At 38.6% G+C, this 144,179-nt stretch overlaps 2 protein-coding genes and 1 long non-coding RNA gene across 15 annotated transcripts in view; 1 reads left to right on the top strand and 2 right to left on the bottom strand.

Moving 5' to 3' along the window:
* Positions 1-11,368, bottom strand: part of bend5 (BEN domain containing 5) — a 408,562-nt gene extending 397,194 nt beyond the window's left edge. Inside the window, exons 1-2 of one of the 4 annotated variants that reach the window (XM_048211503.1) lie at positions 10,873-11,368; positions 9,333-9,455 (exon numbers count right to left, since the gene is read on the bottom strand). In XM_048211503.1, coding sequence (XP_048067460.1) covers positions 9,333-9,455; positions 10,873-11,161 — 412 coding nt within the window. In that variant the 5' untranslated portion in view covers positions 11,162-11,368. The remainder of the gene's footprint in view (positions 1-9,332; positions 9,456-10,872) is intronic. The other 3 variants (XM_048211504.1, XM_048211501.1, XM_048211502.1) reach the window with 3 other exon arrangements.
* A 7,085-nt stretch (positions 11,369-18,453) lies between these two features.
* Positions 18,454-102,372, top strand: elavl4 (ELAV like neuron-specific RNA binding protein 4). Of its 10 annotated transcripts, XM_048208987.1 has the most exons (9): positions 18,454-20,910; positions 21,458-21,586; positions 51,465-51,551; positions 57,966-58,203; positions 72,016-72,119; positions 82,774-82,927; positions 91,472-91,706; positions 95,872-95,910; positions 98,335-102,372. In XM_048208987.1, the coding sequence occupies exons 1-9, from the start codon at positions 20,863-20,865 to the stop codon at positions 98,660-98,662; spliced, it is 1,362 nt and encodes a 453-aa protein (XP_048064944.1). In that variant the 5' UTR covers positions 18,454-20,862; the 3' UTR covers positions 98,663-102,372. The 10 variants fall into 10 exon arrangements, with proteins under 10 accessions (XP_048064944.1, XP_048064945.1, XP_048064948.1 ...); XM_048208988.1 differs by lacking the exon at positions 21,458-21,586; XM_048208983.1 differs by lacking the exon at positions 18,454-20,910 and having other exon boundaries at positions 20,919-21,586.
* A 41,485-nt stretch (positions 102,373-143,857) lies between these two features.
* The window catches only part of LOC125280666, a 2,400-nt gene continuing 2,078 nt past the window's right edge, over positions 143,858-144,179 (bottom strand). Inside the window, exon 3 of the long non-coding RNA XR_007187686.1 lies at positions 143,858-144,179. This exon is cut by the window's right edge and continues 308 nt beyond it. This is a non-coding gene — a long non-coding RNA (uncharacterized LOC125280666).

The raw sequence follows: 144,179 nt of genomic DNA on the forward strand, positions 1-144,179 counted from the left end.
AACCACACATGTGCACTCCATGACATTCCCATGCAGGTATCTCAACAGCCATCAATAGCCTAAGAGCTGAGGTTTCATTCCAGATCTCTCCAGGCTGCAGGGCTCTGATCAAACATAACCAAGGCTGATGGTGGGAATGTCAGGCAGGATTATCACCTGTTTCATTTGCTTGTGCACATTTGAAATATCTGCTCGCCCGGCTCGTTCCACAGTGCAGACACACACTCTATAACCAAGCACTCTAGGGGTGGGTAAATATTACAGCATGACTGTGTGCAGACCACTGTGCTCTTCTGCTCTGAGAAGTAGTTTCTATGATGGCAAGAAGAGTGAGGACCAATTCAAATTACAGTTCAGCTATGAGGTTCGTCTCTGTGCATGAGACTGTAAGGATGTGGAAGAAACATGCAAAGTTCAAATACAACAGCTTTTTCTTTTCTTGTTAAATTACATTGAAAAAAACAAGTCTTAACGGACAAATAAAATTTTTAAAAATGTGAGATGCTGGGCAGTGGAATGAAAAAAAATGACACAAGGCCTAGCTATGCATCTTTTAACTAGATTGCCGCATTTTTAGAATGCATGTCATGCACATGATGCTGCAAAAGATGCAAGACGCAATTACAACGGTCAAACATGTTATGTCCGGTTCAGACTACACGATATTAGCCCGATTTTGCCACAATCTGCTTGACGTAGGGTGTCTTGATGCAAGATTAGATCATTTCAGCTTGTGTAGTTTGTCATAGTGGATGTCACGACAGAAAGATGTTTAATTTTTTTCCGGTCGTCGAATCGAATCAGTGATTCGGATCTCCTATCAAATGTCTAAACTGCTGAAATCACGTGACTTTGGTGCTCCGAGTCACTGATTCGATTCGTAAAGCTCCGAAGCAGTGTTTTGAAATCGGCTCATCACTATATTGTTGAAAAGTCATTATTTAGTTTTTTGGTGCACAAAAAAATATTCTCGTCGCAGTATAATAATAAGGTAGAACCACTGAACTCACATGAACTCTTTTAAATATGTTTTTAGTATCTTTATGGATCTTGAGAGAGGAAGTGTAATTTCTTTTAAATGCAGGCCTCATTAAGCCATCGGATCTAATCAAAACATCTTAATTTGTGTTCCGAAAATGAACGAAGGACTTACGGGTGTAGAACTACATGAGGGTGAGTAATAAATTACATTATTTTCATTTTTGGTTGAACTTACCCTTTAACAGTGCATCGTAGCGCTTTGATTTCATGTTGGGGAGGGGTGTAGTACAGTCCTACACTAATGCTTTGCAACTGTTGTTTCATCTTGACATTTACCTAGCGGATCAATTAGAAAAAGAAAAAAAAAAAAAACTAAAACTGTATTTTGTCACAGAAAGCAGACTGCTCAGACCACTTTGTCAAATAACTGTAAATGTTACAGCCGCTTGGCTTTGTGCATTGACTTGAGTGATATATGAATAAAGGGCCACAATGAGTAAGGACCTGTTACAGTAAAACTCAAGAACCGAAGCTGTTAACCTTGTGGTTTAGGAGGGGGAAGAGCGCAAAACCCCTTCCACACATGGTCTCTGAGTGCACAGATATTTTCTTCAGGGTCAGAGCTGTATAACACCACAGGCCTGAGTATCAGTTAGAGGAATGAAAGAGATAAAGCTACAAAATTGACAAAGGACAAGCAGGCTAGCTTCAACCAGCTAGATGAGGGACAAAAAAATGCTTGATAAAAACAATAAATCAGAAAACTATGCTGGTTCTTCTCAGAAACCCGCCCAAATCAATTCAATTCAATCCTTCTTAAAACTTCGAGGAAAAAAAAGAAAAAAAAAGAGAAAACCGTAAGACGCCGGACAGTGATGTAGCTTTCTTAGTAGGAGCATGACTCTTCTGCTAAACACCAAGGCGTTTACAAGCATAACTTTCATCTTCTAAGCGCTAAGCACAAAATCTGCAACTAATATCCCTTCCACTTGTCTTTTTTATGCTTGCCCATGTTGTTATGTTTTGTTGAGGACAGGAATACATCTATAGTAGCCTAATATCTGTTTAAGTACTCTTCATCCTCCCTGTAAGCCCTGCTGTCTCCTGCAGCCACTTGTGTCGAGCATAAAGCCTGATTGTTAGAATGTTTCCACTTCTTTAATCAATGGGGATCTGACTGTCTTGATTCTGGGTACATCTGAAGTATATAAATATCTGCTGGCAAGCCTGGCTGCTTTTTGTCCCCTTGGCCTCCTTACGTTTTTTTTCTCTCCCTTCATTCCCCTCTTGTCTTTCTGGGGTGTTAAATGTAATCATTCATCCACTAGATGCACTCTGCAAGAGTGACATGAAGCATGAGGACTTTGAGGGAAGATAAAAACAGACGGAAAAACTCTACTGAACGTTTAAAAAAAAAAAAAAAAAAAAGCAAAACAATTAAAGCCCCATCAGCGGAGAGATTTTTCCCTACTGTTTATCCTCATTAGCAAGCGTGCGGCTGAGGCCTTGTCCCCTCTCCGAACACATTTCTTTTGTTCGCTGAATCGAAGGTTTTTTTTTTTCATCTATTATGATTACAATGGATAATTTAAAATCCCCAGTGCAAATCCGTTAAATGCTTAGGGGGTACCGCACGTCTTGGATTGTCATTGGTGGATACGTTATATTCTGCCCTTGGTGGGAATCGAATCATTATGTAGACACACATACGCATATATGCACTTGTGTACACACGCACACACCTTCTTCCTCTGCCTCTAGCTGGCACCAGATTTAATCAGCAGCTACAGTCAATAAGTTTTATCACTCAGAGCCTCTGATAAGCATCAGCATGTGGAGAAATATTTTTGACATAATTTACCCCGCAGAATGAATTATGAAACTGATGTGAGAACATCTACACGAATGAAAGGGAGTGTGTGAGGTAATGAATGACATGCACTTTAAAACCTTCAAGATCTCCTCAAAATGCATAGGGTTTACATTAAATATACTTGATTCTGGCATGCTAAATTGGGATGCTTTTATCTGGAGGCCACAGATTAATGTAAGACTATCAATCCTATCATTGTCAGTTATAAAAAAAAAAATAAAAAAAATAAAAAATCAGCTACTCCTCCAAAAAAAAAAATTGACAAACAAATGTTTCTAAACTAGAATAAAACCACATTATTAAAAACCTCAGATAATATCACACGATTAAAGTGCTAATTATAACCATTAAAGCTCTTTTAAATTCAAGAATCTATGGAATTTACATAATGCGGCAAACGTAACTATATCTATAGAGCCATCAATACCGTTTTAATGACGCCTTCGGGAAATATTCATTATGTTTTTTACTATCAAACTGTGCATAATGGGGGTTATTTTAATAAGTTATGCTAAAAGAGACAGAGGCACAGAAGTGAGAGAGAATTAGAAACCTGTAGGCCCAAATGCCTAAGAAAAGATATACCACTGACCTAATCTGCATATGGCTGACAAGAAAATGAGTTACATCTCATCTAAATGTAAATTAAGTGTTTTATGCCTTCAGTAAACAGTTTACGTATCCATGGTCTGTTTTAATTAACCAATTAGAATTTATTACCCGGATACTAAAGATAAGAGACATTTTCTGACTTTTTTTTTTTTGGGTAAATTCATGACAGCTGTCTAAAGGGAGAAAGAAACAAGAAACATTTTTTTCTGGCAGAGGGAAGGAACTTGAGTGGTATCTTGGCTTTTAAGTCAGACACATTTGCTTGAAGTCCCATTGGGTGGTGCGATCCAGGATTGAAAGCTCGTGTGTAACAGCCACAGTGTATATATCAATGTTAGAGAAGCTACTTTGAAAATATTGTTTACTGAGCTACAAGCTAATCATAATTTGAAGTAGTTAGACTATACTCATGCTACTGCTTTGTAAAAGCAATTCCTGCGAGATACAAAAGTAGCTAACTACAGTACATAGGGTTTTTTGTAACTTTATAAATAAAAAAATATATGAGTAAATGATACATAATGATGTAATTTATCATTTAAATCAGAGGTTGCACAAAGGCAGTGACATGAACAATCTTACACACCCTAATTTAGATAACAGAGTCAAAAACAGTACATTGTGCAGTGACTTGAATCATTTACATGAGCTGCCTGAATGAAATGATTCAGTAGAACTGGATTCACTAAGATGACTACAAGTATCAATACTTTGAAAACAGGTGAACTAAATGTCACGGAAAGGATAGTTCACCTTCATTATTTACTCACCCTTAGGTTGTTCCAAACCTGAATGAATTTCTTTCTTCTGTTTGACTAAAAAGAAGATATTTTGAAGAATGACGGTAACCAAGGAGTAGATGGAAGTCAATGGGGCCCATCAACTGTTTGGTTACACATATTCTTCAAAATATCTTCTTTTGTGTTCAGCAGAAGAAAGAAATTAATACAGGTTTGGGACAACTTGAGGGCGAGTAAATGATAACAGATTTTTTTCATTTTTGGGTGAATTATCCATTTAAAGTAGCATCACTACTTCCAGTTAGTTAACACTGGTAGACACTGTACGCACACACATATACTGTATACCAACTGAATTTGCTAAACTGGCTGCACAGCCATATATTTTGAAAAAAGGTTTAACTTTTTTCTCAAAATCTGAGCGAGTGATATCTAATGCATCTATACTATTATTTTCATTTTTTACGAGCTATCCGAGGGGATATTTTATCCTCTGACTGCGTATTAAATATCATTTCCATTTTGAAGGTGCTGACTTTCACTGTAACAAAGGAGAGGCTACGAACGGTGAAAAGTTATCACTCGCTGACAGGTGGCTTTCTGACAAATGAGCCCACATCGCCACAAACCTTTACATTTCCACATCTTCTTCAACATAAAGAGAAGAGCGTTTGATTAATGACCGGGTGTGTCTAGCTCCGAAAACTTTGCTGAACTATTGCATCTTAAGTCCTTCAATTGACACGGGGGCTTCAGCTCTCAAAGTCACTTACGTCAAAATCGCCGATTGCTGCCAAGAAAGTGCCGCTTCCCTTTTGTCAGTGTGTAAGCAGTTAACATCATTTCACTGCAGTGTTGCTTTGCTGAAACAGCAACAGGACATTAATTTGACATTAGCGCTGTAACATCAATTCCTCTCCATTTTCCAACTTGGATAATGCGTTTACTGGAAGCAGATTAATATCTATTCCATAAATCATTCAGAGAATATGCCGAGCCAGAGACATGGGGGTAATGTCATATATGTTAGCTGATCCTGGTCTTGCGGCTGGATGTTCATTAATCAGTGCCTCGGGGTCCTCGGGGCCAGAAAACAGAGAAACTTATAAAACATCCTGATTATTTATTTATATTGACTTTGGCTCTGTAACTTATGTTAATATTGTATGTCCTTTTATTGCCGCCCTACGCCGCAAAACATCATCCGCTCTCGGCTATCGCTTTCACATGGCTACTGTAAACATTCAAGTAAGCTTACGACGACCGTAATTGTTTTGATAACAGTAATAAACATCTGTATGATGACGGATGGCTCAACTCCTAAAGCACGATGTGAACACGGTTTTATTATTAGTTCTGGGAGAGTTGCTTAGAATCATATTGATTTATCAAGTTGCTTTGGAATTGATTAGAAACGGTCAGTCTTACGTTTCAGGCGCTGGATCCATAACCAACTGCTTTCTTTCAGCTTAACATTCAACCCAAACTACCCGAGAAGGCCAGAAAGACTCCCTCCAACTAAAAATTGTACTATTACAGAATATTTCCAAGACCAAAAAATCTATATAAAAAAAAAACCTCCCCACAGGGAGCCTAGCCACAGGCGAGCTCTTTCCCCGCAGAGGGGTGAATTGGTTGGCTGTCAAGAATATGAAAGCTGAGTCTCATCTGCTGGAGACCCTGAACCTAATCTCCCAGCAAAGAATGATATTGTGCCTGTTCCAGCCATACTGATTCACTGTCAATCTGGCCCAAAGCTGCTCTCAGCTGCCCACTTGACCTTGTCACTGCAAAAGCACTTTATTTTCATTACATCACTGTTCATTCAGACCGGCAAAAAGTGCCAAACAAAGGCCATTTACTCAAAAGCATTCTTCAAAATATCATAACTTGCTTTAATTACAGTTTTCAGCTAGGTAGACCGACAAGAGCAGTCACTTTCAAATGAAACACTTCAATTTTTACCCCTCCATTTAAAAGGGAGATAATTATCCATTAAAAGCCCCGCTCACATGGACAATAGTCTCTCTCAGGCTGTGCTGCCATATGCTAAAATAGTATGGTTAAACAAAAGACACCGACAATGATTTTTGCACAAACATGTTTGACGACAGAGGTCTGCATGCTCTCCTGGGAATTCAAGGGTGTATCGCATTTGTAGAGGTGACAGGGTTATTCTAGCTGTTCACCGTATACATCCTTCTTAATCTTTAATTAACTGCCATGTCAACATATTGTTCAACTAAGGTGCTGCTAAATTGATATTCTGTTTATATACTAGATAAATTAGATCATGAACATGTCAACATCACACGCTTATGTTAAAATGTTACATTCTGCTTACACTCATGAAACTTAGCAAAAGCTTATAATGGCAACTTAGCGTTAGTAAACAATACTGATAAAATATTGGTTCTAAATTTCTTTACTTGGCAAAAGTCTAATAAACCATCATTATTTAAAATGACTTTTTAGAGTAAAGTATGTACTTTTAAAAAATATTTTATCAGCAATTTATAAACGGTACATTTTAAAATGTCAAAATGCTGTTTACTATCTCAGCTAAGTGCATTTTTAAAGGGTCCTTGATTATGATTTCACTTTTTTAACTTTAGTTAGTGTGTAATGTTGCTGTTTGAGCATAAACAACATCTGCAAAGTTACGACGCTCAAAGTTCAATGCAAAGGGAGAAATTATCTTTTACAGAAATTAGGGCTGCACAAGTGTTTACGTAATGTGTGTGTTATGTGTATAATAATTACATTTATATAAATACAAACACATACATGTATATCTTTAAGAAATATATGCATGTATAAATAAATATATGTTTTTATACAATTTATATTATATATAAATATAAATATTTTATGTATAAATATAAAATTTTCCTTAAATATATACATGTATGTGTGTGTATTTATATGTACATAATTATTATACACAAATACACACTTATATTACGTAAACAAAGACTTTTATTTTGCACACGATTAATCGCGATTAATAATTGTGCAGCCCTAACAGAAATCACTTTTTAAGGACTACATCAAGCTTTTTTCCGGACTGGTGACATCACAAACCCCAAAATTTACATGAACCCTGCCCCCGGGAACACACAACAAAAGGGGGTGAGGCCATGATGGGATGCTTTAGAAAAGAGCAAGAGTTGTAGTAGAGTGTTGTTACTATGTGGTCATTTTACGCCAGACTGCTTCACAAACGAGAGTCAATTCAATGCTGGATTTGCACAAAAGATTAACATGATGGCATATACTAGTCGATGAGTTGAATCACGTCCTCAGCAACTAAATAAATTTATCCATTCTAAAAGTTGTAACTTCTTTCTGAGGGTCTCCATCAGTCTCCGACTCCAGTTTGAACAACATAAGGCTGAACACCGTTACTGACAATCATCATTTTGGCTGCGTGAGAATCTCCAGCTTTGTTGTTGTTCAGCAACTGTTAAAGAGCTGTTAAAGCTCCACCCTCTTCTGGAAAGGGGTCCAGGAGCAGCCGCTCATTTGCATTTAAAGGGACACACACAAAAACTGTGTTTTTTTGCTCACACCCAAATAGGGGCAAATTTGACAAGCTATAATAAATGATCTTTGGGGTATTTTGAGCTGAAACTTAATAGACACATTCTGGGGACACCAGAGATTTATTTTACATCTTGTAAAAAGGGCATTATAGGTCCCATTTAAAGTTCTATCCTGTGCTAGTGGTGCAGAATTTACACTACCATTCAAAAGTATGGGGGCAGTTAGATTTTTTTTTTTTTTTTAATAAATACTTTTATTTGGCAAACATCCATTAAACTGATCAGAAATTACAATAAAGACATTTATAATGTTACAAAAGATTTCTATTTTAAATAAATGCTATTCTTGAATGGTAGAGTTAGGGTTGCAAAATTCCAGAAATTTTCAAAGTTGGAAACTTTCCATGGGAATTAACAGGAATATATGGGAATTAACGGGAATATATGGGAATTAATGGGAAAAAACAGGGAATTTGCTAAATTGAAGGTTAGCCTATAACAGGGTACTTAAATGTAGTTGAAAAAAACATCTTGGTTTTGGTTAAAACAACCAGATTTAATGCAATTTCAGTTAATTTTTTACCCTGCACATTTCTCAATCACATTCACACAGCACACTACTTACTGCAGGGCTATTAAGGCCACACCCCCTGCATGCACTGTGCATTCCCCCAGTTCATAACATGCACATTTGATCAAAAATACCGAAAAAACAGTAGTATTGTAAAATATAACCATTTAAAATAATGGTTTTCTATTTTAATATACATTAAAATATAATTTATTTCTGTGATGCAAAGCTGAATTTTCAGCATTATTACTCCAGTCTTCAGTGTCACATGATCCTTCAGAAATAATACTAATATGATGATTTGATAATCAATTATCAATGTTGGAAACTTAAAATAGAAACTCTTTTTGTAACAATATACTACCATTCAAAATTTTGGAGTCAGTAATTTTTTTCTTTCTTTTTTTGAAAGAAATTAATACTTTTATTCAGCAAGGATGTGTGAAATTGTTAAAAAGTGATATTAAAGTGATATTGTTAGAAAATATTTCTATTTTGAATAACTTCTGTTCTTTTTAACTTTTTTTATTTATCAAAGAATCATGAAAAAATATTCAGCAGCACAACTGTTTCCAACATATCAAATCAGCATATTAGAATGATTTCTGAAGGATCATGTGACACTGAAATAAATAACACATAACAATTGCTGCAATAAAAATATATTTTACATATTTACTAAATTAGAATTAATTGAATGCAAAAAATAAATGACTGTTATTTCATGTTATGACCAAACAAAATGTTTATGTTTTTATATGATACATTTTATATAAATATTATAAATGTATATAAATTTCCCAAAATTTCCAATTAATTCCCATAAATTCCCGTATATTGCCAAAAATTCCTGTTAAGTTTCCAAATTGTAATATTTCCAAAATTCCCCAGGTTAAGTTCCCGGAAATTTACTGAAACTTTCCGCCCCTTTGCAACCCTAGGTAGAGTACATATAACAGCATTCAGTATAAGAATGAAAAAGGGACTAAAAAAAATGCAAATACTCTTACCACTCTCAAAGCAGGCGTCAAAGATGACATGACCTTTCTTGGGTGGTCCGGTGTATCCTGGTGGGGTGATCATCAGTTTGTTCACATTCCCCACCAGAGCATCCTCTCCCCCTGCTTCATTATCTGCCACACAAAATTCAGAAGTCCATACAGTAAAGTCAAAAACCTTGTGATTTGGCCACAGTTTAAAACACCAAAAAAAAAATAAAATAAAAAAAAATCAGCATTGACTTTTGTCTGTCTGTTGCTGACTTCATAATTATCAAGCAACAGTTATACCATAACACAGCAATTGAAATCGGCCATCCAAACAGGGTTGTTGATCTGTGTGTACTGTGTGAGAAAAAAACATTGCCAACATAGAATCTATTGAGTCTTTAACTCATTTTTACATTAACATGAGCTGAAAAATGACAATAGAAACTACACATAAAAATAATAAAAGCAGAAACTATAAAAGAAATGGTTCTCCCAAAATGGTGTCTTAATTTACTCCAAACCTGTAACACTTCCTTTCTTACACTGAAGCCAAAAAGAGATGTTACGCAGAATGACAGAACTCAGTCACAATTCACTTCCATTGTATGGAGGAAAAAAAAAAAAAAAAAAAACACCTTAAAAGTGAATAGTGCCTAAACCTTTCATTCTGCTCAAGTCTTTGCAATGAGATGAGGGTAAATAAATGAAGATGAATTTTTATTATGGGGTAAACAAACCATTTAAGTGGTGCTGAATATCCATATCCAAAATAAAAAAAATTAGAAAATATTAACATAAAATTAACATAACTTTAAAAATCTATACACTTAAAAGGTAGTTGTCCTTTTTCTAATTAAATAAATTCTACAGTATTTGCCTGTGTGTGTGTGTGTGTGTGTGTGTGTGTGTGTGTGTGTGTGTGTGTGTGTGTGTGTAGGTGTACAGTATAGAGACAGAAATACAGAGGGAGAAATATACAGTATAGACATAGATAGGATGTATTTATATAGGAATTTCAGAAGATTTTCACAGAGAAGGCTGTCTGATCATATTACTTCTAACATAGCTTGTGTAAATATTAATAATAGCAAAGTAGTAATCTTCTAGTCTAGCTGGTCAAGACTTGTAAAGCTAGCATAAACGAGTAACTTAAATGTGTAGTAAATTTTACCAATAAATGCATTTCAAACCTAGTATAGTCTCGTAAAGATGCTGTAAAGTGTGAATATATTAGTCACAGTATCTGGAAACGTCCACTTTAACAAGGCTGGACTACAAACGCACGTGGTGTTGCGACTTGTGCAGCTGAATTTGAATATTTATGGCAATACATACACGCTTTGTAATATCTTGACTCTCTGAGTGCTGGAAAGTATAACAATAATAAGCTTTATTCGGCTAACGTTAGCAAACAGTTACTGTGTTTACATGGACGAAGCGCTCATATCATGCATCTAACGGCTAAATTGCACGCTCTACATGTACAGACATCATCCAAAGCGTGTCTGTCAATAGAAAAAGGTAAGATGACTCAGTATGAATGTGTTTTAATTTTACACACCAGTATCGAGATGCTCTCTGCTGCTTTCTTCCATCATCCGTTCATACAACCTCACACAGGATAGCGACGCTGAAGGAGCGTTTCCAAGACGACGGCGTGCTGCCGCGCGAGAGGAAGGATTTGACGTAACCAGCAGGTGCAAGCGCGCGAAAAGCGCACAGCTCCCCCAGCCACACGGATGTCTCCCCACAACGCGCCAAGTGAAGCGTCCAAACGGAGAGGAAATGTCAGCAGTGTTTACAGAGTACAAGCCCTTTATTAGCTGCTGATAAAACATGCACTTTAACATCCACTATATTATGCGTTCATGGTTAAAAAAAAAAAAAAAAGAGAGAGAGATTTGTGTGTATTTGATTTGAACCCACCTATATAAAAGTGTACCTACTCCTAAAAGTTTAACTTAAAATGTACAAACTTTCTTTTCTGGGAAAATAGGTCAAACATATTGTCCCTCTCACTAGGAAGTAGCAATTTAAGTAAATTATAATTCATGGCTGACATAACTACAGACTAATGGCAAAAAATAAATAAATAATATGTTCCAAGTTCAACCAAACGCCCTGATTCAATGGGAAACAAGGCAAAGGAGGAGAGACAGCTATGTGTCCTAAAATTATAGGGATGTGGATCAGTGTTGTAGTAGTACTCGTGACTGCAGTCCGAGAACAGAGAAGTCTGTCTTGAGTCTCAGCCCAAGACTATGGAAATGGGAGCATTTGGACTTGGTCTTGATTCAGATTCAGTCTATTCAGGTCTCTGGTGTTGACTAAAACACTGATGTGGATGCTATTTGCAGGGTCATTCCAGACTAAATTGAACAACTGAATTCCTTCACAAGGAAGCCATTAACAAAAGGTATTAAGAAAGTAATTTTAGTGTTAATGATCACGTGATATTGGGTGGCATGTTCTCGCACTTTAATTTCGGAAACATTTTTCTTCAACAATCATGTTTGTTTCTTACCAAGCACCACACAAATAGCCAGTACACAAGCTAAAATAAATATTTAAAAACAGACAGGTTATGTCTTTTTGTCTGTGTTTGATTTACCCTGATTTTGCTCTGTTTTCTCTTTCCTTTGTTCCTTGTTCCACCTTCTGGTTAGTCTCATTGGTTACTCATTGTTTGATCTGTGTTCACACCTGTTATTCATTGCATTGATTGGTCTGGTCTGTGTATTTAAAGGGTTTACCCAAAAATGACATTTCTGTCATTAATTACTCGCCCTAATGTCGTACCCATACCCACAAGACCTTTGTTCATTCCCGGAACACAAATGAAGATATTTTTGATGAAATCTGAGAGGTTTTTTTTATCTCCCACAGAAAGCAACGAAATTACCACATTCAAGATCCAGAGAAGTAAAGACATTGTTAAAATAGTCAATGTGCACTGTAAAAAGTAATACACTCTATCTACTCAATAAAATTGTGGCAACAGATTACAAGCAATATTATTCATTAAAGTCAACATACAAGAATTGAGTTAGAATTAATAAATTAATTCCTTAAAAGTCAACCATTTAAAATGTGTAAAATTAGCAAACACTGTTACAAAAACCACAAACTGACATAAAAAACAATAAGTCAAACAGGGCAACCACTATGGTGACCAAACTTTTTCAATAAAATCAACATCTAAACCTCTGTTAATTTGTGTGTTTCTCTTTCATTCAGTTACTTTACTTGTTATCATCAGGTGTCTTAAATGTTGGCAATAAAAAAAAGAGTTATTAATTAATCTTTGATTTTTGTTTAAATTTTACTTAAATTTTACTTGTTTTAAATGGTTGCCATTTAAGGAATTAATTTGATATTAAACTCAGTTCTATTTGTTGAATTTAATTAATAATATTGCTTGTAATCTGTTGCCAAAATTTTATGGACTAGATATAGCGTATTATTTTTTACAGTGGGTGGTTCAAACTTAATGTTATGTTTTGTACGCAAAAACAAAACAAAAACAGTGACTTTATTTAACAAATTCTTCTCTACCCTGTCAGTCTCCTACGCAGTTGACAGTGCAGCTCTTCCTTGTTTACGTCTGAACGCCGGCTCAGTATTGATCGACTCTGTTCAGGTGGGCAGCACAATGCATGATGTGTTGCTGAAGCAGGAGCCGGCCAACACAGAGTCGGCTTTCTGCCGTAGAACACAGAAGCTCTTCAATGTGTCTTCAACGTAAACTGGCTAGGAGACTGACAGGGGAGAGATGAAATTGTTGAATAAAGTTATTACTTTTTGTTTTGTATTGGCACACAAAGTATTTTCGTCACTTCATAACGTTAAGGTTGAACAACTGTAGTCACATTGACTATTTTAATGATGTTTTTACTACTTTTCTGGACCTTGAATGTAGTAACTTTGTTGCTTTCTGGGAGATAAACGATCTTACTGGTTTGGAACGACATGAGGGTGATTACTTAAAGACAGAAATTTCATTTTTGGGTGAACCATCCCTTTAAGTTCTGTGTTTTTCTCAGTTCACTGTGTGTCTACGTTAGTTATCGTTGTGTTATTCTGTTCATGTTTTGCCAGTTCTAGTCACCTGAGTATCTTGTTATTTTGAGTTTTGTTTTATTAAAAGAATTGCTGCACCTAGATCCGTTATCATCATTGCCTACAACCAATGCTGACACACAGACTATTTGACACAAAAGTTTATTTATCACAACAATGTTATTCGATAAACATGAATATTATCTTTACTATACAGTATGTCATCTGGGTAACACTCAGATTCACAATAAAGTGGCAGCAATGTGTAGGATGTTTCAAATGGCCACATACAGTTTGAGACTTCAATTGTTCTACCCTTCGGAGTGACTAGGATATAGCGATGCTCACTTTTGAATAGAATTCACTCCTAGATAAGAAATAAAGCAGATTAGCACTCAACATTTAGGCCTTGTATGAATAAGAAAAAAGAAGCATATTACTATACCTTGAACCTGATATTTCTTTTTCTTATATTGTGAGGACAGATTGCAGTCATCAACCATCCCTCTTCAAGTGTCTAATTTTTTTTTTTTTTTAAATTGCAATGTCCCTCACAACTGACACTGGCTGTCTCTCAATATAGATTGATTAAAGTGTATGGATTCCAGGACAATTGGAGCATAGCCTCTGCCATCAACCACAATCAAATCCGACCTCATTCATTTTCCATTAATAGTGCAGCTTTCTGATTAGCCTGCAAATGAACAACCATATGACTTGCGTTTCAGGAGGACACAGGCATAGAGACCCTCAGCCACTAATTTTCAGGTTATGAGTGGAGCGGCGAGTGTCAGAAGCAGATGAAGAGAACGGGGGTCGTCTTTAATAAGATAAAATTGGCAATGATTTTTTTTCCTTGCGATCATATTTGATGGCAAACTACAACCAGCAGGGCAGCCGGAGTAGTTTGATTGTTTTAAATAATGAGGAATTGTGCTGCACAGTACACCCTTCAAACTGAAAATTGAAAAGCTGTCCTTCATGGTATGTCATTCCCTAACATCTCCAATTATCTGGCTCCATGCCTCCCTGTTTATTTATTGAGACTGTCAATTCGTATTATGAATCGGGCGACAAAAATATAGATCGCTCAAAACGATCTCCTCCTTGTTCTTTTGTGTCTGCAGACGTCTGCGCATGCTCCAGGGTGCATGCGATGTACATGCGTACACCAACCACGTAGATCTGTGAACAAAAAGCAGGAAATATAATTGTAGGGGAAACAGAATCACAGCAGATATTCCTATGACAATTGTGACGTGCCTGCAAAAGCAGAATTTCTTCTTCGCACACTGGTCCTGTCATGCGGTCTGCCAAGTGAACAGATGATTTAATGAACCCATCAATCATAGAATACAAAAGCGAAGTACAGTCCACTTCTTGATCCTCTGATTTTTTAATTGGTTCCCACGAGACACAATGTTTTTCCACATCAAAATAAGTTTTACCCCTCCATTATAACCAACTCTGCTGCTAACAATCATGCGAGACAAGTGTGACGACAACGACTAGGATGGCAAAACTGGATTGAGCTAAACATTAAAGATGAGACTTTCTCTTTGGGCTGGAGGTATCTGAAGCAAGCGCTCTAAGAATAGTCAACTTGAGTGTATGTAAGTGTGGGTGTGCATTTCCAATGTGCCCAACATGTTTTTGGTGGTGTACAGGGAAACCCTTTTTAGACAGACCATGTTGGGAATCCACGCATGAGTCCCTTGCAGTGAATGGCAGGTCATCTGCATGGAACAGACAGCACACAGGAGAAGCGGCAGGCTCTGAACAGGCTTTATGAAGACACATAGAGTCACTATGGAGACAGCAATCAGAATCCTCCTGGGACCCTGGTGGACAGAGGAGGGAGAATGAGAGGCAGATGACTCTGGAATCAAGCAGTAGGCTCTATGATTCAAGTGACAGCCCATCCCAGTGCGTGCTCACGTACACACACCATCTCCTGAACGATTTTTAACCAGGTCTGTTGTACATGCTAAAATCCAGTATGGGCTACGATACTTGATGAACAGGAAATCCTGCACAATGATAAAGTAATTACAGTGTGAGTAAGAAAACTGTGTTTTTTAGGATTTTTAGCAATGGTGCCTTAGTAGTATGCAACACACTGGATGGATTCTTAAAGGATTAGTTCACCAAAAATGAAAATTCTGTCATTAATTACTCATTTAGTTCCAAACCTGTAGAACACAAATTGATATATTTTTGATGAAATCCAAAAGGTATCTGACTCGTCCATAGACAGCCATTTAACCACTACTTTCAAGGTCCAGAAAAGTAGTAAAGACATCATTAAAGGTGCCCTAGAATCAAAAATTGAATTTACCTTGACATAGTTGAATAACAAGAGTACAGAACATGGAAATGACATAAAGTGAGTCTCAAACACCATTGTTTCCTCCTTCTTGTGTAAATCTCATTTGTTTAAAAGACCTCCGAAAAACAGGCGAATCTCAACATAACACCGACTGTTACGTAACAGTCGGGCTCATTAATATGTACGCCCCCAATATTTGCATATGCCAGCTCATGTTCAAGGCATTACACAAGGGCAGGACGTTTGGATGTGCACAGCTGAATCATCAGACTAGGTAAGCAAGCAAGAACAATAGCGAAAAATGGCAGATGGAGCGATAATAACTGACATGATCCATGATTACATGATATTTTTAGTGATATTTGTAAATTGTCTTTCTAAATGTTTTGTTAGCATGTTGCTAATGTACTGTTAAATGTGGTTAAAGTTACCATCGTTTATTACTGTATTCACGGAGACAAGAGCCGTTGCTATTTTCATTTTTAAACACTTGCAGTCTGTATAATTCATAAACACAACTTCATTCTTTATAAATCTCTCCAACAATGTGTAATGTTAGCTTTAGCCATGGAGCACTATCAAACTCATTCAGAATCAAATGTAAAAATCCAAATAAATACTATACTCACATGATCTGACGCATGCATGCAGCATGCATGATGAACATCTTATAAAGATCCATCTGAGGGTTATATTAGCTGTGTGAACTTTGTTTATGCACTGTATTATAGTCGAGAGCTCGGGGGGCAAGGAGCACGAGATTTAAAGGGTTAATGATGCCCCAAAATAGGCAGTTAAAAAATTAATTAAAAAAAAATCTATGGGGTATTTTGAGCTGAAACTTCACAGACAAATTCAGGGGACACCTTAGACTTATATTACATCTTGTGAAAGAACATTCTAGGGCACCTTTAAAATAGTCAACGTGACTGCAGTGGTTCAAACTTAATGTTGTGAAGTGACGAGAATACTTTTTGTGTGCAAACACAAAACAAAAATAAAGACTATTCAACAATATCCTCTCTTCTGTGTCATTCTCTAGCACTGTTTACGTTCAGCGCTTCCAGGTTCTACGTCAGAACGCTAGCTCAGTATTGGCAGACGCTGCTTACGTGAGCAGCACAATGCTTGTGTGTGATGCTGATGCAGGAGCCGGCCAATAACGAGTTGGCATTCGGACGTAAACACGGAAGCGATGAACTGCGTTCACTGTGTCAACTGCGTACGAGACTGACAGCGTAGAGAAGAAATTGTTGAATAAAGTTGTTATTTTTGAGCACAAAAAGTATTCTTGTTGCTTAATAACATTAAGATTGAACCACAGCAGTCACATTGACTATTTTAATAATGTCTTTAGTACCTTTCTGGAACATGAAAGTGGTAGTTAAATTGCTGTCTATGGATGTGTCAGATACCCCTTGGATTTCATCAAAAATACCTTAATTTGTGTTCCGAAGATGAACAAAGGTCTTACGGGTGTGGAACGACATGAGGGTGAGTAATTAATGACAGAATTTTCATTTTTTGGTGAACTAACCCTTTAACCCAATTCTTTAGTTTCAAACCCATAAGATCTTTGTTCATTTTCGGAACACAAATTAAGATATTTCTGAAGAAATCTGAGAGCTTTCTGTCCCTCCATAGACAGATGCAATTACCACTTTTAAGGCCCAGAAAGGTATAAGATATCATTAAAATAGTCCATGTGACTTCAGTGGTTCAACCTTTATTTTATGAAGAGACGAGAATACTTTTTGTGTGCAAAAACATCAAACAAAAATAACAACTTTAACTATTTCTTCTCTTCCGTGTCAGTCTCCGATGCTGTTCACGTGTGTCACAGTCACCGTCTCGTCCCATTGGTTTTGGTTGTCATATGCTTCTTTGTTCCTAGTTCCCGCCACTCATCATTCACCATGGACATTAATCACCCTCACAGCTGTTTGTCATTTACATTGTGTATTTAAGTTCCTTCCTGTCTTCAGTTAGTTGTCCGGTATTGTTTATGTCAAGGTGTGTGTTGCTACCCGTTCTTCTGTGTGTTCACAAAATGTTCACGAGTTTTGGATTACCTTCTTCTTCCTCGTCTATTTGCCTGCGGCTACCCATGACAACGTGAGCACCATGATGCATGCGTAGCCGACGCAGGAGCCAGCCAATACTGAGCCGGCATTCTGACATACCCGGAAGCGCTGCACTGTGTTTACAATGTGAAAAGCTTTGGAGACTGACAAAGTCTTTTTTTCCTTTCTTTTTTTTTTCCGCGCAAAAAGTATTCTTGCTGTTTCATAAAATTAAGGCTGAACCACTGTAGTCACATGGACTATTTTAACGATGTCTTTACTACCTTTCTGGGCCTTAAAAGTGGTAATTGCGTGTTCTGAAGACGAACGAAGGTCTTGCAAGTTTGAACGACATGAAGGTGAGAAATTAATGACAGAATTTTCATTTTTGGGTGAATTAACCTCTTTAACTTCGTAAGATTTGCCTATAATGATGTTATTCTAAATGGATTTAGCAGATGCTGTGGAGGTACAAAATGTTCTATAATAACAAAAAACAAATGTGATACAGTTTTTAAAAAATGCCTCATGCACACACCCTCTATGACGTAAAAATGGTAGTGTTCTCTCTCAATGCTCTCTCCATCTCTCTTTTTTCATTTGGCTTCAGTCCACCCTAACAGATGGGTCGGTGTCAATAGGCTGCTATTAACTGGACACACGCCTCTCATGGGGCCTGGAGACCAGATCATACTGTACCATACGCAGTTTTCAAAAAGAGGAAAGAAAGAAACAGCTCATTTTCCTGCAGTCATACCCACTTTCAGCTAACCTCCGCTTTTCACACTCACTAGAAACAAAACAGGTTGAAAATGACTTATTCTTGCCTGCTTTGTTATTTTGAGAGGAAAACATATGGTTTTGTGGTTTGCCTTGTACCTGAGTTTAGCTGCGTCCGTTGGCATAAAGATGATGATTAGGTTTTGCCATAGAAAATATTATATTTAATATTAAACAATTAACAAGTAATTGTTTAACACAAAACAACATAATGAATCTTGACAATTTTATCCACTCTCTTTATAATTACAGCTAAACATTTTAAATTAAACATCCTGTGAAAGTCTAATTTAGTATGCATACTGAATAATATTTTTTTAAATGGTAAGATTACAAAGTTATGCGGTCATTGGCTGATGGGAATATATCTGCGAGTCTATGACTAAATCAATGAATAACAATGACTTCAGGATTGCTCATGCTTTTATAAGTTTGTCCATATAAAAGAATTATAAAGGAACAATATTTTAAAATCTAAAGCCAAGAATATGAGTCACTAAAACCAGCTATTTATAGTACAAAAACAAACAAACAAACATTAAGTTAAAAAAAAAAAAAATGATTTAAATCTGATTTGATTACTATATTTTCCTACAAATAAGGCTACACAGAAAATAACCTGAATTGTTGGATAAGAATCAGGTTGTTTATTATTCTTTGCCATTCTCAAATCAAATTAAAGGGTTTGTTGATGTTTAATTATTCAGAGGACAGGTCATTAATCCTCGGATTTCTCCAGCTATGTGGGAATCGTTTAAGTTTCTATCTAACTACTTCTGATGAATCATTATGATTATATTTCAGCAAATTCCAACACAACACATTTGAAAGACAAAAAATGTCTATGCAATTTAATAATCAGGATTACGCCCATTTCTTTATGCATACAGTACAATGGCCCCAAAAAGTATTTGAACACTTAAGCCACATTCAAAGTTTATAAACTTACACTGCATCAAACCAAGTGGCATATGTGAACAAATGATGCTAGACCTTTCAGAACTAGCCAAGGTCACGTCATATTAGTTTAAAGTAAGTTCACACAGTTGCCTCTAGCATTTAACCACACAGGTTACTTAATCACATTAAATATACCCCCCTAACATTTGACACCCAGAAAGTATGCTTGTGCAACCTTTCTGTAACATAAATACCACTTGGTTTGATATTTTGTTATCAAATGCAGTGACATTTATATATATACCTACACATTTACATTCATACATAAATATCCAAATGCATTTTGGGGTCAATGTAGCTATGTCAAGCAGTGACTCGAAGCACCGAACAGTGTGCAATTACGCCAATATCTTTCTCTGACGCCATTTCAGAGGAAGAGACGTGTCCGTTTCACAAATATGCTCCGGGAACGACACGCCGAAATCTCAGCAGGGGTTTTCTCCGGCTAGGTGCCACTGGTCAAAGTTTTCTTAATGCTATTGGTCTATAAATCAGCCCCGTTCTCTCCCATACATCAAACGCGGCTGTCGCGAGGCGACGAAGGCGCGGGGGGAGGCGAGAGAGAGGAGAACGGAGGTGAGCGGGTGCCAAAGCGATCATGTGTTCCCCGCAAGCAGCAGGAGGAGAGCCGTGAAGCCAAACGGAGAGGAAAAGATGAGCCAGGAAAGGCAGATGTGCCTGTGTCATGTCTGTTATGAACAGTCTTCCCACCTTGTGGTAACACTGTGAACTGTAACTGCAGGAGAGCGTGATCGAGAAATAGACAGAGGGAGCGAGTGGAGGGTGGGGTGGGGGTAAAGAGAGATAGAGAGAGAGAGGGAGTGTGAGGAAGGGAGGGAGCAAGGAAGGAGAGAGAAAGAGAAAGGGTGAGGGATGGAGAGAGAGAGAGAAAGAGAGAGAGGAGTTTAAACTAAGAGCTATGTTTTGGGACGAACTAATCTGCTAGAGAGCAGTGTGAGGATCGGAACGCATTGTGCGAGCGAGTGTGTGGAGGACAGATAAGGGAAGAAGCCCGGCAGACCGACTGCTTGTTTTAATGTGCTGACTCTGGGGAGCTAAAAAAAAAAAAAAATATTGACTCTTCAGTCGTGTGCCGTGAGCCAGGGCACAAGCGCCACATTTAACAGAGGTGCACCAGAAAACACGGGCGCGAGAGAGGAGAAAATACATCCAGCCAGACAGCACATATAGAGGATTTCTCCTTCCTTTTCTTCTTTTTTTTTAATCTGTTCATTTTTCTTTCTTTTTTTCCTCGGGACTGATTCCCATTTCCAGTAGAGAAAAAGGAGCCGTAGAGCCACGAGAACGCAAAAAAACACCACAAAAAAAAAGCGACAAGAAACGCAACACCGCCAACAAGATGTTTGAAATCAGCCGAACACTGAATGCTGCTTTGTTGAGCAATGAGGTAAAGGAATTGGATTTTCTTCTTCTGTCACCTCACTTCTCTGAGTGTGTGTTCATTATTCCGTTGTGCGTACGTTTCTCTGTTTTATCAGTGTGTCCATGCTTCTAAATGTGGCAGCTGACAGGTCTAAATGAATGTGCAGGGATTGAGCATTTAGGTCCAGTTAAACGGCTGCTAGCTGAAGGCAGAACCTCTTTGCTCTCCGGGCGTACTGTAATGGATGAGAGACTAGACTCGCTCTCTCTCCCTCTCCCACGCACAATCATTTCATTTTCTCATTTACTCAAAGCAAGATAGCTGTAACTGCTGAGCTTGCTTGATGACTTGCCCATCTGGGGCTTGCACTGACTGTGTGCGTGCGTGTCTGTGTGAGTGTAGCGCCAATGTGAACGTAAGCACACGGCTCTCTATAACTGTGGCAGTCCAGTTTTCTCTTTCCTTTTGCCTCTTTAGCCTGTATATTTCGTTACCACCTTGGCTAGCATTCTGTTCTCTTCCTCTTCTCTTCTTTTCTCCTCTTCCCTGTAAATGCGCACCTCGCGAGCAGTGTCTGAAGATGATGGTAAGATGTTCACAGAACTCGGCAGTAGCCCAGGCGGAGGGCTCCTTCCCAGGCATGGGCTCGCTGCTTTTCCCCCGAGATCCATCCAGCCAACTGGGGGCCAGGGAGCTGGGGGTAAGAGGATAGACGGATCCGTCAGACAAATGAATGAGAAAATAGATGGCACAGTAGAATAAGAATACTAACTTCATTTAGGTAAATGTGTGCAGCCCTAAGGCTTGAATTAGCCAGTGTTTTCATGCCTCATTGTGTGATGATACGGCCGCCCACTCCGACTAGATCTTTCTATCAGTTAGCCAGAGAGAAAGAGAAAGAGCAAGACAGATTGTGAGAGAAAAAGCAGCTTGTCTAAGTGTATTGTTTGTGTATTCCTGCTCAGAATGTGTTTGTGCGGCAATGTAATGATGCCTAAAATTGAAAGTGCGCCACGTGTGTGTGTGTGTGTGTGTGTGAGTGTGTATGCGAGTGTGTACGCTTAAAGTCATTTGAACATAGTAACGTTAGATGGCTAAAGGACAGATTTTTGTAGGTATGTTTTGTCTCGGGCGTCATTTTGAATTTCAAACAACTTTCCAAATGTTGTTTTGGTGCTCCATTCAGCACAAACGTGCTTGGAAATGTGTGAAATAGAAAGCATGCGTCTTATACTACGCAGTCAGTTACAAAACTACCTCAAGTTAAACAATATGTGAGTGGCTCCATTGTATTTCTTTCATTCGTAGCACATCAGAATTAAGCCGTTTTATTTCTCCTCTGATAGGTGGCCATAACAGAGCATACTAGTAGATAAATAGCTGGCTAAGGCTTTCCTAATTGTAATGAATGTGTTTTCACTTAAGTCTGGAGCTATGAAAGTGGATATCCATCCTTACATTCTCATTCAGTCATTTCTGAAATTCTACTACAATCTTGGGGGGGAAGAGAGATGGCTGTATGGGAAAGCCCTGGCTGGCTGGCTGGCTGGCTGGCTGGCTGGTGCTGTAAGCGCCGGTCGGTTAAGAATAAATCCCTGACTTGGTGCATTAAATCGACACGAAACTGTGGGTGTCTAATCTGTGATGGGCTCTCGTTCCTCGTCTCCACAAAACAGGATCAGCCTGCCTGCCTGGAGCCGCACCACATTCTCACACAAATCAGACTCATACTGACAGCACTGGAGCTCTTCTGCCAGTGCACAAACACACACACACACACACACACACACAGTATACATACACACACTCCGATCGCATGCAGCTGGATGTTCATAGGCAGCAAGAGCAGATTTTTAAACCCTTCTTTGCAACCTTTCTGAGGTGTGTGTACACACTTGCCTTAAAATCCTCCACAGCTCAGGGATTTGAAACATTCTGAATATTCATCCTGGTGATTCTCCAGCTCTAAGAAGACAGAAAAAAAAAAACATGGCATGTAAAGTCATAACCATAAATATTCTCATTTGAACTACAAAACCTTTACAAGTAAATCCGGAAAATCATTGTCATCCAGCAATCAGTCACTATTTGGCCTGGGAAAGCGGAAAATCTATGCAACGTTTAATATATAATGAAAATTAGTGACAGCGATATGTATGCGGCACTATAGTCGTTGTGAATCGTGTGACTGCGCAAAGTGTTATTCTGGATTTTTCACATTAGCAGGACACAGTTTACAAAAGTAAAATCTTTTTTCTTTTCTTTTTTTTTTTTGAAGATAAAGATGGTTTGATGAGAAGTGAAGATTCTCTCGGTTTCTCTTTCCACCTCGAGAGACTGTAAACAAACTGTTTTAATGTTCTACTTTTGCACTTTTCATGTTAAAGATAGAAATTAATAGAATAAAACACTGATATACCATTTTCAGTTGCTATGTCTGGCATAATTTTATCTATTTTTTACTGTTATACAATAACGGTCATTGTACTTTATATGCAATTATTTATTTCCAGATATGAAATATACTCTTGCCAATATTCTTGTTTTTTAATTACATTTGGATAATAAATTGTGCTGTTTATTCATATGGGGCAGGGAAATGATGCTGGACTGTTGCTTCTCATAAAAATCTGCATTTGTGACTCACATTTATCTGCAAACACACAACTCACATTTCAGATTGTAATTAACCAGGTTAAATCAGACCATCGTTACAATGATTAATTGTGCCTTCATTAACTGAAGCCAGATCATTTGCATACATTAAATCATTGTACAGGGAAGAAGCAGAGGTCTGTCTAGGCTTTTTTTTTTTTTTGTGAGAGGGAGATTTCATTCTCCTTTCTAGTTCTCTGTCAGTATTTTTTTACATGCATTAGGTTGCTCTCAGACATCTTGCTGAGGCAAATGACTAGAACGTTCCATTTGGATGCAGCTTTTTCAATTATATTTCTATATGCGCAGCATGTGTAGATTCATATATCAAAGTAATGATTGTATTTTATGATTAAGCAAATCAATCAAGCAATGAAAACACTCAGAGCTAGATCCGAAGATGTTTCTACAAACATGAACTGACATTAAAATCCAAGCGCAATCATGAGAAGCAATGGATCACTAACTCAGAGATCATTTATTTATCTGTGCGCTTTAACATCTACCTATCTGGAATAATTGAATAAAATAAAACGTTTTATTTGCGGAAGTAGCAAAACAGTTGCATCACATAACAGTAGTTATGTTAGATTCTGGTACACTTGTGCCAAGCACTCTCATGGGTTCTCGAACATCCAGAAGACATTGAAATGATTTCTAATCACGGTTAATAACCGCAGTGTTTTTTTAATTAAGCATGACACATTGCCACTCTAGATACTGCGCTAAGCAGGATACGGTGTGATTTCCAATTACAGAACATTTTTCAGCATTCAGCACAAATGATGAAAACCTCTGAAATAGCACAAAAGTACAATCATGAGAAAAACAGCACGTTCCGATGAAAATACATCAGACTTGGTAGGGTTATGTGTTGTGTATTAATCCAAACACATGAAGATTTGCAGGATTAAAAATTTCTGATGCTGATTGGAGATGCTGTTGATGTGCACACACGCTCTAGCAGTCCACAGGTTACTGCTGCTCTGTCAAATGCTTTCGTGCTCGCTTTCTAACTTCATTTTCAGCCATTTTTGAAGGTTACGTTCACTCCTAAATTCGTTGGAGGGAGCTGAGAAACAAACAGAGATGAGGGGGAGAGGAGAGGGAATTGAAGAGCGATTGGCAAATGTCTGTTGGCAGTGCGAGAGATAGGCAGGGTCATCTCTATTTCACAACAATGATTAGCTCTGCCCATCTGCCGGCTCGACAGGCTCCTCCTGCTGTGATTGCAGTGTTCTCTGTTCAATGTAGCCCTGGAAATTAGTTCATTTGTGCTGCTCAACCCCAGCCTAACTGTACTGAGAACAGGTGCAGCATTCTACCCCCGCACAAAGCCGTAGCGAGCGTGTGCGCGTATGTGAATCCTCTACAAGAGCAGCCGAGCAGCAAGTAAAGCAGACTCATCAACTGTGAAAAGATTCGCATCTCGCAACACAATAGCAGTAGATTGCAGTAGATCAACTTCCTGTTCAGAAATAAGCACCTTTTTCTCCTTCTAGTAGGACGTCTCTCCTTGCGGAGTTATTAGCGTTCATCTCAGAATTTCGACATCAATACCTTCTTACCTCTGTGTATATTTAGCCGGGTACAAAAGCTACTTTGTTAAACCAAATATGACACTAGCACTTTATTCTCACTGCTGAGAATTTTGAGTACTTCCAATCAATATTCTGTCCAAATTTAATTTCCAACAGCTCTGTCAAGAAGCCTCAGTCCGTGATTCTGTGCTAGTGTGAAAATGGCAGAGCCATCACAGAGAAAGATCTGGAGCCCAGAGCCCTGCAGCTTCAGAGGCCGCCGCTATTGTCAGGGCACTTTGCCATTTTGGAAGAAAAAGCCGCAAGAATGAGCTATTTAACCTGTGGGTCACTCAACGGTCATTGAGCGCACACGCACAAGGTATTCGTGAGAGAATTAGCCACCTTTCACTGCTCAAACACAAGTGTGTGTGTGTGTGTGTGTGCATGTGTAAATGACAGAGTGCAGAAACAGAGACTCCTGTTCCGTAAACTAGTGATGCAGGACCACCTGTTTTAATAGACATACACCAAATGTTGCATAGGACTGCATCCAAATACTGTGTGAGCATTATGGTGACGCTCTGAGCTCATATGGATTGTAAATAGATGTGAAATTAGGAGAAACTAAACAACATATTCCAAATTTTGGGAATACCAAAGTAAACCACATTGTTATTTTTATGTAATCTGATGGATGACAATACAAATGATTGTCTGTAAAAAACAAACATAAAATATGAAAAACAATTGAAAGCAAATGGAACTGCAATTAGATCATTTTTTGTGTTTCAGTACTACATAATCAGTGACATTATCTATCTATCTATCTATCTATCTATCTATCTATCTATCTATCTATCTATCTATCTATCTATCTATCTATCTATCTATCTATCTATCTATCCAATATAAAACAGCACAAATGTATTCTCATGAATTGACTGCAATAATGGCCCAGTTGACTACTGAGTTTGGGTCTAACTAAAGAGGCAAACCCAAGCTACAATACACATGGGACCCTAGACATCTTCTTAAACGTGCCTAAGGATGCATTAGCTCATGCAATCTGGCTGCAGAGCCATAAATGCTCACAGTTTTGTGATTTCAGGTTAAGCAGGGAAAGAGGATGAGAGTGCATATTAAGAAACAAATTGAATGAAATTAAGTTTGTATTGTCATCACAAGCCTGCATGTGTGTGTGAATCTCAGTCACATAAATATGACACACCTCACTTACATATACGCACTCGCACACCTGCAGCGTTTCAGGATGCTCGTGCATGTGAAAGTAGATGAAAAAGCTCCATTGGGGGCCGTCACCACTGAGGCGAAGAGCAGGTGTCTCCAGCCAGGCAAGAGAGAGAACCAGGGCAGCCTGGCTCAGTTGAGTCTTAGCCCCACCAGAGCTCCCCTCGGCTGGGAGGACAAGTGACATCTGGCCCCTTTGCCTATGTAGTGGAAGACACTTCCTCCAGGGACGACAGTCACTACTGAATCTCTGAGCCCCGAGTCAGTATGGAAAAATTTGATTTTTTTTTTTTTTCACTGCCTTTTGATGATTTCACAGGGACTGGGTGTTGATGAAGATTGGAGGTCTTGAAATCTCTCCCCTTTTTTCTTTGAAAATACAGCTTAAAAAAAGAGTCAGTGAAGAGAGGGGTCAGCGTGAGTGATACAGGCACCATGACCTGGAAGTAAAAAGCCTGTGATTTCAGCAGCAGGGGGCGAGTGCTGGCGATGATGGTCCCCAAAGAAAACACGTTCACTTACCTCTCTCTGCGTACAGAATAAAGGTCTAGTCTTCATCTGGAGTTTCAGGGCTGTGATTTCTGCAGGGAAAAGGAACATCAAAACAGAGGATTCAGTGAACAGCAAGAGCTTTGTGTTTTAAGTGAGACTATTCAAGCAAAGCCATAAAAAGATACAAAATAAAAGAAAGAGCAGAAAGGGGGAAAAAATTACAAAGGAAGAGTAATTTCTATGGCTGAGCCAGCACTCAAGACTGTTACCGAGAATGCATACTAAAATTCACAGTATTTCCAAATGCAGAAAATAGTTCATGTTTCTTTCAGTAGCAGTGCTGTTTTATTCTTCCAGAAAAAGAAATAGACATTTTAATGATTCAGTATTTCAGGAATGATGATGGAGTGATTTCTAAAAGAGAAACGTTAAACGCTTACACATGAATGTGTGTTAAGTGCATGAATGCTCGCTTGTCTGGTTTACCCTGGCTTGCTTAAGTACTATAATTAATGGTTTTGTTAATTGAACAGGAATTGCGAAGGCGCTGTAGTGTAGAAAGCAGCACCAGTAATTCATCAATTTCAGTCTTTTTCTCCTTCTCTTTTTCACTTTGCATGCTTGTTACTTTTACAGCTCGAGCACTGGTTACAAGGACAACATTAGTTTGCAAATTATATGAGCTACCATATTTTAAGATGAACTCAATTCAAAATTAAACTGACCAATTGGACAAGATTTGTTTACTCAAACTGAACAAAACATGCTGCTGATATTTTACAGGAAAACAGATTGCAAAGACTCAGTGAAACACTGTAATATGTTGGATTGCATGTTAAATACATTAAGAGAAGCAGTCAACCCTGACCGGTTGTTATTAAGGAAGTCCAATCATCCATCAGAATCGGCGGCCATTTTGTAGTAGGATTATCCGCTATGACACGCAGGCTGTTTCTAAAGTGATAAATGTGCTCTCTGCCTGAATGATAGCCTGTGCCCAAGAGCTGACATGTTGACGAACGGTGCTGTTTCCCCGAATTGATAGGTTCTGAGCCCATACATTTCATTGATTCGTTAATTGTTCGAGGGAGTTGGAGGCGCCTGACTGTCATGAATAAATGATAGATGCCTGGCATGTGTGCATTACCGAGGAAGACCTTTGAGGCGTGGTGTTGCTTCCTCAGAGACGCCAACCGTCCTCTTCACAGCCCCGAGGAGCTGCTGGTCCCCGTTAGTTTCCCCTCACATTAATAATGCATTCTCTCTAACAGCAGTGTTCAGCATTAAATGCTCTGCCATGGAGCCTGTTCAAAAACATCAATACAAACTCACTGAAATAACCCTGTTTCAGGCAGAGGGGGGAAAAAGAAGTTACATATGCTAATTGCTTCTTAAGGCATTCCTTCTGTCTACAGCTAGCGGCTCTTGTATCTTTTTCTCTTTCTGAATCTTTTCCTTTCTCTTGCCTTTCTCTCGTCTGCTCTGAATAAGTAAGGCACCATGAATTCTGGGAGAAAGACAGCATGGATGGAGGGGAATGGTGCAGAAATACTGACGATGCTTTTCCCAGGGCTCAGAAAGACAAGGTGATGGAGTATCTACAAACAAGAAAAGATAGGTGGGAACAGGGGGAACGAGGAAAGGAAAAAAGAGAGATCGATGGCACATTTCTGTTCGATTTTACCCCAGAGATATGAGTTGTACATATAATATCAATGAGCTAAAAGTGACATGCCAAATTCTATGGGTGCAGCTTTAAAAAACTACTACACGATTGCAGTTTGTCATTTGAATATCAAGTCTAGTGGAACAGTTTTAGTTTAGCATGCAAGGGGAATAGTTACAATATTTACCTATTAGGTATAAATAAGTGTGTGTATATTTGTATATATTTGGCAGTCATACATGTTGTGAACAGCAGAATTTAAATAGCATAAGATATATAGTTAAGAAACTATTTTTCCATCGCTTCATATTAGAACTATGACTTTTTTCTTTCCTTTAAATCTTAAAAGGCGCCAAAACACACCATTATTTAGGCACCAAAACACACCATTATTACAATTCACTATAGACTAATTAAAATCCACTATGGATATTCATTGTTGTAGAGGAATGAATAATATAATGAATAAGATACATTCATCTTGTGGTTGCTTTTAGCAAAAGCTGGCCTGGTCAGCACAGTGAAAGCGTGGCCCCCTCTCTGAAGGGAAGCACTGATTAAAGACCAGGCCAGATGGACCACAGCGGTCTTCCTCATCGTGCTCGAGAGCTCCGACTGCGATCAAACACAGCAAAGGCCACCCTACAGCCAATCGTCATACAACTCGATCTTCACCATCGCTCAGTCTCCCTCCAGCCAACCATCAGTGACTGCACCACACAAATGAGATGGAGAGAATGTCAGTGATGTTAATGATCAGAAAAGAGCTAAAGTGTCTTGCTCAATGTCACCTTCATTTTGAACAGGACACAAGGAGAGCCACCCACAGGGTTAGATGTCTGCTCAAGGATTCACCGGTGCTACATTTATCTAATTTTCCTCACAAATAATGTGACTTTCCTTAATGTAAAAAAGAAACATACTCTCATTAAAAGTCATCATGATAAGTAGCATCAAAATCAGCATGATAATTATTAGTAGTCATATTTTTGACCTTGATATATTTTATTAGCACTGAAAATCTACAAAACTCTTAGAGTCTCTGAGTAAAAAGTGAACAGACATGGATGATACATATGTTTTACCAGTTAAATCTTAACTCAAACATTACCTGAATCCTTATCCTCTAAAATATCTCGGATAGGAAGCACAACCCTCGTTTTTGGACAGGTTTTTCGTATTTGAACGTGGCGAGCTCCATCTGGGTGAGCCGAGCCTGAGCTCAGCAGCCTGACACTTGCAGTGCTGCCTGGCGGTGAAGCCGCCAAAAAGAGTTGATGTGGTGTCGAGGTTCTCCTTTGAGAAGGTGACAGGAACAGGAATTGGACTGGGTGATACTCATGTCCTCTGACAGAAAGAGATATTCGCTTCAGAGGGAGAAAACTTCACCCCTTACTCCCAAGACGAATGAGAATTGTGACAATTGGGATATGTCAAATAAGAAAGAGAATTTGATGTGAGGAGAAAAACATATTTGTCCTTCAACAAATCAAAATTGAATAGAAACGGTATTTCTGGGAATATCCATTTTTTGTTTTCTCCTTAATGTTTTTCTAAAACAAAATTTTAGCTTTTTTATATTAACTGGATTTTTCAGACAAAGTAATTTGAGGGAAAATACTAACTAAAATAAACACACAGTTTTTTCTCTATCTAATCTACTAGTGAATTCCCAAATAGCAGGACAAAGAGAAGTGCCGCTGGAGAATTTTCTAAAATTTTAAAACAAAGCTCCAAATGAGATGTGCAATTTTTAACACACTTGAGCTGACAGCTTGCAGGGGATCTACACTTCAATGTCTTTAAATAAACCTGTTATTATTCAGGGTGAAAATTGAGACTAAATAAATACTCCATCTCACTGGAAGATTTTGCTCAGTTGAAACAATTATCACCATGTCTACTGCATGTTTTAACATGTTAAACTCTCAGAATAGATGCCTGGTGCTCATGGTGGAAAAAGGAGTGTATCTGAAGTGAATGTGTAAGATGCATATGGTGGAAATCGATAACATTGACAAGACACTGATTGAGCATGAGTAACACACTCATCCAAGTGGACTGCAGGTTTAAAATATTTGACAAACAAGAGCACTTGGATTTGTGGTTATGGCCAACGGAAGAAGTCAGGTGGTACGTGTGTGTTTGGAAGCAGGGAGAGATGGGGCATGCAAGGTTCAGAGTAATTAGTCAGATTGAGGGCTGAAATGAGGCAGTGTGAGAGGAGGCTGGGGCTAAGCATTTGTGTGTGTGTATTTGTGTTAGAGGCCAGGCTGGTGGGATGCTCTAATTGGAGCTAAGCGGCCGCAGAGGATCAGAGGTACTCCAGAAACAAAGGAGCACAGGCAGAGAAGGGAGAGAGGGAGAAAGAGAGAGGTTGCAGTACTGGGTGTGTGCATGTGTCTCTTAGTGTTTGAGCGAACAATAACTAAAGTGACATTTTACATGCTCAGCTAGCAAAGGCTTTGACCAAACCTCTGACTGCATGAAAATCACACACATGGCCAAACTCAGTTTTGAAAAAGAGAACAGACATTCTACATGAATTTTTAAACAAGTTTTGAAATGTATACATGAATATTTTCATTTCCAAGAAAATGTGTTCTAAAAAAACTGCATTTCAACCCACAATGACACAAATTAAATTCCAATTTACAATCCAATTTAACTACTGTATACCGAACGTATCCAAGATAAAAAGAATACATTTTCAGTGTCAATTAGTTAGCTGAGCATATAAAAACACCATTTTACAGAATGAAAATAAATCAATTAGCCTCGTTGCTTTTAGCTCGTTACTCAATTCGCATGCTGCTTCACTTTTAATGGCTTTTTGACAGCCGATAAATGATGTGATTTACATTAGCTGGCCTGTTATAAAACCCCTCCGCCGGTGGTCAGAACAGCCATCCTTTAGCTCCACAATACCTGCATAAAAAACCCATTTGGCAAAATGGCTGACATAAAATGCATGTGGGTTGGAGGACAAATAACGGCATCTTATATAAAATGATGCTATCTTAGTTTGACTGCTATTACCTGCTGTTCGTTTTTCCGAGAGGCTTATCCAACGCATGATGACTAAATGAAAGTCATTTATGTGTACAGACATACACATACACTTTTCTGCAATAGTAAAGATCCCTGAGGTCACATCCTCCCACTCAAAACCTCCATGTATTCTTGGCCAAACCTCCCACCGCAGACCTCATGCCAGTCTAATCCCTAAGACCCCTCCCTCCATCTGTCCCCACCCAGCCCAGGAGTGAACAGAGAGACAGAGGGTCACACGCAGCCTCTGAGTCATACTGGACGCGTTCCCTCAGCCTGCACGTCTACTGTTGGTGTACACGGCCTCAATTCAAATCACTCTCTCATACTGGATGCTGCAAATGGGTAGTTGACAAATCAATTTTTTTTTCATTAACAGGATTTTAGGTTTATATTCATAAGTGTGCATTTTTATTAGATGCTAAGGCTGCTCATCATTTTTCACCACTTTTAGATCCTCAAACAGTCTTGTGCTGTGATTTTTATAAATACAAATATTCCACCTAGTTTCTCAATTCATAGGGGTCCATAAAAATGCATGTGTAATTGTATAACAAATTGAAAACCATTTTAGTTGCGATTGGCAAAACGTTAAAATGCAGGACAGTGCTTGACGACAGGTCAACTACCCAAATACTGCATAATGATAGTGATTAAAAACAAAATACTGATATTTTCCAACCATAAGCTATTTTGAAAATAGCAAGATAGCTGGTATATTACTATAAAGTGCAGATATTTTTGATTTGTCTAATGCTTATATGTTTTTAGTCATCTGTGGAATTTTGAACACAGGGAAAATTCAAATTGAACCTTCCAGATGGGCCTCGTCTCCTCTTCTATCTGCAGCATCAGCTGTTACAAAGACCAGCAGCTGACATTTAGTCCTTTATAAAGATTTCCAAGAAAGAGAAGGAAGAGAGAGAAAGAGAAAGATAACCGTCATTGTAAGAATCATTGTTATTTATGATTTGTTGATGTTTCTTTGACTCCTGACAAAAGCAACCATAGTGTAGAATACCCAGTAGTGATGAACATTACAGTAATGTCACAACATTCTAATCTATTTTCTGTTATTTATTGTTGTTTGTAACTTACAATTGCCAGGAGCTGATCCGTTCTTCTATTATTGTCTGGAAAAGACAGAAAGAAAAAAAAATCAGGAGAATAAGAGAGCAAAACATTCAATCTATATGCAATAAACCCACTCCACTGAAATACAACATGAAAAATACATCTGCATAAAGGCACTCAGCACTTTGTTTACATCCAAATGAGAGTGCAGAGACCTTGGCATTGACTACCCACATGAATACGTCTCTCTCACACATACAGATCTCTGAAATGCCAATAATGTACAGAAAGTAAGAACCTATACCGAGTGTAGCAGTCTCCCACTACCTTTTTCTCTCTTGCTCTGCATAAACACGCAGTATGAAAGTGAAAGTCAAAGCACACATTTCCACCTGCCACCCATGTGATGATGAGAAACTGGGGGCATCAGAAGGGTGGTGAGGGATGCTGCTCGTTCTCGTTCAGTTTGGAGGTTGTGAAGAGTTCAGTGATGGTTTCCATCAGTGGTTGCTAGACTTCAGAATGGTAAACTCACACAGGTTAATGGACTGACTCAAGTTTGCCTGTGCTATGATGTGACGTCCTGTATAATTGAATCAAGCCTGCATATGAATGAAACGACAGGCAGTTTTTTTCTATCTCTCTCTCTGTTGGTGGGAGGGACCTGAATTAATGTCTTGTTGTGAGGAAGATGAAAGGTAATGCCTTCTATAACTCACATGGTGCCACATGGTTCAGTGAGCATAATGGGAAGCAAACAGAATAACTAGATTATGGTGTGTTTTGTGATATGAGCTGTGCATTGCGGTTTTAAACGATGCTATTTTTACTATCATGTGAGTGATATATGTAATAAATGTATTAATATTATATATATATATATATATATATATATATATATATATATATAAGCACAACATCCCGGGCCAAACTGGGCCAAACGCATTTGAAAAGAACAGGGAAATATAAATAGTCTACATGAAGTTTGGGTTTTCTCGGGTCGAGCTCTCAAGTACTGTGTCCCTAAGAGTGAGGCCTGGCCATCTAGTGAGAAATGTCTTTCATTTTTTATGGCTCCGCTGGACTCTCATGCCAAAAGTGGTTCTTGTCAAGTCAGTTACTCACCATGAGGGACCTCCGCTGTGGTTTTTAGAAGTGCAGGTGCAGAGATGATAAGACCACAGCCGTTTCTCAGCCCATTCCAGCCCTGTGATTTGTTCTATTGTACCAGTACAGCAGCACAAAGACCCACACCATATTAAAATGACACCCCCATTATTTCCCCACAACAAACCTGAGAGCGAAATGCATTCACACAAAACTCCCCGAAGACCCATTGAATGTGTAACATTAGGATTGTATATGCGGAGTAAATGGGTGCAAGCAGGAAATGTGTTTTTGCCCGTGATGAATTCCATATCTTGGTAAATAAAACAAGATCTGAAATCCCTTCATTCGGCGAGCAGTCGCTCTCGGGCAGCCCTCACCGGTGAAGATGTGAAATGGGTTTTGTCAGGGGTGGGAGCGGCTGGTCTCGCGGTTAATTATTGATTCAGTGCGCGTGCAGCTGCGAACAACAGAATGTGGGAACAGTTTGCAATAATATTTAGAAATGAGAAAATGAAAGAAAAAAATAATGCACTGGATGACATTATTTTAGAAGACTGTTCTTTTCACCTGAGAAGATGCAATTGAAAGTAGTGTGTGCAGGAATGAGGGGGAGCAAGATGAGCTTGTGACGTCACTAGATGAGAAGGTTGAGATCATGAATATTAATTAGCTTGTGCTGCTGTTGCTGACGTTCTACACTAATTTAACATTAAGATAAAATAACAAGCCGATTTTTTACATTACTTTTTTTTAAAGTAATTTGTATTTTTAATTTTACATCAAGATACTACATATAAAGATCACATTCACAATATTATTGACACTAAATAAATTCAATTCCGTATTATTAGTAACCATGATTTGTGAGACTCGCCCTTACACCTGAAATAATTGTACAAATACATTTCCTGGATTATTAAGATCTACGACACAATATTTAAACAATTTTTAAAGATTAAACAACAAGGGTTTAAACCAATCAAGGCCTTCATTGAACCCACAGCAAAAGTATTCCAAACTAAACTTTGGAAGTTTTAAAAGTACACACATTATTGCCTATATATACATATAATAATGTAAACGTGTAGGCCTATATACTGTGTGTGTGTGTGTGTGTGTGTGTGTGTGTGCGTATTTGTGATTTATGAGGACACAAATTTGTATAATGACATGGGTATTACACTGTTATTACGACGTAAACATGAAATATGAGGGCATTTCATGAGCCCTCATATTTAAAATAGCTTTAAAAAAATACTAAACTGTTTTATTAACAATGCAGAATGTTTTCTGTGATGGGTAGGTTTAGGAGTAGTGGGATATAATGTAGTTTGAACAGTATAAAAACATTACGCCCATGGAATGTCCTCACTAAGATAGCAAAACAAACCTGTGTGTGTATGTATATACACACACTTTTCAACGAGGTCTTCAAACGTTAAAAGATAAAGTTATCTTTCGCCAAGTAGACTCTTGCAAACAGATGCCTGATGAAACAGTTCGCCTGAGGGGGTAACCATAGCAACAATACGCTGTGACCAATAACTATTATTTACCACTTTGTTATATGTATATTTCACAAATATATCATAAAAACGTTTGTTAATTGTTTAAAATTCTCAGGTCGGTAACTGTGGCGCCAAAATTACACAAATGCAAGAGACACACTTCAACAGATTACGTCCCCAAAAAAATGCATTTAGAAATTACTTTAAAAATAGTGAAAGTCATTGCATAATTCACACACTGATATGACAAGTTAAAAAAAAAACACTGTATATGCGCGGGCGTCTTCCCTCAGGTTCCAAATAGTAAATAAACCCCTATTTTATTAACCTAGTCATCACAGGTACAGTTTGCTTTTGACACTACACTTTAACCCAAAACGTTTTACGTGTTACCTGTCTTCCACACGCAACCGAGGGTCAAATTAGCTGTCAATCAGAGCCCGCTATTTCCCCAAAGGCGCGACGCTCCCCACTCGCGCCTCACCCTCTCCAACCGTCTCCTCAAGAGCAGCGCGCGCCACCCCCTGTCTGTCCCCGCTCAACCAATCAGATCTCACACAAGCCTGACACTGTGTTCCATAAATGGTGTGGAGGAAAAAGGGACGCTCGCACTACTAGCTCCACAGAGTCAAGGGAACCGATCTTTTTTGTTTTTATTGTTTTATTTTGGATATTTCCCCTCAGCTACATTCATTTACGAAAAAATAGGCGTTTTCCGAGCGCAGCTGTAAGTTTTCGACTCCATCTAACCATCTCTCTGCCGACCTGTCTGCATCCGACTGTCCTTGGGTCCACGCGACACCTCTCCTTCAAGACTTTCGGGAACGACTCCCCCAAAAACGCTCAAAAGCGCAACGTTTATTTTTTAACCGGGTATCTGAATAAAATAACGAGCTTTTTTTCTTTTTTCCCCTTCACCTCCGGACACGAGAATGGTCATGGTGAGTAATGTGCTCGCATTTGAAAGAGAATTACACTGTAGTGAAATCACTGAAACACGCTGTCACGCGCAGCCTTAGAATAATCCCTTCATCCCTCGTAATACTCCTTCACCAACTTTGCTCTTTTCCTTTCTCTTAAGCACATAAACGGCGACAATAGGGATGAAGACAGAATATTGTTATTTAGAGATTATTTTTAGGGTGCGCATTTTGCGTAAAGGTGTGTGTGAATGCGTTTGCAGTTATGGTTTTGTACAAAGAGCAGGTGTGTGTGATCAGTAACCTGTGCGTTCTTCAACCTGATACTCAGTAGACAACAACTGTGGTTTAATTAAACATGTTTCGTCCCACATTTGCCAATGACTAAAAATATGGCGTCTTAATTGCCTAAATCAGTTAGTGTTTACCACTTCTTTTTGCAGTTTTTGATATGAATGCACTGACTGTACAAATATACAGAGATAAATATAAAGTTTATGTAAAATTATATATAATACATTACAGAACAATGACCATTGTCCAGGGCAACGTTGTATAAATTGACTTCTCATTTGTTTCTGGCCATGTTAATGTTCTGTCAACTAAATTTAACATTAATGTATTTATTTATTAGTGATTTATTAAGCCCTGTTATAAAAGGCATAATGTAAAGTCAGCAGGTCATGATTGCTGAATAAAACCTGTCATAATGATTATCAGACTGTAAATTACCTGTATGTGTATATATACATCCTGTGTGTGTATGTGTTTATGTTTATGTTTATATACATATATATATTGTGTGTGTCTGTATGTATATATATATATATATATATATATATATATATATATATATATATATATATATATATATATATATATATATATATATATATGTAAAGCTTTAACATACTCCGCAATCACTGCATGCTTTACTTGCATTAATTAGCAGTGCTGCGCAGGCATCCTATTACCATAATGCCTGTAGGTGCAATCAGTCTGCTCTAACTCAAGCTGAGACCTCGGTTGCGATTGATTGCCTCTGCTGGTTCCGATAGGGCTTCTGCTAGCCGAAGCGCCTGTGCCTTCGTCTGCAAGGCTGCCAGAGCGAAAGTGTTAATTTTCCAGAGTAGAGCAGATGACGGACAGCTGAGGCAGCCAGTGAGAGAAGTGAGGAGGAGGGGGCTGCTCTGACCTCACCAATGAGGAGGGGGCAGGGAGTGGGGCTGCAGCGTTCAGCTCATGCCGAAGCCCGTGCATTCACAAGCAGCCTCACTCGGAGGAGGAATGCCCACTCTCTCTCCCGCTGGCCGCACGCTGCCTCGCCACCGCTGAGACACATACAGAGAGAGAGAGAGAGAGAGGAGAGACCGAGAGAGATCTCCAAGTGAGGAGACATTAGCACGGCTATAGGCGAGAACTCTGCCCGCCGACTTACAAATGGAGTGGAACGGGTTTAAGATGGTAAGGATGCTGCGGTGGTTTTGTGCAGACAATTGTGTGTGTGTGTGTGCGTGAGTGTGTGTTTGCCCTTGCTGTGTCTCACTGCCTGCAGCTGCAGTGGCAGCATTGGAGTCTCTCTCTGTCTCCTTTCTCCTCTTTTTCAATTCTGCATGCTACTCCTCCCCTTTCTCTTAGGATGAGAGGAGCTTTATTTGAGAACAAGGCTGAGAAAAGGAGAAGAGCAGAGAGGAGAAGAGAGGAGAGAAAGGACAGGTGTAGCAGGTTCTTAGATGCTGCGGTTTAAAACCAATCTATGATGTAGAGGCAGTGTTGAATCTTAATGCTCACCTTTTTTTGCTCTCATCTTCCATTTTCACCCTCATTTTAACGCTTGTCGCTTCAGTTTGATCTGTCAAAATAATACAGCCATATTATTCATATGAGTAATGTGATGATAATATCATTTTCTAAATGATTTCCCAATCAAATCCATATAAAAATCACATTTACGATGCATACGTTGAAGGTTGTGTAACTGTGTACTAGCGTACATGCCAGAGTGTAAGTTTGTAAATGAGAATGAGTGGGAGTGACCTCGTGTGTGTGTGTGTGTACGTGTGCATAAGAATCTATTAGGCAGTGTGCGAGGGTGTGTTTCCGTGCATGGTGTAGTTAGTGTTCAAGCACGTCTGGAGATCACTGCCTGTGTTTGCCCATCTTCTCTGATAGAGGTAGGGTAGGCTGCACTAAACATGCTGCGCTGTGTGTGTGTTTTGCGAGTGTATGTGTCCATTGTTGACTAAGGGCTCAGAGACTGCCTCCCCCGGCTGTCACCAGGCTAGTGGGAGACTGTGCCTGCCAGGAACCAACTCTCCCCGAGAGAGAAACGGAAAGAGAGAGAGAGAGAGAGAGAAGGAAGTAGTGAAGCTTATAGACAGAGCTGGGTAAGAAAAATCCTAGGCCTAAGTTAGCACATCATTTAAAGGTGGAAGACATCATAATTGCACCGTTTCGAACGGCCAAGACAGCACAGATATATGTATTTACTAACTTGCGGTGACTGTCAAATTCCTCATCTGAGTGGCGTGCCATTCAGATTCAAATGTGGGCAGCATTATTCATTTTTCAGGCAAATGTTTGACTGTTTGTGTGTGGGCTTTAACATGCAATCAAAATGCTAATTGAAAAGAGAGTGATTCCCAACAGTGAATCCCTGTCTTACCTCCTGCCTCCCTTTCTTTTGTGCGAAACACAGGCAGAAAAATATTTGGGCAGTGAGGGGGCTTGTCCACAATGCTTATAGTGAGAGAGGAAATAAGGTGTGGGAGGGAGGAAGTTAAGGGGAAAGAGCTTCCACATAGGCCTATACATTTCTCCTCCTCCTCCGCAGTGCTGACGTCCCTGCTTCATGCGATCCTAATGGCCATTACACAGAACTATGGCCACGTAGGCACAGCTTCTCCTCTTCTTTCACCTCTATCCTTCCTCATAATTTCACTCCCTCCTCCAAGCAGCCTTACTACTCTGCTTTAGGGCTTTCTCCTTTGTTGTCCGAATCCAAGGTTGCATATCAATGCTAATAAGGCTAAAGCTGGACTGAATATTAAAAAGGGGTGGATGAGGGCGCAGGTGGACAACTGAGAGAGAAAGAGATAGCGAGGAGAATAAGAGACGAGCTGCCGAGATGCTGAAATCTGGGCAGCAGGGGTGGGAAAAGTGCCCCAGGATGTGTGATGGCTGGGTGGAAGAGTTTGCACCCCTCTGCACACAGCGTGACTACAGATGACAGCTGAGTGTCAAAGTGGGCCACTTGACTTTTCTGAGAGTTAGAGTAGAGGCTCAGGTTGCCCCCCTCTGGCCGAGAAGACTTGGGGGCTCTGTGAGCATGTGACACCACTGCATCCATCCCTCATGGTTCCCGCTGCAGGAGAACAGCAGCATCAATCTAACTGACTGGCTCGGCGTGCTTTTGCAACGAGCCCTCAGATGGTGGCGCCGTAGAGCTTCCACCTGAGTGAGTTTTTTAAACATGGTTCATTGTGCAAGTTTCAGTTTCAATATTTCAGGCACATAGCACTTTCAGTATTGCTTTTCTGTATAAAGACATTAATTCTGTTATTGGAACTTTTTGTCTACTTTAGAAGATATTCATCTTGAACCAAATTGGGTTGAATAGCTTTTAACAGTTTTTTTGATGTAAGAAATTGTCAAAAAAAAATGGACAATTTGGTCCAAGAATGATTGTTTCTTTAATATTTAATGTCTTTATAATCAGAGGATGTGCCAGATGATAAAATTATTATAATGGCAGTAAATGGACTCATAAAGACACAACAATTGACTGAGATTAGATCAGATAACCTGGGATACAAGATGGGATACTGTGATATAATTTCTCAATCGTGGAAAGAACAACCACACAAAATAGAATTATTTTCTCATCCATTTGATTTAACACACTACATTTAAGATTAAAGGACAACAGAATAGCCCCGAGTCTTTTATATATCTGCTAAATAACATTAAAGACAAGTGTAGCCTTTGCTGTATAGTTTTATAATTAGAATCCATGCCAGATGCCATTTTTAAGTCTTTATGTTCTCGTTGCTATTCCGACATGGCATCGTTAAAAGAGTAAACAACACTCTGTAATCTATTTGCTATGCTCTTCATTCCGATTTGAAAAAGTATCCTAATACTTAATCGTTTTCAACAGCTCTGACAGATTTAGAACACAAATGTAACCTCTGAATGTAATTACTGAATGAGTCTCACTCTGCCAACTGATTAGAGAAAATGCCTTGAGAGTTACTGAGGTAACTGAACATCCAGCTCTAGGGAGGATAGAGCGCACTGACAGGTGAAGTCAGAATGCGCTTATTAGACAAGTCTCACATTCAGACTTAAATAACTCAGAGAAGATTTCAGTAGCTAATGTGAGCTTTCATCACATTCCATTTTTGTGATCACTTCTGGGAGAGTTTTGCCCTTAGTGTTTAAATGAGAATCGAGCAAGCCTATGAAGAAAACCCTTGGAAATTGTGCATGTAAATTTGAGCTCGAATTAAGATTGACCAGTTCAATGAAATGCTCTTATAAAATCTGCCCATAGGTAAGAGATATCGCAAATGAGATCTCTTTAACATGTCAGTTGTTTCCCCTAGATGGCAAACTTTAAGTCACCTACTTCTCATTCTGAGAAAAGTGCGTTTCAAAAGAAAATGTCACATGTTGTGCCAAGATACCAAAGTGTGCAATCAAAAGTTGAAATGTTTAAACGTTTCTGATCAAATTATTCCAGGATAAAATCATTGGTGCTATATTGCTAACATTAACTTCATTGCTCAGTACTTTATTTTTTATAAATAATCTTCAAGAGAAATATCTGAGAAAAAGTTGATACTTAAAACACTACCGAAATTGCTCTCTTTTCGCCAGTAATTCTTCTGATGCTTGATATAGCAACACCTTAAATAAAATTTGGGTAAAAATTGTATGGCCTTTATGTAAAAGAATGCATTAATAAGGCTCAGGTAAGATTAAACAATGTGCTATGAATAATAATCTAATATAATCTTAATAATATGCTTTCGCAAAGAGGCCTTTTATTATGTCAAAGCTAAATATACATGAATAACAACAAAACGTTCAGGTTTAAATTTTAATAGGCGTCCACAGTGATTTCTCAGTTTGATTCATCCTCATTTTCCTTGCAGAAAGCCGAGTAGAGAGAAAGAAGGAGAGAGGGAGAGAGCAGGCTTCACAAGCGCAAGCATAATAATTCCTCTGGCGCAAATTCAAAGTGCCACGCACAGACAGACGATAATCAGCCGAATATACACAGCACACACAACCTGCTTACCAACACAACACACCGCTCGTCCTGGCAAACTGACAGATGCCTCTCCAGATACACATTGTGTATATGTATGTATATATATATATATATATATATATATATATATATATATATATATATATATATATATATATATATATACTTAGCAAAGTCTCGATCACAAACAGTGATTGTTGGTTAGAGTTGATCACAACAGAGAATAGAGAAAGGTAAAAGAAGCGCATTACACCCATTTCTTTCAAGCTGGCTCTCATCCCCTATCATTCTAGCTTCCGACCTCCCTCTTCATCCATCCCACTTTCTTTGTTTCATTTCTTCTCCTCTCTCCCCCTCCCTCTCTCTCACTCTCCGCCTGTGTGTTTTGGTATTCATACAGACGTTCGGATTTGAGTGGCAGGCTCTCTCGAGACTGTGCACAAACTGCACATTTCTCTGATCTACATTTTGCACCCCAGGAAAAGACAGCAGCAGCAGGCGAGTCTTTGCTCCCACTATTGCAAACGCAGTAGCTTTTCTCTCCTGCCTATTAGCCAATTAACTGACCTGCCTCCCGTGACGCTAAAGGACATCTCAAGGTCATTCACATTACAACAGCTCGCCTCACACAATCACATGGAAATCGAAACCTCTAAAACATTTACAATGCATAGTTTTATGACAAAAAACGACTGATGCTTTTTAAAAAATTGCATAATGATGGCTGGTATGGCATTCAAAAGAGCACACTTGAGGAGAGATTTTATTCGTACTTGTTTCCCGTGGGTGAAAAGGGGGATACAATGAGGAGAAGAAATGAGACGAGAAAGGGAACATGGATATAAATGTCAAAGATAGTTCTGTTCTCTGAATATCAGGGTCAAAGGTCACAGCAGTAAGGGGTTATGGAGCGTATGAGGCACGGTAGCTCCCGCAATGGACCCCGACTGAGAAAGGGCAAATGGGGTGGTCCACAAAAACCATCTTCCCCACAACAGTAACCATAGATACTGCCGTTGGCATTTCACGAAGGGATTGCTTCGCGTGAAATCTTGCCCCTGTAGATCCGCTCGGGTTGTGGATATTGTTATCTCGCTGTCAAGAGGAGTTAGGTTGATTAGAGGTGAGAGCAGACCTTTAGCAGAAGTTGCTGTCTTGTCCGGGAGCAAATGTCTTTCCTTACACAAACACACCCTGCCTTTTTTTTCCTTCCGAGAAGCCAGGCATTTATTCCATTAGGCCTCCATCAACCTGCAATCAGGAAACCATGGTTAGTAAAAGCACATCAGACAAACACTGGTAAATATTCTAAGCACAATCCAAAATGCAAAAGAAAGAAAGAAAGGAAAAACACTATTCCCCGCACAATCATCTCTGAACTCTGATTCTGATGGATTCTATGAGGATAACCCTATATTTTCTAGCACATTATATATGAGCATAGATGGTCCCCTGTAGGCAATTTCAATTACAATGTACCCCGGCATTGGAAGATTAATCTGCTCTTTTGAATGCATGCCACATTTGCTGCTTTCGTTGATATTCTGCAGAGGTTTTATCTAACCAGCTGCAATGGAACACATTAGGTTGCTCTCTCCCTCATAATGCCATTCTTTATATCCCCACCTCCAAAGAAAAAAGGACATCCTGGAGATGTGTTGACACAGTGTTTAGGTCATTGCTGTTTTGTAAAACAAGATGACAGTAAAGTCTATCGCTTCACTATAGTTGCAGAAGAGCGGGGGAAAGAAATGCCCTCTTGTAAATGACATCCATTAATCTGCATTTTGGAGCCTATATGACTACATTATAGGCCTGACATATATGAAGAGGTTAACAGATTGAATTTCATTCACCTCGTTGTCTCTCATATTGAGATTGGTGCTATTTATTAGCTGCCTGTGCTAGTTAGTAATTCAGTCAATCTTTTATCAATTACCTCAGCGTTCTCTTATTAAAGAAGATGCTGTGGGGTTACTATTCTGTCTTGCTGCTTCTTTCTTTTATGAGCTGAAGCACAGAACTTAATCAATAACTAAACTGACTTCATGCATAGAGATGTTTCTCTACCAGATGCGAGTTTTGTAGGGTTAAAGATAGAAATGTATTGGTACAGATATTTTGGCCAATATAGATATAATTTATTTGGCTGAGAAAAAATGCAATGGCCATGAATATAAATATATACAATCTTTTGTCTGTATTCTTAGAACAGCAACGCTTACAATAAAGCTCCGTCTAACATTTTGAATGCTTAAAATTCATTAAAACATCATAATGTACACTTTATGTAAAACGCTGTTGGTTTGAAAATGGACAAGCCCAGCATTTGGGTTAAATGTTTGCTCAACGTGCTGGGCAAACCTATTTTGAGTTCATTTTAACTGAGCAATACAGTAATTTTTAAACAATAGTTGAGTTAAATAAAACTACCCAGCAGGTTGGGCAAATATTTAACCCAAATGCTGGGTTTGCCCATTGTCAACCTAACTTGGGTTGTTTTTAACCCAGCATTTTTTAGAGTGTATAGTAGACAAATAATTTAATGTTTGATTCTGAATAAGATATGCCTATATATGACTAAATAGTAAAAACAATTTTTACATTGATTACCTTTTCCCTCACTCATAATTTAATTAAAACAAATTTAATAACACTGTTAAATGTAAATCTTAGTAAATCTCTAAATGAAAATCTATTTTTCATACTGTAAATTATGATGTTGTGATGCCAATTTCATTTATTATTCAAAATGGTTGAGTATTTATTTAGACAAAATAGTATACAGTTTAATTCTGGAAATTTTTCGGTTATCAGCTATAACATAAAAATACTTATCAGCTTGTTGTATCAGCCAGAATTGGAATATTAGTGCATGTGTATTTTAAAATATTAGTTAATATATTGGAACAGTCATCACGCTTCCCATTTATAGGATTGGATTTTGTATCCCTGTCGTTCTTCCGGACTGTAGTTCTTCCCTGTAGAAACAAAAAAAAAAGGCAGAAAATCAGGTGTGTTTGTTGGTGCGAAGAGAAGTCCAATGCTGGTGAAGAAAAAATGTTTTTAAAAAAACATGTAGAAGGTAAGGGAAAACAAAAGATCACAGGGGAATGGGAAGAGAGAATGATGGAAGAATTGTGTGTTGTGTTGGAAAGGAAATGTGCAAATAAGAGATGATGTTTTGGAAAAAAGAGAGTGTGGAGAAAGGGACTTTGAGAAAAAGGCTGCAGGAAGATGAGGAGGCTGAGATTGGATTAACCAGAGCTCGTGTGTGGTTTGTTAGAGTAAAAAAAGAGAGAGAGAATAGGAAAGCTCAGTTTATGTGTGTTCAGAAGCCCACCTCATCCTCTCAGGAACTTGAGAGGCAGTTAGCTGCCTTACGAACACTGTCTTCCTTTCCTTTCGCTCCCCTCACACACAAACACACACATCTACTTTCAGGCTATTTGTAAAGCTTTTAATGTTTCTCTATAATGAGCAAACATTGCATGACAAGCTTAAACAGAGGAAATAATTAAAAGACAAATATATGGTGCAAGGTCTTTAGCTGGGTTTCACACTCTGCATAACAAAACACATTCATCCTCATTTTACCAGCTCTCCACACTCACTGCAATACTCACCAAGGGCTCCCAAGCGCAGCTTTAAAACTCATCTATATAGTCTCAATGTGATTTGTAGTTGGTAAAGCAGCTTGTTAGCCGGAGAGGTTCAGGAGTGCACAGTATGCATAGTTTCCAGGGCACGGAGGAATGAGGCTGTGCATTCACTCTCTCTGTGCCCTGCGCAGGTGCGGCACTGTTCTGCCACCTGCCAGCTACCTACAGCCATGTCAACACCCCACCTGGAGCTGACACAGCCTGCATACTGCATGCACAGAGTAAAAGGAAACCACATAGACACACTTGAAAAAACTAGAGAGACAAGACACATATACACACAACCTTGACAGAGGAGATATCTGAGAAAAGACTGCATGTGCACAGGATAGTGTAGGGCTGGGTGGTATGATGTACAGTCTATGTGATAGTACAAATGCGTCAGTCAGTAAATATTATATGGAGTATATATAGGATTTGATTTAAAAAAAGGAAATCTATAGCCTACTCAGCAAAGTGTCTTGCATGTGATTGCTTGTGGATGTCGTTGTTGAGTGTTTTAGTTTTGACAGTTTTTGCTGGAAATTATAATATTGTAATTATATAATTGGTGGTATGGTTCTGTTCTGGTCAAGAACTCCCCAACCATCCATGCAGCCTAGTATGGATAAGAGCAGGGAGCACAGGGATAACCCCGTTAGGGTAAACAGAACAGAACCAACATGACTGTATTACAGATATCATTAACATTTTGAATGACAATAAATTAATGTAACAACATAAATTAAGATACGTGACCGTCTGATTCATAGAGGAATATCAGAAGGCCAAGTCAGGACTGTGGATGAGTGAAGAAGCTGGGGATGAAGGAGGGTAATAAGCTCCTGAACAACACGAAAATGCTGTAGATAATACTGAAAGGTGGCATATACAGAGATGCTGTGATAAGCGTCGAATTCCTATAAGTAGACATGGATCAGCTGAGTCAGCTGATGCAAGCTTGACTGACGTGACCTGCCAGAACTGATGCTACGCGTGATTTTATTCAATATATTTTAATGACATATATCATATTAAATCAACCTATCATTATATCATTTGGAATAATATATGATTATATTGTGTTATATATACCATTACATGACAATCACTCATACCTTGATATAATACTTCAATCATACCACCCACTCCTTGTGTAGTTCAGAGATTTCCTCATACAGACATGGCAAGTCCCCCAATGGTGAGAGGCACTAGTACAATATCTATATATGTGTAGGGGTTAGATAGAGTAAGCAGAAGGGTATGTGAAAGAGAAAGAGCATGTGGGGTTGGGCAGTGTATCTCTGAGCCTGTCATTGACAATCAGCTCGTGGTCCGAGGCTAGTTGACAGACAAGGACAACACATGCACATACCCAAAGAAGTCCCCTGTCTCGCTTTGATTATTACTCTGCACATAAAGTGAGGTTCTATATACAGATGTGAGTGATTTTAAAGACACATCCACCAAATACTCACCCATTAAATCTGCTTTGATATGACACAAGTGTCTTGTGTCTGATAGCGAAGGCCTCTCCGCGTCACAAGCAGTGCTCATGTCCATGGTAGATATCACAACGATGGCCAGGGGCTGGACCATGTCACTGGCGTGCCACTGGGTGTGTATGTGTGTGTGTGCAATGCCAAGCCCAGCAGGCCGTTTGCCCCATACTGCCTGAAGGACGCGAGTCCTGCCGGAGCAGGCAGAGGGCCAAACTCTCTCATATTTCCATCCGGAGCCTGAGGATAGAACTGGTCACTGGAGCCACACAAATTTAAGTGTCATCCCTGAATCAAGATGCTCACCAATTTTCTGCTCGCCTTGGCAGCGAGCTGGGCCGCTACCAGCGGCTAACGGAGCCAGCGGCCCCATGGCAGCATGGACTAGATAGTGGATTTTGCAAAAAGCACACATACAGTCGATAAATCCAGCTCTATTTGACTTTTTTGCATGATCATGGCTGCGGTTGTTTGTTTGTTTTTAATCTTCATCAGCATGCGCCGCAGTTGTGTAACTTCATGAAAACATTCATTTTTGCATTGCAGTTCATCAGCACAGCATTGAAGAATTTTTTGTTCCTTTTTTATTTGAAAACTCCGCTGAACCCTCACCAACACATTAGCCGCACTGTCACATTGGGCGCTAATTCGTCTCCACAGAAGATCTGCGAGAGAGGTTAATTTAAGGCCAAGGAGATCCCACGCACTGAGAGAAAATACAGCCATTCATCCAGAGAGAGAGAGAGCGGGGAAACTGCAAAGGAGCGACGGTGGATAGAGAGAACGAGAGAGAAAGAGAGTGGGGTCAGCTGATGAGGTCAACATTGTGAGATTTGGAGAGAGTGGGTAGGGAGAGACGCAGGTGTTTCACCAGACCCGTAGCCCAAAGGAAAAACACGTGTCACTGATGCTGCCGTCCCCCACATGCACCCTCGCATTTTCTCCTCCTATCATCCTTCCAGTCCTTTCATCTCCACCTTTTCCTTCCTTTCATTTCTTACAAGATTTTTATGTGAAATTTATATGAACAACTATTCAATTTCTATAAGAAGATAGAACCAAGATTTTGTACCTTATTTCTAGTACTTGATGTGTCAATCTGTATTCATGTATTTTTCATTATTTAAAATGTCTGATAATGGTTTCAAGCAATTAAACCCTCAGACAATCAATCATCTCTCCATCATCCAGGCAATTAAATGAGAAAATGGATTTTTTTTTTTTTCAGCTTAAATGATTTCAATTTGGACACAAAAAAAAATTATATATATATTGTATTATATATTATAGTTGTATTATATCTTGTAGGCTAGATCATCTGAAGCTAGAAAATCACTTATTAAATTTTAAATCTATTTACAGTGTGCTGACCTAAAGTCAAACTGCTTAATATTTATCTTTAAAATACTAATTTTTTAATAACATAAAATTGCTCAAGCAATGATCTGCGAATCCCTGCCATCCCCGCTTTCAGCATTCAGGTGTTTATGTTTCTGTAGTGGCCTGTATTCAACCTCACCTATTACTCTACAGACCTGTCATTATATAGTCACCCTGAATCATCCCAGGAAGCATATCAAAAGGTCAGAGTAATTCCTCTGAGATATTCATTGGACTCTTAGATGGGAGCAAGGAACCCATCTCTGAGAAACAGACGCTAAGAAAGAACACGAGGCATGGGCCAAATGAACAGCAGCCTTCATTACTGATCAAATGAGGCTCGCTGTAATGATGGGGTAATGTGATCAGGGTGTGGTCCTCTGCTTTCCACTAACGTCCTGGCTCAACCAGGCCCATCACCATCACCCAGGGGAGAGAGCCAGAGAAATTATGGGAGAACCTTCTTAGAAGCATCTATTGATCTGGCGTAACATAAAACCGGACTTCATCTACAGAGGGAAGAAGAAAATGTGTCAAGCAAAAGTTAAATGAAAAATTGCTTTTATACTGAGGCATTTATTATACGAAGTCCCTCAGAGGAAGAATAAGAGGGAGAGAGAGGTACTCAATGAGAGGAGGAAGGGAGGGCGGAGAAGAAAAAATCCATTTGGTAAAGTAGATGCGGATCGATGGTGACAGAGCGGAGCAGTCTTGGCGCATGCCGTCCCACATTACTGCCCTGATTGATCTGCCGGAGTGGCAGTCTGACCTGAGGGCTCTGGAGGAGGTGTCCCACTGAGGAGGGGAGCCCACGCAAAACACAGGGAGAGAAAAATAAAAATCAATACACACAGAGAACTTTACTGACCTGATGTTAAGATACAAGAAATTTATGAAGCTGCGTACCTGAATGGGTTCTGACAGCTCACATCCCCTCCAGCAGTTCAGTGCACAGGAGGGTTGGAGTCTCGGGGCAAGTGCAGCGACCTCTGTGAACATTAAGGAGACTTGTACTCTCCGCACAGAGACTCTGTTGAGTACAAATTTGTTTATTTCTCAAACTGAGAATAATTTTAAGGGATTTTTTTTTTTTCTAGGGTTACTTACCTCACTCCTGCTGTTTTGTAAAAGAAGATAAAAAAATGACGGAAAAGGTTATTCCTCGGCTACATGTTCATGAGCGGTATGAGTAAACAGAAATTATAGTGCAAGAAAGAACATTTCAACATGAAATCCTCCCTGAGATAGCTTTGAACCCCATGAGTGCGTGTGGCAAAAACATCAAGATCATACATTCACATATATATGCTGAAGGTGACCTCCATTTTGTGGCAGGCACTCTGTTTTAACAGAGCCTCTGTAATGTCAATTATCCACCATGAGGTTGTGTGATACGGGCTGTAGGCGCATGGAAATGATTGTGAGATGCTTCAGAGTCCAGTGTGTTTCCTGTTTGGGGTTAAGTATGGGTTGTTTGACCAAGAATGTTCTGCCGTGGATGAGGTGGCTGATTCATTGTCCATCACGCGAGCAGAAAAGAAAAGCGTGGGAGATTTTTTTGATTGCAGAGGGTGAGGTGACATCTCTGTTTTATTGGTTTTTGTGCTGTGGCTACTGTGGTTAAGGTAATGGTGAAGATATGCTAAGCTAAGATGAGATGCAATTTTCTTCAGTTTTTTAAAACCCCATGAATCCGCTAGACAAACCTCAATTTTCTGACAGGTGTTAACGTGAACAGAAAACAGGAATAGGCTCTTTGTTGTTTTATAATATTTTATATCATCAACCTTATCCGTCCTTTTTCCACGAAGAGAAAGACATTTCTAATTGCATATATCTGCTAAAAGTCATTTAGTCAGTGTTTAGGAGAACATTAGCATATAGATGGCTTCAAAGCTAACATTACATGGACTAAAGCCACAAAACTCTCAGCTGGATTTCATGGGGTATTTACTATTGGTAGGTATTTAGTAAAAAAAAAAAAAATTTCAGTGATTCTTTCTCATCGGCATATTTCTGCGCATCTACATTTAGTGTGTGTATTTTGTTTTATGTGTGTGTGAGAGAGAAAGAGAGAGAGTCGATAAGTTAATGTAATGAAGTAAATATATTAAAAGACTAACTTACCTTACATCCTGCAAACTGTGGCTAATCACTTCTGGTGTATCTGATAAACGATTTAAAGGAACAAATGTTAATTTAATTTAAATGTTTGTTGACATTGTTTAATTGATATGAACAACAGCAGTTTGAGTAGTTTTATTTTTTGAACAAAAAGAATGTAGAGAGTGAAGAGAGAGAAAATAAGACAGAGAGAAAGAGAACAAAAAGCTATTTCTCCATTGTTACGTATTCCACATTTGATTCCTGTGAGCTTTGAGAAAAGGTCAGTGAAAACAGAAGATGAATTCATTTATAGTCTGTCCTCTCCCTTCTGTCGCCCGCGGACATTGATCTGTCCTCTGTAACCAGAGTAACAGCGAGAGCTTTTTAAACCTTACTGTGAATGATGCACCAAAATTCTGATGCATCATTTGGCTGTGTCATCCTGTTTCTTATTTTTTGAACGATTCAGCATGTGGATCTAAAGCTCTGGACTGGTTCATGCAGATATGTTGTTTCATTAGAGAACAAATACACATCACGTTTAAAACTGAATGTACACTTGTGTTTCATCACTAGAACAATAAAAGTGTTTTGTTACACCCTGCGGTCCTCAGTAAAACTAAAACCAAGGTGGCACTTGAGATTAAAAAAAAAATCCCATGAGGCTCTTTTTTAAATTACAGACCCATGCCCCAGATAACACTACACCGAGAGCTGTCAGCAATCCACCTGCCCACCCCATCCCTCTCTCCTCTCCCTCCTCCGCTGACAGTTCATTTTTCTCTAGATCCCGACACCTGGGCGCTTACACGAACGTTTTAAAGATCTGCAGAGGACGCCAAGCCCCTCCCCCCCAGCCCCCCTCCATCCCTTCCGATGCAGAAGTGTCTCCTCCATCATGTAGTGCTGGATGCCTCCTATTACACTCCTCCTCTATTCCATCCATCCAACAGAAAGGTCACGCTCAGAGTCTCCCTCTTTTCCTAAATTGGCTGTTTTCCCCGTTAGTGCCACGGCTCAAGCTGTGATTGCGGCAGCCTCGGTATTGGTCCTCTAAGGTCTTGTTTACGAAGCTGGATTTGTCAGAAAACCCATGATATTAAATCTACAGTAGGAGGCTCGCTGTTTTTCACAACTTGCAGTTTCTATATCCTACACAGATTTGTCTATGGCCTGGAGTGTGAAAAAATACTTCCATTTCGTCAGCAAATAGGCTATTCTATATATCACCCATTCTCTGCATGCACTTATAGCACCCATTTCAATTATACTATATATAAAACCCAAATAAATTCAAATGTTTGTGTCTTTCGAGTCCAAATCAAAGCCACCTGTGTGTTTTAGTGTGCCTGGAGACCGTCAGGAGTGTTTGTTTGGTATGGAGAAAATGGGCATGTTTGAATATTGACCCTGCCCCCCTCCCGTAGGGATCGACAGAGACTCAGTGGCGTCAGGCAGACCTGCCGCAGCTCCAGGGCTGGGCTGAGAAGGGACTGCTGACACAGCCAAAGATGGTAAGGAGACTGCTGCCCACTAACTGCCATTTTTACCCCCATTAATAGCCATATTGCTACTATGAAATTGTGCTGTGAGAGGGAGGGTGTGTGCAGGGGTAGAGCGAAACAGGTCTAATGATAAGTTTTAACGTATTATTAGTATTATTACTGTAATTGCTATTAGGGGTGTTAGCTGATAACATATTTTGGATGGATGTTGTATTGTCAATATGTATAATGTCTGTGCAACATTTCAGTGTCTTGTGCAAGTAGAAATATTGCATATATGTATAAGGAATCACTTTAGAATGTAAAAAAGATTTGAGTTTGCATTGTATTCGCAAAAAAAATCCAATTTCTTCCCTTTATGTCTCCTTGAATTTCACCTGAAGATGATTACCAGTGTTGTTTTCTCCTAGATTTAGCTGTCACAGGTCCATATAAATAAGAGCCGACATCTATAGGAGGGAGCACTAGCATCAAAAGACTCTGGTAATAACTGGAGAGCATTACCAGTAAAAACACACATCAGAATAGAAGCCTGACATTTTATCATCTTAGCTAATAAGGCCATTAAAGTGCTGTGTTGAAATGGCAGGTGTCAGGACACACACTGAAATGCATCTATCTGCAGTGCTGTGAACACACACATACACACACCTCTGGCTCTGCGTGACTCAGGGACATTGGACTGGTTGAACCTGTATTTTTATCCCCGTCCTGACATCCTCTAAGGCACTTATGTAAGACAGAGTGGCAGAGCCTCTTCCTTCCCGCATTCACACGCACACACACACGCTCGTAGCCTGAGCCGGGCCGAGCAGCGTTCAGAAACAGTCGGCATATCTGCCATTGCTTTTGAAAAAATAAAGGAATGTAATCTGGGGCTACTGTTCAGTTGAATCAAAGGGAAGATGATGTCTGTCCCCCGGCTGACACCAAGGCCTTTGTGATGGCTTAGCATGTCTGCCTGTCTGCTTGCCTTGCCTGTCTGTCTGTCTAACTGTCTCCCTGCCTTCTACAGCTAAAGCACAAACAGATAGAGCCAGCTAGACTCTGCCTTAGCTAGCATCCAAACCGCAATAGTTTATACTGTACTATTCCAGTTAAAGGTGCTGTAAGCACATTTTATGAATGCCACTCATTAAATGCCCCTATTGCTTGACAAATATCACTGAAATAGATATCCTGAGAAATCACAACTGTCTCTGTGACAGCCCTAGACTCTGCAAAATCTGAAAGCATATTAAAAAGTCTATATGTGTATATGTACTTGTACATTATAATATATATATACTTAAGTATTATAAAAATACAGTGGTCTATTTCAATATACGTAATATTTTGTTTTAAGCTCCTAGACTAATCAGCATTTTGAACAAATCACTTGAGTGAACGATTAAATGACTTACTCGTACAGTCCAATGTTTCGTTCCTGAATGATTCAACATTTTTGAATAAATCAGTTAGCTGAATAACTCAGTGAATCACTCATAAAGACAGTCAGTTGTCGCCACCTACTGGTGCAACAATGTAACCTGCAGAAAGAGTCACTAAAAATCCTCACAGTAAAATCTATTTAATGGCCAGTTCTGTCCTTCAATCTAAACTTAACTACTCAGGAACAGTAGTTAAAGGAAAGGGGGACACTACACTGACCCCTGTCAGCTGCTGGGGCAATTGTCCAGCAATAGTAAGAATGTAAAAGAACAATTACCCTTCTCAATATGACAATGAGGTAGTTCAACTACAGGAAAATAATAAGGCAGCATATAAGTGCTAGTGAAGGGATCACAAAGGAAAGATAGGTATTTAATTGGCCATCGAGACACAACAGGTCCCTGGAATCAGAATGAAAGGTGTCCACTTTCATCGGTTCCTTCTCTGGAATATTCAAAGCTCTTATCCCATGAGGTTTGAGCATTTCTTTTTTTCCCCTGAAAGAACAGTGCACAGCAGGAGCCGCAAACAGACTTAATAAGTCTCCCCTCACACATGCACACAGATGAAAACACACAGAAATAAACATGTACACACACACATCAATCAAGGCCTGCTGTGGCGATGGCTATTTTGTCCCTTTGTGTCGCCTCATCCCTCTTTGCTGCAGAGAAGTGCGGAACAGGATCCATTTACATGCATATCCTGAGAGCTTTGCAGATGAGCCTCCTATGGGCTGCAGGCAGCTTTTTTCTATTTGTCACATCGGAAAAATGTGAACGTCTACAAAGACTAAAAACAGAGGCACAGCAATTGATCCAAAAAAGGGTGAATGCAAACATCTGTCTTTTTTGTAACCATTTTACTCCTAGTGAAACATTATATATCCATACAGGTATATATATATATATATATATATATATATATATATATATATATACACACACACACACACACACATACACACACACATATATATATATATGCACACTTTTTTTCTTTTATATAGTTGCTATTGGTTAACATCGTTAGGGTTAGGTCATGCAGCATAAGTGATGCCATTTCAGAGGAAGAGCACGTTATTACATTTGAAGACTTTTTTTTACATTTTGGAATAACATGCCTGATAAATCATTCAATAAGACCCAAAACAGGCATTAAGGAAATAAATAGCGTCAATTTTGATATTACATTGACTTTAAAGATCACTTTAAAGAGACCAGAGAAATGCTGCAGCTAATTTTGATGGTTTCTCATTATAAACAACTAAATAACTGGTTTTAGCATCATCTTTACTGTGCCTGTGTGTTTTTAAAAAATACTCCAAGTGCAAACACGAGCGTAGTGTCAGATGGGGAAAAATTGTTAACCTTTCTAAATATGCCCACTTTGATAAAGGAGAGTCAAACTTCAGAGTGCAGATGCAGAGTATTTTTTGAAGAGCTAAAAATAAGTGCAGCTGAATTTCAGCTTAGATCCATTTTTTTTCTCGTCCTCATCTCTATTATTTTCCACTCTTGAATCTATCAGCAGGAAACATTAGCACTTTTCCTTCACTCACTCAGTGCAGATCTTGATCTGAATTATGCCACATCCAGTCTGAGAGAAAAAGCAAATGAATATTAAACATGGTTGATTTACAGAATCAGCTTAGAACGAGCTATAATCAGGTCATGCTTGCTGTTTTAAATCTTATTTGTTTGTTTGTTTTTTTCCTTCTTCTATCCTCTTTTTGGTCTGAGACTTTTGTCTATCAATGAATGAAAAAATTCATTTAATATTTCTAAAAAACTGACACTAAAACACACAGTACACAATGGGAGAGTGTTACACTGTATCCTAACCAGACTCGATGTGACCAGATTCTAGTAACTTCCAGCACGCAAAAAAATGAGAGGCAATAAAATTTACAGCCAACCAGATTGTATTTTCTAAAATTCCTCTTATGATTTTTAGTCTCTGCTCCTCATTGTTTAATATGCATGAGGAGCAGGATTTTGTCCAGTAATATTTCAGCATGTTCGGGGCTACTCGAAATGATGGCGCAGAAATAAAAACCAAGCGGCAGACAAAATGTAGTGTCACTTTGTCACATCACATTTTAAGTTTTTGCCATGGCTGTCCAGACAGTCGGAGAAGGTCAGTCTAGTGTTAAAAAAGGTGTAAAAGCTAAAGCAAAATCTGTCTTCAACATGCGCCTCTGACTGACGTAGCTGTTGTTTGTTCCCCTGAGAAAATCTCATGGAGTTTTGCTTTTGCAACCATGAAGACTTACCTCCTAATCTGATCTCGCTCACACACGCTCACTCGCACGCATATCTTCAACCTTCGTGACAGTCAGAATATGACACGATTCCAGATGTCACCCAGCCCCCTCAAATAGAGTCGGGTGACAAAATTAAACACACATGCGCTCACACACAAACATGCTTTATGCAAATGGGTGAATACATTTAACTGCGGTGTGGAACAATCTTGAAATAAAAAGTTTGAGGCTGAAAAGCAGCACAGACTGGAGCCTCCTCTGTTCCTTCTTCCCCAGGGCCAGCAAGCTTCTCTTCAAACACCTGCTCTTAAAAGCGCACGGCTAAACCAGTGGCAAACGCTGTTCGCCATGACAGTCGTTCCACGCTGAAGGGCTCACATTGTTACCCTGTCAAGTTGAGCCAACCATCAAAACGCACAGCCAAACTCAAAAATATCAGTGATAGAGCGAGGGCAAGGGAGGGTGGAAGAAAGCTAGTGAAAGTCTAGAGATGCATAAACAGTTTTTCAGTAAGTGTGTCATGCATTGTATTATTTAGAGTCAGTCTGTGAGGTTTTGCAGCTAATAGTTGCTGTTGCAGCTACATACACCAGATTATTCCACACCCCTTTATCTGGGATGTCAGTAACTCCTCAGATTTTCTTAAAGTAATCAATATATATAGTATATAAAATCATATATAAATCATATATATATATATATATATATATATATATATATATATATATATATATATAAATCATGTATATATATATATACAGGGTGCGATTTGTGAGAAAACCAGAGGGGGGGATGTTTTGAAAAGTTTTTGGGGTTTTTTTGAAAATTTGTTAAAAAACAGTGGAGCTATATACTATTTTTGGTATATAAACTGGTAAAAAATCTTCTGATTTAACCTTGAGATTTGAAGTATTAGATAGCTTAGATATTTGCACTACTATTTACAATGACACTAATAATTCTTCATTTCTGATAGAAATGCAAAAATCAATCGGTAGTTATTAATAGAATAACGAGACACAAACCTTTACATTTTAAGACCTTTTAAGGCCAAAAAATTGGATAACAATTTAAAACCATGTCTACAAATACATGCCTGCACAGTTTTGAGACAGCTTTAATCGCATGTTTGGTCATTTCATGACTTAACTTACAACAGAACAACGACGGTCATTGCTCGGTCATTTATTTCTTCTATAATAAAGTAATTACGCAGCGCGCGCCAGCGCATTTGCGCATACAATTCTTGAGTGCGCGCCGCGAGCACAGTATAACGGCTGATTGGACAGTCATGTTAATGTTTTACCGACATAGCCTAACATCTCATCTGACCGCAGTTCACTGTTCAACTGAAGCTCCCTCGCCGTCACCTGCACCTTTTCTGCGCTCGTTTGACTTGAGCCGGAATGCACGTCTGAAAAGTGTCCCGTTTGTTGTGGTCGTAAAGAGACAGTCCTATATAATAGCAGCGTTTTAATTGGTGATGTTTTAAAAAAAAAGATTTTTATTTTTGTTATTTTATATGCTCTGTTGGTGGTTTGTGGAGTACAGTAGCATCTCCCCCGGGGATAAAAATAATTCAGCAGAGGCAGGGATACATAGACCAGAAGGGGGGAAATCCCCCCCATCCCACCCTACAAATCGCACCCTGTATATATATATACACACATTTGGGGGTAATGCATTACAAGTAACTTGAGTTACATAATCAGATTACTTTTTCAAGTAACTAGTAAAGTAACACATTACTTTTTCATGTTACAACAAAATATCTAAGTTACTTTTTCAAATAAGTAATGCAAGTTACTTATTTTTACATTTATTGACTGACAGCTTTCCTGTCCCCATGTTGAGAGAAATAAGTGCAGAGGTTGAGCGCTCTGTGTAAACGTGATGGTTATTGTAGTTCTAGACTAAATGTGAACATGCATTTACTCATCTCACTTGCACGAAAACATTCAGTATTCCTCAAAATGAATAAAAACAGTGATATGCAATCTCAGAACTTTACGCAAACCTGTAATAATTAACTATATTACATTACACAAATATACTTTATGTATTTATTCTCACTTTATTAACCAATGCCTTTGCTGCTGACCTTCAATGTTATAATTCAATCATACTAATTAGATTAGATTAGATTAGATTAGATTAGATTTAAAAATAAGAGTGTTGAACTTCCTTCTCCTGTATCCTATTCTTTTTTAATCCAGAATGTCAGCAGAGCTGAAAGGTTTGTTTGAGCTGCGCCCTCTACTCTGCAGGCATAAATATGCATTTCCTTCAGCCTGAGGCTTATTAATTTCACTTTTGGTGTGAAAGGGCCTTAACATTTGCCAAAAATATAACTTTTTTTTGTTGTTATTAAAAAACAAACAAGCAAGCCCAGCCCAGGTGAGAAAAAGTAACTCAAAAGTAATGTAACGCATTACTTTTCATAAGAAGTAACTAACGCAATTAGTTACTTTTTTAGGAAATAACGCAATAGTGTTATGTATTACTTTTAATAATAACTTTCCCCAACACTGATTTTATATACTATATATATTGATTACTTTAAGAAAATCTGTGTGTGTGTGTGTGTATATATATATAAATCAGATTTGTAAATTCTAAAATATGCATTTTCTTTATGGTTTAATATCATCATAAAAATCTGTCAGGAATTAGTGAACTGCATACGTTTCAGATGCCACATCCTTCAAACCTTCTTTTGTCTGCAGATAATCAGCAACATGGAGCCTCAGGTGACGAATGGGCCGAACTCCGCCACGGCCAACGGGCCCTCCAGCAACAGCCGCAGCTGCCCCTCGCCCATGCAGACCGGCTCTAATGACGACAGCAAGACCAACCTCATCGTCAACTACCTGCCCCAGAACATGACCCAGGAAGAGTTCCGCAGCCTCTTCGGCAGCATTGGCGAAATTGAGTCCTGCAAGCTGGTTCGAGACAAAATCACAGGTAATAATAAAGACCGAGGGGAAAAATGCATTTCATTCGCATAATGAACTGTGTGTAGTAGAGGCAGAAGAGACACAATGTCTTGGATATAACAAAAACATTTTAGTTATAATAAAACATCTAAATATTAAAGTCATTTTAAAATATTCAGCATTTTGAAGGCCCATCCAAAACCAACAACCTTGTATCACAAAAAAATGGCATTTTTTTAACTCCACTGTTGAATGTTTAATTAGACAAATGAAATTAATAATGAAGTCTTACATTAAAAACATTGCTTCATTGGGTCTGTTCAATACAGTTGTATCAGGTCAGACCACAATTTCAAGGAAATCCGGGAGTTGTAAACACTGGATGAGAAGGGCTATTCTTTGTTTACAGTGCCCAGAGAGAAAGGAGGAGAGAGAAAGAGGACATAGAGGTGTTTAAGCAGCACTCCCCTGCTAATAAGAGTTCTAATCCCACCGTAGTGACTATGTGGGTGGTAAGCAGATGGATGGCGAGGCTGCTCAGAAATAATGCCAGATAATGGCCTCCATTTTATATCCTACTTAGTGACACTTCGCTCTGGATAATCTCATTAAAACAGGGCCAGGCCTAAAGCCACTGGTTTTTAGACAAAAGGGGAGAGAGAGAGACATAGAGAGTGAGAGAGACTCTTGGCTCTTGACCACAGGTTTTGTAGGATTTCATTGCCACTCAGTCAGATGGTCGGGCAAGAGAATTGTCATTAGAATCATCGTCATGAGAGTTGACACATGCTCGTTTTCAGTCTTTACATGTGGGAAATTCACTAAAGTCTCAGGATATCCTCACAAACACCAAATTGAACGCGTTTTATTAAATTGATGGTTGTGTGAGCGAAAAGATAACGTTAACCAGGATCACTCACTGTCTTACCACTCTGTCCTTGTTCAGGCTCAGGAACACATAGTGCATCATAAATATGGCTCTTCCCTGTACTGCACTCTTTGCTCTGGGATCCCAGGGGTGCAATTTCCCAGTTCAGAATTTTAAGCTAACAAATCGCTTCTTGATCATTGTAAAAGCAGAGTGAGTTAGGAGACTGCAGAGTTCTCTCTGCTGCCGTCATTAGCTGCTGTCTGGGGTTCAAAATAGATTGCGGGGCATCAGAGATTGTATCTGAACCTCGATGTCATAATATTTGACCAGATCAACCTTCCTGAGCTCTCCGCTCGGCTTTCATCTATTGGGTATGGACGTCGACGAGAAGTCACTTCTCAGCTTTTCAAAGAATTTTGACGTACGAGAGAGCCTTTTACACGGCAGTTGAAAAGCTAGAGAGAGACGGCTCCCTCGACAAGGTGAGAAGCTTTGGGCCTTTGCACGTAATAGACAGGCTTCTTCTTTTCCCTTTTTTTCCTTCCCCCGCTCCTGTCAGCTTTGATGAGACGCAATGCAGTGATGTACCGTTTGCCACGGCTACTGTTCTCTTGCCCTGTCAAACCCGGGTGATTGCCGCTTGCCAAAGTGCCACCCCAGATTGTTTATCCGGCCTTCTCTTCTCTTTCCTTTCCTTGCACTTTCACATACATACATGCTCTCTCATCATCTTCTTTCCGACCTCTAGCTGTACTTGAATACACCGGAGACCTGAGGCCCGATCTTTTATTTAATGTAGTCATGCACGCATGGATGTTTTTTCAACTATGGGAGCTTTGGGCCCTAAAGCCTTTTAGAAAGCAAAATATCTTAAAACACATTGTACAAACTAGTCTACTAACTATGTCCAACTATGTTTACACACATCAACCACTATTCATTCAGCGATGGAAATGGCACTTTTTGTGAATCAGAATTGAATCAAATCAGTCACTTAATTTTGGGATTAAAGTGGCCAACTCCTTTGTCTTCTAAGGCTTATTTCATAGTTAACATGTGATGTATCCTAAATACACATGATTAAGTACTTCACTATTTGTGCATAATTTGACAAAATTACAGATTAATTGGAAAGTAAATAATAATAAATAAAAATAGACTAGTTAAAAGGGAAATTTAAAGTTAAGTTAATAACTTCAATTCATAGTTTAAGATTGAAAGTCTAGGTCTGAGACAAGGGTAAAACAATAAAATCTGTACACAAAAGGGCATTTGAAGGCACAGTAAAGTTTCCAAAACAGTGTTAATATGACCTTTATATAACAAAACAAACAAAAATTATAATGTAAGTCCCTATAGTTGAAGAAACAACTTTGTATATGGTAAGAATACACAAATGTACTGACAAGCCGCACACAAAACAAACACGTCTCTGATTTTTGTTTTATTCATTGCACAAAATTATTCTGAGAATTTAAAAAGAACAGAGGACTAATATTTATCAGCGTTTATGTAAACTGTCAGCAGAAACGGCTTTATCACATCCCTCTCAGTGGGGAAAGCATTTCAGAAGTCATTACCACAAGGATTGTGTCGAGATGCCGAATAAAGCAGATGGCGATGCTGCTAACTTAGCGGAAAGCTTTTGTTTTTAAAGGTTCATATCAAGCTGAAAATCCCCTACTCTAAATGCACACATCCCCAGCACAGTGTTGCTACCTCAGCAACACCCCATTCTGTGCTAATAATGAGGATAAACACATAGCCCATAGGGAGTAATGGTGATTTTCTTGTGAGCCAGGAATCATATTGAATGAAAACTTTTAATGGAATACATTAAGAAAGTGTTAACGCTTCTGGCTATCAGCACAAAGCAAAATGGAAAAGACTGATTGAGCGGCAGTTCGAAAGGGGAAAAGAATTGGATACTTGTCAGGTTTTCTGACACGGTGGATTCTTTTTCTGCGTGAAAATGAACACAATTGTGTTTATAATGATATGGCAGAAAAAGGACACACTCAGGCAAGGACATGAATTGATTGCGTCTGTGATTTTCCATCTGATGAGGAGAGGGGGGGAAAGAGCGACTGCAGATAATCTTCTGTTCATATTCTTCAAGCAGTAAATAATTACCGCACGATTAAAAATGGCTTCTGAGAAACAGCGCCAACCCCCCCTCGCACCACCCCCCTGCGGTTTAGGCCTCTCCCTGTGTAGCAGAAAAGCAACCGGCACATGCTATCGCTCCCAGCCTACTTTATCGCCTGCCATTTTGCTTCATTATTTTCCCTTTCTTGTCCAATCCGCAGATGCCATTGTTGGTATTTAATGGCTTGGCACAGGCGGCGGTGCTGCTATCAGTTCGCTCTGTGTTTAACACTTATGTAGCTTACATCAAAGCTGCTTTGTGCGACTGCTTGTTCAGGTACACAACCCACTCGCACGCCGAGCACCCAACCATCTGTCACGCTGCTGACCCGAACGCGGTGTCCGCTGTCTGCTGCCAAGCTTAGCGTGTGCTAACCTTAGCGCCAAGCTGAGCCGACATCAATACGGAGCCGTATATGACTTCTGTCTCTACACTGACCAGAGTGCAGTCTGCTCCGCCCGCCAGCAAATTAAGAACGGCATGTGATTTAAAACCAGAAAGACATCTTAGCATTCCTTCGCAGATGTGCTGGAACTCAGACCATCATACTGATGAAAAACTGCAGGGAAAAGCAGATGTAGTGGCATGAAAAATTCATTGTGCTTGATGTTTGCAAAAGCACGTTGAGGTTTGAAACACCTCAGTAAGTGTTAGACTGCTGAGAATGTGTGAAAAACCACCATGTCAAACATGCGCCGTGTTTATCTGATGCTGTAGAAATAAAACATGAACTGTTTTCCATGTTTTGTCATTTCCTGTTAAAAACAGCATTAGGCCGAATTAAACAAGCCAACACATGCAACACGGCATCTAAATGGCAAAATCGTACAGGTGAAATTGGTAGCTGGAAAAAGTCTGATAGAATAGCAGGAATTAGCTATCGTAGTGATTGCAGGGAACACTAACTTCCCAACATAATTCAGTGCTGTGATGTGTTCCGCGCTCAGTCTGGAGTAAACAAAGTAAATGATAGGTTGTTATTCAGGGTAAAACATTCAGACCTCATTTACATTGTTTGACAATGAACTTTCTCTCACCATCCCAAAGCCGCTGACAAACATGAGCACAGGAATAAACCAATCACCTGTTTTGTTTTCTTTTTCAAAGAAGGCTATTCACCCTCTATTGGTTATATAAAAATGTGCATGGGGGAAATTGACTTCATTTTCTCTCTTTTATCTTTTTTTTTTCCTGCTGACATTCTTTAGGCAATCATGTACTTGAGTTGGAGCCATGGCCTTGCGGTTAGCAGTTGTGCGGCAACAATAAGTTGTGCAAAATTTAGAATTGAAGAATTGGCCCCCTTTTAGTACGAATGTGAATTGGCCACATCCCACAGGAAGTTCAATTAGAATTGGAATGACAGGAAAAGGAATTTATTGAATTGCAATTCTGCAATGCATTCTGGGGAGTGTTCTTCCACCCTGGACCACAAAATGTTTGGAGCTTTGCTTAAATTCAGTGAGTCATCTTTTATCTATATAATCCAGAACCAAGCTTAAACAGCAACAAATTCTCTGAAATCCAGACAACATTTCCATTAATGCTCTAACTCATATTGCAAACTTAATTGTTCTTTTTTCCCTAGTAATTTTACTAGCCCACGAGGTGCTGCTGAGGTTAGTTACAAACATTACCTTGCGGTTAGCTTGGCATTAGCCACTGGCTCCATGCAGCTCCAGCAGTTCCAAGAGAGCGTGGGATCTCAGCATTCCCTGGGGTGGCTGCCAGTGTTGTCATCTAATATGCGGGGTCTGACGTCGCTTCGTTGGGGTGTCCCAGATTTACAGGGGCTTCTTTCGTTTCCACATGCACACTCCTCCCAGACAGCCCACACACTGCAGGCTACACGCCAACACGCCGCAGGCTCCGGCACAGCAGAGTGGGGGAACGGGGGCGGGAGATTCCTGTGTCTTCCAGCTGTCGCCAGCCTGGCACAGCAAAAATACAGACGCACAGCTTCAGATGGATTTACAGTGTAGGGTTTACTAGGGAGTGAGTTGATAAAGACATTGGGTAAATGATAAAATTGATTTCCCGAATGACACTACCAGTGTGCCGGCCCACACGGAATCTGTGCCTTCAGAACGCTGTAGAAAGTTCGCTCCTCCAGTTCATCAGTCTATGCCCCATTATCTTCAATTTTATATCATTCACTTAACATCTCACGATGTGATTTTAAGTTTCACATACAATTTTCTTAATCTCACAATTGAGACTATTTCTCAAAATCAGGACTTTATATCTCACAATTACAAATAAGATTCAGTAAGTTCAGTAATATTTTTTTTGGGGGGGGGCCAAATAAATGAATACTTTTATTCAGCAAGGATGCATTAAACTCAATTTATATTGTTACAGAAAATTTTTATTTCCAATAAATGCTGTTCTTTTGAATTTTCTATTCATCAAAGAATCTTGGGGGAAAATGTATAACGATTTCCACAAAAATATTAATCAGCAAAACTATTTTCGACACTAATAACAATAAATGTTTCTGAGAAACAAATCAGCATATTAGAATGATTTCTGAAGATTCATGCGACACTGAAGACTGGCGTAATGATGCTGAAAATTCAGCTTTTATATCACAGGAATAAATTACATTTTAAAATATATTAAAATAGAGAAAAAATATTTTCAAGTATGATAATTTCATACACAGTGGATAAAAGATGCCCTATTTTTTGTTAAAATGGAAAAAATTAAACACTGCCTTTGTGGTTCCATGGATACATTTTCAAGAATTTGGTTACCCTTTTTAGAGCATGTTAAATCTCTGCGGCTGGATACAGGCTCCATTGACTGATTGACCATCTATAAAGCACTATTATTTTTGTTTTTCCCAGTTGAGCTCTTATATTGTCAAGTTTGTAGCAGACATTATTTACTACGCGCATGACTTGATTTTCCTCCAACTTATTGGGCCCAATTAAGGCTTAATTTGTGTTGGCCTTTGTCTGTATTATTACATATGGTTCTGTTGTAATGTATTGTATTCTGTGCTCAACCTGTTGGTTGGGTGAAGGACTGCGTGTGGTGTTTTTATATTGTTGTGTTTTTTTTATATTATCATTATTATTATTATTATTATTTATTATTTTTGATGGGTGTTGTCTCTATTGTTGTGAAAATTCAATAAATTATTATTAAAAAATTATAATTTCTATCATGACAACTCTTGAAAGATTTTTAGCATGTAATGGAGATGACAATCTTAATGTATTTGGTCTTGGCGGAATAGATCTGTTATGCTGCTGCTGTTGATCATTGCTGTTGTTGTAGGTTATTGCTGCTGCTGCAGAGCAAGTACAGGAACTTGCTACTGCCAATACATACACCGAAACGCTACTCTAAACATGTAAGACATACTGCTTCAGCACAAATAGCATATATAGAATTACCCTTAGCAAATCTATACAGGTGGAGCAGGGGAAGGTGGAGGGTTTCAGAGGAACCAGCTAGTTAAATGTTGAGCAGCAAGCTCATTGGCTGCAGATGTGACATGAACAAATCAGCTTGTGCCATGTAGTTAACAATGTAAATATCATCAGGTTGTGTTAGGGATCCATCTAACCATCTAGAGTTTCATGACAGAACTTGCATATATCACAATATGACTGTTAACTGTATTTTTGACAAATTAAATGCAGCCTTTTTTGATCAAATTTTACCAAACCCAAACATTTGAATTGTAGTGTATGTTAAAAAAGATTAGTTCAATTACAACTTTAAATACGATGTGATTTTATATCCCTTAATGGAACTTTATATCTTGTTTTAAAAATCTCTCAATTACCTTTTTTTTTTCAATATCAATTTAATTTCCATAGAAATAAAAAAATAAAATAAAGGCAATATTTACTTTTCCTTGTAAAACATACTGTAAAATACACAGCAGGTAGGTATGCACAAGGAAACAGGCCTTACATTTGTGTAAGGTGAGGTAAGCTAATGGTTTTACACAACCTCTTAGGCGAAATATGAATCTCTAATGCAAATCCAATCAGAATGATGCTTTTGTCTGGGAGAGAGCACTTAGGCATCCCTTAAGTGTTTTATGTACAAATGGGTCGAATTAAGGCTATTAGATGCAACGATAAACAGCATTAAGAATAGAGATTATCTCATTGCACCTTACATTATCTAATTACACTTCAGTCAGCTTTTGTCTCTTTGGATGGAAGATCACTAAGCTAATTAAAATGAAGTCATAAAGTCCTATGTTGCTGTCTTTTGGCATTACACAAGTCATGATGACCTCAGTGATGCAGCTGTGTATTTATATTTCATATAAAATAAAACAAAAATGTCTTTGAGATGTCTTTTACTGCAGAGACATGTTTCTGTCCCAAGATGCTGTAGCGACAAGGGCAAAATGTCAAGCAAGCAGTAGCAGTGATACATTTGTTTTGACAAATTGAAATGGATTTTCGTCTTTGCTTCTTTTGCCTTCCACATCTTAAATGTGACTAAATTTAAGTCTGACCAAACAGATTTTCCTGTTCGTAGCCAGAGAGCTTTGTGATATCAAGGTGCGTTAACGTCAGATGCTCGTTGAACTGTCATCTTGTGTCTGCGCTGCTGTTCTCTCCCAAACGAATGCTAGTTTCAGCTTTCCCACCTGATTCAAGCTTAAGGGAACTGCAACTGTCGACTCAACATGGCTGCCGGAGGGTTTGTGGAGGGGGGGGGGTGTTGCTGGAGGCAGTTTTGTGTTTGCTACAATGTTCATCTCATTTTCAATCAATGGAAGCACCGGGCCTTTAAATTATGTATCAACAATTGATGTAGAGAGAGGGTGAAATTAGCGAGAATCCAGCGTGAAGAATTTTAGCTCACTGCCAAGCAGCAGAACAGCGAAAATCAGTCAAATGTATCTTTCATGTGCAAAGCTTTGATGATAAATGATTTTGAGCACAGTGAAATATGCGTGTGTGCGAGTGTGTTATTGTAAATAATATGTACCATGAAGTAAAAGCGTATGTGTGTGTGAGCGAAAGAGAGGAAGGACACCCACCGGACACACTCATTTTATCATCTCACACACTCTGACTCCTGCTGCTGAGGTAAGAGGCGTAATGGTTCAAATATGACTCCTCCAAATGGAGCCTCTCACTCCAAACAGCCTCAATTTAACAGAGAGAGAAACATCTCATTCCTCCCATTTAACTCAGCGTGCTCCTCAAGAGCTAAAGGAGACCCGTATGGGGGGGAGGGGTAGCTTACGCCTGCCCTTCCTCATCTTCCTCATCCTCTCTATCACAGAGACAGTGTTTACGAGAGAAAAGAGGACAGCGGCTTTGGGACCTCGTGACTCTAGTTGTAACATCACTAGACTAATAATCTTTTTTTCATGTACACATACTGTGGGGTCAAAAACATGACAACACACTTACGCTATGTCTCTCGGGAACAATATACAGCTGTGCATTTCATGGATAATAATTCTGTATCAAAACATATCAGCATATTAGAATGATTTCTGAAGGACACTGAAGACTGGAGTAATAGCAGCCGGAAATTCAGCTATTTCACCATATTACTGTTTGTACATGTTTGTCATGAAACAAACTGAGCCTTGGTGAGCATAAGAGACTTCGTTCAAAAACATAAAAAAAAATCTTACCGACCCCAAACTTTTGAATGGTAGTACACATTGCTTGCAAACAGTTTTATTTCATTAAATATACATGGCTACAGTTGAATTGTTGTCAAAGGAGAAAGATGCTTTTGGGTCCAAAGGATGCTAAGCAGTCAAACCTCTACTTTTTGTTTTACCCACACTCTCAGAACACACACAACCACACAACATCTCCATCAAGCTCTCGCACATCACTATTACGCTCCAGCTTCAGCCGTGTCCCATCGCAATGAAAAACCCATCAGGAGCCTACACACTAATAGTCATAAGCTGTTTATTTGTGAAAAATATCCTTTTAATTGGTGTTAAGCATTGTCTTTGAAAAAGCCTTTCCAATGTTTCCAAATTTGACTGCACATCTATCCTGCTGGGGAACAAAAAGTGCTGGAAAAATGGAGATCCGCACTCATTAAAAGCCCATTAAAAGCACAATGCATCATTTCAGTTTCAATTTTAATTGACAATTAAAACATATAAGTTAACGTAACCATTATACTAATTAAACAGCATAGAGGTAATTCTCTTTTGCTGTGGCATTTGATGTTTATGGCATATTCCTAATGGGCTCTGTCAAAATCCTCAATCATCTTTTTGCAGTTTCACAGTTTATGTATATCGATCATCTTACTTTACATCAGAGAAAAGCAAATATTCTTTTTGATTTCATGTAAACAGCACACTTGGCCTTGAATGATTATGCACAAAATATAATCACACTTCTGTAGACCAAACGTGACATGAAACATTCACAGAACAGGTATGATGCAGATATAGCAGAGCGCTGACTTTACCATGAAACATTCTCTGTGATTCTTACTTCCCTCAATAATAAATTCATGAGGCAGACCTGACTGTAACCCTCTCCGGTACCTACGCGGCTGTCCATTGTAGGTAACCCTGGCTGTGCTGAAGAGATTGTGTTTGTGTGCGCTTTGTATTCATATGCTGTCTCTGCGTGGGTATATGATCTGGTTGCGTGAACAGAATTTTATATTCTGTGTGTAGGTGTGTATACCACATATGTATGTCCAAATATACTGTACCGAGTATATATATATATATATACTTATGTATGGATATCATGTGTTATATTTATTTTTTTATTTGTCTGTGTGTTTTAAGGAAGTGCAAAAATACATGGGCTGTCAGAACAACTATTCAGCTTTACTGAAGCCCCATATAATTGGGTCCACCAGACTCCGCCCAGTAAGCTTTGTGTGTTTAAAAACACAGCTACAAAAAAGAAAGAATGGAACAGAATGCAGGGGGTCTCAAGACACATTTTTAACTTGACACACTGTCTTGAAAACACAATGATCACGGCACAGAATGCTGAAAATGCAGCAAAAGCCTAGAAACAATAGCCATACATGCCTAGTCTGTTCATAGACTGACATTTAAAAAACAGCACAGACTAAATGCAGGAGTATATAGCCCTTCAACAGATGTTGAACTAATAAACAAGCTAAATATTAGGTCAGATTCCCTGATTTGATTCAATTCTGATTCACAAGCTCTCTATTCAAATTCAATTTTTTGATTCAATTCTGATTTATAATGGGGTTATTTCAGGCCTAGTCCACACGTACACGGGTATTTTTTCCTCCTTTTAAAAAAAAAAAAAAATGTGTCCACATGAAAACGCATAAACACGCTATGAAGCACTTCGAAAGCTATGAAAGCCATGTTGGCCAATCAGAAGCCTGGAAAAAAGGATATTACCGGTTCCGATGTCACAAGTTAAGGTTTCCAGTTTCACCATCTACACGACAACATTGCAACCGGAGTTTCTGAAAATCTTCACCCTGGCAGGAGTTTTAAAAAAAATTCGGTTTCATTGACCAGATACTGCGTTTGGCCAAATCGCATAGAAAAAGCTGTGGTTTTGAAAATACCCGTGTTCGTGTGGACAGGGCCTCGGTTATAATGTTAATTTTGCTTACATATGAAAGCCAATTCTAACTGCAGAGGAAACCTATGGTACATTTAAAGAAATATTCATTTTAAAGCTGCGTAAGTTTTGCCTCTTTGACGCCATCTCTGTTTGAAACCGGCAATTGCAGTTATTTGCGGAATTATCATCTTTATGTGGGCTGTGCCTCGCCAAAGTAAATCATGCTGCCAATGGTGATTAAATCTAACGATCACTTGGCTCATATCACGTCATACTGTGCAAATTATTATTATTGTTATACTTCGTTCACAAATTGTTAATGTTAACAACATCAGCATTGCGTGACTATGTGTATTTAGTGTGTATTAGCGCTACCTGTAGATTTCAATTTCTATAGTCTAATCTCTGACGTTAATTTGTCATACCATACAGTCCGCCATCCAAATGATAAGTTTAATTATTGCACTGCAGCTGCTGTGAGAAAAGGCTATAAATGATCCGCCTCACATGCAATATAGCCTAGTTAGCTGATGTGACGCAATGACACAAAGACATGCTCGAATTTCCCGCGAAAACCAACCAGTACCACCCGAATTATAAAACATTATCACAAGCTTACAGTTGTGAATCGGGCTAAGGTAAGGAGATAGTTTTGAACACTGGCTGGTTATGTACTTGCTCAATAATTGATTTTGGATCATTTTTAACCAAAAAAAGTTACAGACAGCAGCTTTAAAAATTAACAACAGAGCTTAATCTATGCAGTTACTATTACACTAGATAATCAACACAAACAAAAAACTGCTCTGAAGATATTAACTAAAGTAAACTTTAAATTGCACTGTTATTAAAACAATGTGTAAAAAAAAAAAAATACATCAGTTTCAGTTACAAACTCATAAGAGAATAGAAACTCTCTGAATGCATCTATAAATGTACAAATCAAAACACTTTGAGTAGAAATTCACATGAAAGAGTAAACAAAGGTTCTTTTAAATAAAACAGTAATGCTCTCTAAGATTTTAAAGATACAAATTTCATTGCCGGTTTTTAGTGTGCTGACAGTTTAGGATGTTAAAACTCTCCCTGTTGAGTTGCATCTCATTATTCAACCCCTTTAAAGCATCACTACTAAAATATTAAAAACAGTAGATAAACTAGTCAACCTCACTGATCAATTACTCTGTTATTGGACAACTAGTCGAGCACCCTTCTCATCCTGTATGTCCATAAGCAAGAGCAGCATGCAGCAGTGAGTTGTGTTTATATAGTGGGAGTTTGTTTTATGACATGGCTATGTGCATGCGTGCATGTCTGTAATATTACATTTTCTTTGAGGTTGTGCCTCTGCAGTTTGTTAGAGAGCACAGATGAGATATGGGATATTTAATAGAGATCAGTTTAAGGTTCTGTTAATGTGTCTGTTCGCGGGGAAATTAAATTAGCTAAATAATTGCCTTGCCAAAAAAAGGCCCTTAGAGATTGTCAAAACAACTCGCAGCCTCCTTTCTTTAAAGCAGGATGATTTTATTCTTTGTATTGTCATAGACTACAAAGACTAATAATGAAATTATGCACTTAAATTAATAATTAATGAACTCACTAAGGGGTTCTTCTTTTAATTTTCTTAAAATATTAAGAATATGACTCAGTTCCACAACAATCCTCGTAACCCAAGTGTACGTAGGTGTGTGCGCTAGTGTTTTTTTCTTAGCAAACTGGTCCCCCTGGTTCTGGTCCCCCACTGAGATCTCCACTGTCGCACCGCTGTGTGATGGAGAAGGGATGTGTGTTGAGTGTGTGTGTTATATTGGTGAGAGAAATCCCTTTGACTACGGCAGTGGCCTTGGTCGGCCTCACCTTATCCTCAGGCAAGAACTCCAAAGGAGGCAAGAACAACTGCTAGCGACGTTATGGAAATGCCATCAGGCAAAGGGGCATTACAAAACAGATTGTTTTATGAACCCATTATTGTACGCTCAAACACACAATCATGCAAACACATGCATCCACCCACACGCACATATACACACAATGAAAATGGCATTATGGGGCATGCCAACGTGGGGCCAAATGCTCTGGGCCACAAAGGAAGGAGCGAGGAAAACAGCTGAGATGGTGGTGACAGAGAAAGACAAATGGAGAGGTTAGGCAGAGTCAGTGTCTTACTTTTCTCGGGCTCGTTCTCCGAATGTATCATTATGCAGAGCTAAAGTTCTGCATGACAGCACTTTGGAAACACACTTCATTTACACTAACCTTTCTAAACTATTTCCATTTTCTTACATACAGACATGTTGGTTTTCCATGTTAAATGTTCCCCTTCCCCCAATACTCCCACATTAGTTAACCCAATGTTGCTGTATCGAGCTTGTCAGGCTTGCTCTAAGCTATGAAAGAGCAGTACCTGAGCAATAAAATATTGTCAAGGATCAGAGAATTTATATTTAAAGAAACTCTGAAACATCAGTGTCAGGCTTTGAATAGTGCCGTATCTCTTATTTTGCCGGTTCTTGCCGGGATCTTAATGAATGACAGAGGGATTGGTAATCCTCCATAATCCAGAGAGAAAGAGATAGAGGCATGCTGTTTGAAGCGAGGGCAGCACGAAATTCTCTGCTCGCCCCCCACGGTATCTGGTGCGCTTTAGCTTGTGTTTGTTTGGCGCAGGGTGTAGCACTCTTTCGCATTTATGATTCACTTTGTGTGTACACTGTGGACTTAGCGCTGTCTGTTTCCATTAATGAGGATAAGTGCAGCGCTGTTCTCTAGTTCCACTGCACTTGTGTGGCGAGATCTTTAAAGAACGAAAAGGAAAAGGGAGGAAAAAAGAAGTATCACACAGGCCTTTAGCTGCAGGGTTTCTATTTAAGTCAAATAGCAGCTGATGTCTGCCTCGCCTTCAGAGGAGCAGCAGACGGTTAGAAGAGGTTAAATCAAAATAATTCCACCAAAGACTCTGTCAGAGGTTTCCAGCGGAAGCTTTCGCTTAATGTGCGCTTTCTAAACAAACTCAAACTAGTCACTGCTAGTCAGGCTAATGCTACATATATCATTAATTGTTAATGTCGTCTAGCTCATAATGTATGCGTAGTTTTTGTGATGAATGCTTTTAAGTGGTTTAAAGAATTTTTTAGGGCTGGTAACTAAGGACAAGTGATTGGCTTTCAAAGGAAGGGTAGTTAAAAGAAATGCTTTTACACTTTTATGTCTTTCCAAACACAATGAAAAGTTTTAAGCTAAAATAAGTTTGTTCTCTTCCTTCTCTTTCCTTCACTACAGGGCAGAGTCTTGGCTATGGTTTCGTCAACTACATTGACCCAAAAGATGCAGAGAAAGCCATCAACACGTTAAATGGACTCAGACTTCAGACCAAAACTATTAAGGTATGTGACTACGCTAGAAGAAATCATAAAGTTCAGTCTCACACATGTCAGGAATTTAAAAAGGTGCCTGTTTATAATTAATGAACACTAATATTATTTTATGCTTTGCCATCACATAAATAAATTACATTTTTTAAATATATGTGACCCGTGCTGGCAAAATGAGTCTCAATGAGCAAATTTTCAAAAATGAGTTATTGTTATTTTCACAATCTCTATTTAAAAAACCTTGGAATCTGACAAAAAATGACTGAGCAACACCTGTTTGAAGTCAATTTTGAGAAATATCGAGTTAAAGTTCCAAAACAAAATCACCTAGCAACTATACCTTAAAATCCCTGTTAATTAGATTTGGCAAAAGTACTGACTTCAGTACCAATCGGTAATGAAATTTTAAAAATGTGATGCTTTGAGCGTTGTTGAGCGGATTCTTAAACACCTCTGATTGGCCGTTGTGTTGATGCGCTCATCGGATATGTCTGTGATTGGCTACAATGATCAACGCACAGGAGCATCTGAAAGTACACGGAAGTGTTTGAATTTAAAAACGCTTTGAAAGCAGAAGCGGGAGTGTTTGAAAGCAGGCGTCTATCAGCGGACTGGTCCACGACAGACGGCTGCTTTCAAACGCTCCCACGTGTATCTGTGTAAGCGCTTGGTGAAGAGCGTCATTGATGACTATTTACAACATGTTTTTGAAGCATTGATTACTGAAGCCAATCACAGATATATAAACACAATGACCAATCAGAGGTGTTTACGAATCCGCTCAAAGCGTCACATTTTTAAAATTTGACTTGGTACTTTTGACAACTCCACTGTTAATAACACCTAATTTGGCACACACCTCGTCAAAACCAAATATCTATAGGAAAATATATATATTCAATTTTTTTCTCAATATTTTACTTCAATATTTTGAAGTACTCTAATTCTGTGTATATTGGTATTGCGCGCTGTCTGGGGCGTCTTTGTGCGTGCACTTCGGATATGTCAGTCAGTGCGAGTAAGATCAATTTGTTTACATGAGCATGAGTTTGAAAATCACATTTCATTGGTTCAGACTCATGCCATCAAATATTTGCTATGAATATTCACAAAGTTGGAATACTGCGCTTTAAAATGATACCAAACTTGGACTAATGAGGAGGTTGCTGAGGGAAAGCGTGAGTGGTGAAGCAAGCATTTTTATGGACAAAGGAAAGGTACTCCTCTCAGAAAACATACAAATAAAGATACTTTTAGATGTTTAATTGCTATTTGAAGCATTTGGATTGCTAGATTAGGGCTTAATGAACTAATTTTTGTGAAGACCTCAAATTCGACCAAAATCAACATTTTTGACTTGTTTTGCCTGTAACTCGTAATTAGCCCGTGCGCATTCCGACTCATTTTGCCAGCATGGGTGACATATTAAAATAGAAAAATATAAAATTGTGATAATATTTCAAAATATTAGATTTTACTATAGTTTTGATCAATTGATCTAATTACTTTTCATAATTTTTTTTAAATGATTTAATTTTAATATTTCAAGTATGCATTAATTGCTAAATTACAGCATACAATTTCAGAAATGATATACCAATTAATTAACCACATAGAATTAACAGATTTTGTATCACATTATTTTTGTATAATTAATGTAAAAACCATGAACAGCTGTATTGCGGTGTATCTGTATGCATACCTGAATGTGTCGCCCTCAGTGTTGGGATCAGCGCTCTGGTTCATGTTAGGTTACTGCCTGCCTGTTGTTTACCAAACACTTTTCAGCCAAAGCAACCCACATTACGCTAATTGCAGGAGCGGTCCCCCCTGGAGCCAGTGCCTCTTGCTCAAGGGCACAGCGTTGAGAAGCTTCTCTCCAGTTAACAGGTCACCCGCACCTGGGATTGAACCTATTTAAACGTAACAGATAACAGAGACGGTAACAGAGCAACATCTCATTTAGGTGGAAGCGCTCTCCCAGTCACCATTCCTCACGTCTGCGCCAGTCAATTCACTGAATGTTTCCTGTCACCGTTTGTGCCAGTGGAAGCTGCAGTGATTAGTACATGTGGCGTACACTGGATCGTGCTGGGCTGAGGCGCGGTGGCACAAAGAGAGAGGAGGGCAAATCTGACTCATTAAGATGCAGAAGGAAACAGGAAAGCAACTGAAGGAAGAAAAGGGAAAAATAGTGTAATTGATATGTAAATGAATCTCCAAATGTCAAATCATGAAGTCACACAAAAAGAGGGAAATAGCATGGATAATAGAATAATGTGGACATGCTAAATAGATATCTAAAATGTGTCTGGTTTACACTGTAGAAAAACACATCAGTTCTGTTTTATTCTATTCTATTCTGTTCTATCATGTTTAAGCAATATTTTATTTGGATATATGCCATGTTTTGTTCTTTGTTGTTCTGATATGTTCCATTCAAATTCTGTTTTGTTGTCTTCTGATTTGTCAAATTCTATTCTGTTTAGTTCTGATCTGTCATTTGTGTTATGTTCTGTTCCATTCTCTTGTCATATTCTATTCTGTTGTCAGAGATTTTTATTATGTTTTTTGTTCTGTTTATGTCCTGTTCTGATATTCTATTCAATTTCATTTTATTCTCTTATGATTTGTCATGTTCTATTCTGTTCTGGACTCTATTCTTTTCTATTTCACTCATTTCTGTTCTATTATTAAATGAAATTATGGAACTAAATAGATCCACCACAATCTGATGGCTTCCATTTTCCTCAACAGTGCTTTATTTAGAAGCAGCAGCTGGTTTTAACAGTAAATTCTGACTGCTGCTTACGGCATAATCTGGCTCTGTGTGTGTTTTCATCTGGCCTATAATCCTAGACCTCTCACTTACATCCGCCCTAATCTAATCAGATTGGATTTCGCCTGCTTATGAAAACACGGCTCAGTCTGCGCGGCTCAGTACCTCTTAACATAACAGCAAAAGAACGTGCGTGTCTGTTTGTGCATTTGCGTGTGGGAGCTAGAGAAAGAAAAAAAAGGAGAGAGAGAGAGAGAGAGAGAGGAGAAAGAAAAGACTTGTCAGGGCTGTTTTTGAAAGAGCACAGCACAATGCTCACAAACATGGGCTTTTTCCAGAGTGGCAGCATGTGTATGTGTTGGCCGGCAGTGTTTCTAGTACTGGTTTCAGCATCAGCTAAGAATCCATCAGAGACAGAATGACTCACTCTGTGTGTATTTGCCGATCATCACAGCTTCCTGCCACGCGGCACTTCTCTCAGTGACAAAACACACTTCCGAGGAGGCAGCGGTACACACATACATAAACACACTGTTAAAACACTGCACTTACCGGCCAAACACATCAGGCTTTTCACTCCCATCATAGGGCTATGACCGAGTGACTCTTGAGCTGGTCCTTTCAACCCACACCCCTTTTTAGAGCACGATCCTAACAAAAACACAACACAAAAAAATAAAATGGCTTCAGTTCATGGCTACTTTGTAGTGTGAATCAGTCAAAAACTCCCAAGTTATCCATTTGAAGCATTTTAACGAATCATTTACTCAATCCATCACAGCAGTTACTGAATTAACATCTGAATCACTGAATTGCAGGGCTTAATAACTGTCATTCAGCGCTGACTCAAACTAAACCAACATTTTATGTGAACTTAACCCCATATGAACCACATTAGGAAATGAGGGTTGTGACTTCAGGATAATTTCTTACTGTTGAAGTTTCACAAAATGTTTTATTGATGTTGCCACCATTTTATAAAAGCATTAGGAATATTGCTTTAATGTTAAGAAAATTTTGCTTTTTAAATATTAAATATATTTAAAATCTAAAATATGATTTAATATATTTTTTATAATATATTATTAGTATTTATTTAATATATAACAACTTAATATAACATTATTAACATTATTTATTTGCATGTTTAATATTAATATTATTTTATAAGACATAAATAATATTATGATATAAGACTGGTATTAAGTTTAGTATTATGGTATTATGTTATGAAATTTGAAACACTGATGTGAGCATACAGAGATTTGGCCTAAGGGCACAATTTAGTATAGCACTAAATTTTGTGCAGTCTGTTGAGGAGTTGTCATAACCTGCAGGAATGATGTTGCTGAGCATACTTCTTATAAACATGTCCAATTTCCATCTCCAGCAACATACACACTCCAACAAAAGCAGACTTACGGGTAATAAAGGAAGAGTCTTCCGTGCCTACATACACAAACAAAAGGCATGCTACTGTGCACAGTGCTGTTCACACGCGCATCTCATGCATGATTGATTTTTTTGCCTGCACACACACACAAATGTGAATACTGGAATTGACAAAACCAAAGATGCTCCCGTTTCACACACTGTCCTAACCAAGTGCAAAGTGAAAAGCAATTTGTCTGTCCACAATGAAAGAAAAAAGAATTTTGGACCAATTCCGCACTAGACGGCGCAACCAAGTGCTACCAGAGTGGGGGAGCTTCATAAGAAGGCTGAGCTCATGAATATTAATTAGCTAATACTGATGATCCACACTGATTTGACATGAGATACAATATCAAGCCAGTTTAAAGTTTCATCTTTGAAATGTCACAACTGAAATGTCACCAGTTCAACATCAAGATACTAGAAATAGATTAAGATATTGAAAATGAACTATACATAATCATTTGATAATGTAAAATTGTCAACAGCTGTTGATTACCCGTTGCTCTACAAAAAATGTTGCTCTCTAAAATTTTTTTTTTTTGCTCAGTTAATGAGCACAAAGGGCCCTATCATACACCCGGAGCAATGTGATGCCAGGCGTGACACAAGTGTGTTTTGCTAGTTTCAGCCTGACGCAGTTATCATTTTCCTGTCCAGTGCCACGTTGTTTAAATAGCAAATGCACTTGTGCCTATCTGTTCGCCCATGGGCGTGCTGGTCTGAAAATTAGGTGTGTTCAGGTGCATTGTTGGCGTGTTGCTATTTTGAGGCAACTGAAAACAACTGCGCCATTGACAAAAACCTTGTCTAAAGTCAATGGCGCAGTATTTTTTTTTTGTTATTTAAAGGGTGCGTTAGTAATATGCGGCTATAGGCGGGTGCACAAGGCGCATACATTCTGCTTGTTACACACATAGGGACTCGCAGCAGCACACAAACAAGTCAAATATTAAAAATAAAAGGATTACAACGCTTTCCGTTTCCTCTCTGGAGAAGCGTTCAGTCATTCCGCTTGCAAATTCCGCCATGTAAATAGCAATCCACCATGGCTTTAAAGCGAATGGGAGATGACACTCTGATTGGTTTATTGCACATTACGTCCAAAACACACCCTATGACTCAAGACTAGGTACAACCCCTTTGGACCATGAACCTGGCGCCAACCATTTTTTCCTTTGTTAAACTAGCAAAAGAGGCGCCTTGCACTTCAGAGCATTTGCTTAGATTGTTAAAATAGGGCCCAATTTAACATCTCAAATTTTATGCAATAACTTCATCCTTAAAACGAGCAGAATACACAAACTCAAATATAAATTTGCTTTAGTAGGTTTGATGCATGAAATTTAGCACCGCACGTGCTCTGATTTCTCCACCTACTTATTACTGTCAATGTTCGTCTCTGAATAAGCACATCCGCTCTGGTAATTTACTGTCAATGGATAAATCTGCCTTTTTTATTTCTTGTTTACCTCTATGAAATATACAACTACTGCAAATAATCAGAAATTATGTGCTTTTAATGCAAGCCGTACATATTTTTATATCAGCCGACTATGTTTGGTTGAGTGGGCTAAAAGTCTTTGGGCCCTGAGCAGTGCTACAGAAATAGAAACCAAGCAACCATCAAAATGTGCTGTTGTTCCTTGTGGTCGCAGCTGTGGTCGCAGACGAAAACTGTGATTTACATGGAAGAGCTTTGATTGCTTATCGCTTCATCGTGCCTTGCCTGGATGGATCACGTTGTCACTCCAATCCGTGTTCTTTGTTAATCATCTAGATCTTTTTATCTCCATATTTTCTCTCTCTTCATCCATCCGTCCATCTCAGCATGGGTCAGAGAAGCCAATGTCTTTATCTCTTCTATGTGGTCTCTCTTTTTTACACCTCTCACGCTATCGGCCCTCCCCCCTTGTTCTCCTTTCTCTCTGCACTCCATGAAACCTCTTATTCAGACCAGCACCAGCCCTCTCAAAAGATGCTCTCCTGCTGTAATACGGCAAGAGAGAGAGGTGAAATCCTCTGTCTCATAACTTCTAATAAGTGTGTTCCAAGGTCATCCTTCTCATAAAGCCTCCATCGTAACCCCACCCCCCATCGAGCCAGGATGAAGACAGACCATCTAATAGCAAAAGACAGCTGTGTCTGAGTGGATGAGCGAGAAAAAGGGGAAAAAAGAAGGAGAGGGTAATTATCCGAAGTGCAGTTCTTTGCTCTTTTCAGTGGAGCAAGAAAAACGCAGTTTATGAGGGCCCTCCTGCTGAAATAAGCTGATGATGTATATGTTTACAAGAGGCTGTTTAGACGAGAAAAAGGAAGTGAGAAAAGATGTCTGTGGTGGTTTACGAAGAGTTTATATTCTTTCGTAAGTTGCCGTGTCAGGTTCAGGGACGTGCTGTCGCTTGAACACATCAGCTAATGCAGGAAGTCCATGAAACAGATCAACAGAGCTGCGTTTCACCGGCTAAAAAAAAAAAAAAGAATGAGAGTGAGAGTTTCAATCCAGTCACAACTTCCACACGCTCATCATTTTGTTGCACACACACACTTCTCCATGACACTTCTCCGTTTCTCAGCAAAACTCCGGCTTTGCCTTCCTGTCGAGGTGTGATGGGAGAAATCCCACTGAGGGCGAGAAGAGCGTAGCCTTGTGCTGTGAGATACGTGTACACACACACACACACACACCTCACAGCAGACAGGGTGTTGATAGATCTGACATCTGGAGCTGCTTGACAGGGCGAGAAAAAAAAACAAAAAGAAAGAGGAGAGGAAAAGAAAAGAAGGGAAGAGAGGAGAGGGAAGAGCCTGCCAGGGTTCCATGCCTTTTGCCTTCTCCATTTAAGTGGATTTGAGGAGATTACGGCGGAGTGTTTAGCATGTTTAGCTCAGCATTTGTAGCAGTGTAACAGCCTGTGATGGCTCTGCTGCCCAAATGTCAGAACTAATGAAAATATGAGATGGAAAGGCTGCTTCAACCATTAATGGGAACAGATTAAATTGACGTGAGCATTAAAAGGGCAGGAAGATAGAAACATCTCCCCATCTTGAATTAAAACTGAACTGCTGTAGCAGGAAAGAGCGAAGACAGACAAAAACTCATGGAGTCAACAAGAAAATTCAGTCTGTTAATGGATTTGTTCACCTAAACATGAAAATGTTGTTATCATTTTCTAAGCCACATGTCGATTCAATCCTGATGGCGTACTTTCTTCTGTTGAACGCAAAAGGAGACATTTTGAAGAAAGTACTGGTCGTTTTTTTCCAGTACAGTTTAAATGAAGCTTAAAATAAGTATAATAAAAGTATCCATAAGACTTGTGAAGTGTATATTTAGGCATGCGATCAGCTAAGGACAAAAACGGAAAGGAAAAGCATTTTTTCTCAATTCAATATGACTAAACAACAAGAATAATAATAGTTGTTGTTGTTGTTGTTATTATTCAATATAATATTTTTATTTTATTATTTATATTGTAAAAAATAAATCAATAAAGAAATATATTACTATTGCAATAATACTGTTGTACTGTAAAAATTTCTATTTAATAAAAATAATCATGATAATACATTTGTTTTACAGAACAACAGTAAAATTATAATAGTAATATTTATGGCTGTATGAATTTAGTTGCTTTCAAATGTTAATTTATAAGGCTTTTATTTTGGAAGAAAACTGCTGGGAGACCTTAAAACATCTCTTTTGTTGAAAACAGATTTATAAACAATTCTCGTTTCAGATTTGGGAAGATATCCATGCATGAAATACAAATGAATTTGAAAACCCATATGGAATAAATCACATACTTGATATTCAAAGACTTCTAAAGACATAGCTTTGTTGACAGCTTTGTGTCATGAACAAATTGGAATTTAAGTAATTATTTACTGAAAATCTTGAGGTACGCTTATAAGAGTTCATCAAAAAAGTAGAAATGGTTGAATCATTCTTTTGATTTGGATCTTTTCAATGAATCACTTGTAATAAATGATATTTGTATAAAAGCAGTCGTATGGACTATGATATTCGGTGGAATATGTGGGCGAGTAAATAATTTTTGGGTGAACTATCCTTTTAAAAATAATTCTCATTCAAGATAATCCAGGATGAGCCACAGCACTGAAATTTCCCACAAGGATTACTTAAAAAATATCTAATTATCCCTGTACATTTGTGCAAAGTTCAGTGCCGTTATGGTACTGTACACTAAATTTGCCTTGATTTGATTGAGAGAGTGCAGTGGGTGAAAACTGTATCATGTGAGTCAGAAAAAATAGAGACTGGTATGTGAAGTTGAAAACAAGTACGGTGTGTTTTAGAGTGTGACAGACTCTGTCCAAGGTGCTGCCGAGTTTGACAAGTCGAGAGAGGTGAGAACGTGCCATATGAGTGTGTGAGCGAAAGATAGAGGGAGTATGGAGAAAAGAGCGCTGTCCAAGGTGCTAGTGAGCGCAGCGCACTGATATTAGAGCATGTGGGGAATGCGAGGGTGAGGGAGCTATAGATGGCTTGGCTCTCACTCTAGGCACAAACAGAAGGTTCCAAAGTGTTATTCAGCACAGATGACAGCCAGCCTTCTCTCTCTCACACACAAGCTCTTCCATCATGTGTGTTTTCTGAAAACAAATTAGCCTTTATCATTTACTGCTGTGTGCTCTAAGTGAGGTTTATGAACCTTATTCTAAAACGAGTCAATCTGTACAACTGTAGAGAAGAAACTGAAACTGTCCAATTATGTCTAATTAAATCCATGCTTGATTTACTGTTGATACTTTGTAACTTGTTAATTCTGTTTATTTTAAATGTTAAGAGTTATCCTCAGAAATAAAACATGGTCAGACGTGGTTATGACACTATTGTGTTTCTAGATATTTAATTGAAAACATATTTGGCAACACTTTACAATAAGGCTCTATACATTAACATTAGGTAATGCTGTAAATGTTTTTTTTTAATGATACCAACTACATTTATTAATGTAAGGTAATGTTTTTCTCTATATATTCTAATATTATTCATATTTAATATTTAAGTAGTATAAACATTAAAGGGTTAGTTCACCCAAAATGAAATTTCTGTCATTAATTACTCACCCTCATGTCGTTCCACACCCGTAAGACCTTTGTTCATCTTCGGAACACAAATTAAGATATTTTTGATAAAATCCGATGGCTCAGTGAGGCCTCTATTGCCAGCAAGATAATTAACACTTTCAGATGCCCAGAAAGACATTTAACACAGTTCATGTGACTACAGTGGTTTAACCTTAATGTTATGACGAGAATACTTTTTGTGCACCAAAAAAAACAAAATAACGACTTTATTCAATGATATCTAGTGATGGACGATTTCAAAACACTACTTCGGAGCTTTTTCTTTTGTGTCGAATCAGTGGTTCAGAGCTTGTATCAAACTACCAAAGTGACGCCCCCTAGTGGTGAACCATTACAATTTCTAAACACCTAACGAAGCCTCGTTTACTGAAATCACGTGACTTTGGCAGTTTGATACGCGCTCCGCACCACTGATTCGAAACAAAAGATTCGTAAAGCTTCAAAGCTTCATGAAGCAGTGTTTTGAAATCGTCCATCACTAGATATTGTTGAATAAAGTCGTTGTTTTGTTTTTTTGGCGCACAAAAAGTATTCTCGTCGCTTCTTAACATTAAGGTTGAACCAGTGTAGTCACATGAACTGTTCAGGTGTATATATTAACCTCAAATAATAAAGGCTGTAAAAAATATACCATATTTCATTGATGATACATTCATGATTCATGATATATGATACACGCATGATAACTAAAGTTTTTTATGACTTTAATTCTGATTTTTGGACCGCAAACTCCATGAAAATTTCTTTCAAAACAGACCACAATTATGCCTGTAGTTTAAAGACTTCATGAACTTCAACCATTGTACTTTGGGTGTATGTCTTGGGTACATTTTTTCTCTTTAGAAACGGGGTTAGAGGTGGTGCACATTAATATTGAATTTACATTTTCATTCCTCCTTTGAGAAAAATTGCAAAGCTCTTTAGATGTCATGTGTATATCCCTTATCTGTGAATGAGCATGGATCACAGAGAATCCCTTGCAGCAAGTTGTTCCTTTTCAAAATATTATAATAAGTCGAAAGGATTCTCCTTTGTTCTTAAGTGGAGGATTTTGGGGCATTATCTTTCTGAAGTCTCAGGCTGCTCCAGGTCAACGCAAGAATACAGACCACCAACACAGTGTGAGACAGAACAGGTGCGCAGATGACCTCTGGCATCTGAATGCTGCGTATTGCCAATGCAAGATGTTGGCTATAAACTGCCTGAACAAATATCCTCCAAAAGTAAAGTGAAATTAAATGTTCTTCAAGCACATATGGAAGTGGAATTAGAATGACCACATAAACCACTATAGTTTCATAATTGCAATGCATTCTCAAAGTATTCTTTGTCTTACAGGTGTCATATGCACGGCCCAGCTCGGCTTCTATCCGTGACGCTAATCTGTACGTGAGTGGGCTGCCCAAGACCATGACCCAGAAGGAGCTGGAACAGCTCTTCTCTCAGTATGGACGGATAATCACCTCCCGCATTCTCGTCGACCAGGTCACAGGTATCAGTGGGACCGCTTTTCTCTCACCCTGTAGCATGCAAACAAACAAAGAAAACCTCTCATTTCACATAAAACAATCTCACAATAAGAGATTGAGACATTCAGTACAGTTAAAGCCAAAATATAAGGAAAAATGCCAGACTAAAATGGCATTATCTTGTCTGATTTCACAAAAAATAGACTAGTGTAATTTTAGCTCTAATATGACATATAAAAGTTTTGCTTTAGTCAGACTGAAATAGAACTTTTAAAGTGCATGTAAATGCACTTAACATGTACTAACTGAAACTACACACAAATTATGCAGCCAAGTTCTGTGTGTACATGTATGTGCAGGTTGGTTGTTTGTTTGCATTTGATCATGACCAAGCATCCTAATCTTAAGAATCTTCGAATGACATGAAATGACTGATGAGTCTATTTTAAAGCATCCAGACATCTCCTTGGCCTATCCTTCCTCCAGCATCATGAATACATCAACTTGGATATAAATGGTCATGGAGCTGAATTTCTTACACATTCAATATTTTTTCAACTGCATAATTCATATCGGCACTTTCCATGCAAACAATATCGCATAAGCCACAGAAAAATGTACTCGTTCTAGTGGTGCAAAACCTTTTCTAAAGAACTGCTGAGGAACGTTGCATGGCCACATGCACACATACACACGGAGGCCTTCCTCCCTTGACACATATCCTTCCTCTGGCCCTGAGAAGGCTCCCCAGGAGAAAAGGGTCCGCAGGAGGGAGCTTAATGATTAATTAAATGAGTTGCTAGTGATTAAGAAACAAGAATTTTTTTTTCTTGTTGAAGCTATACTGATCAGAGGGCTGCCATAAAGATACATGAGCAAATATTACAATCCTTCTGTGAAGCCTTGAAAGCCAAACAGGGATTCTGCATTTTTCAATTTTGTCAAGTAGTGTTGAAGTCAAAAAGGGATTGTTACTCAAAAGCAGTTAATAGTTTAATTAAATCTCACATGTTGACTGAATGTTGACAATTCAGATTAACTCGCCGATTACATTGGGCACCCATGTGCTGACAGAAACTAAAAGTACAATCATTGCAACATCAATGCAAGCCATTTGTGGTTCATACAACAACAACAACAACACCGCCCCATATTAGCGTCACCAAACAGAATTGCAAAACAGTGACTTCATACTGGTAAAATGTTTTTTTTTTTTTAAATGGTTTAAAATGTTTCTTTTCAAACAATGCATTTACAGTATGGTGAATGAATGAATCTTATGAGACAATTATTTTGAATGCATCAAAATGAATCACAGAGGAATCTAAAACTACTCTAACTCTAAACTAATCATGCCAGGTATGGAATTAATGACTTACTCAATTATGACTGAAACGCTTTACTTTTGTTCTTGTCCGACTTGAATTAAACCAAGAATTTTTACTGTATATATATATACATCTGATTGGCTGATAGCCGTCCAATATTTTGTATCACTCTGCATGAAGCAACTGTTGTGGCGGCTGAGCAAATCCACCGTAATTTTTTAGAATACTACATTTGTTGTACCACGAACTGTAGTTTTAAGAGTTTTTTTTAGGCGAGAATGTAGTTGTTCAGACCTGAAATATGTGACTTATATTTAATCATAGCGCCTATTTTACAATTTGTTTAGATATTTTCGGAGATGCGAGCTTCAGGCCATCAGCGGCTGTTCAGTGCTCGTATACCCGCCGAGAACAGCTTAATTTCGGCCAGTGCTTCGGGGATTTGCCGCTGTGTCTAATAGTAGTTAAAAATGATATACAATTAATTTGGGTACATAAAACAGGCACACTTTGGTCTTATTAATCTATTACTTGTTCCAGAGGAAATCGTGCTATGTTAAATTTGATCATTTAATATTAAGGCTATATTTAACTTACGTCCTCTATAGCACAGCATATTGGCTACAACTTGACGGGGAATATCAGACAAAGATTCTTCTCTGCTCTTCAAATACATAAAACATAAGCCTTTATAGACATGGTATATAATAGACATAGCCTTATAGACATTATATATAATCCTATATATAATGATCCTATATATATAGGATCATTAATTGGAATTAAGAAACCATAGTCAGAATCTCAACCAGAATCAATTTCCATCCTTACACAGTAATGGCCGATTATGTATGCTAGCATAATGACATGCATACACACATTTTCAAAAATCATGTCAGCATCTGCCACATGCTTTTTAAGGCAAATCCAATTCTGTCATATTCCTCTATATTTAAGCAAAATACAATGCCCTGAAATAACACTGAAAGTCATTAATAAAAACAAACACATATGGCATGATAAACTTACAGTGGCTTTGCCTTTCTGAAATAATAATACATCATACATCCTTGTCACAAGTTTCTTGGTAACAATTAGGGAACCATTTTCTCTGTTCACCTTCACAGAAAGGATAATGTATTGCTGTGGAAGTCCTCTTCCTACATGTCTTGTTTATACAACTTGTTCCCTAGGGTGTGTCTGTTTGTTTTCATTTTATTGGGAAAATGTGACTAAATTACAGGGATTTGAAAAAGCTTCTGAGCATTTGACTAAATCCATGCCATGGAGTACTTAAACATAACATGTAACCTAAGTGAAGTATGATAGGTTTGGCTTTTTGATCAATAGTTAAATATTCAGAGAAGCTCTGTAGAGCCTTGCCTAGCAGTCAATACATGTCCCATCAATGAGAGCAAATACAATTGATCCAAAACGGCAGCTCTGACAAGCTGTGCCTCTTAAGTGAAAAACGACTGCCTCGACTGAGCTACTTGTGGAAATCCCTCTTTTAAAATGCTACGCTTTCTTCTCTTCCATCTCCTTTTCTTTTCTCAGTCATTGATATTTTCCCATGACTTGAATTCCATTAACTATACCATGTGAGCACGCTTTCAGCAATGGTTAGAAACACAAAGTCTATGTGCATTTGAGCCAACGTTGCACGACAAGTGTCCAAATCAAGGCCTGTAGAACACAAAGGATCTGTGATGTATACAATAAATCAAGATGCTCCACCAGACATCGCAAAGCATGCCATGATTCTGCTGCCTTGACCTCCAATTACACAAGGACAAACAGATGGATTTATAGCCGTGAGCCGGCAGAACCAGGCAAAGAGCTGCTCGAGTCTTCAAAGACCTCCCTTTACTGAGCCTTTTCAAACACCATCTGTAGCAGCAGCAACTAAAAGTTACATAAAACAAGGACGCCGCTCTCCTTTCTCTGATTAGGCAGAAGCTACGGCGAAGAGGTGTACATTTTTTTCCTCATAATATATTTAACGCACTAGTTTAATAAATGTTCCATACAGTTGGCACAGCCACTTAAAAGTGAAAGAATGAGAAACAACGGAGAGGTGCTTATGTTCAAACAGAGGAGAGAAGGCTTTCATTAACAGCTGAGCTTTTCTGAGCTTTCTCTTTTTCCCCAGAGGACTCTCTCTCTAACTCTCTCTCTCTTTCTCTCTCTCTCTCTCTCTCTCTCTCTCCTGTACGCAGTAAGTGTCGAGGACCAGAACAGTGGGCGTGCAATGGAAAGCGCTTTGTCAGGCCGGCTATAGCGGTCTCCTGCCACTGTTTCTTGTGCGCTCGCTCTGTGTGTCACGGTTATTATTAAACTCAGCATTCTCCGGCTTCATGTGTGCTGAGCCGAGATAAGTACAGGTAGAAAGTTACGTAAGGTAGGACTGATTACTGGGAGAATAGTGCTGTTAACCGGCACATTGTAGCTGTAACTCTGTTCGGTTCATGATAAGCGCTAAAAAGGAGCTAGCAGTGCCAGTGTCTCCGGTTTTAGCCCGGCTGCTCGCTTTGTTTAGGCAGCCTGTTATAGAAACGGCTGCAGGCTCATTATGGTAATGTCAGAGAAGTGAGGGGAAAAGAAAAAAGTAAAGCACAGTCAACATTAAGGCTCCCATTTGCATTTTTTAACCGTTAAATTGCAAGGTTTTTTTCTGGACCCGCAATTTTAGCGATTCTGCAGGCATCTGATAGATCGTCAGCTGTTTGCTGAGTTGCAGCCTGAATGACATCGGTCAGCACTATTTCTACCCGAGGAAACCGAGATCCCATCACGATTTCATTATAGTTGTGTTAGAGCACAGTACCGAAACCCTCTGGATTGAATCATAGTACAGATTACCTGCCCTAGGCCCTACACTGTTTTTTAAAGGTATGATACAAAACAGACTTCCAGAGGACAAAGGGACAAAAGGGCACAATAGACATTATTTACAGTATTTACAACATTAATTTGCTGTTTAATAGCCATCAGTCCCATCATTCATAATGTTATGCAGGGTTGTGCACAATTCTGAATTGAAGAATTGTCTCCCTTTCAACTAATGAGTTGGAATTTAAATTGAATGGGCCACATTCCACAGAAATTTGAATTGGGATAACAGGAAGAATAGCATGACTTGCAACTGAAATAAATTCAAAACATGTAATGTTTTCTGGGAAAATAAGTATTTGTCCACCCTTGCCCACAAAAGCTAATTTATTGAATATAATGAATTAATGTAATGAAATTAATTACAAGTTCTCTAAGAAAATCTATTCTTTATGAATATTTAAAAAAAAAAAAAAGTAAAAGTAAAAAAAAGTAAAGTAAACATTCCAACATGCATGACCTCATTATATCGTATGTAATTGGTGTCCAGCATTGATATGAAAATAGTTACTTTAAATTTTTTCAATTTTGTATAGAGATGCCTATTTAGAGGAAAGATATTTTCTCTAATTACTACTGGATCACAATGCAATGGAAAATGGAAGTCAAGAGAGAATTGCATTGTTGGATTTTTGATTCTAGGGCACCTTTAAAATATGTAGTATGCAACAGGGTATAGTGCATGGAGTACATTTTAAAGGTGCCCTAGAATCAAAAATTGAATTTACCTTGGCATAGTTGAATAACAAGAGTTCAGTACATGGAAATGACATACAGTGAGTCTCAAACTCCATTGTTTCCTCCTTCTTGTGTAAATCTCATTTATATATTTAAAAGACCTCCGAAAAAACAGGCGAATCTCAACATAACACCGACTGTTACGTAACAGTCGGGATCATTAATATGTACTCCCCCAATATTTGCATATGCCAGCCCATGTTCAAGGCATTACACAAGGACAGGCAGTATTAACGTCTGGATCGGTGCATAGTTAATGATGCCTCAAAATAGGCAGTTAAAAAAAAAAAACATTTTTAAATCTATGGGGTATTTTGAGCTGAAACTACACAGACACATTCAGGGGACACCTTATACTTATATTACATCTTGTAAAAACTGGTTCTAGGGCACCTTTAATAAATCATATTGGTATTCCAAGCATACAGAAAATTTGCATGCTGTGCACAGTATATAATCCAGAAATAAAGTAGTACACTGTAAAAAAAAAAAATCCCCGTAAAATTTACGGTAAAAAAACAGCAGCTGTGGTTGGCAGAACTTTACTGTAAAAAAATATGGTAGTTTAAAAAAGACTTAGTTTACTGTCTATTTACAGTTCAAAACTGTATAATTTAAAGGTTTATATTGTAATAATTACGGTTCATAACTGTTTATTTTACACACTGTAAAAAAAAATATTTTAAATTTACAGTAAAAAAAAAAGCGCATTTCATTAACTGATACAATGTTAATTCACCAACCTATTGAAGTACTAATATTTGTTTTGTACCTTTGTAATACACTGACAACCACCAAACACAGTGGTGATGAGACACATGATGAATCAAAGATCATCACAAGCAGCTTTTCCACAAGGTGAGAAGGACAGTACTAATATATAGAAGGTGCACACAGTGTCATTCACAAAAACACTAAACACCATTATGTTAACACTCATGAAATGTTAAAAATACAATAAACAACTACATTAGATGTAACATAAAACCCTAATGTACATAACTGATTAGAAAAAACTAAGAAGAAACAGAGTTATTTCAACAAAAATACATCCAATGTAAGCGTCATGCAGGGAATTGTGAATGTCAATATATGTTTTTTTCACTTTCAAAAACAGTATTTTACCGTAAAATTACATTTAATGTACCGTTAGATCTATTATAGTTATTCACCATATATAGTACGGAAACTTTCTATTCCTCTCCCTGCTTTCGGACTCAGCCAGTGTTTGCGTTCATCCAAAACAAGCAAAAGCACAAACAGCATATAGTTTATGTCAGATCCATCAGTTCATTCCTGCACAATTAAACTGACAGACAGAAACAAAAAGTCGTCTAGTTTTGGATCAAAATTTTATGAAACGGAATGTGTAATCTCTTGTATTTTTAGATACTTGAGCTGTTGCATGTCAAGTATCTTCTAGACAGAGAGAGGAACAGAGAGAGGAGGTGTCATTCCCAGATTCCTCTCTCTGCTCCACTTTCGAAGGATTCTGCTTTGACCTCAACATCACTCCACTGTGAGCACGAAGCTAACCGTGAATCCTAAACTCTCTGGAATAATGCATGCTTTTCGTTCCTCGAGCCTTTACTTCTGACGGTCTAATTAAAGAGAGCAGGTTTTAGGAAGGGAGAGGGAAAAGTGAAAAGCTGTCAGGAATGACTCACGCTACGAGGGAAAGAGAGTAATGCAGCCGCAGTCTGAATGAAAGCTCACTGCATTGAAAAGATTGTGTGCAAATATTTGTTTGCAGAATGGAACGTATCAAAAGACACTGATTTGAATAGACAATCAGGCAGCACAACAGAAAACATCAATACTAGCGGGTGACAGCTGAGAGAGTGAGAGGAGAACGAACTGACAATATAGAAAGCAGAGCGCAGACACACACACAGACAACCACACAAATACGTGTTCATTGTATTATGCAAATTGCCCTCTTGGCAAGTCGTCTCCACACGCACCTCCCCGGAGCAGAAGGATCGTCTCATTAAAAACCAACCCAACAAAAGACCTCCCAGTAAGCCAGGCTCTTTTAAATGTTACTTTCAGGTAGCGGTCAAAACCATCGCCTTGGAAACCATGGAAATGTCGCGGACAAGCTGCATACCATGAGGCGGCGTGTGGCCGTCAGCTGGCGCAAACCACACAGCGTGAGGCCGTCGCACACACGCGCTCAATTTCCACACCAGCGGGCGACAGCATCTCAACACAATATCGCCATCCTCTCATGAAGAAAAGAAAACAAATTACACGTCTGCCTGACAGCACCGGAATGCTGGCCGGCCAATAGAATCTCCCTGTTCCATCTCGCCTCATTTGCATAATGTGACACCAGCAATAGGATCCGTCACACAGGCTGCATATCTCCGAAAATGATTCGCCATTGAAAAAACGACAAATGACAATCTCTAAATATAGAAATGAATCATTCTGAATGAAGGTGTTTTGTGTATGTCACATTTGGGCAGTTGTGGCCTAATGGTTACAGAGTGAGACTGGTAACCCAAAGGTTGCGAGTTCGAGTCTCAATACCAACCATAGACTGTAAAAAAAAAAGATGGACGACACACCGTCACTCTCTTCTATTGTAGTAAGTCAAGCCGCTGACATCTTGAGTCTCGAGTCTGCGCATAGTGAACTTGAAGCCCGAGTCCGCGCAGTAGCGAGTGCAAAAAGGAGGTGCGACATCAAGATCCAACCCACACTCCTGCAGAATCGGTTAATAAAGCAGAACAACTCATTATGTCAGTGTGAAATAAATAGTTCTGGAAATGTGAAAGCTCCAATCTCCTCCCGAAGATCCAGAAAAAAGTCAGTTGGTGCTTCAGTGACTGCTTTGTTCAAAGAAGCTATCGATCTCAGCTGTCAATCATGACGTCAAAACCCACGTTTTTATAGCATCGAATAACTAACTAAAAACAAACTTACTTAAAGAATGAACATTTTAACTAACATGAGCGTGATAAAAACTGCCTAAAACGACAGAAGCCATCTTTGGAAAAAAATATTTTGACGTGTAATTTGACTGTTTAGTTTGTCTCACGTCCCATTACATTACATGGAGAGGGCAGAGTTTATGTCCCATACTGCATCCAGCCACCTGGGGGCTATGGAGATGCTTTGGCTTCACTTTTCAGGACTCAATCCTGAGTATGGGTTACCATACTTGGCCTTCACAAGTAACTTTCAGGGGTTCTCAGATGCGGAAGTCGTCATAGGTGGATAAACGTCTATTGTGGTTAACAGAAACTACAAAACTTCCCATTTGTTCCAGTAGCAAAAGCAAAAAAAAATCAATGATAGCGTTTCTATGACTTTCCAAAAGAGGAAAAAAAAATCGAGAGATTGATTACGGTGGTCAGAAGAGAGAGAAATGTCAATTCACTCCTCAATCATTCCTTCGGCCATTGTATTAGAAACACTCTCACAGCAGCGTTAACTAGTTTTCTGTAGTTTAATGCCAAGGTAATATAACAAGGTGTTATGAATGTATATTATTTTTTTTAAATGGAAAAAAAAGAAGCTAGATTTACAATGTCTGTTTATGTTGTTGTTGCAGGCCAGATAAAGCCAGTAAACGTATGGTGTGTTGTTTCTGGTGTGCTGGCCCCACAGGTGGCTCGCGGGGTGTGGGCTTTATTCGCTTTGATAAGAGGATAGAAGCGGAGGAAGCCATCAAGGGTCTGAATGGACAGAAGCCCTCAGGTGCCGCCGAGCCCATTACAGTGAAGTTTGCCAACAACCCCAGCCAGAAGACCAGCCAGGCATTACTGTCGCAGCTGTACCAATCCCCCAACCGCCGCTACCCGGGACCCCTCCACCACCAAGCGCAGAGGTTCAGGTAAATACAGTTAGCCTGCAATAATAATCTGTATCTTTCGTAACTTTCTTTGAAAATCACATCAAAATTGGTGGAACAGAAAAGCAAAATAGATGTCTGGATTATGAAACTGTTACCTGTAGAGCTGAAGTTGTATGTGTCACGTCACCACCGAGGAATAGCTGCTCCCAAAAATCTACAGAAACAAAATGAGATTCAGAAAAGAAACAGAAGCGAAGGACTGATAAGAGACAGTGGGGTTCTGTCGTTCACAATGTCCCTCTGATTTATTTTTCTCATACGCCATCCTCCCCTTCTTTCATTTCACATCTGTTCCTTTCATTTCAGTTCAGCAGGCCAGCAATAACTTCACTCTGGCAGCTAACACCTTTACAGCCTTCGGCAGCGCTTCTCAACCTTTTTAAAGGCGATGTGAAGTAAATTTTCTCTGCCGTACCTCCTCACTACGCATATAGTTAGTCACAGGCAACAATAACAACACCTTTTGATCCTGCCGTTGACTTGCTAGGTCTTTGCTTAAGATCTCCTTTCCTCGGAGGCTAATTCACATTAACTATGAGTCATGTCTTATGAGCTTCGAGCTGGCAAAGCCTGCCAAAACAGATGAGGCCATCTTGCAGTGAAAGTTTGCTGCTTAAAAGCAGCAGATATCAACTCACAATCAAGCTGATATTGAATGTAGTATGAATAGTGTTAGCTTTAGCCATTTAGCTCATTGAAACTTAAATGTTTGCATATGCAAAACAGTATTTGTGCTTTTAGGACAAAAATAATTTATTCTTCCAAAATAGAATCAAAGCAGATTGACACATATTTAGGTAGTTAGCTATAGATGGTTAAACTAGCTTTTTTAATGCAATCTTCACCATGTGTTTTAGAACCACTGTTTATAGGTGCATTACACTAGACTTAAAGCATGCAAACTTAGATTGAATATAGGCAACAGGATATGATGTCGTCTTCCAGGGTACTTGTACAGGAAAAAAAATATGAATGGCACATAATAATATATTATATACACTACCATTCAAACATCAGGGGTCAGTACGATTTTTTTCCTAGGGATGCATTCAGTTAATCAAAAGTGACAGATTTCTAGGTTATACTTTGTTTTAAGGTTTCATTGTTACAGCGTAATTATACATTAATTTACAACATGTACTCACTGTAGTATGGTTTGGAATAGGGTTTGGTTTAAGGTTTGTTGCAAGTAATTATGCATAAATTACTGTTATTATTACAGTAAGTACATATAACATATGTAATAAGGACACTAAAATAAGGTGTTACTGATTTCTATTATTTCAAATAAATGCTGCTCTTCTGAACTTCTATTCAGCAAAGAATCCTGAAATATATTAAGCAGCACTAACTGTTCAACACATAACTAAGAAATGTTTAAGCACCAAATCAGCACATTAGAATGATTTCTGAAGGATCATGTGACACTGAAGACTGGAGTAACGGCTGCTGAAAATTCAGCTTTGCCATCAGAAGATTAAATTACATTATGAAATTTAGTAAAACAGAACAGCTATTATAAATCGTAATAATATTTTATAATATTACTGTTTTGATCAAATAAATGCAGCCTTGGTGAGCATAAGAGACTTCTTTCAAAAACATAAAATAGTACTGACCCCAAACTAGTGTAAATAAATAAAATAATATAATACATAATAAATTTGAAATGTTAAATGATCCACTAAATTTACCAAGAAAAATTCAAACCAGCTTACCATAAACGTTAGTATTTTTTGTATTAAGTGAAAAGGTTTTTTTAATTTGAGACGTTTATAGCTTCTATTGGTCAAACACCTTTTCACTATACAAATCTGCACCTCAGAATTCACCAAAAAGTGCAATACTAAACTTTTACACTCCTGTGTGTTCACAATCATATGAATTGAAGCATATGGAACATGAAGTGTGCAGCTCATGAGAACCATTCAGAATAATTAATAATTCAATTTTATCACAAATATAAAATACTTTGTATGAGTTACAGTTCATGCTGCCTCTAGAAGCATGAACTATCAGTGTGATGTTTACTTAGATCCTTTATTTAGACAAACAGGACTCATCAAGCAATTAGCACTGCACAGCAATACTGATGGCAAAAATCAGTAATTAATTCTTTATACATCACAAGCACTTATTATTGAAGAGATCTGAAAAGGATGCGTTCCATTTGCATGTATTAGTCGGCCTTACAAAGGCCTCATTGTGTTGTGTGTGTGTGTGTTTGAAGAGGAAGTGTGAAAAGCTGTAGGCCGGACCGAGCCAGGTTGAGACACCCCTGCATATATCTAACACATCGCCTTCTCTTGCACCTCAGAGCCCTCTCTCCAATTAACTCATTTACCCACAAAGCAACCTGCCTCCCTAATTGGCTAATTGGCATCTTAATGACTCGACACACTGAATGTCCTCACTTTATATTGGCTGCGTTTTTTCTTCAAGTTCACAGAAGGCAGAGTCACCAACTGTTGACCCACCGCAGAGAGGGAGGGCGAGCATGTGTACGCGTGTGTTTGTCTGGAGAACTTCAGTTTGAAATGTGAGAAAGCAGTAATTAGCCTTGCCAGCCATCTTGCAGCAGCTTTAATAGGAAATGAGACAGGGCTGAGCCGAATGAGGGACGGAGGTCGCAGAGTAGCCAAACAGACGGGAGCCCAAAATGAGAATGACTGACGGAGAAGGAAAATGTAATACACCGGCCCGGTGGGTCGCTGGGGCTAATAGAGAGACCGCAAAAGAAAGAGACAGCAAGAGGAAGAAAGGGCACTCCCAGTTAATGCGGCATTACATCCTGCCTCCAACTTCATTGAAATGTCATTTTATATTAAAGTTTTCAGATAGCTGAAAGATGGCCCCAGACTAATTTCATCCATAACACTAGCATATTATCTGCACGTCTTTCGACACTAAGATTCATTCTTAATATACCATTCTTAATATCTGTTTGTATGATTCATTTACTTCTCTTTTTGAGTTTTGTTTTCAATTTGCTCATATTCCTCTTAATCATTCTTTAATTGTCAGTATAAAAGTACATTACAGCATTGCAATATAGAATCAAAATATAGTCATTCTTTTCAATGACAAAAGTCATTAAAACATATTTAGATTAGTATAAATTTCTATATTACAGTTATATATAATTGTGATATACTATTAGAATATATAATTAGAAAAAAAATATCATTACAATTCAAACCCATCCCACATTGTTTTATAAAAAACAACCAAAAAAACTGATGTATGTATGCATGTATGTGTGTGTGTGTGTGTTTCAAGTAAACCCTACGTTATGGGGACAAAATCCGAAATCATTGTCCTTGTGGGGACATTTTTTGGTCCCCGTGAGGAAAACGGCTTATAAATCATTCTAACTGTTGTTTTTTTGAAAATTTTATGTCTATGAAATGTCCCCATAAATCAAGAAAACCCAATGTGTGTGTGTGTGTGTGTGTGTGAGAGAGAGAGAGAGAGAGAGAGTTAGTGAGTGACTGAGTGACTGAGTGAAATGAAAACAATAATATATGGCCCAATTAACCTGAATAAATTTACGCTCCTGTTTTTGAGTTGTAGCTTCCAAAGGATTCAGGGGCTGAAGCTGTACCTCAGTCCAGCTCCGGGTTATTTGCTGCCAACAACAAAACTAAATTAAATATATTCCCAAAGCATTAAGTTATCATATCATATCATATTACAAAATATTCACACATAAATAAATGCCACTACGTTAAAAAAAACATTTATTATAATTCAGCTCCCCTCCCCACATTGTTTGATAAAAGCAACCAAAAAAAGTCCTTAATTGTTCTTAATTATAGCTTGCAAGTCAACCTATAAAATTTTGTATATGTTAAATAAATGATGTAGTAACTAATATTTCAGGACTGCAGCACTGTTGAAATAAACATCGCTCCTAAACGGGTGGGCATTCAAGTGGCCTCCTGTTACCATTAGTGCTGCTGCAAGTCTGCTGCTCTTTGGTTGTATGATTGACTCTGTGAGATGCCTGATGGGGCAGCACAGTGTAATGGCCCATCGCTAGATGGGCGTCTTCCTTCAGTGAGGCAGGGATGTAGCATTAGTTCCACTGAGTGAGTCAACCATCTGCCTGGCATTAACCCCAGAACCCTCCTTCTCTTTACAGGCTGGACAATTTGCTTAATATGGCCTATGGCGTTAAGAGGTAATTAAAACTTCACCGAATGCCAGATGTCCATGTTGACAGTATGATTTCTGTCCTGTTTTTTCCCTTCTTTTTGAAAATCACATGCATTCAGTTCAAGGTTTTTCCCTTCCCTTTAGTTCTTTTGCTTTACCTCCTTTTTTTAACATGATTATTTTTGATTTCAACCTACCAGTCAGTAGCCCTTAAAAGTAAGTGTAAGTATCTTTTATAATTTGTAGTGTTTGATTATGAATTTTTTATGAGTTCCGTTTTGGTATTTTGTGTTTTATTGTGTGTAGCTCCTGTTTTGAGGCGTGGCTTCCACAGGATTCAGGGGCTGAAGCCGTACCTCCGTCAAGCTCAGGGTTACACACTGCCAACAATTGGACAAAATTATGTATATTCCCAATGCATTAACTCTAACAGCTAAAATGCATGGAGAGATGGAAGGCTCTTATATTTTTCGCTTTGTTTTATTTGTTGGAATGAGCTGGTCTAGAGCGAGACGGAGGGGGTAACAGCTCACCTGGATCCCTGCAGGAAATGTAGTGTTTCACTGCAGGTTTAGGAGCCTCTGATCAGTTGGGTTTGCTCATGTTCTTTTTGCTTTGTGCTGCTGTGGATGTAGTGAAAAGGCTTCTTTTGAACATGTTTTAGTGCTTATGACATTTTGTTGCATATTTAATATCTATTGAAACACCTTGATATCCCTCGAACACCAAAGACTTTAGGCTAAGATGGAGGGAGTAGCATGAAAGGTTGTGCATTGTGCAAGTTTCTTTTCTTTTTTCTTTTTTTTACAGATAGCTCTCTGTAAAGACTAAAGGCTCCGTATTTACTAGATTTCTTCTCTTTCTAGAAAAGTCTGTTGTGTTTCAGAGCTGGCTGATCAGAATGAACCATTCTAATGATTGTTATTAGAAAGAAAACATGATTTTTTTGCAAAAACTGACAAGTAACAGGAAGTGCAACAATAAAACAGGATATGCAAAAAAGCAACGGCGTCTTTCAAAACAGTGGCGAGACGAAAGATTCCTTTTTATTTACACTCGGTGTGATCAGCTGTCAAATAAGCACGTCTGCCTCAAGAGAGGGAAAATTTAGGGGAGATGAAACCGACAGGGGGTTGGGGAGGCGTCGTGCTCACAGAGCTTGCTGTAGAAGGTAATTAATGAACAAAGCCTAGTCTGAAGAAGTGAGCATCACTAGGTGAAGGTGGGCAGCATGGAAGGGTGGGATGGCTCTAGGTCAGTCGCTTGTTGCTATGCAACTCCTCGTCCAACTGTTCGCCTTAGTTCGAACAACAGACAGCGCTCGGCCCTGCCCTAGTAGTCACCAGACACCTTTGTGTCAGCAATACGCTAGTCCGACCCTCACCCGCTTGCCCGCAGATGACTGGCATCCAAATTACCATGAAGCCATATTCGATGAATAATGGCACCGGATTCATTATTTACACAGAAATACCAGCATAATTGAAGTCATGAGATGGTTGCTTGTCACACGGCGCAAAGTGAGCCGACTTACCATTATACCCTTCATTTACATAATGAGACGCAAGCGACAGGACACAAAAGCGAAAGAGAGAGACAGATGTATTGACTCTGCCAGGACGAACAGGCTAAAACGCAGATGAAACGTCTGAGTAATTCTTGGCAGAACAAGAAGCAGGGAATTGGCCGGCCCTGTAGTCCGTGCAGTGCTATCGATCACAGTCACACACTGCGGAGCGGCAGAGGGTGTGGGTGGAATACACTCTGTTCCCCGTGCTAGCTGGCTGAAAAGCACCGCTTCCATTTTCTGCTCGCTGGCAGCTTCCTATCCCCCTCCCCAAACCTTTCGGATTCAAAGACAACGGCAGCGGCGGCAGCAAAGCGGAAATCTCAATTAAAGCACACCCAATAATGCCTATAGTCATTCCTTGAGAGGTGGCACACGAAATGAACCTTTTATCCAATTTACCTTTTATTTAAAGTGGAAATTTCCTTTAAGCGGAAAGGCAATTAAGTGAAATCAACTGAGCATTCAAATCTCTGTATCATGAGGGAGGAAAAAAAAGGGAAGAATGGAAAGATTACAAGGAGAATGAGAGCAGATTTACTCGGTTGCACGTGAAATCTCTGATGAATTTCGAAGGTATTAATGCGCAGAGTTCCTGTAATTTAGTTCCCCAATAGATCAGCGCAGGAAGAGCTCTGCATCTTGGCACCCATGCGCGTGACACTTCTGCGTGGCCCCCCGCAGCCAGCACCGGAGCGCAGCCTTTTCAGTCTGCATTCAAAAAACCCTCCGGTTGCCTTCCGCCTGAAAAAAGGAGCAGATTTTTAGACTCCCAAGTGGTAGATTGAAAAGATGTGGCAATAAGATTGAAGAATCAGTTAGAGGTTTGGCTGGTGGCAGCGTGACTTACGCATCTTCCTCACTCTCTCTCTTGTCCTGCAGGTTCTCCCCCATCACCATCGATAGCATGACCAGTCTAGTAGGGATGAATATCCCCGGTCACACAGGAACGGGCTGGTGCATCTTCGTCTACAACCTGTCCCCGGACTCGGACGAGAGCGTCCTGTGGCAGCTCTTCGGACCGTTCGGTGCCGTCAACAACGTCAAGGTGATCCGCGACTTCAACACCAACAAGTGCAAGGGGTTCGGTTTCGTCACCATGACAAACTACGACGAAGCGGCCATGGCCATCGCCAGTCTGAATGGGTATCGGTTGGGTGACCGTGTCTTGCAAGTGTCTTTCAAGACCAACAAGACCCACAAGTCCTGAACTCCCCTCCCATCACTTGTGTAGCTCCTTACAGCTCCTCTAATACTAAAAACCCACCTCTGCCCACTCAGCTACTCAAAACAGGAACACACCCAACCAACAAACCCACAAAAAAAGAACTGGATATGGCTTATAATATAACTTTGGACCTATAAGCCAATGTTGCCTAAGTATTACAAAATGACAAATTGAGAATATTCATTATTTGGAGACCCTGGAAGTGGTACAGGGATTCTGTTGTATATCTTTTTGAGTTCTCGTGGTTGTCTTTACTTTTTTCTTTTTTTTTCTCTGTAAACAGTAGCAAAACCAGACCGCCCTTATTTTGAAGAAGAAAATGTCCTTCTTTAGATCGAACTCTCTTGGTGTCGATTCAGGATTTTTTCTTTCTTTTTTAAATCCGGATCCACTGTCGTTAGAATAACACCTCCCTGGTAAGAGAACGGGAGGGGGCTCTTTTTAAAAAAAGAAGAAGAAAAAAAATCGGTGATCATTCATTCATTTGTTTTGGTGTAAATTGTTAGAGAACCCCAATGAATTGACAGGGATGAGGCCATCCCTTTTCTCTAATGCAGAAGATGTTTCTAGCATAGTTTTGGTTTTGTACTGCAAACAAAACACACGTCTGTCCTCACGGGGGATTCAGGGGGAAGGGGCGAGGGAAGGGATGGGCTAGCGCTCCTGATGACACGTTGCGTCAAAAAAAAAAAAAACCTACACACACACTGTTGCCAAAGAGAAAATCTCTTTGCTTGAAAATGCGTTTAGAAAAAATGAAAAAATAAAGAGAAAGAAGATCTATTTTTATAAATAATGATTAAAATAATTATTGAAGAATTTTTACAAGAATCTGGATTTGAAAAAAGAGAAAAATATTTTGACTGGCTAATTAGGGACGGGGGGAGGGGTCAGGTGCCACCTTGTCTTGTTCGTTCTGCCGTGGTACTTTTTAGGATCCAAGGTTGTTTGTTTTTCGGGGAGAACCGGATTGGCGATGGAAGAATTTTGTAGATGGAAGAATTTATCAAGGGATGCAAATTCAGGCAGGTAATTTTTCATAGCAGTAATTATTCAACAGCGATACCCAATAGGAGAGGGAGAGGGGTCTTCCCAGGCCGACCACATCTTCACAGTCAAGAGCCCAAAGCAAGGCCACTCATCGTCCACTCATTTACTTTAGACCATCCGTCTTTGGGATATAAGTAATAAAGACACACACACACACGCACACACACACTTCTTTCTCCATTCAGACGACATATACATGGTTACGTTTAATTCGCTATGATTTCGTGATATCGCATTCGAGATGTACTTCCTTTAGCGATCAACAGTAGGTGCTATATTACATGGTTCACATATCTTAAATATCCAACTTTGTTGTTCTTCGTGTTGTTTAGAGAGAAAAAAAAGAAAATTTCGATGTTGGCATTATATTAAGCTGCTGTTTTTCTTCTTTCGTTGACGTTTATTCTTTCGAAATCGTCGTCGTTGGCCGGCGTCTGGTCTGGAGAAACCCCAGATAAACAAATTCGGGCCTTGGCGACGACGTTCCTTTGGCTTGCTTACTTCTAGGTTATTTGCTGAGTGTACAGCGTTTGTCGAAATTCAGCGATAATTAGCTAGTTCTGTTAGTCTAGTATTTGTTTCCTCAAAGGATCTATTACGACTGTGTCTTTCTTTGTTGTGTACAAATAGATGATATATAGTCAACATTTTCTGTTCCAATATCTATATCTATCTGAGTTGTCACTGTTTTTCGTTTGGGATTGTCTTTTTTCATATGAAAACTTTATGAAGTGATGGTTCAGTTACTTAGAAAAACTTGTGAGGAATCCTGTTTAATATGTTGTCATGTCGCTTGTGAAGATAAAGAAAAAAACGCAAAAAAAGTACTGAAAAATTGGATCGATTTATTTGATTTACCGCCGCAGCAAAAGAAATCGAACAAAAAGCTTCTTGAGAAAATCTGTATTTATTTATTGATCGATTGATTGATTGATTGTCTCATTGATTAAATTATTTATTTATCTCGATTATTTATTTATTTACTTGTTCCTTTCTTATGTTGTCTGTGTTTTTGCGTGATTCTGGTACAGGGAGGGGGGGTCTTTCTGAGCTAAAGGGAACAAACGACTAGGGGAGACGCTCTTCCATTAGTCCTGTGCACTGAGAAATTTTAGTACGTTTGTGCTTTGTACCAATATATCAAAATTACAATATAAAAAAATTTAAAAGTCAAAAACGAAAAAAATGTCAAGAGGGTTGGTGAGGCTCTTCCCTTATTAATAGAAACAGTTACTCGCTATGCATAACCTAGCCGATAGTTCAATTTGCTATTGCTTTTTTCTTGTCTTGTTAAACATAAATCTTTAAATCTTTTTCAATAAAGTTTAGTCTTAATAGAATGTTATAACAGTTGTTCTGGTTCAATATAACCTGTGATAAGTTTGTGTAGTTTTAAAAGCCACTTCCCGCCCTCCCTCCACACACTACCGTTGCTTTGTGATTAAACTTTATGCAAAAATGTGGGTCTGAAATGTAGTTTCTCATGGATCTCGACAACGTTCATGTCAGGCTTTGCTGCCCTAATTTGATTGACTGATATGTGTCCATTGTTTTAGTATGATTCATCGACTCATCTGAACTGTAACCTTCATTTAAACCACATTGATACTCCAAAAAAACAAAAACAAACAAAAAAAAAAACACAAAAAAAAGCATTGACTCTGATTGTACTGGTTGAACAAAAATAGCTATAGCAGATAATATTTGATAGATGACACCTGTTATATATTTTCTAAGATATAGTCTATTTTGAGAGGTAAACTTCCTGAATGGAGAGCTCGGCTCTTGTTAAGACCGGTGTGAATGCTGGAGAACGAAAAAACAAAGTCACGTTCATGAGCAGTCTTACATTCCTCCACCTCTAATGCCATCCATCCTCCTCTGCTCCGTCCCTAAGGGGGCGGCGGCGGCGGCACGGCCCTTCTCAAACCCCGCTGCGGCTGGGAGTTTGAATTATGCAACGACCCCAGTAGAATGTTGTTCTGATGTACGAACAAATTTCCTGCATTACGTCCTCCTCTTTTGGTTAATGGCATCACCCTCCGCGTGTCTGAGCGTGGATGACTGCACGGGAGAGCGTCTAGGACGCGCGAGAGTTTGCGGGGGTGTTGGAAACGCGGGGCCGTGCCTCTATAGTGCGTGCCCATATCGCAGTGTCTCTCCCCCTGTAGCGCCTTATAGTGGCAGCCTGCCAATAGGAACCCATCAGCCAGTAGTGTAGGAGGGAAGGCAAAGTGAGGAACAAGGCTCTTGTCATAATTCATTTTCTCCTGAAATGTGTTTGTTTACTATCTGAAAAATCTATAAATCTTTAAAGACAAAAAAAGATGAAAAAAAGAAAAAAAAAAAGTTCACCTGACCAAGCTGGTCTCTCCTACTTACGTTATTACTTATCTATCGATTATTGATTATTGTTACTATGATTAATATTATTCTCATTATCCTTATTCTTATTATGAATCAAATTACTGCGATGAATGACTTCATGTTATCCTTGCTAGTTTAGGTCATTTCTGAAACTGGAAACAAAATATGGAAAAAAATACTTGCTGTAAATGTTTTTTTCTTTTTCATAAAACTGTTGTGTTTGAATTATTTGTACTTTTGAATGTTGGGACAATAAAATAAGGTGTTGAAAGCTGTGTGCTGCCATGTCATGTTCAAAAAAAAAAAAAGAGGTTTGCTCCTTACGTAACACAAGGTGATTTAACTAATACCGACTTACTCCCGTAATATCTGAAATGTACGCAGGAAGTTTCATTTTCTCAAGACCCCGAAGGCACCAAATGTCACTTGAGCTGCAGCTTTTTGATAAGAGTTTGATCAGTTATCGCAATGAGCGTGAATGCCAGTGTTATTACTCACACAAAAGATGAAATTCAGAAAGAGGCACGGAAACTTCCAGTAGGTTATTACATTAAGCATATCCTCTCGCAGGCTGTAATACAAAACAGACAGATGTGATGTAGTGAGACATGAGAGCACAGCGCCCCCTATGTCCTTCCTGGAGAATTAGCTTTCTGTCTTTCAAATACCACATCTCTGCTTTAAATACATGCACATGGTTTTTGTTAATTAAAAAATTGTACTATGATATGATTAAATATGATGATATGAAATTGTATTATACAATTATAAGAACAATATGATTAAAAGGATGTACACTCACATGAGAGGAAGAATCCAGTCATATTAGTCTTCTAGAAAAAGCTGTTTTCTCCTGTGTCCTGGTATTAATAAAAACAGTAATAAATAGTGTTATATAGTTCTTTCAGCTAGTGCTCAAGACATTTTTTTCAAAGTACATCTAAAAGTATATTTAAACAGAACAAGCAAAACAATATAATAACAAACAATCTCAGAGTATAAGGACAAAATAAAATGTCCAAACAAGGAAATCATAACAGAAAAAGAACTGAGGTAGCAAACGGGATCCAGAATTAATATTCGAATGTAGCATTAAAATGAACTGAAAACCAAAGAAACTGATTGCAATGCAGATGTTAGAAAACTTTGAATGATTTTCTTGTCAGAAAGTTAAAGATGTCAAAAAATGATTGAAGTATATAATTTTTAAAGGCCTTATAGACAGATAAACAAACAGATGTTTGAAATATATGACCATGGACCACAAAACCAGTCATAAGGGCAAATGTTTTTGAAATTGAGATTTATGCATCATTATACATAAATAAGCTTTCCATTGATGTATTGTTTGTTAGGATAGAACAATATTTGGCCAAGATACAACTATTAAAAAAACTCTAGAATCTGAGGGTGCAAAAAAATCAAAACATTGAGAAAATCGCCTTTAAAGTTGTCCAAATGAAGTCCTTTGCAATGCATATCCACTCACAAAAATTAATTTTTGATATATTTACGGTAGAAAATTTACAAAATATCTTCATGGAACATGATCTTTACTTAATATCCTGATGATTTTTGGCATAAAGGAAAAATCGATAAAAATTTTTTGCTACAAATATACCTGTGCGACTTATGACTGGTTTTGTGGTCCAGGGTCACATATAGAAATTTGTACTTAAATCTATAAACCAAAGTGGTAAATAATTCCCCAAAATTCCTTTAATTCCAATTAAACTTCCCAGCCACTTCATTTGAAATTCCAACTTAAAATAGTCGAAAAGAACAAATAACAACATAAACAGCTTTTGTTATAAAGCAAAAGCCGTTAGTAAACAAACTTCAAGCATCCACGCCATCAGGTGTCAGTACAAAGTCCAAAATCGATACAACGAAGAACCACATGAAGAAAACTTGAGTGCATCTTTAACTAAAAGGTAAGCAAATATATTTAATTCAGTTATCACCCTTGAAACAAAAAGTACAGACATATTCACCTAACAAACAACATTAGGCATTTATTATGTTAAAATGTGGCGTAGGTTTCATTAAAGTACATTAGTATGGATGTGGGTGCTCTGACTCACCACATGGATGGTTGGCCTCGGTTTGTGGCCTGTGGCATTGGGGTGGGCAGGGCTTAATGGTGGTCTATGTCCTTTGGGTGGGCAGGGCTTGATGCTGAGCTGAAGGGCGAAAGGGACGAGGGGTGTGATAAAGCCATCCGGTCGTTCCAATTCTCTTCACACCGTTAAGGATTTAATGAGGCAAAAGCCCCATGAAAGAAGAGAGTCGGCATCATGAGTCATCCGGCCTCCTCTTTAAAAATTCCTCTACTACCCACAGTCTCCTAACAAAGGCTGGAGATCTGATGCGCCTGATACTGAATGTAACTGATGGGGCTGATATCTTCATTACACGACGGCCTCACCTTGTGAGGTATCTGCTATGGAAAGACATGACAGATGAGTAATGCACACATCCGCCGTTTGATTGCCATCTTCCAGAAACATCTGGCTTGATGCCATGTGTGACAAATTTGCATGTTATGCAATGCAAACTCAATCTCTCACAATCTGACATACATTTGCTCAAAAGATGAGGAGTCACGTCATTCACTATGAAACAACATGAATACATTCAACAGATACACAGATCTCTCTTGAAATTAGCATATGACAGCACACACCTGTAGAACAGGTATCCTTCGTACATTAGTCAGTGCTGAGTATCTAAAGATTAGTGTAGAAAGGTATTAATATAACACTGACATATTTTGGACACATAAGTCACGCTTAAAAAATAGTGGCATCTGCAAACAAATAAAAAGTATAAAAAGTATGCTTGTGCTTTATATATATATTTTTTTTAAATATATTTAAATAATGCTTTGATATTTTGTTGTATAAATGTATATGCTTTATATATTTTAATTATGACTTAAGTGTTCAAATATATATAATATAATATAATTAATATAATGATAGCAAACAAGATTGGCACAAATTAAATATTCTATTTAATTTCACAATATTTACTCAAAATTACTGGGCATTTCCTCCTCTGAATAAAAAAAAACATAAAAAAGTTAATTGCAACATACTTTCTTTAATATTTTTATAACTGCAACTTTATATTTTTAAATTATGTTATGACTTTATATACCACTGCTGCAACTTTATTGCTCATAATTTTCTTGTAATTGTGATTTTTTTTTTACACAATTGCCACATTATATTTCCATTTCATATCTCACAATTGCAACTTTTTTGCAACTATTTCTCATAATTGCAACTATCTTTTACAACTTTTCAACTTTCTATCTTTTTATCTTAAACTTTTCTTAGTTTTATTCATTTTTCTCCAGCATGGAAAGGGGATTACATACAAAATGCACCTAAAATATAATATATCTGTGTAAAAATAACACAAAACAAGTACATCAATCACTGTAGACTGTAGAATTAACAGAAAAGTGAGCTACCACTTCTATTTCACAGCCAAATATTACATGATTAAATAGCCTGGTCCATTTACTGTAAGCTAGCTAATACAAAGTTAATTGAACTACAGTGTACATTTAATAATGACAGAAAAATGCCTTTTACATCACAAACTTTTTATCCATCACTAAAGCAACTTACCGTTTAGTTGTGACTTTCTCACCCCTCTCAATGCTGAGCACTCCATTAACTCTGCCACGAGGAAGAGCTGGGCAGCTGCAGCATTTCTGTGTTGGACAGTCTGCAGTTTGAGTTCCTCTCACAACCAGACACATATGGCCCGCTGGCTTTGCTCTCTCTGTCTTTCTGTCAGACGGCGTGTGGCCGTTTGCCTCCCTGCTAGGCTCTGGGGGTGAGGGAGAGATGGCAGTTTGGGTGGCAGGGCTCCCCTCTGGCTGAGGCCCAGGATCTGCTGCCTGTTTATTAGGAGACAGACGGCATAGGTCTGCTCCACTCGCTTCATTCTTCAGCCTCCGACTAGGCGGCCCACTATCACCAAACTTACTTATCTATCTTTCTCTCTCTCACATACACACACACACACCCCATTCGTTTTCAGTTCTATAAACTTTGCACTCTTTCACTATCCGTTATGATTCTTTTCACTATATATATATATATATATATATATATATATATATATATATATATATATATATCGTAATTTTGATAGTGTACATCGACTAATAGTTTTACATCATCGCGCCACAGGCCCCGCCTACCGACATTCAGTCGCTTACACCGGAAGCGAGCGTAGCGTCAAACGCAAATAGAACTCATTAGAATCACTGACACTGTCTACACTGGATACAGTTACTTTACTCCATGTTCTTGAGTCTGCCGACAAGTTGACAAATGGTAAAGTAAAGTTCGCTTTGACGTGTCCTGTTTAAACAGCTCGTTTGCGACTCTGTAAGAAGGATACCAGTGTCAGGAACAAGTGGATGGTTTATTTAACGGCGTCCTGTGACGTGTCGGAGGATTATATGTTTGTTCAGAGAATTTGACCGCAAATTGTTTTGTAAACGAGGCACAGTGCAATTGAGAGTTTTTAAAGAAACTTTTGCTGACAGATGAAGCAGTCAGCTGTATTGGATCCAACAGCAACTACATCACTAATCATAAGTAAACGATTTCATAATGCTTTGTGTGTAAATGACAGTTTTATATGGATAATGTTTTCAAAATGCTTACCCAAGTGCAATAGCTAGTGGTGTTGATACTATTTCCTATGCAATGACCCTTAGCCAATCATAACAGTGGCCATTTACTGAAAATCCTTAAAGGAGCCGCTCCTTAAAAATGGATCATTTCAGACTGAGCGGCTGTTTACACAACACAGTTTTCAACTAAAACGGAAAACTTTTTATGCGTTTTGGCTGTTCATTTACACGACAACGGTGTTTTGGTGGCCTGAAAATGCAAACTTTTGAAAACGTGTTTCAAAGTGCAAGTTTTTGAAAACGATACCGTTGTCATTTCCGTGTAAACTGCAAAAATGTGAATCTGTGAAAACAGTGACGGCATGCAAATGCGTATTAAGTATTTAGTGTATCTAGGGCTGGGGGATATATCGCATGCAATTGTCACGCGCATTTCGTCAGTAAAGCCGGTTCCCTGATTACCGCTAAATTGCCATCACCTGCTTTCAAATGGAGCGGCATTTAATAGACAGAGCCGTAGTTCACTGATAAGCCACGCAATATCGTGTTCATTATCGAAGTCGATATCTGCGATAATGAACGTGATATTGCGTAGCTTGTCAGTGATCTACGGCTCTGTCTATTAAATGCCGCTCCATTTGAAAGCAGGTGATGGCGATTTAGCGGTAATCAGGTAACCGGCTTTACTGACGAAATGCGCGTGACAATTGCATGCGATATATCCCCCAGCCCTAAGTGTATCCACCTTGTTTTGCAATGCGGAACTAAGGTGTTTTCTGTGGATGTGCGGGACTTCCGATTTATTTGCTGCTACTGTATATGGAAATAACTAAAGAATATCAAAGTGCAGTAAACTGTTAAAATAAGGTGAATAGGCATGCACGTTTGGCACGAGTGCATTGTAAAAGAATGCGTATGTGCAGGCACTTATTCTTTCTTTACAAAGTGACATCTCCAACTACTTGCCTGGCATAAATATAAAATTTTTAGTCATTTTTGTGGATCCGTGTGAACGGGATAGTTTTGATAATGTTGTCATCTTTACAAAGAAAAAACTTCAGTTTTTAGTACATTGTTATCGTGTAAATGTACCCCTGAGGGTCAGAATAAAGGTTGAAAATAATAGTTTTACCACACATTGATTGATGTTTATGAAACTTCAGTGGTGTGTTCGTTATAGGAGTCCGATCACATGGATGTGACTACTGTAAGTCAAAGTTATAGCGCCACCAACTGGCAGCAAGAAGTGTGTCACTTTCAAAATGCATTGAGTTCACTCTGTTATTTTTACCTGATTTGCTTCAAACATCATCAGTATAATATCAATACACAGCAGATGTAGACCTGTGACAGGATTTTTGATATTTTAAATATTGTTGCCATGGCAACGCATCAAACTTTAATAATATTCTTGAGTGTTTTTAAGGCTCTTAACATGCTTCAAATTGCATGAAACTCGACACACACATCAATATTGTCAACCAGTAGACATGGACAAAGGGCGAGGCAACGAATTTATGGCGAGAAAAGGGAAATAGGAAATGTGTTATAATGTCTGCATACATTGATTGATGTTTATGAAACTTCAGCGGTGTGTTCGTTATAGGAGTCTGATCACATGGATGAGACTATTCTGAGTCAAAGTTATAGCGCCACCAACTGGCAGCAAGAAGTGTGTCACTTTCAAAATGCATTGAGTTCACTCTATTATTTTTACCTGATTTGCTCAAGGCACATAATAAAATAATTTTAAAAATCCATGCCATGACCCCTTTAAGCAATCCACCAACTGGTTTAGCTTATTTCTAGTGTGATGTAGACAGAAATGTATATTGCCATTGGGCCTCTTGTTTACATTTTGTGATATTAGTATTTTTAGTGCTATAATGTAAAGATTCAGCTAACTGTGAAAGCTTGACAAATTATTATGGCGAAAATAGAAGACAAAAAAATAGTTTACTTTCTGAACATTCTGAATGGATACAAAGAAACAAACAAACAAAAAAGCAATTTTGGGTTTCTCCACAAATCTGATCAAGCCCTCACCCTCTGTCTGATCTCACCTCAGTTTTTCTCCTTCCGCTCTTTATCTTTCTCTCTGCAAGAGGCTTTGCTCTGGCCAGAAACCCTCTTCACATTCTCCAAGATCAGATTTGAATATCTCTCCTCAGCACTTGCTGTTTTCCACCATCTGTCACATACAACAGTGAAGTCTCTGAGCCAAACCTCCATTCAGAGGCCCATGAATTCTCACTCTGTATTCCAAACACACACACACGTATGCATGCACCGCATACTGGGGCAAGACAGATAGCCTGTTCCTAAATCATTCACACACAGCCAGTCAGCAGAGTTCATGGACCCAGCTGGTTCTGTGCCAATGATGCACACCTGCTACATCTAAGACATTCAACATCAAACTTTCCTCCACTTAATGGAGGTTCTATGGCTGTTCACACACAGACAGAGTTTGGAATTGACAATTACTAATAGGTGCGATTCTCAAACTGTCCTGTACAGTACATTGTACAGCCCACAGGGGTAAATGAATAACTGAAGTCAAGACACTTTTATTCAGCAGTAGTAGTGATTAATGTCTGTGAGTGAACATAGCGATAAAAAAGGAAATAATAAACCATAAAAATCAAATAAAAAGTGACACAATATTATTTAATAAACAAGTCCAATAGAGGCACAAGTTCATCTTTGCAGTAACCATCAGAGGCTGGGGTTTTTTAATTACACAAAACTACACTAAAGTTTGGGGTCAGTAAGATTTTTTTTTTTCCCTTTCCCAAACAAATGAATACTTTTATTCAGCAAAGATGCATTAAATTGATCAAAAGTGACAGTAAGGACATTTATAATGTTACAAAAGATTTATACAGTATTTAAAATAAATGCTGTTCTTTTGAACTTTCCATTCATCAAAGAATCCTGAAAAAAAGGTATCACGGTTTCCACACAAAAAATCTACATTGATAATATTAAGAGAGTTGTTTCTTGAGCACCAAATCAGCATATTAGAATGAGTTCTGAAGGATCATGATAAAGACTGGAGTAATGATGCTGAAAATTCTGCTTTACCATCACTAAATTACATTTTAAAATATAGTACAATAGAAAACCACTTTTTTAAAATTGCAATATTTCTGTTTTTACTGTATGTTTGATCAAATAAATGCTTGGTGAGCATAAGACACTAAAAAACAAACATTAAAAATATATATATATTTCCAATCATGAGAATAATAATGATTAATTTTATTATCTCCTTGATCATAACCCCCCTAAAAACCCAGATATAGACTGTCCTAAACTCATTTCACAGTCGTGTTTAAACGGCTGAATCTTTACAGGTCAAAGTGAACTAGAGATCTTGGTGAAAGTCTCCAAATTGCTGATGAAGCCAGTGTTTAGGAGCACATTCATTTAAAAAGATTTTCCTGAAGATAAAGTTTAACAAAGCTTGAAATTTTAATGTGCTTGTATTCAGCTTGGGCTGTAAATGTGGCCTGTAGTGTAAAGCTGGAGATAACTCTCTCATACCCTGATCTTTTGTCCTACTCTGTGCAATATCCAAACTATCTCCAGAGTAATACCCACTTATTTTTCTATAAGCCTTGGGATTTTATAGACGAATGAAAGAGAAAATATATCTTCCATGCTCTATCGTGATATCGGGTTTTTCATCCAAACAAGGATATTTATTTCTTTATGTTCGCAAATGTGCAGGATTGAAGTGTAAGATGAGATATGTGTTGCGAGCAAGCAGGTACATACACATTTGCGCACACACTTGCACACAGCCCTGCTCCTCTTGTTCATGGGTTTCACACCTGTCAACACTGCTAGGCCGGCCCTGAATCCTCTGTCTCAGTTGAGAGTACCATGAATGGGAGACCTCTTGGTAAGGACCAAATATGGCATCAGCTGTCTAAAGTTGCTGCAGGCAAAACATCCAAGAGAAACCCAGAGGCAATGATTAAATAAAGAACGGACCCTGCTGTAAATATCAGAGGAGCCTACAGGTACACACACACAGCCCTGTATCCTGACGCTGCTGTGGCAGGCCTGAGGGGAACCAATCATCAGCCAAGCTTGCGGAGTTCTAAATTAGTCGGGTGTCAGTCACAAAAATAACTTTAATTTGGCCTGTAGTAGACAATGAGAAGAAAAGCAACTGAATAAAGATACAGAGTGTGCATATAGACACACACATACACTGTTCTGGTAGAAGGTTTAAACACACTTGACTAAATTTATATTTCTCATGATCTTTGAAACTTTTTGTTATAAAGACTTTTGCCAAAATGTTTGAAATAAGTTTTGCAGACAAATTGTGCCTGTCCTCTATTCCCTCATCACCGCTGGTCCTGCCCAGCACAAAGACTATCTCATTGCCCTCTATTGAAATTGTGTTGTAATTGCTGATCCCGTTCAGGATACCTGTCCTACCGCCACTTCAACCATTCCTTCAGCCCCATCTCAGCTGGTTCCCATCAACCCCTCGTCTTCTCTCTAAATGCCTTGCTGTGTGGAGAAGCCTTAGGTCTTTTGATCGCCAGCTTCGCCCAAGCGAGTGGACCTGTCGGCTCGGCCTTTGCTCCTCCCTCCCTCAGCTCCACCAGAGACTCTCGACCTTACGGCTCCACCAAGCTCCCTCTTCCCTCCGACTCCACCTCTGTCAGCCGTCACCCTGCCTGCGCCGTGGACTCACGAGCCATCCGCTGTACTCCGTCTCTCCTCAGTCCTCGGGCACTCTGGTCTCACCTCGGACGCTCGTCGTTACGGCTCCGCCTAGGTCTTCAGTGCCGTCAGAGTCGCAAGGTTATGTCTGCTCTCCGTCTGCGCCTGGGGCTCCACAGTCTTCGACTTCATCTCAGTCGGTTGTCCTCTGGATGTCGTGAGCTACAACACCATCATGGCTCCTTCATCTACTCCACAGTGGGCCTGTTTGGATGTAATTAAATACCCCACCCTGGGGTCTTTAATTACAAATATTCATCTTCCTTGTTGTGTGTACTACCACACAGTTATGTATAATTTGAATGTCTTTATGAACTAAATGTTTTCTCATGTCCACTTATACCGCTATTCAAATGTTTGGACACAACTACTAATTTCTTTATTCTAAAATATTTTTAAAGTAGTCATAATAAAGTCATTTCTTTACAAAAATTTACATTTTAATAATAATAAATTTTACATTAAATATTTTTGATCACTGAATAATTCCCATACTTTCATTTCTGTTACTTAATATTTTTGATGACTTTATTATGACTACTTTAAAAATATTTAGATGAAGGAGCCATGATGCTGTTGTAGCTCACGACATCCAGAGGACAACCGACGGAGATGAAGTCGAAGACTGTGGAGCCCCAGGCGCAGACGGAGAGCAGACATAACCTTGCGACTCCGACGGCACTGAAGACCTAGGCGGAGCCATAGCGACGAGCGTCCGAGGTGAGACCAGAGTGCCCGAGGACTGAGGAGAGACGGAGCACAGCGGATGGCTCGTGAGTCCACGGCGCAGGCAGGGTGACGGCTGACAGAGGTGGAGTTGGAGGGAAGAGGGAGCTTGGTGGAGCCGTATGGTCGAGAGTCTCTGGTGGAGCTGAGGGAGGGAGGAGCAAAGGCCGAGCCGACAGGTCCACTCGCTTGGGCGAAGCTGGCGATCAAAAGACATAAGGCTTCTCCACACAGCAAGTCATTTAGAGAGAAGACGAGGGGTTGATGGGAACCAGCTGAGATGGGGCTGAAGGAATGGTTGAAGTGGAGGTAGGACAGGTATCCTGAACGGGATCAGCAATTACAACACAATTTCAATAGAGGGTAATGAGATAGTCTTTGTGCTGGGCAGGACCAGCGGTGATGAGGGAATAGAGGATTCAGGGTTGGGCAGGGTGGGGAGCATTACCTTAGCATCCCAATCTATCAGTCGGTTTTCCGTGTCCAACACTCCCAGTTTAACGGATGTTGCCGGCTCACACCCCTGGTCAGACACCCTGTTATGCTTCAGCTCCTGGATGATGGTTGGCGGTGTCCTTTTCTTGGGCTCTGGCCTACTCATTGCGGCTGGTGGAAGCATCTGCAGGGGGCTCTGCCATCATATCCATCTCTCTGGGTGATGACTGGCTGAACTCTTGGATGGGCTGCATTTCATGTGCTGGAAGGACAGGAGTGGGGCTGGTGTTGTCCTCCTCAGGGCTGACGATGTAATTCAGTCCATTATTCACCAGCACCCACTCCACATATGCAGCAAAATCATCCCAGGGTCCGCTCACTGGAAGTTGGGCCTTCATCTGCTCGCTCAGGCCAGTGTAATATATTTTACAAGCCAGATTGTGGAAGTCCTGAGTATGATCAGTCAGCGAACGGTCCTCCTGCTCCATGCACAGGAGTTTAACTGCGAGTAGGTCCATGTGCGAAAAAGGAAAACAAAACAAAATGCACACACAGGAACAAATGCCGCAACTTCATCTAATCTCGATCCGGTCTTCTGTCAAAACTGTGTGGTAGAACACATGACGAGGAAGATGAAGATTCAAAACGGTCTTTAATTACATCCAAACAGGATATACAAGTAAACTCAGGGTAGCATAGACAAGACCGGACAAACAAACACTGAAAACACAAGAACTTAAAACCTAGGATTAACAAGGAGAAGTAATGAGGACACAGCTGAACTTAATGACTAATCATAATCAATAACCATAGAAACTAAAGAATGGTGGGAAACTAGAACAAAAAAACATGTAACTTAAGATAAACAAACAAAGTCCAAACATAACAGAACAGTGATAATAACCGACCTATACATTTGATACGTAGTCATTAAAATACACACATATGCAAAGAAGGCATGTGTCAGCTGGGACCAGCAGCTTCTCTCACCTTTGGAGCAACCTGTTCTCTCCTGCTGTCACCGCTGTCTGTCCTCCACGCATCACTTCACTTCTGGGTCAACATCAGCACACCTCCCACTCACCTCCAATCAAACACATGCAAACATGCATACACACACATCTAACACCATTCCAGTTAAGTTGTTCTTCAGGTGTGCTATATTAAAGTTGGTCAGGCGCACATCTGCTTGGTTACATTCTCCCAAATATCTTCCTTTGTGTACAGCAGAACAAAGATATTCATACAGGTTTGGGACAACCTGAGGGGGAGTAAATGATGACAGAATTTTCATTTTTGGGTGAACTATCCCTTTAATACTATACAATATTTTTTATCTTAGTTCATTTGAACTTTTATATTTTAAGTTGTATAAATCAATATTACTTAAAGGTGCCCTAGAATTAAAAATTGAATTTATCTTGGCATAGTTAAATAACAAGAGTTCAGTACATGGAAATGACATACAGTGAGTCTCAAACACCATTGTTTCCTCCTTCTTATATAAATCTAATTTGTTTAAAAGACCTCCGACGAACAGGCGAATCTCAACATAACACCGACTGTTACGTAACAGTCGGGATCATTAATATGTACGCCCCCAATATTTGCATATGCCAACTCATGTTCAAGCATTAGACAAGGGCAGGACGTCTGGATGTGCACAGCTGAATCATCAGACTAGGTAAGCAAGCAAGGACAATAGCGAAAAATGGCAGATGGAGCGATAATAACTGACATGATCCACGATATCATGATATTTTTAGTGATATTTGTAAATTGTCTTTCTGTATAATTCATGATCACAACTTCGTTCTTTATAAATCTCTCCAACAGTGTGTAATGTTAGCTTTAGCCACGGAGCACTATCAAACTCATTCAGGATCAAATGTAAACATCCAAATAAATACCATACTTACGCGATTAGACATGCTGCATGACGAACACTTTGTAAAGATCCATTCTGAGGGTTATATTAGCTGTGTGAACTTTGTTTATGCTGTTAAAGGCATTTAAAGGGGCAGCAGCCTAAATCGGCTCATATTTAATGATGCCCCAAAATATCTATGGGGTATTTTGAGCTGAAACTTCACAGACACATTCAGGGGACACCTTAGACGTATATTACATCTTTTAAAAAGATGTTCTATGGCACCTTTAATGTATGAATATATATTTTATATGTATTCATTTCTGACTATAAAATGTTTATAATTACTTATAAAATTCAAGTCACCTTTATTTATATAGTGCTTTATACAATACAGATTGTTTCAAAGCAGCTTTACAGTGATAAGCAATGATGCAAACAGAATTCTGCTGTAAAGCAGCTCTAAAAAGACAGTGTCATTGTTCAGCTGAAGTCAGTTCAATGTTGATTCAGTTCAGTTCAATAACTATGTAAATTTGATCAATTAATGAGTTCAATTCAGCTATAAAGCAGTGATGTCATCATACAGCTCAGTTCTTAAAGAAAATAGTATCAGTGCAGTCAAGTTAATAATACTAATGAATATTAAGTGTCTCCAACTTAGCAAGCCAAAGGTGATAGTGGCAAGGAACCCAAACTCCAGGTGACAGAATGGAGAAAAAAAGAAACCAGGCTCACACTGTAAAAAAGAATTGTTGGTTTAACTTAAAAAAGTAAGTTACCTTGTTGCCTTAAAATTTTGAGTTCATTGAAATTAAAAATTTGAGTTAATTCAATGAAGGCGATTGATTTAATCAACAGAAACTCAAAATATTATGTTATCTGAAACACATTAAGTAAGTTGATTTGACAAAAGAAAAAATGTTGTGATAAATCATGAAAATAATTTTTTACAGTGCAGTCGGTAGACCAGTTCTCCTCTGATCAAATGAACAAACATGATGTGATTATGATTCCAGGCTGCATCACAAGCCAGATTGTGGAATAATATCATTCAAAATATTTCATCCAGCTCCTTCTGCTTGAAGAAAACATTAATTAATACTGTAAAACCATAATAAAATCATATGAGATCCTTCAAACGGTGTAAGAAGCTTCAGAATCTCAGTATAGTCACTAGTGAAGGCTCTGAGACTACTATAAACACCTTGTAACAGCTTTCTCTGCATTCAGTGCCCTGTGAGCAACCGCAGTGGTGTCAGGATATATTCGGATGTATTTAATAGCAGAGGTGGGTGGTTGATGAAGTGGTGGCCATTTTAAGAGATCAGGCCAGAACATTGGTGTGAACAAGCCACTCATGCTTATGAAAAAAAGAGAACAAGAGCAGACGGAAACCTCCGGTCAGCCCCATCATAAGCTCTCGGCTGCCGCTCCATAGGCGAGTGGCCCATGCTCCAGTGCTTTTAAAACACTCTACCCTAGTCGGGCTGAAGAGGGCCGGGCACACACGTGGCTCTCTAGCTGCTGTATTTACAATCAGCTCTCGTTAGCTTTGCACACCAGCTCTCACTGCCTCTCAGCCTGCCGGTCAATTATAATCAAATTGAACGAGCGGCTGAGGAGAGAGTTCAAATCTTGACCCCTCCTGTAGCACTGCCCGGAATCTTGATATGGGTGCTGGATTAAGAACACTACATGCATTGCTGAACAAGAGGATAGTTCGTAGGACGCCGGCATAAAGCAGTGGTTCTCGACTGGAGGGTTGTGACCTACAAATGGGTCACACGTCTGTTCTGATAGGGTCAGCTGAGGGAAAAACAATGGTAAATGCAAATAATAAATACAACTATTCAGTTTTTTAAGTCTATCCCATATCTTTGCACTTCTAATAAAGTTCTATTGATTCTGAGATTTTAACAGTGTGAGTCTTTTTAATAATGAGTCTTTTTGAAGATTAACTTTAAGTGAGTGTTGCTGTAGATGACATCAAAGGTCATCTGAATGAGAAAAAAAAGAAACGAGCATGTACAATTAAAATTCTAATATTAAAAGATACAGATTAATTTAAAATGACCATGTGACACTGAAGACTGCTAAAAAAAATCAGCTTTAAATTGTAATGACATTTCACTATATTACTGTTTTTACTGTATTTTTGATCAAATAAATGTGTCCTTCCCTTACAAAAAATAAGTATATTCAAGTGTGCTATTAGTATACTTCTTTTAAACTAAAATAAGAAAGTATACTTTCAGTCTAATTTTATGTACTTCTCAGAAATATACTTATAATTACACTTAAGTATACTTGACTTATACTGACAGAAAAGTCTATGGCCTATACTTGTACTCAATCTTTTGATTGAGATGTACTTAAAAAGTATAATTAAGTATTCTAAGTTCTGTATACTTGGCTTGTAGTTGTGTTTACTCTTTTGAGTCAGTAGTCTATTTATTTATTTATTTTGCATAGTGTTACATACTGTCTTGTAAAGTTACATTGTTTGAAAATATTGATTTATTAAGAAAACACATACGTTCCTAATTCTGAGTATGTAAATGTTTGTGTAGTCCACTGGTAGTGTGCATAGGAATTTACTTCAAATCCACTTAAAGTACAGTTATTTCAAGTAAAAATTAATACCTAAATAGGAACATGGTAGTATACTTAAAATGCAAAAATAATGTATAACTTGTAAACTATAAGTATGATGTTAAATTCACTTAAAGAACTTAGTATACTTGCAAGATAAATCTACAAAACTAGTAGTTTACTGAGAGTATACTTTAAAGTGTACTTTCTTATACTATAAAAAATGTGCTACAAATATTTAACTAGTAAACTATCAGTATACATTTAAGTTCACTTAGTTGCAGTACAAATGAACACTTAAAATATACTTAAAAGTATACTTAAATATACTTAAAAGTAACTTTGAGTAGAACAAACTTAAATTAGTTCAGTCAAATCAACTTTTATGAGTATTTAGCACTTTCTTTTTCTTTCAAGTTCACAGAACTGATATATTTTAAGTAAACTGAACTATTTAATTGTTTTGAGTTTTATGAACTTATTTCTTTTAATTTAGACAAACTTATGTTTAACTGAAACTGGGCTGTGATTTCTATTTCTCAGCATGCTTTGTCCATGGCACTCGAAAGGGATAGTAAATGAAATTGTTATATAATGCTTTCTTTTTGTGCACGATTAATGTTGAGTGAAGATTTAGTAGTGATTAATGTTTTGTTATGCTAATTGAGAAGAGTTTCTGTTAATGTGGGTTTTTGGAGAGTTACCATCATGCTGACAAGTGGTGTATGCAGATTGGTTTGAGAGCAAGTATGTTAAATGCTATACATTGCTGTATTTATTCAGTATGTGCTATACCATGCTATTGTTAACATGTTAGCAAGTTAGCATTTTCTGAATTAGCTTGTTATAGGTCGTATAAGAAAATATGACCCAAACTACATTAAATACGTGTTTTGTGCAGTGAAATACTGACTGCCGAGACCATCTAAACATATTTAGAAACCAAAATTGTAAAATGTCCTACTCAAACTACATTTGCATATTGTTGGGCCTTTGCGGTTCATGGCAATGTTAATGAATTTAAATGATAGATTTTAAAGGACATCTTTGTTACTTTAAGTGAAACAATTTTGTTACAGTTTGGGTCACCAATACTTCACTAAATAGCAACTGAGAACCACCGACATACACTATCAGCCCAAAAACACATTCTCTTAATATTGCAGGGTACGTACAGGGTTTCATCAGCCGTCAACTACACAAGTGTGGTTCTGAAAACATCTGGAGCATTCAAGAACCCATTTTCTTTGGAGCGACATCGGTGTCGAATCATTCAGAGCTCTGTACAGCTGGAGGGCTGAGCTGGTATTGACATGGCTGCTGTTACTTACAAAAGAAAACGCTTCTCTTGCATTCAGTGGAGCATCAGGCTCCTGTGCCGTTAACGCTGAGCGCAGAGTATCTCATTCAGACCTTCACTTCAGCTCATGCCTTGCAAATGTAATCAAGATCCATTCGCTCGCTCGCTCGCTACTTCCTGCGCATATACTGACACATACGTGCAGAATCCAACAGCCGATATATCATCACACCTCAGCCGTCTTCGTAAGACAAATGGAGATACAGGGAGCAGTGAAAAAGTGCTGGAAGAAGTGTGTTAAAACAAGAGGGATGTGACTTTTTATGTTGGGAAGAGAGTTAGAATAAGGAACCGGCATTAAAAATTCCTCATGAGAGATTTTTCTTCATTCTTTTTTACCTCAGTATCCCTGAGTCTGGAAGGCATTTGGATCCAGTTCAAGCATGCACAGCGGCCCGTTTTACATGCATGCACACATACACACACACACTCCTTTACAAATGGCAGGTGGAATTCTGCATGCATGGCTGGGCCTCTTGGCTGCAGCAGCGGTTGCTAGGCGACAGCAGAGGGGAGCTGACATTAGGAAAGCAAATTGACCACAGGAGGGCTAATCTAGCATGAAACAGCATCTGGCCAGCCACTCTCCATCACTGGGCCCCTGTCGGGGGGTGGGACACACCCAGCTACCCCAGAATGCTAAACCCTCTGTCAGCGAGCAGTGAAAGAGTCCTACCATACCACGTGATCAGAAACCATACTGGGCCACGTGTCGATGCTCCATTGCTAAACAGAGGCTTTCTGGACCAGGGATTCTCAGACCCGGATGATTTGAGTTTACAGTTTGTTGCTTCAAGCTGTGCAGCACAGCTGATATGAGTCTGAATTTGTTGTGCCTGGCAGTAGAGAGCGGTTACAGTCTGTATGTGTATTCGGGTTACAGACATCATAACTGTTTCATTCTGTCATTTATCTAAATCAAATCCAGATGGGATGTTTAAAGTGCCCCTATTATGGATTTTTGAAAATTACCGTTCATGTAGTGTATAACACAGCTCTAAGTGAATGAAAACATCCTGCAAAGTTTTAAATCTGAAAGTGCAACATATATTAAGTTATTGTCTCTCAAAAGTAAGAGTTGACTCTGAATCAATTAAACGAGTCGTTTGTAAAACAAATCTTAAGCCGTTTCGTTGTGACGTCACAATGAAACATTAGCATATTGCTCGCCCACTTATTACGCGCGTAGACACCAGGGAAATCTTGAAACCCAAACCTTGTGCTGTGTGTTCCCATCATTTTACTGACGACTGCTTCTTCAACCTAAATGTGTTCAACAAGAGATTCGCAGGCCGGTTGTTATTGAAGGATGGGTCAGTACCCAGTTTATTTGGACAACCTCACAACCTGTAAATACGATAAATAATTGTTGCCACGTTTGACAGACTGTATGTTTTGTAGGAAAGAATGTAATTATAATTCTCACAGAGAAAATAATTTAAAATAGTTAAAGGTGCCATCGAATTGAAAATTGAATTTACCTCGGCATAGTTGAATAAAAGATAATAAAAGAGTTCAGTACATGGAAATGACATACAGTGAGTCTCAAACTCCATTGTTTCCTCCTTCTTATATAAATCTCATTTGTTTAAAAGACCTCCAAAGAACAGGCGAATCTCAACATAACACTGTGTACGCCCCCAATATTTGCATATGCCAGCTCATGTTCAAGGCATTACACAAGGGCAGCCAGTATTAACGTCTGGATGTGCACAGCTGAATCATCAGACTAGGTAAGCAAGCAAGGACAATAGCGAAAAATGGCAGATGGAGCGATAATAACTGACATGATCCATGATTACATGATATTTTTAGTGATATTTGTAAATTGTCTTTCTAAATGTTTTGTTAGCATGTTGCTAATGTACTGTTAAATGTGGTTAAAGTTACCATCGTTTATTACTGTATTCACGAAGACAAGAGCCGTCTCTATTTTCATTTTTAAACTAAAATTTAAAAAAAATTGCAGTCTGTATAATTCATAAACACAACTTCATTTTTTATAAATCTCTCCAACAGTGTAGCATTAGCCGTTAGCCACGGAGCACTATCAAACTCATTTAGAATCAAATATAAACATCCAAATAAATAAGATTACTTACACGATTAGACATGCTGCATGACAAACACTTTGTAAAGATCCATTTTGAGGGTTATGTTAGCTGTGTGAACTTTGTTTATGCAATGATAGAGTTGAGAGCTCTGGGGGGGGGGCGGAGAGCACAAGCAATTAAAGGGGCAGCAGCCCTGAATCAGTGCATTTCTAATTATGCCCCAAAATAGGCAGTTAAAAAATTATTTTAAAAAAATCTATGGGGTATTTTGAGCTGAAACTTCACAGACACATTCAGGGAACACTTTAGACTTATATTACATCTTGTAAAAAAACATTTGATGGCACCTTTAAGTTTTTAAGGAGCCAAGATATAAAACTCCCCCTAAACAAAAAGACTCACCTGTTCTGATGTGCAATCCAACTGAAGCAGCACAAGTCTATATGTCCTCAAGTAAAAAAATAAAAATCTTCTAGACAAATATGCATTTAGCAAGGACTAAAATCCAGTGTCTAACATCCACACGGTTCTTGGTTTCAGTTCAATGGCCTAAGTAGAGTAATGCTACTGGACTGAAACCCTTATATGGTTCAGTCCGAACATGTCAGTGACGTCTCCGCGTCCAAATTCTGAGCCAGCATGTATAAATACGTATTTAGCCTAGTTGTGTGTGTTGTGTACGCTCAGCGCAGCTTGTAGGTCTCCGGCTAACCAGCTAACAGCAAAATGTGTTCACTCGCAATTGTCTAGAAATGTGTCAAATGTTTTTTGTTCTTACCGGAGTTATGATAAAGAATAGATCAATACGTTGGTGTACAACTGCAGTGCTTTATCAATACGTTTCTGCGTTGGGCTAACGCATATACCATGACTGTTTGGGTATTTACCACTGAGCTGTGAGCTAGGTTCGCTAACATAAACACAAAACAACTTAATTCCTCTCTGAGTCTTTATTTTTAGAACAGAGCAGAGCACAATCATTATTAGAATATAATGTAAGTGATGCAAGCACTGTATTGTACACCGTGTTAACCAGCATAAGTCATCTGACCAATCACCGCAGATTAGCCTCACGCAAACAAGTGGTTCGGCAAAAGGAATTGTTGAGCGAATCGTTTAGGAGTCGTTGAGCAAATAAGGTAAAAAAAAATATGCATATTATAAGACAATTAAAGTGTTTTTTGAGCTTGCATGCTTTTAAACCTGTTGTTGGGGACTTTAAAATTCCATAATAGGGGCACTTTAACAAAATTAACACTCAAATGGTTTCTGTATTCTGGGGATACACACATTTCAGGACATGGCATCATATCATATGGCATCATCTTAATGTTCATATCTTCTACAAGTTTTTTTTAAGAGATACATAAGCAATACTTTCAAATGAAACATAATTATTTGAGTTAAAATGTTTTGGAAAATAGCAGTAAATTAAATTCTCTGAGGTATTTCATGTCCCTTTCCATTTAAAGGTTAAAGTCATTTGTGGAATTTAATTATCTAAGCTCAACAAGTATGAAATATTGGGAAATAATATGAAAAATATGAAGCAATTTGCACATATATTCTGCTACATGAGTTGTCCAAATGAATTACTGAACCCAACATATTTTTCTTTCCTTAGACTGTAACTCAGTTATCTCAGTTAATTCAGTTATTGAATCTATTGACAGCCCTGGTGTATGTTCTATAATTAAAGTATGCAAACATTCCTCCAACATTTACACATTTTTATTCTGTGTAAGTCAGATTTGAGCCCCAGTATTTGTCTCTGTTTTGCACATATTTACACCTAAACACCTAAATTAAGTTCCCAATCAACATTCTTTTGCCACATTTTTTTACATTTACATCTTTGCCTTTGCATCAAATACCCTTTAACGAAATAATAAATATTACAATACTAAACATTTAATCTCAGTTTAATCTTTAAAACATTAAATTTTTTTAGTTGGGTTCGGCAATTCCTTTGGGCTATATGTCAAGTTTAGGCTTACAACCAAGGTTGCTTACACAACATAACTTATGGGTAGGTTTAGGGGTCGGGATATGGTTAGGACTACATTTTCAAACAGGAATGCTGTTCCAGGATCAACAAAATATGTTGATCCAGGAATATGTCTTACTTGGCAAAATCAGTGACCATATACATACATACATGGTACATTTAGGCAACAGGACTTGTTGCGCGCGCGCACACACACACACACACACACACACACACACACACACACACACACACACACACAAACAGATTCAGTGCAAATAACGTCACCATGGTGATATATTTAAATCAGCATCAACTATCTAATACAAATTGTTTTCAAATGTTTTCAAGACATGCATACCATATATGATAAATGCAGCACTTGCCGGATTTGTGACAGCTCCATGAACTTAAAGGCACAAAATGAACGATTTTTGAATTAAAATATCCAAAAACCGCCAGAACAGTGTTATATATTTTGTTGACTTGTGTACTTACATTATCCCAAATGTTTCCAAGAATGTTTAAATCCAGAGAAATAAGCAATTTTAACCAGGACTGTGTGTCGCCTATCAATGACATAATACCCGCAATTTATCCTCCATTTTCCGGTATTTTGTGGAAACCATGGAAACAACAAAGACGTTTTAATATTGTAAGGGTGGACCTCCTACAGGGGTTCAGGCTGTAGGGTTGCCGAGCGACTAAAGAAACATTATCAGCAAGATGGTAGAAAATTGTACATTTCTTGTCTATTACCACCCACTGCAACTTATACCAACAACGGAAATAAGTGCAGTTATTATAACAAAATATGTGGGAGAGCGTTGCTATAGTGTGACAATATTGTATTGCAATAGGGAGCACTTCAATGTTAATACTAAATCAACTAGTTAGCGCAAATAATTTGTAATTGAAAGGGTTTAAAGGGATAGTTCACCCAAAAATGAAAATTCGATGTTTATCTGCTTACCCCCAGGGCATCCAAGATGTAGGTGACTTTTTTTCTTCAGTCGAACGCAAATTATGATTTTTAACTGCAACCGCTGCCGTCTGTCAGTCAAATAATAGGAGTGATTGGGAACTTGAACAAAAAACTCGAAAAAACTTCCATAGACAAATCCAAATTAAACCCTGCGGCTCGTGACGACACATTGATGTCCTAAGACACGAAAAGATCGGTTTGTGCGAGAAACCGAACAGTATTTATATAATTTTTTACCTCTAATACACCACTATGTCCAATTCCGTTCAGCTTCCGGTTAGTGAGGTCTGATCGCGCTCTGACAACGGAAGTGATGTCTCGCGCTCATTGAAGTATATGGGCGAGACATCACTTCCATCATAAGAACGCGTTTTGACCTCACTAACAGGATGCTGAACGAAGTTGGACATAGTGGTGTATTAGAGGTAAAAAATTATATAAATAATATTCGGTTTCTCACACAAACCGATCGTTTCGTGTCTTAAGACATCAATGTGTCGTCACGAGCTGCAGGGTTTAATTTGGATTTGTCTAAGCAAGTTTTATTTACTGTTATAGTTGAAGTTCCCATCCACTGCTATTTTTTGACTAACAGACGGCAGCGGTTGCAGTTAAAAATCATAATTTGCGTTCGACTGAAGAAACAAATTCACCTACATCTTGGATGCACTGGGGGTAAGCAGATAAACATTGAATTTTTCATTTTTGGGTGAACTATCCCTTTAATGGCAATATCTGACTATGGTTACACTTAAAATAATTACAAAATAGATGTATGAGATGATAAAATCATATACCATTAATCGTAGCCAGCATGTATGTAAAACGTTAACTGAGAGATAGAGAGAGAGTGAAAGAGAGAGAGAGAGAGGGCCAGAGAGTGCCCAAGAAAAGCCAAGAATCCAAGAGACAGAGCAACAGTTACAATCTTCTTTTATCCCTTCCTTGACCACGTGACTGAAACCCAAATGTGAGACATTCAAACTGACCAGTCAGAAGATTAAAACTTTCTCCACTGTACTAAAGGTGTGACAATTTGTAGACCCCCGATGTACACACATCTTGGCCTACAGGGCTTGATCACTATCAACTAGGGTGGCCATACGTCCGGATTTTGGCCGGACAGTCCGGATTTTAAGCCCCCTGTCCGGCGCAGCCTCAAGCTGGACACTCATTTGTCCTCCTTTTTGGAGTTGCGCTGAATCATCCTAAAAAAAAAAACCCGCTCTAGAATCTTTATTAGGACGCAGCAGCATAACGTCTAATGCTGTAAGATCTCTGGTCAAACAGACGATTGGCTGAAAGCGGTGTCAAATAAATATATGATATATCATTGGTTAAAAACGCAAACAAGCCTGCTGGCTACATCATATCATCACGTTTTGTTTATGTATTTCTGTTATTTCCAGAAGTCCATAAATGTTATGTTTTCTGGCACTATGCCAGTCTGCCAGATTATTTTGTTTATTTATTTAATTATTTTATTTCCAGAAGTTCAGAAATTTTATGTTTTCAGGCACTGTGCACTTTTTTGAAACAGACATCACAATGTCTTGAATAAATACAAATACTGTGAACAAACACTTTTTTGCCTCTTCTGTTACACATAGGTCTACATCAAATTGTCCAGCAATGAATAGAGTAGGCCTAGGCTTTTTCAGAATCACTGCATCATGATACCATCGATATAATGAACAAAATTGTATTACGAGTACATTGTAGCTGCGAGTACACCAGAGTCCTGTGCAATTATTCTTGCCTCACTAAATGCCGCAAAGTGTCCTCCTTTTTGGTGTTATGGAAATGGCCACCCTACTATCAACACATTTGTGTCTTCCAAATGGCCCTTGCAGCAAGAGAGAGGGGGTTGAAACAGTAAAGCAAATGTCTTTGTTCATTTTAAAATATCTTTAGATATTTTCAATCTTACAATATATTATGTGTTTGATTAGACAGGTGAGAAACTGTTTGGATACGTTCATCAACAGAAAACTAATCATTATATAGCTCAACACAGTAACACAGTCTTATTGTTTAAATCTAATTTTCTCGATTTACCACGAGTACCATGTTTTACCATGACTAATATCGATCTATTGCAGTGCGCAACAAGTGTCTCATAGCAACCGCCGAGCGAACGCACAGAGTAGCATTATAACAACTTTCAGCCACACCCTGCTTCATACTACAGTAATGTTAATAAATCTTAATTACATTAGCTCATCTATGAATATCATTTCTGACAACACCTCCCATGATTCCGCAAAATCAAGGTGTCATCAAGCTACACCTTTTTTTGAATAAGTGACTTCTAGAGGCGAAAACATACATAGTGTGCCTCTAAACACTCTCACAGAGACCCTGGGCCATCCTTACTGTTGAGAGAAAACTGATTGTCTGTTTTTGACACAAAATATAAGCCATTCAATATAATCAAAAACTGTATTTAAAAAAAAACTAGTGGCTCTATATGTGTGTGTGTGTGTGTGTGTGTGTATATATGCATACAGGAGTGGACAGGTTAATTTGGGCATCCCAAAAAGTATGTGTGAATCTGCCTTTTTTGTTACAAGTGATTATTGGTGTAGTAAGAGCGTGCACGCATGTGTGTGTGTCTGAGTGGCTAAGGACTGCACTCTGAGCCAGAGAGCTCACACAGTTCATAGACAGAGAGAAAGAGAGGGAGGAGAAGGCAAGCTCTAATGAGGGACTAGCTCTACCTCCATGACAAAACAACTCACTGTAATGATGTGGTGGGCTTCCCTGGCTGCTCCTGCTGGGTAGGGGGTCTCCTTCCAGTCAAAACACAGCCTGGATAATCACAGGTCATCACACCAACGCCCCACAGCCTAACAAAGCTCTCCAATCAGCCTCCCATTACCTCTATTAAAGGCCTTCTGTAATAACATTAGACAACGTCTCTGAGCCTTATCTGCTCGGCTTTGCATATCCAATAATTACAGCACAAGGGAGTGGAGGGGGCAACAATGTTTTAAGAGCACTGTTGGGTCAGTACGGTTACATAATTTTGTTTTACCAGCACAATGCAAAGTTCAAGACTTAGGCATATAGGCAAACTAAAGTGTCAATTACTAGCTTTTGAAAACATTCCAGGATTATTCTCCTTACAGTGGATTTCAATGGCTACCAACAGGTTGAAGGTCAAAATTACAGTTTCAGTCCAGCTTCAAGGGCTTTAAACGATACCAGATGAGTAATAAGGGTCTTATCTAGCGAATCGATCGGTCATTTTCGAAAAAAATACAACCGTTTATGCTTTATAAACAAAATATCGCCTTGAACGTACTTTCCGCTTCCGCATTCTTCATAACGCTTACGCTGAATGTCCTACGCCTTCCCTATTCAAGTTACGGAAAAAAACAAAACTGGCGCCGCGTTCGTTCCGTTATGCTGTGTTCACACCAAACGTGAATAGAGCATCTGGCGCGAATGATTTCAATGTTAAGTCAATGTAAAGACGCGTTTACGCGCGTCTGGAGGTCTCGCGGCGCGAATGAGGCGTTTAGCGCGGCGCGGAAGACGCAAACTTTTGGTGTGAACGCAGCATAAGTAGAATAGAGGGTATGCACGTGACGTCACCGTCGACCGTTACGACTGCGGTCACGCTCACTGAGTGGCAAAAGACTGAGCGGCAGCATTGGTTTTCAGCGTGAATGTCGCGAAAAACACACAAAACACAATCAAAATGGGAAAGAGCTTTGTGATTGACTGTGCAAATATCTTTGACACAAAACCTGAGGTATATATTTAAAAACTGCAGAAAGCAACAGGGAAAAAAGCAAATGGATCACTGCAATTCACAGAAACAGTGGACTCCAGGCAGAGAAACATGGATTTGCAGTTATCATTTTGTGTCAAATTGTTGGATTCTGAGGTAAAATCATACCGTATATATTGTATTGTTATATATTATGTTGACAACTCATCAATTAAATATTTCCCATCTTATATTCTGCATAATTGGGTGTTTTTCAATAAACAACACTGACAAAAACTATAGGCCTACTATAAAAACTATATATGTTTTAGGGCTGGACAATATTACGATATAACTTTGATATAAGTGATTATGCGGATTTAAACCTACCGATATTGTAGTTATATAAAATATTCACAGGCATATTTGCTTTATGTGTCTCCCCGCCGTCGAAATCAGGCACATATAAATGTCAGGAAACACGATTCCAGTCTGCATGTCAATATCCAAGGATTAGGTTTATTTGACAAGTTGTAAGGAACACATTCAATTCCAACCTTTAGCGTAATTCGTTTGTTTTACTCGCGTTTTCGCAGTTTCCTCTGTTAAATCCAGTCACGCAGCAGGTTCTTTTGCCACTCAGTCCAGCTGAGGGAGCGCGCTTTCGGCGGGAAAGTGACGTCGATGCATACCCTCTATCCGGTTGTTAAGTCTGACGTCACGCGGCAGCGCTTCCGGGTCCTAACGCTCTATTTCATACCATAAGAAAACAACAAATGGTGCTGATATACACACACGATGTGGTGTAATACTTCCAAAAAAAGTATAATCATAACCTTTATCTCCATACCAAAATTCCAGATGGCCAGACAATGATTCATCTTTTATAAATCATTAAAATATTAATGTCTGTGACACTGTGAGCACGGAGACTGTTGTGTACACTGTAAGTATTTTAAATGTTTAACTTTTTTTAAATGTTTGATGTTTAATATGAATAAATAGCGCTCATAAACGGCCGTCGATGGCATTCTCAAGTGAAACGAGTCGAGGCTTGGACCCGGAAACGGCGTTCCTTACGTCACGACTTAACAAGCGGATAGGGAAGGCGTAGGACATTCAGCGTAAGCATTATGAAGAATGCGGAAGCGGAAAGTACGTTCAAGGCGCTATTTTGTTTATAAAGCATAAACGGTTGTATTTTTTCAAAAATGACCGATCGATTCACTAGATAAGACCCTTATTACTCATCTGGTATCGTTTAAAGCCCTTGAAGCTGCACTGAAACTATAATTTTGACCTTCAACCTGTTGGTAGCCATTGAAATCCACTATAAGGAGAATAATCCTGGAATGTTTTCCTCAAAAACCTTCATTTCTTTTCGACTGACGAAAGAAAGACATGAACATCTTGGATGACATGGGGGTGAGTAAATTTATCAGGAAAAGTGTATTTAAAAGCTGACTATTCCTTTAAGAACAAAATAATGTTAACCACAGGCTTTGTTTTATTTTTTAAAAAAATCCAAAACTGCTATTCTAAGAACAATAATGGAGCCAATCAGTATCAGTAAGACCAGCCTCTGTTACACTACGATTCTAAATTTTATAATGCTTTAGATTCTGCCCAAAGCACATTATTCTGGCCATAACTACTACATTGCATCAGCAACATTAATGAAACTGTGAGCTGAAATGAGGAGAACCTGCCAAACGGGAGTTATACTTAGAGTAACAACCTGTCAATAAAACAACAGGACTCACCGCTGACGCTGTCTTCTGAGGACAAAGCGGATCTCCAAGCCCAGATCGGTACTGACAGGATCCACTGGGCGTCTCACTTCATGAGGTTTCGGTGCTGCAGATGACTAGATGTTTGGAGTAGTATGAATAGTGTAGTATGAATGAAGCACTATTTGCTGAGCCTTGAAAATGTGTTTGGTGAAATTTGATTTCATTTACATTACATTTATTCATTTAGCATCTGCTAAGTGAATTAATGTAACGTAAATGAAATCAGAAATGTAACACATGAATAATAATTAAATATGTATTTTATTAATGGCATTTAGTAGAAATAATAGCATTTATATATGCATCTGTCCGATTAGACAAAGGATTAAATCATTTAAAAACGTGATAGAGATCATTTCAAATCCTACTAGCACATTTGTCTTTTCATAATTCAAAACCTTGTGATATTAGGCAGAATAAGACCAAGCTGCAGAGATGGAAAAGACTAAAAATTGAAATTTATGTTTTAAATGATTTTCATTGGTCTTTGACCACCATAATATATTCTTGTACAAAGTCCTCAATTTACAGCAATTACTGTCGTTTGACAATTTTTCCTATGCCTTCATTACAAAAGACATCCTTTAGACTATATTCAAATCATATCTGATTTAATTAAGCTGTCTCACATGCGCATCAGATTATTACATTTAAATCACAGATAACTCATTCTCTGCATGAAGTATTAAGTTGTTTTTATGCCTTGCTGACAGTTTTTCATTGTTCTCATATCAAAAACAATGGAAAATTAATGTCAATCACAATTTACCTTTCAAGGGTTTAATTAATTGAAATACTGGAAACAAAATGTAAATCTTTCATCTATTATCCAGAGAAAAGTTCTTTATTTTCCCACCATAAACTCTTTGTTCTTTTGAAGTTCTCTAAACAATGGCATACATGGAAAACAGCAGAAAAGTGCTAAAGAAATAATTGAGCCAAAAATGAAAATTCTGTCAAATATTAGTCATCCTCATGCTCTTTTGAACCTGTATGGATTTCTATTTTCAGTGCAACACAAAAGGAGAAATTCTAAAAACTGTACAGGTCAATCGTTTCCATTAAATTACAATTAATGAGGACCTAAGCTTTCAAGCTACAAAAAGACCAGATCTGCTCTGGAAAATACTGAATTTCGAATGACATGAGGGTGAGAAACATTTAAATTTTTTGCTGAACTGTCCCTTTAATGAAAAGTTGTCAGACTTTCCAAGAGTCTGCAGGGATATCTATTATCAAAATAGTTATTAAGACTACATTCTTGAGCTCTCTGCTTTCCATTCATTAACCTGCAGCACCCACCTGAGAATGTGAGAGGATGCCACACCCCCTTTAAAGGGATAGTTCACCCAAAAATGAAAATTCTGTCATCATTTCCTCACCCTCAAGTTGTTCCAAACCTGTATGAGTTTCTTTCTTCTGTTGAACACAAAAGAAGATATTTTGAAGAATGTTGGTAACCAGATAGCACCGGAGGAACCTTTTCATAGTTCCTAGAACTATCGGCTGAAGTACCTGGATTTTTCCGTGTTTGCACTGCAGGAACTAAGAACAATTTTAGTTCTAGGAACTCTTTTTGGGGGAACTAAATTAGCTCCTTCTTCCATAGTATTTTTTTTTTCTTACTATGGAAGTCAATGGCTATTGTCAACTGTCTGGTTGGCCCCTTTAACTGAGCAAACAGGTGAGTCATACCCTCTTGATCAGACCCATGTGATGCTGACTGACTGTGAATCCTATTCTTGTGCATGCAGACTTAGTCAAATGTTCCACGTTTGTGTTATGGCAGTGACGGCAGAGCTTTGGTTTTGATTCTCCACTCGTTGAACGTCATGTAGATTGACCTTGCTAATGCCAGGCTTGTAGGGGAATCACTACACAGCTTGTTACTAAAGCATTTGGTCTCATTAAACACACACTAATTAATGATTAACATCAAATCATGTTTGAAGGCCATGTTATAATCCCTTGAGGGGAGTGAGGAGGCTGCGCAACATTCTGAAATATCTCTTCAAAAAAAAAAAAAAAACATCACACAGAGATGGAAACTCAAGCTCGAGAAATCAGTCTCATGAAAGTTCGTAAATAAACTGTCTTGAGACTCGACTTTAACACTATTTGGAAGGAATTAGATTTCTAAATGCTATTTGAGGGACAATTATTAGCACAGGATGTCACATAAGTCATGTGCTCAATGCATACATCACAAAGCCCATTTTAAAGAAATAATTTAGTAAAATACTATTATCATCATGTATATAATGACCAAGAAGGAATTGATTAAGGAGAAGATCATACCATATGCTGCTACTCCATTGGCAGTTTCCATGATCGGACTCTCCTTACTGATTCTCTTTTTAAATCGGATGAGATGCCAGCAGAACTTGAAACACCAAATGTTACTTTTACCCAGAGAGTTGGCAAAAATGTTTCAGTCTATAATGAAAGTTCAGGTAAATAAATAAATAACCAAATTCATAAAAGAAAAAATAAATTGCTGAGTTCGGAACCACATACTAGCATACTATTCTTACTATTTCTGCCATAGAAAGATGTGATAATACAAATACAAATTTACCTGGCATCTTCTTACAAAACTAATCCATCCAAATAGGTCTTCAGACACCAAATTAGAGACTAGTGAACACCATGCACCTCTTTATTCAACAGCAGTGCTTCAGCTCCATAGTTCCAAATAGTTTAATGACCTACAGACATTGATGTGCAGACAAGCATGCATTCTGTATTTTAAAAACTGCTTGTAGCTCAAACAGTAGATGTATAATCAAATGTATACTTTGAATTCAATGTCACCTTGGATAAATTGCTAATAAATATGCAAAATGCTAATACAACAGAATTATACAATGATAAGGACATGAAGAAAAACAGATTTGGGTTACCATAGTTACCCATTCATTTACTATGGGGAAAACAAAGAGAAATATCCTATTGTGTGCACAATCTGCACATGCAACCTGAAACCTGCAATATGTTTAACTAAAGGGAGCTGACTTTACTCATAACAAAAGACCTTGTGAACATTCTGCTGAACTGAACAATCAAAAAGCATGTGCAAAGTCAGATCAACAGGTACACAAACAGAGACACACAACATCATAAACAGCAAATGAGCATTTTGTGGGTGCTAATTGGAGCATGCAAAAAACCATCAACAATGCGAGTGGATGAGTGGCCACTGGGGGCAGCGTGGAGCGCTCAAGGGGCCTCAGGGTCATTACGCCACTAATGGAGCCATATGGTCCGAAAACAAACAGAAAACAGCCATTTTCTCCTCAATAATAAGGTCATGGGATGCCTTTGCTTGTTTGGCTAGAGACCAGTGGGAAGTTATGAGAAAGATGAGACCATTTCAGCATGGTGTCTTGCGACGGTAAATGGATTTATTTTGTCGAAAGAGCCTTCGGCAAAGGCAAAAGTTAAGTCCTCTTGAGTCAAGAACAGAAAGAATCATGCAGATGGTGGTAATGTCAGTTTTAGGGCAAGAATACTTGCAAAATGTTGCATTTATGACTGTACTTAATAAAGAGTGCATGAAGGACAACATTTTTGATGACTATGAATTTGGCCCTGTCCCAAATGCCACACTTAATGTGTACTTACAGTCTTATGAACTTGTGATGTCCGCTGTGTGCACTGGACCGTAGGGTGTCTAAGCAATTCATTTTGAAACTTGTGGTCATATATGAAATCTTACTAGGGAATTTAAAGACTGTCATGTCCAAATTGTACATTAAGGGACATACCCAATTTGGTTTTACTTTATTTTGCAGTATGTGCACTTACGTTTACTTACAAGTACTGGGTAATATAAGGTAACTACATGGGTTAATGTTAGGTTTAGGTGTAGGTTCAGAGTTAGTACCTAGTTATTACCTAGTTATGGCAATTACAATAATAAGTACATAGTATGTACATGGGGAACAGGACTGTAAAATAAAGTGCTACCAACAATTTGTAATAAATAAAGACGCTTAATATTCAGTAATATCGATTTGACTGCACTGACACTACTGGATGAGAACAAAAGTTGAAGTGAACTGAGATGGATAATGACACTATTGTCTTCTGTGGAGCTACTTTATAGCTGAATCTTTTAATAATTGATGAATTTTGCAGCATTGACACTGTTGAACTGAACTGAATCAACATTTAAACTCAAGCTGAATAACGACTTCTGTAGACGTGCTTATTTTGAACTTGTTTCATAATTGATTAACTTTACACTACTGTCTTTTTAGAGCTGCTTTACAGCATAATTTGAATTTGTCTCATATTTGATTTGAAGTTTGTGTCATTGATTCTGTTATTTCCCTGTTTATTAGTGCGACGCTGCTTTGAAACAATCTGTATTGTATAAGGCACTATATGAATAAAGGTGACTCGATTTAATTTGAATTATAGATGTAAAGAGGCAATATTTACATTTTTCCACAACTAGCAAAAACCTAGCTACAAAGATTGTTTGATATCATGATAGCATTTATATTATATAGATATAGATTTAAAAAAAAAAAAAAAAAAAAACACCCTTCAAAGTGCTTACTTCAACTGCTTTGCCCCTTTGGAGGGAGTAGGGCATAGTGATGCTGACTTTCAAATGAAGTCCATCCAATGCCAGCATGAGAATGATGTCTCTCAAACGTCTCTCTGTGGGATTAGGGTCAATGAGCCAAACAGTGGTGAACTCAAATGATCACAGCCTGACCACTGGCTGACTTTGATTCTCAGTCCCCAACTTTGAATTATTGCTGGTATCCAGCACTAGGTCAGAGAAAGCTGATTCACCACACTGTGACAACATACTCAGGTTGATCTATGTATTACATTTAGATTTCTGACACATTTTTTAAACACATTTCTAGACAAATAGGACTGTCAGATCACCAGTGAACCTATATGAACATACCTAAGAGCATGACTTTAATCTATTTCTAGTTTAAAGAAATAGTTCAACCAAAAATGAAAATTCTGTCATCATTTACTCACCCTCATGTCATTCCAAACCTGTGTGATTTTCTGTGGAAGACAAAAGAAGATATTGCGAAGAAGGCTTTTTAGCAATTACTCCTGTCTTCGGTGTCGGTACTTCAGAAATCCTTCTAATATACTGATTTGAAGCATTCCTTATTATCATATTAGTTTGATCTATGAATTAATCAACCAATTCACTCAAAAGATCTGATTCAAAAGAATCATTTGTTCTTTTCACAAATTGGACATTGCTTCTTTGCATCAAGGAGAACTATAGGTCAGATGCCAAGACTTTAAAGACTGGAATATAGACGTGTATGGACTACTTTTATGAAACTTTTGGATTTTAAAGCTTGAAATACTCCAGTCTCAATTAAATGTAACTGAATTAAAACTCAAAAATCTTCTCCAGCTGGTTGCCTTAAACTTTTAAGTTTTCTCAACGTTTTTACAGTGTAGTACATAAAAGTTTGAAGGGGAGTTTTGAGAGGGTAAGTTCTTAAGACTTAGTTTTTGACTAGATTTGTTAGCTGAATTCAAACTGAATGAATAAAATAAACTTAAAATCTTTAAGTTGAGTTTACTCTAATGATCGACTAAACCAACACTAAAATATAAGTGAATTTAACTTAGTTTACAGTACTCATACTTATTGGTTTTAATACTTAAATAGTTTACGATTACGGTTTACGAGTTACCGTAACTTATCGGGATTTGCAGTGTAAATGATGACAGAATTTTCATTTTTAGGTAAACTATCCCTTTTACTTAAAGTCTTCTTGGCATTTTTTTTTAAACTTACAGTTGGGACAATCAAGAGTTTTACTCATTCGGGTGTTCTGTGATCAGCTTACAGGGAATTTAATTTGTAGATGTATGGGGCTAATCCATCAAAAAGACAGTCACATGATCCCTCATAATGGTGTTCAAATTACCATTCCAAAACGCACAGAAAAAAGTGGACAATTTTGTGGATATTTCATTTCCCCGGTTCCAGCAGCTGTCATCTCCTTCACTCCATTACCCAGGCTTCCCTGTGCAAACCAATTGCCGCCATCCACCATTTAACCATACATTTGCAAGAAAGTGCCGTTCATCATGGTGCCTGTGGATGGTGGGGAAAAACATGGAACGTAAAAAAAATGCCTTTGCACTATACAGATAAAAGAAATTAACATTTCAATATCATTTGCCATGCCTTTTCCTCTCCAGGGATCTCCTGTGTGGAGGAAAAGACTGAAGTGGTCTCAAAAAGTCACTCTGAAATCACCCCAGCTCTCGCTCTCACCGTTTCTGCCACCACCTCATCAAGGTGCCTGCAGGGGAAGCGTGGAAAACAGCCAAAACGAGTATTTAATATTCACGCCCAGATTGAGAGACGTTGTGGGTATTAGTCGAAGAGAACTTTGATGTGGCATTAAGCATGTGCTGAAAAATACATAGCTAAATAAATAAAAAAGCACACATGGCATCTATTTTTGTCTCTGTTTCTGGCTTCTCCTGTGCACACACCCTTCTTTGGAGAGGGAGTGAAAAGAAAAAGTCCCTTCACTCGACTTCTTTCCTCTTTTCAGGAATGTGTTGGGCCAGCTGGTGAGTTTTTGATGTGTTTCACTTTAATACCGACTCTGACTCCTCTCCTGGCTGAGATTCTCTCCCTTTCCTTCTCTTTATCTCTTGCGCTCTCTCTCTCTGTATGTCTGCCTCTCTTTCTATCCATCTCTCTCTTCCTCAACGCCCAACAAAATCCTTCTGGGTCCCAATTAAGACTCAAAGCTGCTGTTCTCTGTATGATAACAACACCAAGCGCTGACAACATGCTACCTGTCAACGAGAGCATCAACACCCGCCATCTGTTCCTGGGCAAATTGTCTTCATTATACACAAACTGCACAATACAACACACACACACACACACACACACATTCACTCAATCATATATATGTATGTATGTTTGTATTACATACATACCCTTGCAGATGTGCATAAATCAAATTACAAGCTAATCTCACTTAAACTTTTTGCTCATTTATATGTTTTGGTTTTGTTTATTTGCATGATTTTTCTTGTTTTTATGTGTTGCATTTTTCGAATTGTGAACTATAGGAAAACCCTCTTGATCTTGCTTCTTGATTGTTAATACAACAGCTAATTAAAATAGAGCCTGCTGTTGTAGGTAACCACATTTCCACTCACACCCTGTTACTCATAATGGTTTTGTCAGTCGGAGCAAATTATCCTGAGGAGGTGATGATAGATTTTCTTCTCTAATTAAAACACTTTTTTTCTCACCGGTCTATTAATCAGAGGATAAAACTGCTTTGTCAGGAAATATAGAGGTACAGTCCTTTCCAAATGGGAACATTCACCTAGAGAGCATTTGGAGCGTGCATAGACGGATTTTTTTTATTTTTTATCTTTTGCTAAGGATTATAGGCTAAATTGGTTTCATAAGACTCGTTTTACTGAATTTCATCCCTCTCTTACTTTTTTACAACACAAAAAGTGCTTACATATCCAATGGGACCGCGGCATACTGTTTGCTCAGAATTAGCTGGATGCAGTGAGCAGAAATGTGGGATGTGACGGTTATTATGATTGTCAGCATTGTCATTCAGGTCCATCTGTGTTGCTTTATGTTGTTTAGCTCTGGGCAGTGTGAGACGATAACAGAGTTAACTTTACCTTTACTACCGCTGTCACTCCACTCACAGATTCTCATTAGGTCTTATCTTAAGAGCTTCCAACACTGCAAACACAGCATGTGTGTGCGCGTGTTTTCCCTGTCGCACACACACTCTCGCTGGTAAAAGGCCCACAGGCATCGCTCATCCTGCGGCACTGACATAGTGCTACAGGAGGGCTAAATATAAACAGTGTGGGCAGCTTACCACACGGACGGCTTGCGCGACCATCTGAGGTGCATTATGGGTCTGATGGGCTGATGACAGGATCTCTGCTATCAGGCTGTGAGGGCCCACACTGTTTGAACGCGGTAACAGTGAGAGTCGGACGTGGGGAGTGGATGAGAGTGCTCTGGACTGGCTCACACTGAGAGAGTTAATGAGAACAGCACAGCCCCCAGCAGACGTGAGTTCAGCCGCCCAGTCATTTCTTCTCACTCGCTCGGTCAGCGCTGTTTAACCACTGTGTTTCTCGACTGCGTTTAGCCCCCTCTAAAAAATGCTCACCACAAAAGCGGCTTGGCATGGCTGAATCGTGTCAGATCTGCTCTGATGACTTTCAAAACCTTTGCATTTAATGCCCGGGTATATCATTACGCTCTTTCGAATGAAGCTCTCTAAATTGCTTGGTCAAAAAACTTATGAGCTGCCTACAGAGTCTACATATTATGGCGAGGCATCAGGGGTGGGAATCAGCAGGGACATGGTGATACAAAATTATGTTGTTATCTGGCTCATGATACTGTAATACTGGGACTCTCAGTGTATAGTTATTCAAAACTGGAACATATTGTGATCTTTTACTCACTCTAAAAAATAACTACAAAAACAAAACAAATTCACACAGTAAAATACCGTTTTCCATTGAAACAGTAATATATCATAAAAACAATGCATTCTGGGTAATGTTTGTCATTTTAAGAAAAGAGGCCTATTGGCTACTTTCTTGAAAACAATAAATAATATTACCATGAATGCATCGTAATATACTATACATAGTAATTTACTGTAAAAACAATGCATTCTGTGTAATATGTTGTTGGGGCCAAAATTTAAGGTAGAATCGCATGGATCCCATCCCATCCTTGGAAGTATTGCAAAAGCTCTGGATGGATGAGGTAAAAGAAAAGTTGCTTATAAATACAAACCCGATTCCAAAAAAGTTGGGACACTGTACAAATGAATAAATGAGTGAATAAAAAAGGAATGCAATAATTTACAAATCTCATAAACTCATATTTTTTTCACAATAGAATATGGATAACATATAAATTGTTGAAAGTGAGACATTTTGAAATGGCATGCCAAATATTTGCTCATTTTGGATTTCATGAGAGCTAAACATTCCAAAAAATTGGGACAGGTAGCAATAAGAGGCCGGAAAAGTTAAATGTACATATAAGGAACAGCTGGATGAACAGTTTGCAACTTATTAGGTCAATTGGCAACATGATTGGGTATAAAAAGAGCCTCTCAGAGTGGCAGTGTCTCTCAGAAGTCAAGATGGGCAGAGGATCACCAATTCCCCCAATGCTGTGGCGAAAAATAGTGGAGCAATATCAGAAAGGAGTTTCTCAGAGAAAACTTGCAAAGAGTTTGAAGTTATCATCATCTACAGTGCATAATATCATCCAAAGAGTCAGAGAATCTGGAACAATCTCTGTGCGTAAGGGTCAAGGCCGGAAAACCATACTGGATGCCCGTGATCTTCGGGCCCTTAGACGGCACTGCATCACATACAGGAATGCTACTGTAATGGAAATCACAACATGGGCTCAGGAATACTGCCAGAAAACATTGTCGGTGAACACAATCCACCGTGCCATTCGCCGTTGCCGGCTAAAACTCTATAGGTCCAAAAAGAAACCGTATCTAAACAGGATCCAGAAGCACAGGCGTTTTCTCTGGGCCAAGGCTCATTTAAAATGGACTGTGGCAAAGTGGAAAACTGTTCTGTGGTCAGACGAATCAAAATTTGAAGTTCTTTGTGGAAAACTGGGACGCCATGTCATCCAGACTAAAGAGAACAAGGACAACCCAAGTTCTTATCAGCGCTCAGTTCAGAAGCCTGCATCTCTGATGGTATGGGGTTGCATGAGTGCGTGTGGCATGGGCAGCTTACACATCTGGAAAGGCACCATCAATGCTGAAAGGTATATCCAAGTTCTAGAACAACATATGCTCCCATCCAGACGTCGTCTCTTTCAGGGAAGACCTTGTATTTTCCGACATGACAATGCCAGACCACATACTGCATCAATTACAACATCATGGCTGTGTAGAAGAAGGATCTGGGTACTGAAATGGCCAGCCTGCAGTCCAGATCTTTCACCCATAGAAAACATTTGCCGCATCATAGAGGAAGATGCGACAAAGAAGACCTAAGACAGTGGAGCAACTAGAAGCCTGTATTAGACAAGAATGGGACAACATTCCTATTCCTAAACTTGAGCAACTTGTCTCCTCAGTCCCCAGACGTTTGCAGACTGTTATAAAAAGAAGAGGGGATGCCACACAGTGGTAAACATGGCCTTGTCCCAACTTTTTTGAGATGTGTTGATGCCATGAAATTTAAAATCAACTTATTTTCCCCTTAAAATTATACATTTTCTCAGTTTAAACATTTCATATGTCATCTATGTTGTATTCTGAATAAAATATTGAAATTTGAAACCTCCACGTTATATTCTGTTTTTATTCACAGTTTGTACAGTGTCCCAACTTTTTTGGAATCGGGTTTGTAAAAAATAATGATAGATCAGTGTAACTAAAAAGTGATTCTTTCTTCCCCAATATTTGTGTTGTGTTTCACAGTGTTAGTTTTGAAACATTCCAATGTCAAACTCAATTGAAATCTATTGAGTATCAAGTGTCCCATCATGTGAAGTTGTTGGCCATGTATGTAGAGTGTTGCAAATTGATCACTGATGTTCCATAACATTTAGGATGCTGAATCAGAAAGCAACTGCCTAGACAGACAGTAGACAGTGAGGCAGCTCTCTAAGTTTTAGAACAGATCTAATGTCTGTAAGAAGGCAGAATCCATCAGAAACTGTCAAGTCAGGAACAGATAACCATTTTCCTCAGGAGAATGCTGCAAGTCGATGACAATTTATGAGTCACCTCAGTCTTTTTTTATGATTTTGTTTTCACTTAATGCCATTACTTGGCGTTCCATGAAACCAGGATTTTTGTCAGAGAGATGGCAACTATGTCATTGTGAAGAATGAATGAGTTTCCAACATTGGATATGTTTCTGGAGTTTTATAAGATTCTACTTGCTGTAAATTTATAAATGCACAGAAAGCGAGACAGACCTTCTCTTTGAGTTCTTTATTGCATGGGTTTTCGATCTGGGGTTTGTGCGCTGGAGTTTTGTGACAAAATATTGCTTTGGAATGATTTTTATTGAGAATTGAACTGAAAATGTTTCTCTAATATTAGGGAGAAAGAAAAAATTCTTATATTGGCTGGAAAAAACAAATGCTGCTAATACAAATGTAAATATTATTCAAATTATATTTTAAATGTCTTAAAATATAAATGGCTTTGGCTTAAGTACAATGGCAAATCAAATTTAATTGATTATTATTATTATATTTGGGGCATTAAAAGTTTGAAAACCTCTTTTATTGGAAGTACAGTCTGTTCTCATAAAATAAGAAACAATTTAAAGTTAAACTCGTCACAGCACTGAGATGAACTACCTACAGAAGAGTCATAACTCACAGAACAGATGAATGATTTCCACATTAATGATTAAAACACTGCACTCTTGTCGCAGACTCTTGGCTGTTGGATGGTGTTAAATGCATTCTCACTGCATTGCCGTAAGCAGGCTCTTGCGCCCGAGTCCCATCAGCAGTCGTGGTGCAGAGATGAATGGACTGAAATTCTCCCTCGGTATAATGTCATCTCTTCGCCCCATCTCTCTGCCTATAATCTCTGGCCCACAGGCCAGGTGAAGACCATCCTGCACGCAAACACCATGTCATACATTATGCATTACCGCACAGCTAATGCGTTCAAACATCGTCCGCTAGCCGCCCTTGTTATTGGAGACCTCCTCACTTGAGTAATGAGAGTCTCCGTGCCCAATGTCCCATACAGCAGACAATGACTGCGTTCAGAAAAGAGCAAAAAAAGTGTTGAGGAGAGAGAAAGAGAGAGAGAGCACATCTGCCAGGCTCAGCCGTATGTTTCAGCCCTCCTTCACAGTGTCCTTGCAAATCTCTTAACTTTATTCCTTCTTAAATTCTTATTGTTCAGGAATTAGAAAAGCCATTCATAAAGTATGACCTTGTAATACATTCTACACTTGAGTTGTATAGGATGCTGTTCTATGCACGTGAAAAGAAAGAACTATTTTTGGTGCTTGAAACCTTTACTAATATAAGTACACTTTAGCGAAGGAAATAATGTCACAAGTGTAGAATAAGGCACCTTTAGATCTAATCGCTGATGACAGTGGATGAATTCTTCAGTTCTAAAGACATCTGATTATGTAATCTGTCATTGATTTCTGACAGCCTTACGTGGTGCAGGGAGTGAAATTACAGATATTGCCATAAGGTCAAAGGTCCAAACAATTACTTGAGTGAAATAATGACAGAGACTCGTCTGGAATAACAAGAGGACTGATATATTTGACTAATATTGATTGACAACTCTGACCAGCAGTCTGTTTGGAGTGTCAGACTCTCCTGAGCTAAAGCACAAACTCTACAGAAACAGCCCTAATCAAAGTCCTTTCTCATTACCAATCAAACTCTCATCTGCAGGCAAAACTGTCAAATGGATGTACCCAAATGTGTCATAAAAAATAAGAATAGAAGCTGAGGGAAGGAAAAAAATGTATGTGCTGACAATTTCATATTAAATAGAGGATTTGTGGCCCTTATGACTATCTCTAGGCTTGGGGACAGATATATTAAGGTCATTTGCTTTTAAAAAGTTGTTGAAATTTTGGGACCTTTGTAGTTTAAGTTGCAATTATACACCGATCAGGCATAACATTATGACCACCTTCCTAATATTGTGTTGGTCCCACTTTTGCTGCCAAAACAGCCCTGAACCGTCAAGGCATGGACGGTTAAGTTGCAAGGTGGGGCCTTGTTTGTTCAGCACATCCCATAGATGCTCGATTGGATTGAGATCTGGGGAATTTGGAGGCCAAGTCAACACCTCAAACTCATTGTTGTGCTCCTCAAACCATTCCTGAACCATTTTTGCTTTGTGGCAGGGCGCATTATCCGGCTGAAAGAGGCCACAGCCACCAGGGAATACCGTTTCCATGAAAGGGTGTACATGGTCTGCAACAATGCTTAGGTAGGTGGTACGTGTGTCAAAGTAACATCCACATGGATGACAGGACCCAAGGTTTCCCAGCAGAACATTGTCCAAAGCATCACACTTCCCTTCTTCCCATAGTGCATACTGGTGCCATGTGTTCCCCAGGTAAGCGACACACATGCACCCGGCCAACCACACGATTCATCAGACCAGGCCACCTTCTTCCATTGCTCTGTGGTCCAGTTCTGATGCTCACATGCCCACAGTTGGCGCTTTCAGCAGTGAACAGGGGTCAGCATGGGCACCCTGACTGGTCTGCGCCTATGCAGCCCTATACGCAACAAACTGCGATGCACTATGTATTCTGACACCTTTCTATCAGAACTAGCATTAACTTTTTGAGCAATTTGAGCTACAGTAGCTCATTTGTTGGATTGGACCACATGGGCCAGCATTCGCTCCCCACATGCATCAATGAGCCTTGGCCGCCCATGACCCTGTCGTTGATTCACTGTTCCTTCCTTGGATCACTTTTGATAGATACTGACCACTGCAAGAGCTGCAGTTTTAGAGATGCTCTGACCCAGTTGTCTAGCCATCACAATTTGGCCCTTGTCAAACTCGCTCAAATCCATATCCTTGCCCATTTTTCCTGCTTCTAACAACTTTGAGGACAAAATGTTTACTTGCTGCCTAATATATCCCACCCACTAACAGGTGCCGTGATGAAGAGATAATCAGTGTTATTCACTTCAGCTGTCAGTGGTCTTAATGTATTTATTTATATTCATTAAATTGATCAAAAGTGATGGTAATCACTTTTATAGTGTTACAAAAAAATATTCTATTCATCAAAGAATCATGAAAAATGTATCACAGTTTACACAAAAATATTAAGCAGCACAACTGTTTTCAACATTGATAATAAATAGCTATACATTTTCAAAGAACTTATTTTCAACCTAACTTCAACTAACTGTTGCTTCCAAGATTATCACTAAAATAATTCTTGGACAAAATGTTGACAAAAACAATGTCATCTATTAGCAATGTCTATTTCTGATTAATGCAAAATGTAATGCACTTGCCTATGATAGTTCTGTCAACTTACTGGATTGTTTATCCTCCCATCAGACCATCTTTATTGTTGAGTTCTGCGGTTTGTATACTATATAAACAGATAATAATGCACAAATAAAATGCTGAGAACATTTGCAGCAAAGAAGGAAAACAAAAAAATGCCACGAGAACAATCAAGAGGATTCATTAGCGTGTGCCAGCCTTGGTTAAAATATATTATGACATGAATAATGAGCTAATCAAGCTAATAATCCATTAAACACCCTTTCAGCAGCTGTTGAAGATTCTGAATTTTGTGTTACAAAAACTGTAATCATTAATGCACAAGTAAATAAAATGTATAAATTAGCCACGCTGCGTCAAGTGATTGGGCTCTAGAACGCAATAATTAAGAAAAATATGTCTGCTCAAATAAATTTTCATATAATAAGGTTGACTGTCACACAGACAACGCAAACAAGCACTGTAAAAAATATTACATGCTATCTGCTTAAAAAAATTATGGTAACAATATTACACGTATTATATTTGAGTAGATTTTAAGGTTGTTTTTTTTTTAGTGAAATTTACCCAAATAAATTAAGTAAAAATTCCTAAATTATTTAGCCTATGGCACATGATGAATTTAATATTATTAGTGGAATGTGCTTTTTTAATTTAAGTTGTCTCACAAATAAATCAAGCAGAATTTACTCATTTGTATGAATGAAATTTACTTAATTATAACATTTACTGTTTTTTTCAGGTTAAGATAATAATGAATACATAATGCACTTTTTGTTATCAAACATGCTTTTAATCTTTCTTTTTTTTGCACAAATAAAACAAATCTGTATAAAATGTAAGTCAGCAGTTTTAAGATATGAAAATAAAATTAAAAAATGCCAACATTTTCCATGAGAAAGATAATTTTGTAAAACAACTTGTGCATACAAATTTGTATGCAACATTTTTCTGTTAGAAAAGTCACATTATGGACTAAAACTTGAGAATAACTTGTAGCAAGACTTTGTAAAACATTTGTACTTTCTGAAAGCTTGTATGTAGAACAATATTAAACGTTCATCAATCAATGCAGTTTACTTTTCACCAGAAC

The sequence above is a fragment of the Megalobrama amblycephala genome, linkage group LG12 (assembly GCF_018812025.1).
Source record: "Megalobrama amblycephala isolate DHTTF-2021 linkage group LG12, ASM1881202v1, whole genome shotgun sequence".
NCBI lineage: Eukaryota > Metazoa > Chordata > Actinopteri > Cypriniformes > Xenocyprididae > Megalobrama > Megalobrama amblycephala.

Coding starts and splice junctions, on each gene's coding strand:
- elavl4 (XM_048208983.1), top strand. CDS start 21,230: ATGACTTGCCCATCTGGGGCTTGCACTGACTGTGTGCGTGCGTGTCTG. Junction 21,587..51,464: donor TGGGGGCCAGGGAGCTGGGG/GTAAGAGGATAG, acceptor CCCCTCCCGTAG/GGATCGACAGAGACTCAGTG. Junction 72,120..82,773: donor TTCAGACCAAAACTATTAAG/GTATGTGACTAC, acceptor TTTGTCTTACAG/GTGTCATATGCACGGCCCAG.